Source organism: Carcharodon carcharias, chromosome 28 (assembly GCF_017639515.1).
Source record: "Carcharodon carcharias isolate sCarCar2 chromosome 28, sCarCar2.pri, whole genome shotgun sequence".
Classification (NCBI taxonomy): domain Eukaryota; kingdom Metazoa; phylum Chordata; class Chondrichthyes; order Lamniformes; family Lamnidae; genus Carcharodon; species Carcharodon carcharias.
The window spans coordinates 33434053-33568776 of record NC_054494.1 but is presented as its reverse complement, the minus strand read 5'-3'; the positions used below and the strand labels follow the sequence as shown (position 1 = coordinate 33568776).

Genomic DNA, 134724 nt, shown 5'->3' with positions numbered 1-134724 from the left:
TAACATTTTTGTGCATTTTTTTTTGACAAGTTGAGAAACGCAGCGTGTTAGTGGTTTGTTTGATTGCGTTTTGCTGCCTTGGTCACTGAATAAATGGTCACGTGCCATTATTCAGTAAATACACAAACATGAAGCGCTTTTCTACTAAAGTTAATACTGTGTAATTCTACAAGTTGTTGTTGGGATAAATTGAAATGAGGCATTCCTAACTTTCTTATTTGTTGCTAAACCAACCACAAGGGGGAACCAGGCAGTCCCCCTGAGTGGCTGTTATACATTGTCGTATTATTACATTCATTCACGGGATGTGGGTGTCACTGGCTAGGCCAGCATTTATTGCCCATCCCTAATTAACCACATTAGGATCTGGAGTCACATGTAGGCCAGACCAGGTAAGGACAGCAGATTTCCTTCCCTAAAGGACATTAGTGAACCAGATGGGTTTTCACAACAATTGACAATAGTTTCATGGTCATCATTAGACTTTTAATTCCATATTTTTATTGGATTTAAATCCCACCATCTGCCACAGTGGGATTCAAACCCAGGTCCCCAGAGCCTTATCCTGGATTACCAGCCCAGTGGCAATACCACTATGCCACTGCCTCCCAATAATTGTTATGTGTAAGTGTTCCAGGAGGCCACATTTCACAGCTGCGCTAGAGACTGATGGGATGTGTAACAGAACCAGTTCAAGCTGGTCTTTCTTGTGTACAAGGCAGCATGGCAAGTTAAAGTCTTTGAGTTCTGCTTTTTCCAAGCTTAAAGGCCGATTACTAACAACATCTAGGAACAATTGACAAGTACACCTAGCAGCTGCTAAATTTTGGGGGGAGGTGGTGAGCGGGAAAAAAACTGAACGATCCATTTATGAAACTACATAAGTAAACAAACAGGTTTCAGCAATGGGGGTGAAAGGTTATATCTACTGACATACACCTACATGTACTGACATACATATAGATTTCCATATATTTATATCCCAGTCTTCCCCAGGATTTCATATTATGTTTCTCATTCTGTTTATGTAACAGTTTTGCACGTGTAAATCTATGACTATTCCAAAACTGCGAACCAGTAAATAATACCAAAGAGCATAATTTAATCTGGCCCGCTCTGTCGTAATGATTATTGATTATGTAAATTACGCGTAAAACTATCTAGTAGCTGTTACAGGAACACACATTTCTTTTACGTGAGCCGTACGACCCATTATAATGTGCATTTCTTCTGAAACATATTCTGTGCAAAGTGCAGAACAATGAGAAGGTACAATCGGTATCAGAGCATTCTTTTTCATGTAAAATAAATCCGGAATGATAAAGGCGGAGTTTTTATTCAGGCTAACGCGCGCAATATTCATTTTCAATAGTTCATTGCGGGGTTCGCAAGGCTGAAGGTTCGCTTCGGCTGCCCAGTACCCCTGCATCATCCACGGTTTCCTTGCAATATAAACCCCCCCAATGCATCAAAATAACATAAGGGTCACCTTTCAACATGAAACGTAAAAAAAAGAATAACACACACACACACACACACACACACACATGCTCAACTGATGAACGAACGTCAGAGGGAGACAGAAAATCCATTCCAATGGGGAATGTCACGTTACAAGAGTCTTGTTGACATAAGGATTCAGTCATTGGATAGAGACCTGCCCCCTCTCCAGCATTGCAAGGACCCGACGTTAGGTGTCCTGAAATACTGCTAGAAAAGTTATGGTGCCAACAACTGGTGTAAATACAGCCGGCTTGTGCCGCCAATGCAAAAAAAAAATAACACAGTTTGTGGAACTCACCGGCTCCAAAGCTCACGTCTTTAAATCTATAAACGGGTCGTTTAAACAGGAGGTTGATCATTATTGTTATTTTTTTACTATTATTTTGCCTTACCTGTTGCTGCCTTGTCACTGGCCTTTCCAGCTGCCACCTTGGACAAGGTCCTGGGTTGAATGACTGTGTTTTGCTGGGGTGGGGGGGGGAAGAGAGAGAGACAGAGAGAGGGGAGGTGCTGCATGTTCTACAATCCCGGCGGCAGTTCCCAGTTCAGCCTCACTCGAGCCGCTGGTCTGCCAGGATCGTTTGTCAAATGGTAAGTGATTAAACTCTCTGCCTTATTTAAGGGGGGGGGGGGGCGGGGTTTCTCTCTCTAGCAGGTGGGGGTTGTTCACATTTTCGAACGTGAAGCCAGGATTAAAAGCAATGATTTCAAGAAATCCGCCTGTGAAGTGACATTAAAATTACTAAATTGTTTTTTTTCAAACCGGATTAATAAATGTTTTGCATTTTTCATGCCCCCCCCCCCTCCCCCCAGATATGCAGGATTAGAGATTTCAGAAGGCAATTCTCCATCTGACGTTAGTGGGGTTTTTTTTTTTGCAGACAGTTTCAAAATTTCAGTTCGGAATTAACACCAGTGAAATGTCTGCGTCTGGACGGTTTTGCGCCTCTGGTTGTGCGGCAGCTTCATTGGGCAGCGATGAATGGGAAGCTGCGTTTGTCTGACCGTTCCCAGTGTCCGGGAGGCTGCGGTGGTCAGGGATTGATTCTGGGCTCAGATTGTCACAGCGGTTGCTATGGCATTTGGGCCATTGTCAACAACATCGGGTTTCTTCGTGGGAAGAGAGGGCAATGATCAGGGACACAGGACCTGCCTTCTGTTTGCTTTCGAGTCAAACTTTAATAAGGTGCAAACGTTCACATTCTTTGGCGAACCCTCCTCTCGATTCTGGGACGGAAAGCACGGGTGGTACTTGCCAGCAACTGATTGAATTAAGTCGCTTTGCTCAGCGGCTGGAGTCGGATAATGTGATACCCTTGACTGGGTACAAGAGTCAGGCGTGTACTGACTGATGGTGGAAGCCCTTGGGGGGTCCATCCAGATAAAGACCACTGCCCAGCCATTCCGAAATGTAATCCCAGGATCCCAGCCCCTCTCATGTGTCCATCGCTCTTCCTGCGAGGAAAAGAGCGCTTTCAAAAACTCAGTACCTCCCACAGGAGGTCAGTGGGAACAAGGCAATCAATTTATGAACAGAAAGCTCTCACAAACAGCAATGTGATAATCAAACAACAAAGCGATTTATTTCAGTCCGTCCCTTGCAACAGCATTCAGTTTTCTGCCCTATATAATAAGGTTTGTGCAATTTTCTAGCTGATAATGTTTATTTGCACCTTTTATTTCTCATCAACGAGTTGCCCCTCAGCACTCAGCCCTACCTCACCTCCACCTCTCTCAACCCCTCCACACTCTAATTTCAGACTGCGTGTCCACCAACAGTACTGGGTGAGCAGAAATTTCCTCTGATTAAGTGTTGGAAAGACCAAAGCGGTCAGTAACAGTGCTCGCCACTGACCTCAAAGAAAGCTGCCCACTCAGACCTAGTGATCTCTGTGCTGTGGATCTCCCCTTTTCCCAAAAGCAGTTTGAATCTGATGCCAAGTCAAGGGGATCTCAAGACGTGCAACAGCAGTGATAGTAGCAAACCAGATATGCAGCCAATCATATTGAAGTATTCTCACAGACAGCAAAGCATAAAGTTAAAAGTACTGAAACCTTTCACTTTTAATTTAAGTTTTCAGATAGTAAAATAAATTATGATTGGATTAAGAAACAGGTCATTCAGCCCAGAATATCCAAACTCCACATCAATACAAACAAACTTTTTTAAAAAGTGTGAAGTATTTTAACCTTTGACATTCTGCAAATATAAAATTAGCTTTTCAGCATCAGTGAGGGTGTTGAACAGTAATTCAGAAGTTAGAACATTGTTAAAACCCAATTACATCTCATTCAACAAGATGTAACTTTTTTTTTAGTTTTTACAATGAAAGTTCTCATCGATTCAGTTGATTTCCCATTTATTGTTGACTGGGGGAGACCACAACTGTGCACCCTCCTGGAGAAGCATAGAGTCACTGACAGCAAATTGCAGATTTCCATGTTATTCTGCCCATGTGCAGGCATCTGAAGTTGCTGTCAGTTTCAGTAGAGGATTGTCACTTGTTTTTGATCCCAGCTACCAACTCCATGTCATCTGTCTGAGGCCAAACCAGATAGTTTGCGACCCGCATGGGCAGCCTGAGTTCAGCTAACCCAGCATTACAACTGCAGATCAATCGAGGGACTTCCCTTTTCATTCATTGAATCCCTCGTAGAATCTCTCAAAGAAATTATCCAAACTAATTGTGTTCCTTATTCACTACCCCTTTGAAGTTGAATTCGCCCACAGTAGGTTCACAGTAATTTCCATACTGTGAATACTAATGTAAGTGACACTTCAGAGGACCTGGGTTAAAGTTGCATTCAGTTTCTTTGTGGCTTTCACAATTTACAATATAGCAGAAAGTAGTCATTTTGTCAATGGAGATGTTGGCGAAGTGGTAATGTCCCTGACTAGTAATCCAGCGGCCCAGGCTAATTCTCTCGGGATAGGGGTTCAATTCCCACCTTGGCAGCTGGTGGAATTTAAATTCAATGAATAAATCTGGAATTGAAAGCTAGTCTCAGTAATGGTGACCCATCTGGTTCACCTACTGCAGACCCACAGCAATGTGGTTGACTCTTAACTGCTGTTAACTCTGAAATGGCTGAGCAAGGTTAGTTCAAGGGCAATAAGGGGTGGGCCTAGTTAATTCTAAATGCAAATTAGACTATATTTTAGAAAGAGATTAACCCTTAAAATTCCCTCTCTCTGGCCTTACCAGTGACACCCTCATCCCATGAAAGAATAAAGAAGGAAAAAGTTGTGTAGTGATCAGTGTGCTCTCATTGTACCTGCACCCAACTTTAAATGTTACTTCATGATCTGTAAAAGAATGCTTAACTTTTCATATCTGGAGAGATTGCTTGTTACTTAATAGCCAATGATTGAAGGTGTACTTTGATTAATGAAGTGCTCAGGACAGTAACCAATTCGTCCATCGATCTTGAAATTCTAAGTGAGAGTTAATCACAAACAGCACAGTGTGAATAAATCAAAGATAAATAATTCATAATGCCTTTCATGACCTCCCAAAGCATTTCACAGCCAGTGAAGTACTCTTGAAGTGTGACCATTGTTGCAATAAAGGAAATGCAGCAGTTAATTTGCAGACAGCAGGTTCCCACAAACAGCGATGTGATACTGACCTGTCGGTGGACGGGTAAAGCACAAAGTAAGCAAGCACGAAGATAGCAGCTGGTCACTAAGTGCAGCCAGTCATAGTGTGTGAGCTTGGGAATTTGGTGAGAGAGGTAATTTTAAGGGTTAATCTTTTTCTAAAACTAGTTTGCATTTAGAATTTAACTACAATCACCAGTTAAAGTTAAGTGTCTTTCAGCCAGTCAGGGATAAACAAGCTCCCTGCAGGAGAAGCAGCTGTAGATGGTTAATTTGGTAGCCTGTTTGAACTAGGTTCTCCAGGCAATAGTGTTGTCTCATCTCTAGAATTTCAGCTAGTATAAATAAAGATGACCTTGCTAAGTGCACAAAGTTAGTGGGCACAAACTCAGGTACTGGTCACTGAGTGCACCTAGGTGCAGAGTGTGAGTTTGGGAATTTGGTGAGTGAGGGGATTTGGTGCTGTTCATGTAAGTAGCTAGCTTAACTTTGAGTTTAAAAAAGCATGTAGAATGGATAAGCAGTTTAAAAGAGCCAGGGAACTCAGTCTGTGCACCAGCTGCATTCTGAGAAATATTCAAAATATGATATCACAGGGAACCAGGTAAGTGAGTGGTTTCCTCATTCACCTTTAAAAACTCAGGTAAATTTTTTTATTTGTTCATGGGATATGGGCAGCGCTGGCTAAACCAGCATCCCTAATGCCCTTGAAACGGTGGTGGTGAGCTGTCTTCTTGAACTGCTGCAGAACCTGTGGTGTAGGTACACCCACAGTGCTGTTAGGGAGGGAGTTCCGGGATTTTAACCCAGTGACGGTGAAGGAATGGCGATATATTTCCAAGTCCGTTTGGTGACTGGCTTGGAGGAGAACTTCCAGGCAGTGGTGTTCCCATCTACCTGCTGCCCTTGGCCTTCTAGATGGTAGCAGTCATGAGTTTGGAATGTGCTGTCTAAGGAGCCTTGCTGAGTACTGCATCTTCTAGATGATACACACTGCTATTACTGTGTGTCGGTGGTGGAATAAGTAAATGTTTGTGGGTGGGGTGCCAATCAAGAGGGCTGCTTTGTACTGAGTGTTGTCAAGCTTCATGAGTGTTATGGGAGCTGCAGGCAAGTGGAGAGTATTCCATCACATTCCTGACTTGTGCCTTGTAGATGGTGGACAGGCTTTGGGGAGTTACTCACTACAGGATGGTCATTACCTGGCACTTGCCTGACACTTGTGTGGCACAAATGTTACTTGCCACTTGTCAGCCCAAGCCTGGATATTGCTCTTGCTGCATTTGGACATGGACTATTTGGGTATCTGAACAATTGCAAATGGTGCTGAACATTGTGCAATCATCAGCGAACATCCCCAATTCTGACCTTATGATGCAAGGGAGGTCATTGGTGAAGCAGTTGAGGATGGTTGAGCCTAGGACACTACCCTGAGGAACTCGTGCAGTGATGTCCAGGAACTGAGATGACTGACCTCCAACAACCATGGCCATCTTCCTTTGTGCTGGGTATGACTCCAACCAGCAGAGAGTTTTCCCCCTAATTCCCATTGACTCCAGTTTTGCAAGGACTCCTTGATGCCACACTGGGTCAAATGCTGTCTCGATGTCAAGGGCAGTCACTGTCACCTCACCTCCGGAGTTCAGTTCTTTTGTCCATCTTTGAACCAAGGCTGTGATGAGGTCAGGAGCTGAGTGGCCTGAGGTTCAGTGGGTAGGTTACTGCTAAGCAAGTGCCACTTGATAGCACTGTAGATGACCCCTTCCAATACTTTACATAGTAATTGTAATTATTTAGCAGTAATTGTAAGGTTTTATTAGTAGTAAGGTTTACTAGCAATATCAAAGCTTATTAGGAGCAGCGGGGTCTCTGGATCTAGACTTCAGGTTTACAGTGAATAGTCTGTAAAGTAAGGCTGAGCAGCTGGCCTACCTGCAGTGCCCATCCTGTAACGTGTGGATACTCCTGGATGCTTCCTGTGGCCTAGATGACCACATGTGTACAGGAAGCATCACCAGCTGCAGAAACTTGAGCTCCAGAATTTCGAGCTCAGGCAACATCTGGACTCAGTGTGGCACATCTGCGGAGCTGAGAACTCTGTAGATAGCATGTCAGGAAGGTGGTCACACTGCTGGTTGAGAGAGTACAGACAGAGGGGGAACGGGTGATCATCAGGCGGTCCAGGCCGGGCTTGTTCAACCATTTTGCAAAGGAGGCAACGTTTCTATCTTTTTCCTCGCTCAAGGAGCTGATGAGAAGATTTCGGAAAGATACGTGAATTTTTTTTTTAAAAGCTGCGAAATGAATAAAAGAAACAACTTGCTGAGCAATGTCAAAGCAATATATTGATTTTTTTTTTAAAAGAATAATGAATAAAAATGAATCAGATTGTAAGACGGTGAGTGCGCATGTGTCTCTGGGTGAGGGTGAGGGTCACCTGAGGATCACGCGACTGGGAGTGAGCCAGGCGCATGCGCGGACATTCGGTCCCTCTCTCCGCCTCCCCCACCCCCCCCCCCGCACACGCACGCGCACACACTCTCGCTTCCGCCCCCCCCCCCCCCCACACACACACACACACAGACTTTCTCCCTCTCTCCTTCCCCACCGCCCCCTCCACACACAACCTGTCTCACTTCTCTCTCATTCTCTATCACACACACTTACTCTTCCCCCTCTCTCAACTCACTCTCTCTCTCTCTCTCTCACACACTCTTATAGAAACGTAGAAAATAGGAGCAGGAGTAGTTCATTCGGACATTCAAACCTGGTTCACCATTTAACATGATCAAAGCTGATCCTCTATCTCATCGCCATACTCCCACTCTCTCCCCATACCCCTTGACACCTTTAGGGTCCAGAAATTTATCTTTTTCCTTCTTAAATATATTGTGACTTGGCATCCACAGCCTTCTGTGATAGAGAATTCCACAGGTTCATCACCTTCTGAGGGAAGAAGTTTCTCCTCTTCAGGGTCCTCAATGGCCTACCCTATATCCTGAGATTGTGACCCCTTGTTCCAGACAACATTCTTCGAAACTCCAGTGAATACAGGCCTTGTCGGTCCAATCTCTCCTCATTCGACAATCCTGCCATCCCAGGAATCAATCTGGTAACTCCCCATGGCCAGTATATCCTTTCATACATTAGGAGACCAAAACTGGACACATCTTTGCTCCTGTACTCAAGTCCTCTCACAGTGAAGGCCAACACACCATTTACCTTCTTAACTGCTTGCTGCACCTGCATGCTTGCTTTCAGTGATTGGTGTACAAGTGCACCCAGGTCCCAACCTATCACCATTTAAATAATACTTTGCCATTCTGTTTTTCCTACCAAAGTGGATAACTTCACACTTAACCATGTTATAGTGCATCTGCCATGTACTTGCCCACTCACTCAACCTGTCTAAATCACTATGAAGCCTCTAAACACCACCACCCAACCCCCCCCCCCCCCGGCATCGCTCACATTCTGACCAAGTTTTGTCATCAGCAAACTTGGAAATATTACGTTTGGTTCCCTCATCCAAATCATTGCTTTATATTGTGAATAGTTGGGGCCCAAAGCACTGATCCCTGCAATACCTCACTAGTCACTGCTTGCCACTCAGAAGAAAGACCTGTTTTCTGTCTGCTAACCAATTCTCAATCCATGCTAATATATCATCTCCAATCCCATGTGTTTTAATTTTGCACACTAAGCTCTTATGTGGGACTTTATCAAACGCTTTCTGAAAATCCAAATATAGCACATCCACTAGTTCTCCTTTATCTATTCTGCTAGTTACATCCTCAAAAGACTCCAGTAGGTTTGTCAAACATGATTTCCCTTTCATAAATCCATGTTGACTTTGTCTAATCCCGTTGATATTTTCTAAATGTCCTGTTATCACAGCCTTTATAATAGACTCTAGCATTTTCCCTACCACTGATGTTAGGCTAACTGGTTTGTAATTCGCTGCTTTCTCCTTTTTTAAAGTAGCGGGTTACATTTGCTACTCTCCAATCTGTCAGGACTGTTCCAGAATCTACAGAATTTTGCAAGATTACAACTAATGCATTCACTATTTCGAAGCCCACCTCCTTTAGCATTCTGGGATGTAGATTATCAGGCCCCGGGGATTTAACTGCTTTCAATCCCATTAATTTCTCCGCGCTGTTGTTTTAGTAATACTAATTTCCTTCAGCTCCTCCTCCTTACTAGACTCTTGGTTCCCTAGGATTTCTGGGAAGTTATTTGTGTCTTTCTCTCTCTCTCTCTCACACGTACAAGCACACTCTCTCATGCACACTCACTCTCCCTCTCTTAAAAATCCTCACTGGGAGATGTGCTAGTGTTGTTGGGGAGGGTTTAAAACTAGCTTGGCAGAAGGATGGGCACCAGAGAGGGAATTCAATTGGGAGAGAAAGCTGGTAATGGTAGGAAGAAAAGTAGTGAGCAAAATTGGAAAGTAGCAGAAGCAAAGGCCAGGAACAGATCAAATTACTTTAAAATGTTAAAAAAAGCAAAATTAAAGCTACCCTGAATGCACGAGCATTGCAACTAGGTAGATGTAGATGAATTGACGGCACAAATAGAAGTAAATCCATATGATCTAATTGCCATTACGGAGACATGGCTGCAGGGTGACCAAGGTTGGGAACTGAATGTTTAAGAGTATTGGACCTTTAGGAAGGATAGACAAATAGGAAAATTAGGCGCTATTAATAAAGGATGAGATCAGTACATTAGTGAGAGAGGATCTTAGATCAGAAGATTAAGATATAGAATTAGTTTGGATGGAACTAAAATACAGCAAAGGGCAGCAAACATATGTGGGACTTGTATCTAGGCCACCAATAGTGGCAATAGGCACCAGTAGTGGTAACGTAGGGCACAGTATAAATCAGGAGATTAAACGTGCAGGTAACAAGGGTAATACAGTAATTATGGACAATTTCAATCTACATATAGATTTGGTAAACCAAATTAGCACTAATGCTGTGGAGGACGAATTCCTGGAATGCATACAAGATGGTTTTCTATAACAGTTTGTTGAGGAACCAACTGGGGAATGGGCTATTTTAGATCTATTATTGTGCAATGAGGAAGGACTATCTATATCTTATGAATTACATTAAGGTTTGTTAATATCAATTACATTGTTGCAGTTAAGAAAAACAGGAAACAGGTGTTGGGTATTAATTGCCTTTGAGCACGAAAATAGGAGATTGCTGGGACACTGGGTTGTACAGGAGGAGAACTGTATGACCAAACAAGTCAATAAACTCTCTCAATAAAGAAAAGTTCTGTGTCTTGTTCTTGGCTTCACTAACCGGCTTGGATCCTATTAACAAGGGTCCACTAATAATCTCGTCATAAAGGAGCCGTTAGGGAAGAGTGACCATAATAGGATAGAATTTTACATTAGGTTTGAAAGTTATGTAGTTCAATACAAAATTAGGGTCTTAAATCTATAAACAAAGGAAACTATGAAGGTATGAGATGCCAGTTGGCTGTGGTGGATTGGGAAACTACAATAATAGGTGTGATGGTAGATAGACAATGGCTAGCATTTAAAGAATTAATACATGGTTTGCAACAAGCATACATTCCTTTGAGGGACAAAAACCTAACAAGAAAAGCCATCCAACTGTGACTAACAAGAGAAGTTAAAGATTATATTAAATCAAAGGAAGAGGCATATAAAGTTGCCAAAAAAAACTGTAAGCCTGTAGATACGTAGCCAAGACAAATGTGGGCCCATTACAGGAGAATTTATAATGGGGAATAAGGAAATGACAGAGAAATTAAACAAATACTTTGTGTCTGTCTTCAAGGAGGAAGATACAAAAAAAACACCCAGAAATGAACCATGGGAGTAGCAGAAATGAGGAACTGAAATAAATTAGTAATAGTAAAAAAAGTAGTACTGGAGAAATTAATGGGACGGAAAGTTGATAAATCCCCTGGAGCTGATATTCTACATTCCAGAGTGTTAAAAGAGGTGACTGTAGAGACACTGGATGCATTGATGGTGATCTTTCAAAATTCTATAGATTTTGGAACAGTTCCTGCAGATTGGAATTAGCAAGTGTAGCCCCTCTGTATCAGAAAGGAGGGAGAGATGAAACAGGAAACTACAGATCTGTAGCCTGACAGTAGTGGGGACAATGCTAGAATCTATTATAAAGGATCTATTATAACTGAACACTGAGAAAATAATGCAAGGATTGGTCAGGGTCAATATGGATTTATGAAAGGGAAATTATGTTTGACACACCTGTTGGAAGTTTTTTGATTTGTAATCAGAATAGATAAGGGGGGACCAGTGGATGTGATGTATTTGGATTTTCAGAAGGCTTTCAATAAGGCCCCACACCTTGGTTAGTAAGCAAAATTAGAACACATGGGATTTGGGGTAATATTAGCATGGATTGAGAATTGGTTGACAGACAGAAAACAGTAGGGATAACGGGTCATTCTCACATTGGCATGCTGTGACAAGTGGGGTACTGCAGAGATCAGTGTTTGGAACATATGAGCAAGAGTAGGCCATTCAGACCCTGGAGCCTGCTCTGCCATTTAATTAGATCATGGCTGATTTTCTACCTCAATGCCATCTTCCCACACTATCCTCGTATCCCTTAAATATCATCGGTATCTAGAAATCTATTGACGTCTACTTTGAACATACTCACTGACTGAGCCTCCACAGCCGTCTGGGGGTAGAGAATTCCAAAGATTGACCACCCAAAGATTAGCATTTAGTTAGTATCCTGCCACATCTCTCATTTATGCAACATACAATGAATTGCTCAGAAGAGATGTGATGTTCCATCCCCTGCAGTCACACAATACAAGTCCCAATGTCCTCCAATTAAACATTGGGAAGATAGAAGCTTTTCATCTTCAATACCCCAGCTCTCCCTATCCCGGGGCCAGAGCCATCCCAAGGGCACAGCGTATCGAAGCAACCACCCTGGGCCCCGCGCTTGGACATCACGGTGTCCAGATGTAAAGCATGGGGCGGGCTCAGCACCTTCCTTCACCTTTGGAGATACAGCATTGACCTCAGCGAAGCTGATTTAATTCCAACTGTCATTCACCGCAGAGGGGCAAGATGAACTAGTCCGAATTAGTTAATGTCTTTAAAGCAGGCACATACCACATAGCGTCCGACCTGCAGGGTAAGTCACTCACTGGCTGTGTTTAGTTTTGGTCCAGGGCAATTTAAACCCTCTGCTTCTTGTTTTACTTTTCTTTCAGTACGCATTTGTAACTAACATTTGCAAAATGTTGGAAGATGGACAGTCATTTATTTTTAAAAGTCGATTAATTTTCTTGCATTATTTTTGTAATTTTTTTAAGAAGTTGAACACAGGTGAATGTCCTCACTCTGGCATTTCGGCCTAAATACTCCAGCACCCCCACCCCCCCACCCCCGAGGTGGGGCTGGCGAGCCATTGAAATCTCCGTTCACATCGGCGGGACCGGAAGATCCCACTGACGTTAGGGGTTGGAAAATTCCGGCTTTAAAGTTTTCTCCAGTTGGGGTGTGGGGTGCGCTAGTAAAAATGTTCTAACGGAATCCCATCGAGATCATGGATTTCACCTTAACAAAAGGAGAGTCAACAATTATGCTCAACCTTGGAAGCAAGGTGTAGTTTTACAGGTGACACGGTTGTCACAGTCAGTAGTGCAGTAAGTGCTTGTACCCGAGTGCTCGGTAGCTGGGACCCTGCTGCTCCTTTTCTCACACACACACGCTCAGGGGCTCAGCCATCAGAGGAAACTTGTCCAAAAATATTACAGGGGGGGCCCACACAGTGTGATTTTTCTCCAGGCCCTGTGCCCCTGCCCCTAGGGACGGTCCTGCATGGACCCCAGCTTTTCACAATCTATGTCAATGATTTGGATGTAGGGACTAAATGTAATATTTCCAAGTTTGCTGATGACATGTAACTGGATAAGAATGAATTTTGAAGAAAATGCAAAGAGGCTTCAGGGGGTTTTAAGAACAAGGCAGATGGAATATAATGTGGAAAAATGTGAAATCATCCATTTAGGTAGGGAAAACAGAAACGCAGAGTATTTTACAAATGGTGAGAGGTTGGGAAGGGTTGGTGTCCAAAGGGACCTGGGTGTCCTTGTTCACGAGTCACTGAAAGCTAATATGCAGGAGCAGCAAGCAATTAGAAAGGCAAATAGTATGTTGGCCATTATTGCAAGAGGATTTGAGCACAGGAGCAAAGATGTTTTGTTGCAACTGTATAGTGCCTTGGTGAGAACACACTTGGAGTGCAGTGTACAGTTTTGGTCTCCTTGCCTAAGGAAGGATATACTGGCCATAGAGGGAGTGCAACAAAGGTTCACCTGACTGATCTCTGGAATGGTGGGATTGTCTCATGAGGAGAGATTGAGGAGACTGGGCCTGTATTCTCTAGAGTTTAGAAGAATGAGAGGTGATCTCTTTGAAACATAATAATTCCTGCAGTGCTCGACAAAGCAGATGCAGGACGTTCGCCCTGGCTGGGGTGTCTAGAGCCGGGGGACTCCGTCTCCAACTAAGGGGCAAGCCATTTTTTCACTGCGGGTAGTGGAAATCTCTACCCCAGAGGGCTGTGGAGGCTGAGTCATTGAATATGTTCTAGGCGGAGATTGATAGATTTCTAGATATTAAAGACATTGAGGGATATGGGGATTGTGTGGGGAAATGGCAGAGGTAGAAGATCAGCCCTGAGCAGGCTTGAGGGGCCACCCAGGCTACTCCTGCTCCCATTCCCTATGTTCCTAAATATTGGCCCCAGGACACTGGGGCAAACTCTACTGTCGGTCGATTAGATTTTGCAGTCACTGTTTTGTTGGTGAGCATGGCAGGCAGGAGTTGGTTTAACGCTGATATTACCGGAGCCTAAAGACGTATTTTTGCTTTCTTAGGCAGGAAAGGCACACAGACTGAGTGCTGAACAACGTGAGCAACTGCTTCCCAACCTCCGAGCAGTCGGCTGGAGTGAAGTCGAAGGAAGAGATGCAATTTATAAAGAGTTTGTCTTTAAAAACTTTAACCAGGTCAGGATTTCTAAAACCTCCATTGCACAATAAAAAAAAAAATCAGAGACAAAATGCGAGGGAACTGTTTTTGCAGTAAATCTAGTTTCCTATTTTTTTTTTCCTCCAAAAGGCTTTTGGTTTCATGACGAGAGTGGCATTACAAGCAGAGAAAATGGATCATCACCCAGAGTGGTTTAACGTTTATAATAAGGTAAAGTAAGAATTTGCATTTATATAGCACCTTTCACAACCTTCAGATACCCCAAAGTGCTTCAGAGTCAAAATCTTTAACGAATGTACTCACTGTCATCTAGGAAATACAGAAAGCTCCTAAAGTAACGGACCTGAACCTGCCCATTCTTACTCAATGGGTTAGGTTGGAATCGGGACGCTACCTGCCCTGGTGTAAAAAAAAAATTATGTATTCACTCCCCCAATGAAGCAATTAAATACAGAGAATGTGCGGTGCCAGCCGTAGCTTGGTGGGTAGCGCTCTTGCCTCTGACTCCAAAAGTTGTAGATTCAAGCCCCATCCGAAAAACCTGAGTGCAAAATCTTGGCTCATATTCCCAGTGCAATACTGAGGGAGTGCTGCACAGTCAGAGTTGCTATCTTTCAAACCAGGTGTTAAACAGAAGACCTGTCTGCGCTCTAAGGTGGATGTAAAAGTTCCTGTGGCACTATTTCGAAGAAGAATGGGGGGAGTTCTGTCCAGGAATCTGGTCAATATTTACCCTTCCAAAATCACTAAAACAGATTATCCTGGTAATTATCACAATTCACACCATGACAACCTTTATCATCCTTGTCATTGACTTCAAAACTCCAAGGCAATTCACTGAGTCTTCATTTATTGCACGGACTAGGCAAGGAGCCTCCAAGCACGGAATCCCCCAACTGGAGAAGTTAGAGAGGGTAACCATCTCACCGGCATCATTTTATCTTCACAGGTCCATATTACGCTGAGTACACATGACTGTGGAGGGCTGTCTGAGCGTGATATTAAGCTGGCTACCTTTACTGAAGAAGCTGTGGTTTCTCATTGAAATCCAAAGACAGGCCCATGGTTACTGGTACCAAATTAACTGGTGTGTAATCAGAGATTTATTCCAAAACAGAGCTTGTGCGTTCTTAAAACATTTCAAAGGCTGGCAGTACGTTTGAAACTTACTGCATATTAAACTAGAATGATTATATTTAAATTGAGTTGAACAGAGCTGGTTTACATGTTTCCATATGAATGTACATACTGTGTGCAAAAATGTGCCTTGCAAATAAAATGCAAATCAATATAATCAAGATTAACTAATTCCCAAATTGTAAACAATCCTACAACTGGCCAGCAGATTTACTGCTGAGAATTCAGAAGCCTCACCAACACAAATGGAAGATCAGTCAAACTCTGGTTTATTACCTTGGGTGCCCCTTCTAAAATCTTCTGAGACACATCCCAGCACTGTGGCACTGATAATCCCAGCACTGTAGCCACCCCCCACCCCATTGTTGTATGAGTATGTTTAAATGACACTGCTCTGGCAGCTTTATCAATAACAACTTATATAGCACCTATAACATAGTCAAACATCCTAAGGAGCCACCATCAGATAGAATTTTACATCAAGTCACCTATGGAGTTGTTGGGATAGATGAGCAAAAGCTTGGTAAAGAGGTTTTAAGGAAAGTCATAAAAGGAGGAAAGACCGTGTTTAGGGACTGAGTTTCAGCGCTTAGGCCTTGGCAGCTGAAGACATGGACACCATTGGTGGAGTGAATTTTGATCAGATCTGTGTCACGGCTTGAAGTCACAAGGTAGGGTCCATCACACATAAGCATACCAAAGTGAAATACTACAGATGCTGGAAATCTGAAGCAGAATCACAACTGTTACAAACCTAGGAGGCACCATTTGACCTGTCATGTCTGCGCCAGCTCTCCATCAGAGCAATTCACCTAGTACCATTCCCCTGCCTTCTCCCTGTAGCCCTGTACCTTCTTCCTTTTCAGAAACCAATCCAATTCCCTCTTGAATGCCTTGATTGAATCTGTCTCTACCATTCTCAGGCAGTGCATTCCAGATCCTAACTAGGTACTGCCTGAACAAGTTTTTCCTGTCGCCATTGCCTCTTTTGCCAATTACCAGAAATCTGGGCCCTCTTGTTCTCGATCCTTCCATTAATGGGGACAGTTTTTCTCTATCAACGCTGTCCAAACCCCTCTCTCAACCTTCTCTTCAAGGAGAACAGTCACAACTTCTCCAACCTAGCTACGTATCTGAAGTTCCTTATCCCTGGCACCTTCTCCTGAATCTTTTCTGCACTCTCTAAACAATGACCCTGGGATTAAGAGCTCCATTACCTACCAACTGAGCTGACCAGGTTGTGAAACAAAAACAGATAAGTTCTGGCAGCATCTGTGAAGAGAGAAACAGAGTTCAGTGTTTCAGGTCTGTGACCTTTCATCACAACTGGATGATGTTAGGGATGAACAACTTTTAAACAAGAGCAGAGTTCAGGAAGAGGGGTGACAAATGAACAATCCAGAGTGAATGCACTTACAGGGAAGGGAAACGGACAACATGAAGGTATTTATAAAAGAGACAAACTACACTGACAGTTTTAACAAATTAAGTTTATTACCAAATCTCAATTACAAACATGTTAATACATAATACAGTGAATTAATTCAGATCATTTTGCACACTAGTAATGCAAAGGTGCAGGGTTTGTTCAGGTGCAAATAACCCAGCTTGGGAAATCCCCTCCCAGAGGGCTAACTATAAACTTCACAATACATACAAGCTTGGTCCGGAACAGTTCCAACTAGTAAACTGACAATTAAAATACTGCCCTCACATTGGCTAACTGTCTGGCCTGGTAGAGCTCTGTAACTTTCAAGGTACTTCTCAAAAAAATACCTGTACCACAGACACTAGGACTACCCAACACACAACTCTGCTACGGAAGGAATGTGGGAACGGAAGTGGGTTTGAAGCAATGCAAAGGGGACAAAAGGTCTTGCCTTATTGTAGCCTAGTTGCTTATTTAAAGCAAATCAAAGATCACTCCTGGAACTATATCTCTCCCACTTTTGAAATATGTGGTGCAGCGGGGGGAAAGATAGCCTTCAACAAAACCAGAAAGTGTATGAGGAAACTAACAGAAGTTTACACGCAGCTTGTAAACTCCAACAAATCTTTGTGCCATTTCCTCCTCATAATGAGAATGTACACCAGAAGCAGGGCCCAGTTATTTCTTCAGACTGTGTAAGAGGTTCCAGAACCAACTAAAGGGTGGTCACAGAACAATCTCCGTGTGCTTTATACAAACAGAAATGTAGCAAATGGAATGGGTTTATATTCTCTTAAGAGCTTTTGGACTAGAGTGTTGCGTACAGGGTAGGTTGGGGGGTGGGGGGGGGGGGGGACGACCTTGGCAAACATTGATTTTACAAAGTTTTTTTTTAGAAAGATAGGGGACTTCCTATCAAAAGTCAGAAAATTGTGCACAAATCTTTTTGCAAATGCTAAAGTTAAGACAGTATGAAATGCAGCCCTTCACGTTATTATGGAAAACTGGTCAGACTGGTTTAAAACCATGTTGAGCCAGTGCGAGAGCAGTGCTGAACACATTGTTTCAATGTACCAGCCTCAGTATGATGCCACTTTCCATCAACTGCTGGGGAACACATTCATTCTCACTGTTACTCCAGGTACTCTGAGCAAGAAGGAGCAGAGAACAGTCTCTCTCTCTCTCAATTTTTCTTCACTTTACTTCCCCTCTGTTACAAAGCTTCTTTAGGGTAATGTGCAATAATTGGAAATTGCCAGCAATGTTGCACAGCTCATCCGTTTTGCCAAGTGGGTGCCCATTTACAGTCTAGGACATTGCCAGCATGTCACAGCTCAAATCGAGAGGGCATTTCTGAGATTCAGGCTTGTACAAGTTTACATATTCAAGTTCCCCAAATAAAGAGACTAACCCTGTGAGCACCAATTTGGAGGACCCAAAAAATAAAGGCGAAATTGGTAGTAAGAGTGTTTCACTGGCAGTCAATTAATTTTGAGACTTGAAAGGTAACTGACACACAACAGCATTTACTGTTGTGTGTACAAAGAGCCCAGTTAACAAAGGACTGAATTCAAGGATCTCAGGATTAGTAAGAATCAGTAATGGGTTTAAAGATAGCATTGAAGTACCATTAAAATCACAACATAATTATTCACAAGCGCTCCCCTTGTAAAGTGTGCACTGGTGTGCAACTCCTGTATAGAGAGGTCGCTGTATGAACACTTGTTACAGTACATATAATTTCAGAGCATCACCAATCGCCACACAAGACCTTAGATTTTGTTAGTGGTGGAGCAACAAAGAATCCAAAACATTGACACTAATATAACTGAAACACAAAGACGGAAACACACAATTTGAAATAATTCAACCGTCAATTTCAACAATGGAATGAGCACTTCAGCACAAAAATGTGCAATTTGAGTTTAATCTGCAGTCTCAGAGGAGCAATCCAGGTGTTTTTTAAATCATCTGTGTCATAATATTTGATTATTTCAAACAAATCAAAACAAATTTGCACAGCAATTTTTTTTTTTTTAAATCCTGCAATTAATTCCTATGGCAGCACATAGGAAAGGTCTCCTGTCTGTAAATGATTATAACTGCAACTAGTTTGGGTTTAAAACCGTCTTATGTTAGCTGGGAGCAACTAAAGGTCTTTTGAAAAGCGCCCAAATGATTTGAGGCAGTGAAACCCTCAACTTTCATTCTGAAATAGCTCAAAATCTTGGGACCAGGCAAAGGCTTAAAGCCTGATGGTTATGCTTGATTGCATATGTGAATTCAGAAGTCAAAACCCCCTTCTCCAACCTTCCTCACTGATTCACAAGATAATGGTCCTTCTAACGGTCTCAATTTTCAGCTGCCTTACTACCCACAACTCGGGTGTGCATGGAATGGAGCCAGAAACTGACCAGCACCCAGGACGGCATTGAACGGGGCGGGCTGGGGGGGGGGGGGGGTGGCGGCGGGGGAGTCACCTGTGTGATCCAGGTGGTCTGCAAGTGTTCACCACTCCCTCCCATCCCCCTGGCGGCAGCGTCAAATAACTTGATATCCCAGCTGCTCCGAGCACTAACCTGCTCCAGGCGCAGTTATCACAATTCTCCATTCAGCGAGATCACAGCAGCAGCTTCTAATCCATGAACTGTTTCACTCCTTTGAGAAAGATTCTACCAAAATAAAACATTTCTTTGAAATAAAAGAATTAAAGCAGGAAGGCATCGAGGTGAATTACCACTTGCTGCTGAATTTCCAATCAATCAATTTCAAGGAAAAACTCACTTACTTTACTGGAAAACTGCTCAAAATTCTTTGAAATTTAAAAAAAAGTTTTGACTTCATAACATTTGCGAAGTATAAAGGACTCCAGGCCATAGATGTGATATTGGGGATAAAACTTTTTAAAAAGTACAAAGAAAAAACTTTGGGGATTTGAAAGTGTTATAAAGATCACTGACAACATTCCCCAGTACATCAGATTGCATTTTCCCACATTTCCATTGTCTGCAAAAATCACAAAAGAGAATTGGATTCTCAACACCTCAGACCTGCCAGATTGCATTCCAAAGTTTCTTCCTGCCACCCAACACATGATTTTAATTTCCTTTTTAAAAACTTTTGTTTTTAAGTTTCAGTGCTGCGCTGAGGCTCCATTCATGTGATTTTTCTCAACGCTGGGGAGCTCAGTACTGTAGAGACAATCTAGGAATCCGTGCGATATCTCCGTCACCATAGAACGATCAGGAATTGACTGCGCCATGCCATATATAGCACCCTGGAGAGGGAGGAGAGATAGAATCAGGACGTGTCTTACACGTGACCCTGTCAAGCCAACTAATCCACTCAAGTGGATTTGGTTGATAGACTCCAACCTTGTGTCCATGACAAACAACAACTTGCATTTATATAGCACTTTTTATGAAGTAAAATGTCCCAGGATGCTTCACAGGAGCGATTATCAAATAAAATGTGACACCGAGCCACATTAGGACAGATGACCAGAGCTTGGTCAAAAAGGTAGGTTTTAAGGAGCATCTTAAAGAAAGAAAGAGATGAAGAGAGGCAGAGAGGTTTAGGGTGGGAATTCCAGAGCTCATGCACCCGAAGCCATGGCCCACCACTGGAGAAGTGATGAAAACTGATAATGAGCAAGAGGTTAAAACTGGAGGGTCATGGGGCTGAAGAAAATGACAGAGATGGGGAGGGGCAAGGCCATGGAAGGATTTGAAAATGAGAATGGAAACTTTAAAACTGAGGTCATGCCAGATCAGGAGCTGATATGGGTCAGTGAGCACAGAAATGGGTGAACGAGACTGCTGCGCTTTAGGATAGAGGCTGTTTGACAACTGCAGAAAATGCAGTGTTGCTTCCTTACAATGTTCTGCACAGCTAATTTATTCTGATGTCAGTCCCCTTGCAGTTGCTACCAGACACACCTGTAAATCAGGTACCAAAATACTGCATATATTTAAAGAATCGTAGGAATTTGGGCACGAGTGAGGTTACGCACCTCATTACAATAACACCCAAGCCTCCTTGATCCCTTACATCCAATCATCACCCTCCACCCGAATGAATCTCTGTCCCAACTTGCAAATGCACCTATCCACCGATAACATTTGTTCTTAGCCCCCTCAGCATTGCAACTGGATTTTTCAAGCTCAGCAGAACGCAATTTCATTTTTCTGGTCTTTTAATTGCAATTTTGAGGTTTTTAATTTATTTACGCTGAGACTCTTTTGCATTATCTGTTTCTTTTAATGCACTTTTTGAAAAAAAAAGTGAATGTAACCTCAAAATTAAAACTTGCGGGTTATTTAAACCCAGGTGTGTCTAATAAGCATGAACGAGGGTGAAATAAGTTGAAACTTAAATTTTAAGATGGAGTGAAACGTCCCAAGATGCTTTACGGATGTTGAATAAAAACTATGGATGCTGAATCAAAAGCGGCAATACTGGAACAGGCAAACGGAAGTCTGGTCAAACCAGTGGGATATGAAGATTGGAAAGGATGAGGGTTTCAGGCTCCAGAGGGTGATAGCTAAGGGCAATGGATAGTGAAAGGTACTGATGTCCTAGATTCCTTCACAATGGAGAACTGAAATTCACTTAAGCTCCAGAATTCCTGCCCTAAACCTTTCCTCCTTCAAGACATTCCTTAAAACCTATCTGTTGGACTACGCTTTAAATCACCCAATCCCAGTATCTCCTTGTGTGTCACTGTTATGGTCTAACACTCCTGTGAATCACTTCGGAGAATTTTACTATGTTAAAAGCAAATAGAACAAAACTTGAGTATTGCTGAAAAGGGAGACATGCTGTCGAAGCTTTTCTTCTTATACTCAGGACAGATGCAAGAATACCAAATTTCAAAAGAAGCAGCAATTTATACTTGTTGCTCGCTTTGAAATTTGACATTCTTGCATCTGTCCTGATGAGAGCAAGATGAAAAGTTTCAAGGTTTTCCTCCACCTCCACCACCACCATCATGGAGGGTCCACGGACTCAGACCGTCAAACTGGCCCCGGGTTACTAAAGGTCTTGGAAGGACAGGATCCTAGGGACAGTGTACTCAGATCCATGTGGAATTTATGGATGACAGCAACCGATCCATCATTCAAAATGTGAAAGGACCAGTCCGTGAGGGAGATGTGCTCACACTTTTGGAATCTGAGCGTGAAGCAAGAAGGTTATGATAAGGGATAGTCAAAACTGATGCCAGCTGAAGCTGCTATTGAAGTGATTGGTTATGGACGATTTCTGTTTTTTTGACAAAATGGGACAATAAACATTATAAATAAGCAAAACAAGAAATGAAAAGTTTCAACAGCATGTCTATTTCTTCAGTAATACTTATGTTAAAAGCACTATATAAATGCAAGTCATTGTCCCAAGACTTTTCTGCAAAAGACTACACCCCCTCCCTCCTAACCGTAACTGTACACTTACCCTGCCAGTGGTTTTCTCATCAGGATTCTTCATTATTTCCGCCACACTTTGACGCAGATCCTCGACAAACCGGTCAGCCACTCCATTCCTGGTATGCAGAAGTGTCACACATATGTGAATGCTGAAAGGGAAGAGGTAATCTTGGTTAACGGCAGCATGGACACTCCTAATTGGTTTTTGTTCATCAATTTTCCATGTTGCAGTAACTCGGCTAGGAGTAGGGGGCATGAGACACTGATTACGTCTCCCCTCCTGTTTCTACTTCTACTATCTAGCAAACAAGTACTCACGTAAGTAAACATACTTTTATTTGTGTCAGTATTAGAGGCCTATTGACAGTAAGGCAGAGTGCTTTCAAGTAACAGCTAACTACAGGAAATGACTACAACTGAAACTTTTGGGAGGAATGAACACAGCTCTCTCATAAAAAAAGAATTTGTATTCATGGAGCACCTTCTGGACCTCAGGAGGCCCTGATGCACGTTACAGTCAATGAAATACTTTTTTGAAGTGTAGTCACTGTTGTAGCCAATTTGCACACAGCAAGTTCCCAACAACAGCAATGAGGCAGATGTTCAGTTAATCTGTTTAACAGAGATAGGTTGAGAAATAAGGATTTTCCAGGACACCAAGGGGAACACCTCTTCCTTGAACAGAGCCATGACATATTTTACATCCACTTGAGGGAGAACAGGTTTAATGTCTCATGCAAAAGACGGCATCTCCAAAAGTGCAGTGCTCCCTCAGTACTGCACTGAAGTGTCAGCCTGGATTTTCTTTGATTCTTTCATGGGATGTGGTTGCTGCTGGCAAAACCAGCATTTATTGCCCATCCCTAATTGCCCTTGAGAAGGCGGTAGTGGGCCACCTTCTTGAACCAGTCCATCTGATGAAGGTACACCCAAGTTGCTGTCAGGAAGGGAGTTTCAGGATTTTGATCCAATGACAGTGAAGGAGTGGAGATATAATTCCAAGTCAGGGTGGTGAGTGGCTTGGAGAGGAATTTGCAGCAGGTGGTGGTTTTCCCATGCATCTGCTGCCCTTGTCCTCCTAGGTGGTAGAATTTGGAAGTCACTGTCAAAGGAGCCTTGGTGAATTGCTACAGTGCATCTCGTACATAGTATACACTGCTGCCACTGGGCATCGGTGGTGGAGGGAGTGCTTCAGTTGGTGGATGCGTTGCCGATCAAGCAGGCTGCTTTGTCCTAGATGGTGTCGAGCCCCTTGAGTGTTGTAGGAGCTGCACTCATCCAGGCAAGTGCAGGGTATTCCATCACATTCCTGACTTCTGCCTTGCATATGATGGATGGCTTTGGGGAGTCAGAAGGTGAGTTACTCACCTCAGGATTCGCCTCTGACCTGCCGTTTAGCCACAGTATTTATATGGTTAGTCCAGTTCAGTTTCTGGTCAATGGTAACTCCCCCCAGGATGTTGATAGTGGAGGATTCAGTAATGGTAAAGCCATTGAATGTCAAGGAGAAATGGTTAGATTCTCTCATGTTGGAGATGGCCATTGCCTGGCACTTGTGCAACATGAATGTAACTTGCCACTTATCAGCCCAAGCCTGAATGTTGTCCAGGTCTTGCTGCATATGGACTTGCTGCATATCTGAGTCATCGCAAATGGTAATGAACACTGTCCAGTCATCAGTGAACATCCCCACTTCTGACCTTATGGTGGAGGAAAAGTCATTGATGAAGCAGCTGTAGATGGTTGGGCCGAGGACACTACCCTGAGGAACTCCTGCAGCACAGCGATGTCCTGGAACTGAGATGATTGACCTCCAAAAACCACAACAATCTTCCTTTATGCTAGACTCATAGACGTTTACAGCACAGAAGAAGGCCATTTGGCCATTATGTCTGCGCCAGTCAACAAAGATCTGGCTACACTGAGGTAGAAAGTCATGTGTATTTCAACCAGTGAAGAGCTTTCTCCCCTCACCCCAATTCCCATTGACTTCAAATTTGTTAGGGCTCCTTGATGCCACACTCAGTCAATGGCTGCAGTGATATCAAGGGCAGTCACTCACACCACCTTATGGGCTGCAGTCTCTGAAAAGCAGTGGTTTTCAAATTTCTTTCCTCAAATGATCCCTACAAATACTAACGCCTTGCTAGGACACCCTGATCCTGTGTTTAGAAGATCAGCAAGTATAATAAAGGCTTAGAGAGTGACAGCAGGATTTCATCCTCTTTTGTACCTCACCATTGGCAACAAAAACTAAGAGAAGTCACAGCACAAATGGAGTATACAGAGAGTGACAGTGAGGATGGTATTTACATGGGTTGAGCAACAGTGTGAATGGAGTTTACACAGGGAGAATTTATGGATTTTTGTGAATGGGTTTTTTTTTTAATTCATTCACGAGATGTGGGCTTCGCTGGCTAGGCCAGTGTTTATTGTCCATCCCTAGGTTTACACATGGGGCGTTTACAGTGTGAATGGAGTTTACACGGGGAGAGTTTACAGTGTGAATGGAGTTTACACGGGGAGAGTTTACAGTGTGAATGGAGTTTACACGGGGAGAGTTTACAGTGTGACTGGAGTTTACATGGGGAGAGTTTACAGTGTGACTGGAGTTTACACGGAGAGAGTTTACAGTGTGACTGGAGTTTACACGGAGAGAGTTTGCAGTGTGACTGGAGTTTACATGGGGAGAGTTTGCAGTGTGAATGAAGTTTACACGGGGAGAGTTTACAGCGTGGAGTTTACAGTGTGAATGGAGTTTACACGAGGAGAGTTTACAGTTTGAATGGAGTTTACACGGGAAGAATTTGCAGTGTGAATGGAGTTTACACGGGAAGAGTTTGCAGTGTGAATGGAGTTTACACGGGGAGAGTTTGCAGTGTGAATGGAGTTTACACAGGGAGAGTTTACAGTGTGAATGGAGTTTACACGGGGAGAGCTGACAGTGTGAATGGAGTTTACACGGGGAGAGTTTACAGTGTGAATGGAGTTTACACGGGGAGAGTTTACAGTGTGAATGGAGTTTACACGGGGAGAGTTTACAGTGTGACTGGAGTTTACACGGGGAGAGTGACCCACCTGGAAGGGAATTGCAAGGTGTTGAGGTTCCATCCTTTGGATGTCATTGCGTTTGATAGACGGAAAATATCGAAAGTTTCTGAGCCAACAGCCACCACAGACACCTCAGGTTTTCCAAAGATGAAAATTTCTTTTATTTTCCTCAACCTTTAAAATGCAAAACAATTACAAGAAATGGTTTAGCACATGGGAAAAAAAACCTGTGTCAACAACTTGCATTGATAGAAAACAACTTTAAATACCCTCAAATATCCTGAAGCATCTCTCAGCACAGGGTGCAGAACTAGATGGTGAAATGCTTGGCAGAGGGAGAATGCAGAAATATGTTGGTCAGAACAAAGATTTCGAATTGGATGTTTTGGGAAACTAGGAGAGAAGATTTCTCTTTGGTTTCTACCTCTCCTCTCTTGAAAGCAAGATTCCCTGCTCGGGTCAAACACCATCAGCAGCTTTCAATACCTCACTCTGTTCTTTCAACTTGCCCAAATTCTATTTTGGATCCACTGCATTTGCGAGGGTTTATTTTTAGGCCATGAGTCAATTTGTTTTGTAAAATCTCTCGTGTGTCAATGGCAGAACTCCGCCATGAGATGGAGCTGGAGGACAAAGATCATCACTGTTAGCAACTTTGTAAACTTCTATAAACATTAGTTTAGTAGCAAGGGCAAGTCACAATTTTATGCAGAATCTTTTGACTGCCAAGACCTGACGTTATCCACCATATCCTTGCTCAAACTGTTATGGAATACATTATTTTAATTTAGGTGCTAGGTCATCTCCTTGCCTGAGTCAGGTCATGGGGTCCAAGGTTGCCCCAGTAACATGATCCCATAATCCGAACTGAAACTCCCAATGCAATACTGAGGGAGTGCAGCACTGAGGGAGCTGCCATCTTTTGGATCAGATGTTAAACGGAGGCCCCATTTGCCCTCTCAGGTGGAAGTATTAGATCCCACAGCACCACTATTTTGAAGAAGAGTGGCAAGTTCGCCCTGGTAATATTTATCCTTCAATAAACATCATTCAAGGACAAAACAGCCCATTGATCAGACCCCGCCCCCACCCATCCCTTCCACAATCTTAAACATTCACTCCCTCCACCACCAGTGCACTGTAACAACTCGATAGTGCTTTCCAAACCCGTGACCACTATCACCTAGAAGGACAAGGGCAGCAGACAGATGGGAACATCCCACCTGCAAATTCCCCTGCAAGTCACTCACCATCCTGACTTGGAGCTATAATCATCATTCCTATACTGTCACTGGGTCAAAATCCTGGGACCAGGATGGGCATTAGTTGCACATCCCTAATTGCCTTCGAAGTGGTGGTGATGAGCTACTACCTTGAATCGCTGCAGTCTGTGCATTGTAGGTACACCCACAGTGCTGTTAGGAAGGGAGCTCCAGGATTTTGACCCAGCGACCGTGAAGGAACAGTGATTTATTTCCAACTGAGAATGTTGTGCGGTTTGGAGGGAACTTCCAGGTAATGATGTTCCCATGCACCTGCTGCTCTTGTAAACGACTAAAGCCCCACATTTTGTATCACCAGGAAAAATTATTCCCTTCCTTTCCCCGGGTTCAAAATAAAATGCCAGATGATTTGAACTCTATTCCGCTCTGTTGAACTTTTCAAAGCCAAAGCATCCAGGCACCAAAGGCCAACTCCAGCAAAATGCAAAAACATTAGAACACAAGAATTAGAAGCAGGAACAGGCCATTCAGCCCTTCAAGCCGGCTCCACCTTTTCATAAGATCTTGGCTGATCGGATTGTGGCCCCAACTCTAGTTTCCTGCCTGTCTCCCTCCCATAACCCTTGACTTCCTTATTGATCAAAAATCTATCTAATTCAGCCTTGAATAGATTAAATAACCCAGCCTCCACTGCTCTTGGGTGAAAAGAAATCCACAGACTAATGACCCTCAGAAAAAAAAATTCTCCTTACCTCAGTCTTAAATGAGAGACCCTTTATGTTTAAACTGTGTTCCCCTAGTTCTAACTCCCCCACATGAGGAAACATCCTCCTGGCATTCACCCTGTCAAGTCCCCTTATGTGTTTCAATAAGATCTCCTCTCATTTTTTTAAAATTCTTCCAATGGATATAAGCCCAACCTTTCCTCACAAGATGATCCCTTCACCCCAGGTATTAGTTGAATGAACCTTCACTGAACTACTTCTAATACAATTATATCATTTCTTAAGGAGACCAAAACTGTACACAGTACTCCAGATGCAATCAGAACAAGGCTCTGTACAGCTGCAGCAACACTTTCCTACTTTAATATTCCATTACGCTTGCAATAAGCGCCTTTAACCAACACAGTATTTTACCTAAACGACACTGTTCACAATGTGAAATCTTGGAAATATCCAAGTAACTGGCTGAATTAGCAAGTGCCGGAACACTTTGTTGCACCGAGCATTAGAAGTGAGACTTCATGAGTAAAATGAATACAGCAAAATTAAAAGGTCTCTGTACATCGTCAACTCTCAGTGGGAATGCCTCTAGTTTCATTCTTTGCTGCACTAGGTCACCGAAAGCTGTTACTAAATCTCAAAATATGGGTTGATGCTTGCACTCTGGAATTACTGATCTCGGAACAGTCAGACTGATCCATCTCACTTGAGATTTGTATTTAAACTGTGTGTGTTTTGTACAGTTCCTTTCAAGCTACTTAGCCTAAAGATTTCTATTTACAGGGACTGGAGAATGTGTGGAACAGGGAGACAGTGGAGAATAATCATGTCAACAAGCTCAAGAGGTTGCTGGCCATCTTTCTGTTTGAGAAGGGACTGAGGGATACAAAGGATTAACTATAGTGCAGTATTTATCTTTCAAATTTCAGACCGGCGAACGATGTCACTTCCTCCAATGAACATTATGTACATTGCTATGTTCATAAATGTGCATCACTTTTGGTTCAGTGGGTAGAATTCTCACCTCTGAGTCAGAAGGTTGAGAGTTCAAGTCCCACCCCAGAGAACAAACCCAGGATGACACACTAATGGAGTACTGAGGGTGTGCTGCACTGCTGAGGGTGCCATCTTGGTTCAAACATGGATAAAAGAGCTGAACTCCCGAGGTGAGGTGAGAGTGACTGCCCTTGACCTCAAGGCCGCATTTGACCGAGTGTGGCATCAAGGAGCCCTAGCAAACTGGCGTCAATGGGAATCAGGGGGAAAACTCTCCACTGGTCGGAGTTATACCTAGCACAAAGGATGATGGTTGTGGTTGTTGGAGGTCAGTCATCTCAGCTCCAGGATATCACCGCAGGAGTTCCTCAGGGTAGTGTCCTAGACCCAAACATCTTCAGCTACTTTATCAATGTCCTTCCTTCTACCATAAGGCCAAAAGTGGGGATGTTCGCTGATGATTGCACAATGTTCAGCACCATTTGTCATTCATTAGATACTGAAGCAGTCCATGTCCAAATGCAGCAAGACCTGGACAATATCCAGGCTTAGGCTGACAAGTGGCAAGTAACATTTGCACCACACAAGTACCAGGCAATGATCATCTCCAACAAGAGAGAATTCTAACCATTGCCTCTTGATGTTCAATGGCATTATCATCAATGAATCCCCTGTTATCAACATCCTGGGGATTACCATTGACCAGAAACTGAACTGACTAGCCATATAAATACTGTGGCTACAAAAGCAGGTCAGAGGCTAGGTATCCTGCGACGAGTAACTCATCTCCTGACTTGCCAACGTCTGTTCACCATCAAAGCACAAGTCAGGAATGTGATGGAATTCTCTCCACTTGCCCGGATGAGTGCAGCTTCAAAATCACTCAACAAGCTTGACACCATCTAGAACAAAGCTGCCCGCTTGATTGGCACCACATCCACAAATATTCACTCCCTCCACCACCGACGCACAGTAGCAGCAGTGTGTACCATCTACAAAATGCACTGCAGGAATTAGACAAAACCTTCTAAACTCATAACCACTACATCTAGAAGGACAAAGGCAGCAGATGCATGGGAACACCACCACCTGGAAGTTCCCCTCCAAGTCACTCACCATCCTGACTTGGAAATATATCACCATTCCTTCACTGTAGCTGGGTCAAAATCCTGGAACTCCCTTCCTAACAACACTGTGGGTGTACCTACACCACATGGACTGCAGCGGTTCAAGAAGGCAGCCCACCACCACCTTCTCAAGGGCAACTAGGGATGGGCAATAAATGCTGGCCCAGCCAGCGAAGCCCACAACCTGTTAATGAATTTTTAAAAAATCCCTCAGATGAGATGTGAAACCGCTCTTTCAGGTGGACATAAAAGATCACAAGGAACTATGCTGATGCAGAGCTGGGGAGATCTCCCTGGTTTCCTGGCCTATATTAATCCATCAACAACAATCTATGCGAAACCAATTATCTGGTCACATTGTTGCTGTTGGAGCTTGCCTTGCAAAATTATTTGCTGCATTTTCCTATATTACACACTTCAATCGGCAGTAAAGCAATTTGGGATGTTCTGAGGTTGTGAAAGTTGGTAAAATGAATGCAAGCCTTGCTTTCTTTGGTCCAGAAAAGCCTTTCGTTTTAAGCGGAACTGTGATTTAAACTATTCAAACTATCACAAGTAAATACAATGGATGTATGTGGTTCCCTAGAGGATCCTGGCTAAAAAGCAGCCATCTGAAGGAAGAACAATCAACATCTGTTGTTGGGAAACAAAGCAACTGTAGAAAACTAGTTGAAGCAAAGCAACATCCTGCCTAATCCAATCAACACTACAACAGATCATGTTCACACCCATAATGGGGCTAGCTAGCACACCACCTATTTTTGTGGTGCTAAACCAAAATTTTTCCGCCCTCTCATTTATAGACATGAGTTTGCATCAAATCATTGCTGAATTTTTGGGAGTTAACACATTTGGACAACTGGGCGCACATCCTTTGTTTTGACAGTCAAGGGTGAAATTATGGAAGCATTTTCTTCCAAAGTCCCATTAACCTAAGCCCTGTTTGCACTTTATTCCATTTGCAAACAATTCTCTAAATGCCTTTCTTTCAATCATCCTCCTACAGTGTTTTTCTTACTTAAGAAGATCATAGCTGTACATCATTCTTTGCCTTGCCTGTCAAAGTGCACAGGCTGATGCACTGCTTGTTATACAGAGTAACAACACAGGCCTAGTGCACTAGTGTTGAGAATATACCATCTCAAGTCCGGTAAAGCACAGCTTTTTTTTAAATGACAGAATGGTGTTTACTTTGCATTGTTCAGGTTGTTTTGCAGCTCTGGACAGTAACCATGATACATAATGAGTGTGTTGCAGTCTATGGAGAAAATCCCTGGTGAGAAATGCAGACCGTGAGGGGTGCACAGTGAACTTTGAAGGCAACAAGCAGCTCAGTTTTTTTGTTAAGCCGCTCTTTAACCACCTTGAGTTCCTGGATTTGGTAGAGTGAGAGGCTCACACAGTGGATACCATGATTATTCTGTAACCGGAGTCAAGGAGTCATGGATTCAAGTCCTGTGCCAAAGACTTGAGCGCATAATCTAAGGTAGACCCACACTCCCATAGCAGGACTGAGTACTGGGTCTTAAATAAGCAGAGAGAGGCATAGGGGTTTAAGGGACTCTACTCCAGAGCTCAGGGCCACTGCCAATGGTGGAAAGATATAAGTGGGGGATACACAAGAGATCAGAATTGGCAAAACGCAGAGATTCTGGAGGGTTGTAGGGCCAGAGAAGATTACAGTCATAGGGAGGGACAAAATGTAACCAGCTAGGATTCCCTCTCCAGATTATTTCTCAGCTGGCAGCAAAGCATTTGCCAAGCACAGCATCAGCCACCGTTATGTAAGAACAGGACGGTGCCATTCAGCCAACTCGGTCTGTTCCACCCTTCATTTAGATGATGGCTGATCTGTACCTCAACATTTCACCACATTAGCTCCACAATCCTTTGAAAATCGATGGATTGAACTTTGAAAGCTCCAGTTATCCTCCAACGCCCACAGTTTCTGGGGGACAGAGTATCCGATTTGTGTGTGGAAAAGTGTTTCCTGACATCGTCCATAAACGGTCAAGCGCTAATTTTAAGATTAAGTCCCCTTGTTCTTAGTTCCCAACCAGAAGAAATAATTACTGAGTTTACCCTCAACAAATCTAACAAATCTGCTAAACTTAAGAAGTAAAAGCCTAAGTTTAAGCAGACTGTGTCAGTAATTTAATCCTCTAAACCCTGGTATCATTTTGGTGAATTGGTACTGTGCCCTCTCCATGGCCAATACATCCCTCCTGAGGTGCAGTGCCCAGAACTGATAGACCAAAAAAAACCAGGGAGACAAAAGTTCAGAAGAATGCATACTATGACACAGACAGAGAAACCTCAACGTAAGGGGCCAATGAGTAAGTGTGGTCTGCCCAACAGGAGATGATGAAAATCAAACTTGCTTAATTAGCATTTTGCTCATGAGTTTGCCATTTAGTAACAAGCCTGAGTGATGAAATGTGGTTGCATACTTTTATGCCTACTTTCCTCATTTGTCCATGCAAGTCTCACTGAAACCACAGTCCCAACCATGGCACAGGCAGGTCTGGACAAACATTCTTCCAATCTCAGAGTGTACCCACCCATTAATCCGTAAATAATCCATTTTAAACCTGAAGAGTTCACCAGCCTAAAATTACCCAAAGGAGTTCACCAGCCTAGAATTAGCCAATTTGTCCAGTAATCTCTACTGGTGATTGATAATCAGAGAGCTGTGAGGGAGCAGGGTGGGGAAGTATTTTCTCCACGAGTGCACTGTTAGTGCAAGGAAAAATAAGATCATAAGAAATAGGAGCATGAGTAGGTCATTCAGCTCCTTGAGCCTGCTCCACCATTCAATAAGGTCACGGCTGACCTGATTGTGGCCTTAACGCCACTTTCATGCCTGTCGCCCATTATCCTCGACTCCGTTATCAATCAAAATTCTGTCTCACTCAGTCTTAAATATATTCAGTGACCCAGCCTCCACGGGATGGAATATTCCAAAGTCTAATGAGCCTCTGAGGGAAGAAATTCCTCAGCCCCCTTACATTTAATTTAAATTTCATTCAAAAGTAAATCATTTCAGGCGTATATACCATGATCCTGTATGCCCTCCCAAGATCCCACAACAGTATTTTATCAAGATTAAAGGAGTTAGCCCCTGTGTCTTAGTCAATATTTATCTCTCAACCAACATCACTAAAACAGATTATCTGATCATTATCACATTGCCCTATGTAGGATCTTGCTGCGTGCAAATTGGCTACGATGTTTCCTACATTTCAACAGTGGCTACATATTGCAAGTACTTCATTCAGCTGGAAAGCATTCGAAAGCCTCGGGGCCAATTGCAAATTGCGTTTCAGATAATTTCGGTTTTCGGATACCACATACAAACTTGTATTACAATAGCCTAAGCCTAGGCTAGCTATAGTCTAAAGTAAATAGAATGACTAGAAAAGTAAGATGTATCACTGAATAATAAATACAGGGCACCTGTAATAAGTTTTTTTTTTGACATGTTCATTACAAAAATCGCAAGGTAAACCATGCAGACAAACAACTGGACTTCCCAAGCTAAAGGTCAATGAAGTTCAAAAAAAAAAGTGTGGTTTTTTTGGATGTGTTCCATTTTCAGATTACGGATAAAGGATACCTGAACTGCATATATGCAATTCTTTCTTTCTGTTAATCTCTTGTTATAATTTAAATCTTGAGAGACTCTATGCAGAGTATACCTACTGTGCTTCAATGTGTCGCGCAGTTTCAATGATCTTCTTGGTGGCCTTAATGTAACCATCCTCACCCATGTACACCATGGTTGCCCAGCAAGCGGCAATGATCCCTCCTGGTCTTGATCCAGCAATTGTGGGCGATGCATAGATCCCTCCCTGCCAGTCTGGGGCCACAAAGAACTGGTAGTGACGGTATTTCTTGTTGCTGTACAGGACAACCGATGAACCCTTGGGAGCATAGCCATACTGGGAGGAGGAAAACAAGTGGTGGGGTGCGGGTGGGGATTAGTCGTTAAAAACATTACAGTAAGGAAGCAACTGGTAGAATGAGATTTATCACTCGCTCAATTTCTTTAACGTTTCAGCAAGTTCTGCTTAATCTAAAACTGGCCAGTTAATACGGAGCTTTTGTGTGTAGATAAGCAAAGGAACATCAGAACATTGGAGCAGGAGTAATCCATTCATCCCCTTGAGCCTGCTCCGCCATTTAACTAGATCACGGCTGATTTTTTTGCCTCAATGCCATCTTCCTGCGCTATCCCCGTATCGCTTGATGTCACGGTATATAGAAATCTATCAACCTCTGCTTTGAACTTACTCACTCAGTAAGCCTCAACCGCCCTCTGGGGTAGAGAATTGCAAAGATTCACCACCCAAAGATTGGCATTTATTTAGTATCCTGCCACATCTCTCATATATGCGACATACAGTGAATTACTCTGAAGAGCTATAATGTTTCATCCCCTGCAGTCACACAAGTCTCAGTGTCCTCCAATTAAACACTGGGAAGATCAAAGCTTTCATCTTCAAAACCCCACCTCTCCCTATCCTGTCACAAACTCCCTTCCCTCATAACCAATTTCACTGGCTTACCTTGCTTTTGTTTTAGGCCAAAGCAGACTGTTCATAATCTATTCAACCCCAAGCTGCTGCATCCAAGTCGATATCCATTTCATCACAAAGGCTGTCTCCTGTGACCACTGGCCAATTTCCTAGTTAACCCCTTCGTAAACCTCAGCTCACCCAAAATCTCCACTGCCTATATGCCATCCTGCAGCAGCCTCACTCACACACCTTGGGCCAGCTGCAATTTGGCCTTTCACCTTCATTGCCTACCTTACCTTGTGAGTGTCGGCAGAGATGCTTGTTACTCCCTTAACACGGAAGTCAAAGGGTAGCAGCGAGTAACCAGCTTTCTCCATGAAGACAATGAGAAATCCCCCCAGACAAGCATCGACGTGCAAGGGGATATCATACTCCAGGGCCAGCTGAGGAGAAGAGGAGGAGAAATGATTTGTTAACTCTTAAGTGATTAGGTGAATTCCAAAACACATTTCAAAACAAGATAATCACCACATTACATGAATGCAAAGGCAGGATTACACAGCAAAGGAGGAAGTGGCCATTTGGCCCATTGTGCCTGTGTTGGTTCTTTGAAAAAGCTTTCCAGTTCTAGTTCCATTCCCAATAGACCCGCAATTTCACCTGTTGAGGTACATCTCCAGTTACCTTTTGAAAGTAACTATTGAATCTGCTTCTACCCCTATTTCAGGCAGCACATTCCTGATCAGAACAATTCACCGAGCAAAATAAGTTCTCAACCCTATTAGTTTGTTGGCTAATTATCTTAAATCTGTGTCCTCTGCTTACCAACGCTTACTTGTAGAAAGTTTCTTTTTATTAATTATATCAAAACCATTCATGATTTTGAACACCTCTATCAAATCTACCCTTAACTTTCTCTGCTCTAAGGAGAACAGTCCCAGCTTTTCCAATGTCTCCACATAATTGAAGTCCCCAATCCCTGGTACGATTCTAGTAAATCTCTATCCCCTCTGGTTTCTGTGTGTGACAGCTAGAAAAATGGTTCCCACCGGAAATGAGCAATTCTGGGCTATGGATGTGACTCAGGACTAACGACCTTCCCCCACACAACTCCTTCCCACTCCCTATCTCCCCTTCTGCCCCAAGCTCCCACACAACCCCTTCACCCTAATGCACATAGAGGCTCCCACACCATGAATGGTCATTTCACCCAGTTACCAATGTCCAGCGTGCAGATCCTGTGCAATAACATGGTGAAAGTGCCAAGAAGGTGCCCAGGAGGATTTTATATATATATATATATATTTCCCCACACACTGGAAATTAATAGCTCCTCAAATCCAATTCCTCCTCATAATCACTCTTTGGGGAAGAAGATTACATACAAACAAAAGCTTCAACAATCTATAATAAATCATTGAAAGGCTTCTGGACGGACATGTCTTTTAAGCAGTTACAAAATTGGAGCACCCTACCTCAAGTATTTTTCCTTCAACTACTATTTTTATTTAAACTGTACAAAAGACATGGAAAAACAAAGCATCGCGAGAGTTTCCCATCTTCCACCTCCACCAAAAGTTTCTTAACCTTGTCAAATAAATCCTGTAGTTCCCACTGTAGTCACTCCACAGCAACAAAGTTAATAAATCAGCCAGGAAAGTACCTTGGCAACCTTCTCGACTGGGTCCATAATACCATGGGGAAACTGTGGCACAGAACAAACCAGCATGACTGTGTTCCTGGAGATGGCTTTTTTCATGGCCTGGAGACAGAGGCAAAGTCAAGTTAGCTTCAGGAAGCTCAAAGATTCATTTGTCCAACCACTTCCGAAAGCAAACTGGAACGCCTGCATTAGCAATCACAGGCTCCACTCGTTGAACCAACAACAACTTTCATTTATATAGCAGCTTTGACGTGATGAAAAACATCCCAAGACTCTTGACAGGCTCGATTATCAAATAAAATATAACACCAAGCCACATTAAGGAGATATTAGGGCAGATGACCAAAAATGCTTGGGCAAAGAGGAAGGTTTTAGGAAGTTTCTTAAAAAGGAAGACAGCAAGCTGGAGAGGTTTTGGGAAGGAATTCCAGGAATCTTAATATCAAATTCAAACCCCAGTTCAGATGGGCATGGATTTAGGAGGTGAAAACACGTTCAAGAACCTTGCAGAGGGAAAGGGTGTTTGACGATGGATTTGAAGTTTGCAAGAATGGAAGGGTGATTTATTTTGAGGAAGGGGTCAATAATGATGGTTTTGAAAGGGGCAGGGTCATTTCATGAGGAAAGGAACCCATTTACAACATTAACTAGCATGGGAATCAGGAAGGGAATCTGGGGGTCAGCAGTTTAGGAGGAATGGGGGATGCTCAAGGAAGCAGGAAGTGTTGTGTGCTTCACAAAAAATTGAAACTCAGAGAGGGCATAAAGAGAGAAACTAGAGAAAGGTGTGAGTAAGGCAGGGGATTTCTGGGGTGGGGGGGGGGGGGGGGGTGCGCACAGTCTAGCTTAGTACACAAGGGAGAATTGGGCTAACAGATGGTCTCAATTGAAATGAATAACAACTCCCTGAGCTCCTTGCACTTGTTAATGGAGATGCTGGGAACGAGAAGCTTTTAAGGAAATGTTTAGCATTGGGAGTTATCGTTGCTCTTTTGGATGAAGACATGGGTTATTCTGGCAGAGAGCAATGAAGACCGAGGGCACTTGTTATGGTTCAGCCAGACATGATGAGCAATAGCAGAATCAGACTGACAAAAAACTGACCACACAGAACTCCTGCTCACCGCAGCCTTGGTTTATAAACATGGTGTGTCCCATTTGTGAATGGCACATTAATAGATTAAATTACAATTCAGCATGCAGACACAGACAAATGTTTAATCAGCCGGGCTATTTGCATTCAAGTGAAGCTCTTAGCCAGACTGCATTATAGGGTGTGGTATGCTTGTCCTTGTTTATATTCAAGAAAATACTTTGTTTTTAATTCTTTAATGGGATGTGAGCATCATTGGCAAAATCAGCATTTATTGCACATCCCTAATCCCTTGAAAAGGTGATGGTGAGCTACCATTTATTTTTCTGAACAATATTAATGATTGCATGACTAGTATGCACCCAAATTGGCAGGTTAACCACAGTATTAGAATGCATTGGATTAAAAGGTGGACATCTGGGATCTAACATTGCGTAGGCAAATATTTAAGAAAATGTCATTTCAAGTTCTATCCCATTAATGTTAACTACAGGCTGAATAATACCACTGTTTGGGGGGTGGGGTGGAGGGAAGACAGCTTGCCACCACTCCCTTTCCAGCCCCCCACCCCGAAAGCAAAGTTACTGTGGAGCCGACCCACTCCATGCCAATGTGCCCCAGCCATAAAGCGCTGCAAGGCGGCTAAAGGAGGGCCCAGTGGGACTTCAGCCTCTCACTGCGGAGGAAGTCCCACACTCTGGAGCTGCTGGCCTATCCAACTAGCTGTGGGCGGGTAGGAAGGGGGGGTTGTTTAATTTCAGAGGGGCCACCACACGATCGGCAAAGGGCAGCCCCAAAAGAGTAAATCCACCTCCCCCGCCCCCACCCATTTCTTTCCTGCTCTTTGAAGAACTTGTTTATTTAAAAATCAGGTTGCCCGCTATTTGAATAGACCATAACACAAAGGAGAAGAAATTAGGCCATTCGGCCCATCGGGTCTGCTCCGTCATTCAATCATGGCTGATAAGTTTCTCAACCCTATTCTCCCGCCTTCTCCGGATTGCCAATATCAGTGCCCACCCCCCAACCCCATATTATGAGGGTGGGCATGAAGGTAGCAGGCTGTGTGTCCACCCTATTTTACATTTTCTCCCGCCGCAAGTAAAACACACTTGGGAGGGGCACGTAAAATACAGCCCCATGTGGCTGTGATGTTCGATGTGTGTATTTTTAAAGTATATTTTTAGGCTTCAATCAGACAGTTAGAAGAGGACAGATGTAAACAACGCATATTGAAAAATCGAGATAATTTATCCTTCACTGGGTGACCTGCCGGGGGACAGGGCATGCAAATATTTAAATGAAGCGTTTATAATCGTGCAGCAGTTTGGGGAGATATTTTCAAAAGAGAAAATGAGGAGTTTTATTTTCCAAATAATAGAAGCTGTTACCTAGCCACATATGACAGGCAGGTTGGGCCGAATGGCCTCTGTTTGTGCTGTATCATTCAATGGTTCTATGATATAGCAGCTAATAGATATTTCCAGGTTTTTTCTGTGATAAACGCACGTAAAAAGCAACTGATGCCTCCACTGCGCTTCCTGTCCTCATTTCTGAGAGGTCAGGCTGCTTACAGTTAGCAAACACCTGATATTACACCCATCACTACAGATTACACCTTTTCTCCTTCACTATAAGGAATGGCCAAGGTATACTCCCACCCCTCTCCGCCCCCCCCCAACTCAGAGTCTGACAATCCACTCCACTTTGCCCAGGCAACTCAGCTTTATTCACACTTGTATTTCTGACTCTCTGGTTTTTCCAGTTTGAGTTTTAGCAGCGGCTGTTCTCTCCCCTCTATTCCCCTGAGGTGTCGACTCCTCACTGGGATACATCCCCACGTGTCCTGGCCACCCTGAGACACCAGGCTCAAATGGCAATCATTGGTACTCGAGTCCCCACAAAGTATTTGGCTATTTGACTGCAAAATGCAGCCCTCAATCCTTTACCTTACTCAATGCATACCCACTTCTGTCAGGGTTTACTGGTTGCCGATGGGAAGTGCAAATCCTGAACAGCATCACATTCCCCAACACAGCACCCCCTGAACCCACATGTAGCAGCCACAAGGTTTAAACTGTCTCACCAATACCACTGAGCTGCAATGATGAAAAATTGGCATTCATGAAAGACATAGAGCCTCAAGGCACAGAGAGCAGCAGAGCAGCTTCAGTGTTGGCAAGATCCTCAAGGAGCCATAAGTGAAGCCAGGAAGTATCTATCTTGGTTGTCCTAGAGTTTTAAAAAAGCATGCCCATGAAAGGAGGGAGAGAGTGAATATTTACACTTGACCTTACTGTACAGGCTGGGTGACAGGCAGGGAAGGGGAAGCCAAGAACTCCTGCTGATGGACATTACATTCAATACAGATTTTCCACGTTATCTACCCAGACCCATTATTTGCATAAGCAATATAGTCATGAGTCCAAAGTTAATGGCTGCTGAAAGGATCAAGTTCAGTGCTGAACTCCAACAATATCTCAGTAAAAAGCAGCATTTCTAAGTGCAATTTCATGAGCAGGAATCTTATCAGGCACCTACCTTCACGTCCACTTGCATTGTTCTTTTGTCCAATGGTACGTGTACTACTTTCATCCCAAAGTATTGAGCAGCCTTGTCGAAAGCAGCGTGGGCACTTATGGGAGCAACGCTGGAAGAGAGACACACGGGATTAAACGCTGGTATTGACTGTTTCGGACAACAAGCTGAGCAGTGCAGTCCATACAATAGGATTAATAGCCAGTGCAGTCGTTTTGACTCTGCAATTCCAACAGGCCAGGAGGTACATTGCTCATCAGCAACTGTACCAACCCAACTAATGCACCTTCACTACAAATATGTCAGTCGAGCACAGGACTCAACGACCTCAATCACACTGGATCTGACCACCTGACATTTTATATAAATACCCTCTGCACATCACCTCCAACAAGGTAACCAAAGGACATAAAAACCAATATTTTACTGTCCAAACAGAAACATTTTTATTGAAACATATAAGATTCTGAGCAGGTTTGACAGAGTAGATGCTGAGAGGATGTTTCCTCTTGTGGAGGAATCTAAAACTAGGGGTCACAATTTAAAAATAAGGGTTCTCCTATTTAAGATGGAGGTGAGGAGGAATTCCTTCTCTCAGTCGTTAGGGTGGGGGATATCTGAAACTCACTGCCTGAAAGGGTGGTAGAGGTGGGAACCACCTTACAGCATTTAAGTAGTATTTAAATGAACCCTTGAAACCCCATAGCATAGAATGCTACAGGCCAAGTGCTGGAAAATGGGATTAAAGTAGATGGGGGCTTGATGACAGGCGCTGACATGATGGGCCAAAGGGCCTCTTTCTGTGCTGTAAAACTCTATGATTCTATGTCAGTGGAGGCTGAGTCATTGACTATATTCAAAGCTAAGTTGGACAGATTTTTGATCTACAAGGAAGTTAAGGGTTGTGGTGGGCAGTCAGACAAGAAAGTGGAGTTTAGGCTACGATGAGATCAGCCATGATCTTATTACATGGTGGAGCAGGCTCAAGGGGCTGAATGGCCTAATCCTGCTCCTATATTTTTTTAATGATCTTATTTAATAGTTACAAGTACCTTCCCTGTGGCCGAGTTCAAGATCAATTGCATAATACAGTTTTTTCTTAAACGGAAGAGAGTGATGGCGTGGGAAAAACTTCAGAAACCTGGCACCACTTAGTGAGCACAGGTTGTAACTACATTGTTACAGTTGACATAAAAATAATGAGTGGCAAATGTTGCCATCACAATTTACAATGGGAAATGTGGTCAAGAATCAAGAAATGCTTCTTTTGTAGGCAAACATGGCAGCTGATTATTTGCGCACAGCAAGATCCCACAAAATAAATGCTGGCCGAGACACTGCTGTTCTCTGACATGGAGTCTTCTGCATCCACCTCAAGAGACGGATGGGACCTTAGTCTCATCTGGAAGACAGCAAAGCAAACAGCTCAGCGCTCCCTCGCCACTGCACTGAAGTTTAGGCTCAAAGTTACGATGATCTTATTAAATAGTGGAGCAGGCTCAAGGGGCCGAATGGTCTACTCCTGCTCCTATATTTTTTAATGATCTTATTTAATAGTTACAAGTACCTTCCCTATGGCCTAGTTCTCTGCCATGCTTAACTGGCTACCAGGTTTCCCTTGTTAGAACAGCATTTCAAAGTAATTCACCCCTTTTTTTCAAAATTCATTTTTAATTTTTATCCACTTATTTTTCATTTATTCATTGTTTTATCCCCCCCCTTTTTTTAAATCCCATTTTCGATCCTTTTTCCCCACCACCGCCCCCTCCCCCTCCCCCCACCCCAGCCCCACAAGGCCCATCTGTTACTTGTTCATGTTGTTCTTTTCAGAGTGCTTACCTGTGTTCTGAGATGATCACATTCTGCTTTCTTACCTTTGCTATCAACACCTTTTTTACCCTTACCACTACCATTAACGCTCCCTTTGTCCCTCTGTCCATGACATCTCTGGCAATCTCTCCTTTGCCTCCACCTATCACTGGCCTTCTATCCAGCTTCACCCGCTCCACCCCACTTAAAAAGTATAAATTTCATCACATTTCCACTTCTCTGTAGCTCTGAATCAGGATCATACAGACTCGAAACATCAGCTCTGTTTCTCTCTCCATAGATGCTGTCAGACCTGCTGAGTTTTTCCAGCATTTTCTGTTTTTGTTTCAAAGTAATTAGTTGGGTGAGAAGCACTTTAATGAATTTCTGAGACGTGATCAAGGGGCTGTATCCACGCAAGTTTGTTTAAAACTCTCCCCTCCCACATTACCAAACTTTCGCAGATCATGAAAAGAAGTTTTCTTTCAAGCTCTGATGTAAACAAGGCCTTAAAACCCACTTACCCTCCCTTGGTTACCAACATTGTAACGATGTGTGTCAGGAAAAGTGCTGCAGGAAGTCACAGTATTACAGTCATGTCCAGCAAGTCCTTATGAGGGAGAAGGAACTTTAATCTTCTCACCAAAAGCCAAATCTCAATTTTAAAAAAGGCAGTGACTTTTAAAACATAAACACACTTCAAAAAGTTTTGTTCACTTTACATTTTTACAGGGATACTGGTCGATGAAAGAACCTCTTAACAATAGAGAGACCAGCAGCCTAACGGAAAGGTTTGATAAACACTTCTGCATTAAGATAGTGCTTCCTTTAATAGTCGCAACTTGTCTCCTCAGACTAGATCAGTAGGCAACATGAAACACGGAGTATCTCCCTCAGTCAGCTGCAGACTAGGCTGTTAACACCCCAAGAACAGCGCCCCACACAAACAGAGGCCTGCAAATGTCCCTCGAATGATGGAGACAGTTTCATGAGAGTTGTGTGTTCAAACCCAGCCCTATTTGATTATAAACCCAAAGTGTCCCCACCCCGCAAGGCCATTGTCCCTGCCTTCATTCAGGGTTGGTGAATGTGATGCAGATGACACACACTTAAATCTTTTGGAAATCTTTAAGCAAAGTAAGTCTAATGAGAAATTATTAGCCTAAATGCGATACATGGCAGGGCTGTGCATGTTGCACACATTTTCACAGTCCACCATTCTATAACTGATACATCCAACATATTGTGACAACACATTCTGGATTATTATACAGACACCAGCTTTCAACAACACATTACACACATCAGTGAGTAACTGAAATTACCCTTCCTCTGCTCAATAAACCGACTCCATACGGTTAGCATAACTAGCTTTTCCAGGCCATACAGATCATGTTAATAAGCCTGACACAGAAACCTTTTGTATTGTCACTCAATCTACAGTAAACACTAAAGTGATTATTTATTTAGATCCCACAGGTGTCGACTAAATTGGAGCCATTTACAGAGACTCAAAAGGTGATGGATGCATATTGAAAGGAGATTTTCTGAACCTGAGTTATACCGAGGCTCTCCAGGGACTATCAACTTGTAATTTTTTTAAAAACAGGTAACTTATCCACCTCTAAGGTACTTCATAGAATCAAATAAAGCAGAAGGAGACCATTCAGCCCACCATGCCTGTGCCAACTCTTCGAAAGAGCTATCCAATTAGTCCAACCCCCTGTTCTTTCCCCATAGCCCTGAAAATATTTCCTTTTGAAGTATTTATCCAATTTCCTTTTGAAAGTTAATACTGCATGTGTCCACCAGCCTTTCATTCCAGTGCATTCCAGCTCGCAACTTTCTTTCTTATGCAATAAGAGACTATTTATTTAGTGTCTCATCCCCAAGCGATTTGCCTTTTATTTATTTCATTTTGTTATTCCAACTTACTCCTTATTTTGCCAAGTGCCAAGCTCATCAGATTGCTGATACTTCAGTCTTTAATGACAGGGATATACCAGTTTTTGCTTGTGCAAAGTAAGAAGTAACTCTGATGTCTGTTTTCCAACTTACAACAACAACTTGCATTTATAAAGCACCTTCAGCAGAGTCAACGCCCAAAGGCGCTTCTCAGGGCCGTTACCAAACACAATCTGACGCAGAGCCACAAAAGGAGAAGTTAGGTCAGGTGGACCAAAAAACTTAGTCAAAGAGGTGAGTTCTAAGGAGCATCTTAAAGGAGGAGAGAGAGGTAGAGGGCCAGGAGGGAATTCCAGAATTCAGAGCCCAGGCAGCTGAAGGCACAGCCACCAATGATGCAGCAAAGGAAATCACGATGAATTCAGTGGCATCACAGCTTGGAGGGCGCAACTGGATTGAAAAATTAGTCTTAAACGTCCGATGAATCAAACGTACTTATCAATCCGAAGAGGCATTGAAATAGTTCACAATCGAAGTAACAGTTCATGGTATCGAATATTCAAAAATCCATTAGTAATAAAAGGGAAATAACCCCACATCCTCTTCATGGAAGACACCTGTAACTTACATTTCGGGATATTTCACTCCTCGTTCAGCCCCAAGGTCTCTGTAAGCTTTGCAAGCCATGAGGATACTTTCAGTCCCACCAGACGTCACCTGCAAAAGCAAGGCCAGTTCAGGATTTACAACCTTTACATTCTCCTATCCTAGGGCATCTCTCATCACCAAGGAACCTTTCACTCCGCTACATAAGTCAGCACTTGCAACGTAAGCGCTTTGGCAGACTGAGCAACGTTTATACTTGATGAATAACAAGATTTTGGAATTACACAGCACAAAAGGAGGCCATTCAGCCCAGCATTCTTGTTCTGGCTCTTCCAAAGAGCTATTCAATTAATCCCACTCTGCTGATCTTAAAAATGCATTCACAATTACTGATTTTCAAGTGCCAGCCATGGCTCAGTAGGTAGCACAGCACTCAGCCTAGATGTTGCGGGTTCAAGTCCCACTCCAGAATCTTGGACCCATAATCTAGGCTGACACTTTTAAGTGCAATACAGAGTAGAGTGAATGCTGCACTGTCCAATGATGTTTGGGATGATACATTAAATTGAGGTTCCACCTGTCCTCTTAGATGGACTTAAAAAACCCCAGGCTATATATTTTTTAAAAAGAGATGCAGTAGTTTACTGGTGTGAAACTTTAAACATTTTAACATTCGATGAAACAATTTATTGCCCTTCCCTGTCCAGTTTATGGAGTCACTCTTGTTCAAACTTCCTCCAGTTCCTTCCACTTCTCTTTTCCTCTCAGTTTCTTCAGGGATTTTTCTGCTCTGTCCTCCCCTCCACTCCTCTTCCCAAATTAGTCTTTCCTGATTTATCCTTCACCACCTCCCCACGGCTCTGATCCGCTTCTATGTAGGAATCTAAATGTTGCAATGAGCTCTGGACAGGAGTTCCGATTCATAAAGTCACTATCCCTAGTCCATTACAGCTGAGTCTGAAGAGCAGCAGGGGCGAGACTCCAGTGACGGATGAGTCAAGGCGGAGAGGACGACATTTTTCAGAGGAGATTGTGAAGGACAGAAAGCAATTTTTTTTTTTTGCAAATGACAGTCACCACCATTGGAATGAGCGTGATTGGACTGCTATATAAAGTGGACAGTGAAACCAAATAGTGAAGTAAAACTTTTTTAAGATACAGGAACTCTCACTAAGCATCAGTCTCTCCTATTTGTCAGCAGCTGAATCCAGAATCTCCTTGTGCTTAAACAAGGTGCAGAGAGCTGATTGAAAATGTTTGAAGACCCAACTTTGAGGCTTGTCGGGGAATTGTGTACTCGAAAAGGAAAAAGGACCTGCAGGGCTATGGGGGAAGAGCAATGTGGTGTGGGAATAATTGGATCTCTCTTTCAAATAACAGAACAGGCACGATGGGTCGAATGGCAGCCTTCTATGCTGTAGGATTTGATATGGAAAATTCCCTCAAAAATTCACTGATCTGCTGTACACATGCAACACTTTTTTTTTTAATTCATTTGTGGAATGTGGGCATTGCTAGCAAGGGAACTTGATATCTCAAAGCCAGGATTTGCAGTTCCCGTTTTTCTGCATTATTTGTTGATTTGTTATTGAATAAAATGCTACAGCACAGAAGCAGTCCCCATAACAGATAATAACCTTTCAGCTTCGTCAGTCACCTGCCTTCACACTTAGCCGGACAGAGGCATAAAATGAACAGTTCAAAGCATCAATTTCAAAACAAGATGGGAGTTAAATTGCCATCAAGGCAACCGCAGGGCACCACTAATTTGAAATTGTAACAGATGCACAATGGCCAAATCTAGATTCACTGCATCACAGTCCAGCACTTAGTCACTATGGTGACTTAAACACAAGCTCCTCCCATTTGAGCAGCGATGATGGTCAACTCCAAGGTAAAGAGCAAGGCAATGTCTGCAATAATTATGTGCCCACTCTAGGGGAAAGTGTAGATGAGCCTGAACTCAGGCTGCAGCCCAAAGTATATGTGTGACAGTTCACCTATTGAAAGACTGGTTTGTACAGTCATCCTGGTATAAGGAGGAATGTCACAAGCAGCTTCACAATCGGCCTTTGAACTATGACGCTACTGACAGTCAACAGAGCAAATAAGAGAACGTGACTGTTTAAACCATTCGAATTATGTCCATAACATACCCACAAGACATAGGAGCAGAAGTGGGCCATTCAGCCCACCAAGTCTGCTCCGCCATTAAATGAGATCTGATAATCCTCAATCCCACTTCCCTGCCTTTTCCCCATAACCTTTGATCCCTTAAGAATCTGTCTACCTCAGCCTTGAATATATTTAACAACTCAGCCTCTACAGCCCTCGCAGTAAAGCATTCACAAATTCACTGCCCTCAGAGAAGAAATTCCTCCTCATCTCTGTCTTAAACGGGCAACCCCTTAGTCTGAGATTATGCCCTCCGGTCCTAGACTCTCCCACAAGGGGAAACAATCTCTCAGCATCTACTCTGACAAGCTCCCTAAGAATCTTATATGTTTCAATAAGGACACCTCTCATTCTTCTAAACTCCAATGAGTACAGGCCCAACCTCTCCTCATAAGAAAATCCCTCCATCTCAGGATCAACCTAGTGAACCTTCTCCGGACTGCCTCCAATGCCAGTATATCTTTCCTTTGATAAGGGAACCAAAACTGTTCACAGTATTCTAGGTGTGGTCTAACTAGTGCCTTGTATCGTTTTAGCAAGACTTCCCTATTTTTATACTTCATTCACTTTGAAATAAAGGCTAACATTCCATTTGCTTTCCCTATTACCTGCTGAACTTGCATGTTAGCTTTTTTAATGATTTTCCCAATCTACATGAAGATTAAAGTCAATTATTAATGCACTGCCTTTTTTACATGTCCCGATTTATTCTCTGTCCTACAGTAAAGCTACTGTTAGGGGGCCTATAAACTGACTCCCACTAGTGTCTTCTTCCTTGTTATTTCTTACCTCCATCCATATGGATTCTACATCTTCCCGATCAAAGATAATTTCTTGCTATTGTACTTATTGCATCTCGTACTAACAAAGCTACCCCACCACCCTTTCCTTCCTGCCTGTCCTTCTGAAAAATCACATATCAATGAATATTTCATTCCCAGCTTTGATCTCCCTGTAACCATGTCTCTGTAATGACTATAAGATCATACCCATTAACCTCTATTTGTACCATTAATTCATTTATTTTGTTCCCGAATACTACATGCATTTAAGTAAAAAGCCATTAATTTTGCCTTATCATCATTTTTTCCCCTTTGATCCTATTTATTGTTGGTTTTTTTAATGGTTGTACACTCTGTCCCTTCCTGTCACACTCTGGGTATCATCATAGCTGCCCTGAAATGCTGCCATATCATTTTGCTTTGTAAGCCCACGTATCCCCTCTCCAGAACCCTCCCCCCTTTATTTAATTTAAAGCCCTCTCTATAGCCCTAGTTATTCGATTTGCCAGGACACTGGTCCCAGCATGGTTCAAGTGAAGCCTGTCACATAGGAACAGCTCCCTTCTACCCCAGTACTGGTGCCCCATGAGCTGAAACCCATTCCTCCCACACCAATCTTTGAGCCATGATTTAACTCCTTGACTTTATTTACCCTATGCCAGTTTGCCCATGGCTCAGATAGTAATCCCAGAACCTTGGAGGTTCTGCTTTCTAATTTAGCTCCTAACTGTTCAAATTCTTTCAGCAGAACCTCTTTTCTAGTCCTATCAATGTTATTGGTACCAATGTGGATGACGACAACTGGATCACTCCTCTCCCACTCCAAGTTCCTCTCCAGCCCTGAGGAGATATCCTTAACCCTGGCCCCAGGCAGGCGACACAGCCTTCGAGACTCAAGCTCAGCTGCAGAGAACAGTATCTATGCCCTTAATTATACTTTCCCCTCCCACTACTATGTTCCTATTTCCTTCCCCCACTTGAATGGCTCCCCGCACCATGCCATGGTCAGTTCGCTCATTCTCCCCACAGCCAGCGTTCTTGTCCACGCAACTTGCAAGAACCCTGTAACTGCTGGACAATTGCAGGGGCCGAGGCTCCTCGAACACTACCCCCTGGGTCTCCGTACCTGCCTCACCTGCAGTCACACCTTCCTATCCCTGACTACAGACCAAATTTGAATTACCTAATCTGAGGAATGTGACCGCCTCCTGGAACAAGTGTCCAGGTAACTTCCCCCTCCCTAATGTAGCACAGTGTCTGCAGCTCGGACCCCAGCTCCCCAACTTGGATCCGAAGTTCCTCAAGCTGCAAACATTTACTACAGATGTGTTCGATCTAGATCATCTTGGTGTCCAGCAGATCCTACATGCTGCAGCAGCAACACGTGCTGCCCAAGCTAAATTGGCTGTTCCCTGAAGACGATTTTGTACAATCCCCAGCACTTACACAGCCTCCTATATTGGGAAAATGGCACTAACCATTTGTGATCGCTCCAGGAGTCAATCCCAAGCGTAGAACTCAGAAAGTGCAGCAACTGTTTCTGATAGTTTTATAAGTACTTAAAACAACAACTTGCGTTTATGTAGCACCTTGTAAAGGGTCCTAACCAGCTTCACAAGAATGTTAAACAAAACCTGACCCTGAACCACAATGGATGATATTATGACAGGAGGGAAAAGTTTGGTTAAAGAGGTAGGTTTCGAGGAAGCTTTAAAGCAGGAAAGAGAGGGGTTCAGGGAGCGAATTACACATCTTAGGTCCAATGCAGCTGACGCTGAAGACATCGCCACCAATGGTGCAGCGATTAAACTTAAGGCTGCTCAGTAAACCAGGATTGGAGAAGCGCAAAAATCTCTGAGGATTGTAGGACTAGAGCAGAGATAAGAATGGGTGAGACCATGGAGGAATTTGAAAACAAGGATGAGATTTTCAAAACTGAGGCGTTGCTGAACTGGGAGCCAATGCAGGCAAACAGGACTCAGCACGAGTTAGAATATGAACAGCAGAATTCTGAATGAGTTCAGTTTTACCCCGTACTTATCTATTTCAAAGGTTTTGCTGATTTCAGACAAATTTGAGTCTTTGAGCAGTTTCAACCAGCTGTTCACACCTGGTTACAGTGTGAGTAATTTAGTGATGAGTTTCTGAATGTAACTGTTAACTATTAGGAGGGGGAGCTGCTCAGTGAGATGTCCTGGTTTGTTTAAAATATACGTTACTTTGCTATTTGGTTTCACTCTGTGCCTCGTAAAGCAACAGAATCACACTCACACTAACATGCTCACTGTACAGGGTGGGAGACTGTTAGTTCCCAAATCAGACAGTTTTTTTTCAATGGTCCAAAAGAACATAACCTTTTGAAAACAGCACTAGAGAAGAAATTTTCTGTTGGGGAAAATATGGTGAGCCCGATAATTTAAAGTACAGAAGTAATATGTTCATCAATTTCAATGGGATGATGCATCATAGCGGTAGAATTTTTACAGCACAGCAGGTGCCCATTTGACCCATCATGCTTGTGTCATTTTTTGCTCTTAAAAAGAGCTACCATTGTTCCATTGATCCATGGTCGAATTAACCATCTTCATAAAGAAATTTCTCCTAACGTGCTCCTTCATTTTTGCACCATGCTCAACGTCTAACAGAAAAGATTAATGAATAGCCAGTGTACTCCGCACTTGCTGTCGGCTTCTCAAAATGATTTAACCCAGTGACAATGAGAAGCGGAACTGGATGCATGTTCACAAAATCGCAAAGCACAGAAGGAAGTCATTCGGCCCATCGTACCATACCGCCTCTTTGAAAAAGACATAGCCAAATCAGTCCCACTCCCCATCTTGGTGTGCCTCCCCAGCCCTGTAAATGTTTTCCTTTCCAAGTATGCATCCAGTCCCCTTTCATGTCAGACTTCCTGGAACTACACTTCTTTTCCATTACGGGCTTTGAGTCCGAATTTGGAAAACCTTGTGTAATCCCACAAGACACAAAGTCTAGACTGTGGCATAAACAAAGTTGGATGCCATGAAACCCATTAGAAATTATTCTTGGGAGAAAAAAAAGAACTTACTGAGTGGATGTTGCCTGGCAGCACTATATTAGAGGATTAGGTTATTTACTTGATGTGTTTATGCATCAGTCATGAAGTGTCATTTCAAGCCAAGCAAGTCTGACATTTTGCCAGGAACTGCTTAAAGATGTCTGTCTTTTGTGAAAGATCAATTAGCTGATAATGAAGGGGAATGGAACTGTACAAATTGGAGGGGTTTTTTTTATAACCACACCAGGGATTGATTGCTAAAACAACCAACATCATAGTGAACACCCCCACTCCAACCAAACATCAGCACATCTCTTCTCCCCTTACTGGTTCAAGATCTTGTGCTCTTTTTAAAAGTCTTGCATGGGATGTGGGCATTTGTTGCCCATCCCTAACTGTCCTTGAACTGAGTGGCTTGCTAGGCCATTTCAGAGGAACAGTGAAGAGTCAACCACATAGCTGTGGGTCCGGAGACCAGGTCTGTAAGTCAGACTAGGTAAGGACAGCAGATTTCCCTTCCTAAAGGACATCTGTGAACCAGATGTGTTTTTATGACAATTGATGGTAGTTTCATGGTCACCACTGCTGAGATTAGCTTTCAGTTCCAAATTTTTTTTCTAATCGATTACTTGAAGTTAAATCCCACCAGCTGCCATGTGGGATTTAAACCTGGGTCCTCCGAGCTTTAGCCTGGACCTCTGGATTATTATTCCAATGACATGACCACTACACCACCGTCTTAGAGGTCTGAATTGACATTAAATTACTGTGCAATAATAGAAAGGAATTAGAAAACCTCTATTTGTGCCATTAATTCATTTATTTTGTTCCAAATACTATGTACATTTAAGTAAAGAGCCATTAATTTTGCCTTTTTAATCAATTCCCCCCCCCCCCTTAACCATATTTGCTGATTTTTTTAATGTTTCGACACTCTGTCCCTTCCTGTCACGTTCTGGGTATCATTGCCTAAATAGCTGCCCTGCAATGCTGCCATATCCTTTTGCTTTGTAAGCCTACAAATGGACAGTAAGAGCTTCTTTAAATGTACAAAAAGAAGAGAGAGGCCAAAGTGAACATAGGCCCCTTAGAGAATAAGGCTGGGGAAATAATGGGGAACTAGGAAATGGCAGAGGAGTTGAATAAATACTTCGCATCAGTCTTCACAGTAGAAGACACTAACAGCATTCCAAAAATACTAAATAATCAAGGGGCAAAAGGGTGGAAGGGGGGAGGAAATAAATACAATAACTATCACTAGAGAAAAAATATTATGGAAACTAATGGGGCTAAAGGCCGATAAGTCCCCTGGACCTGATGGGTTGCATCCTAAGATATTAAAGGAAGTAGCTACAGAGATAGTGGAGGCACTGGTAATAATCTTCCAAGAATCTTTAGATTCTGGAAAAGTCCCAGAGGATTGGAAAACTGCCAATGTAACACCCTTATTCAAAAAGGGAGGGAGACAAAAAACGGTTAACTATAGGCCAATTAGCTTAGCATCCTTCATTGGGAAAATGGTAGAGTCTATTATAAAGGATGTAATAGCAGAGCATTTAGAAATGAATAATATAATCAAGCAGAGTCAGCATGGCTTCATAAAAAGAAATCATGCCTGGCAAATTTATTAGAATTCTTTGAGGAGATCACAAGCAGGATAGATAAAGGGGAACCAGAAGATGTAATATATTTGGATTTCCAAAAGGCGTTCAATAAGGTACCGCACATAAGGCTACTTAAGATAAGAGCCCATGGTGTTGGGGGTGATATATTAGCACGGTTAGAGAATTGGCTAACTAATAGAAGACAGAGTTGGGATAAGGGGGCATTTTCAGGATGGAAACCTGTAACTAGTGGAATACCACAGGGATCAGTGCTGGGGCCACAAATATTTACAATTTATATTAATGACTTGGATGAGGGAAATAAATGTACTGGCACCAAGTTTGCAGATGACACAAAAATAGATGGGAAGGCAAGTGATGAGGATGACACAAAGAGTCTACAGAGGGATATTGGTCGGTTAAGTGAGTGGGCAAAAAACTTGGCAGGTGGAATATAATGTGGGAAAGTGTGAGGTTATGCACTTTGGCATGAAGAATAGAGGAGCTGAATATTATTTAAATGTAAAAAGGCTGCAGAAAGCTGCAGTAGAGAGGAATTTGGGGATCCTCGTGCATGAATCCCAAAAAAGCTAGCATACAAGTTCAACAGGTAATAAGGAAGGCAAATGGAATGTTGGCCTTTATTTCATAGAGAATGGAGTATAAAAATAGGGAAGTCTTGCTAAAACTATACAAGGCACTAGTTAGACCACACCTAGAATACTGCGAACAGTTTTGGTCCCCTTACCTAAGGAAAGATGTATTGGCATTGGAGGCAGTCCGGAGAAGGTTCACTAGGTTGATCCCAGGTACGGAGGGATTTTCATACGAGGAGAGGTTTAGTAGGTGGGCCTGTACTCATTGGAGTATAAAAGAATGAGGTGATTGCACTGGAGGGTGTGCAGAGGAGATTCACCAGGATGTTGTCTGGAATGAAACATCTAAGTTATGAAGAGAGGCTGGATAGACTTGAGTTGTTTTCGTTGGAGCAGAGAAGACTGAGGGACGACCTGATCGTGGTGTACAAGATTATGAGGGGCATGGACAGGGTGGATAGGGAGCAGCTGTTCCCCTTAGTTGAAGGGACAGTCACGAGGGGACACAAGTTCAAGGTGAAGGGCAGGAGATTTAGGGGGGATGTGAGGAAAACCTTTTTTACCCAGAGGGTGTTGACGGTCTGGAATGTGCTGCCCGGGAGGGTTGTGGAGCAGGTTGCCTCACATCCTTGAAAAAGTACCAGGATGAGCACTTGGCACATCATAGCATTCAAGGTTATGGGCGAAGTGCTGATAAATGGGATTAGGTAGGAAGGTCAGGTGTTTCTCACGTGTCGGTGCAGACTCGATGGGCTGAAGGACCTCTTCTGCACTCTGTGATTCTGTGTGACCTTATTGAAACATAAAGGATTCTTAGGAAGCTTGATAGTGTAGATGCTGAGAGGTTGTTTCCTCTTGTGGGGGAGTCTAGGGCCAGAGGGCCTATTCTCATAGTAAGGGGTCGCCCATTTCAGACAGAGATGAGGAGGAATTTCTTCTCTCAGAGAATAGTTAATCTGTGCAATTCTTTACCACAGAGGGCTGTAGAGGCTGGGTCGTTAAGTATATTCAAGGCTGAGATAGACAGATTTTTAATCAGTAAAGGAGAAAAGGCAAGAAAGTGGAATTGAGGCTTATCAGGCCAGCCATGATCTCATTTAATGGCGGAACAGACTCGATGAGCCAAATGGCCTACTTCTGCTTCTACATCTAATGATCTCTGCTGCCGGTGGGGCAGGACACACCCAAGGATGGTGATGGTGGTATCTGTGACATTATCTATAAGATATGATTCCATGAGGATGACATAGAAACTAGGAGCAGGAGTAGGCCATTCAGCCCTTTGAGCCTGCTCCACCATTCATTATGATCATGGCTGATCATCCAACTCAATAGGCTGCTCCCGCTGTCTCCTCATACCCTTTGATCCCTTTCGCCCCAAGAACTATATCTAACTCCTTCTTGAAAACATACAATGTTTTGGTCTCAACTACTTTCTGTGGTAACGAATTTCACAGGCTCACTACTCTCTGGGTGAAGAAATTTCTCCTCGTCTCAGTCCTAAATGGTCTACCCCGTATCCTCAGACTGTGACCCCTGGTTCTGGACTCCCCCCACCATCAGGAACATCCTTCCTGCATCTTCCCTGTCTAGTCCTGTTAGAATTTTATAGGTTTCTATGAGATCCTCCCTCATTCTTCTGAGCTCCAGCGAATATAATCCTAATCGACTCAATCTCTCCTCATATGTTAGTCCCGCCATCCCAGGAATCAATCGGGTAAACCTTCACTGCACTCCCTCTATAGCAAGTACATCCTTCCTCAGATAAGGAAACCAAAACTGCACACAATATTCCAGGTGTGGTCTCACCAAAGCCCTGTACAATTGCAGCAAGACATCCCTGTTCCTGTACTCGAATCCTCTGGCTATGAAGGCCAACATACCATTTGCCTTCTTTATCGCCTGTTGAACCTGCATGCTTACCTTCAGCGACTGGTGTACAAGGATACTCAGGTCTTGTTGCATTCCCCTCTCTCAATTTATAGCCATTCAGATAATAATCTGCCTTCCTGTTTTTGCTACCAAAATGGATAACCTCACATTTATCCACATTATACTGCATCTGCCCCACTCACTCAGCTTGTCCAAATCACACTGAAGCATTTCTGCATCCTCCTCACAGCTCACCCTCCCAACCAGCTTTGTGTCATCGCAAATTTGGAGATATTACATTTAATTCCCTTATCTAAATCATAATGTATATTGTGAATAACTGGGGACCTAGCACTGATCCCTGTGGTACCCCATTAGTCACTGCCTGCCATTCGGAAAAAAACCCGTTTATTCCTACTCTTTGTTTCCTGTCCGCCAACCAGTTTTCTATCCATCTCAATATAGTACCCCCAGTCCCACGCGCTTTAATTTTATTATGTCAGGCTTTTGCTTGACTCGTCTGTGAGACCACTCTCCAAATTTTGACATTAGCCCCCAGATGTTAGTAAGGAGGACTTTGAAGGGTCGATAGAGCTGAGTTTACCGTTGTAATTTCCGGTGCCTCAGTCGATGCTGGGTGGTCCATCCAGTTTCATTCTTTTTTTGAGACTTTGTAGCGGTTTGATACAACTGATTAAACCACATCTCTATGGGTCTAGAGTCACATGTAGGCCAGACCAGGTAAGGACGGCAGATTTCCTTCTCCAAAGGACTTTAATGAACCAGATGGGATTTTATGACAATCAAAAATAGTCATTATTAGACTTTTAATTCCAGATTTTTACTGAATTAAAATTCCACCATCAAACTCGGGTCCCCAGAGCACTACCCAGGGTCTCTGGATTACTAGTCCAGCAACAATATAACTACATCATCGCCTCTCCCTATGTTGAGAGGCTGAGTAAATTGGGCTTATATTGTCTGGAGTTTAAAAGAACGTGAAGCAATCTCATTGAAACCTACAAAATTCTGAAGGGGCTTGATAAGGTAAACGTTGAGAGATTGTTTCTACTAGTTGAGCAGTCTAAAACACGGGGAAACAGCCTCAGGATAAGGGGCCAATCATTTAGGGCTGAGATGAGGAGAAATCATAAAAACATAAGAACTACGAACAGGAGTAGACCATTTGACCCCTCAAGCCTGCTCCGCCATTCAACATGGTCATGGCTGATCTGCTTGGTTTGTGACTCTTCGGAATTCTCTACCCTGGAGGGTTGTGGATGCTCCGTTGTTGAATACATTTAAGGCTGGGATAGACAAATTTTTGGTGCCTCGGGAAATAAAGGGATATGGGGAGCAGGCAGAAAAATGGAGTTGAAGGCCAACATCAGCCATCAGGCTACAGGTCTACTCCTGCTCCTATTTCTTGTGTTGTGTTATGATTCTGAATTCTTTGCCTCCAGTATCCTAACCAGACTCTAAATGTTAATCACTTTAGGTGAAAAACTGATTCCAGGCATCAGCCATGAAAACATTTTCAACCACTTTTAATCACATTTACAGCACAGAAGCATGCCATTCAGCTTAACAGATCCATATCAGTGTTAATGCTCCACTCAAGCCTCCTCCCATCTTATTTCATTTCAGCCTATCAGCATATCCTTCTATTCTATTCTCCCTCATGCTTTTACCTAGCTTCTCTTTAACTTTATCTATACCTAACTTTTATCTTTACACTATTCACCTCAAAAACTCCCTGTCATAGTGAGTTCCACATTCTCACCACCCTCTGGCTAAAGAAGTTTCTTCTGAATTTTTGATTGGATTTTTTAGTGACTATCTTATATCTATAGCCCCTAATTTTGATCTCCCCCACAAAATAGGAACAACCTTTTGATGGCATCCCTGTCAAATCAAACCCTTTGAAGACCTCCAACAGGTCACACCTTAAGCCTTCTTTTTTCCAAGGAAGAGACACCCAGGCTTTATAGTCTTTCCTGATCATCATTGCCTCTCTCAGTTCCGGTATCAACCTTTGTACCCATGTCCTGTATCTTTTATGAACTTTAAATAACGGTCCTGTAATAGTGAGCACCTTCTGCTCTCAAAGGTCCTTGAAAAGGTTGAAGTGTCTCTGTGCAGTCAGCAGAATCTGCAAACATCTGGAACATTCCCAGTGACAAGAACTGTACGACCTGACTAGAAGCAAAACCTATTCTCAGCAATGATGGCCTTAGACTTGTATTCTACTGATTTAATTACACTTATTATTGGCTGCTGTTCTGCAATGATTGGACTTATATAACATTGCACCGACCATCACTCCCAGGTAGACGTCTTTCATTATAACTAGCTGAACAGCAGCAATTGACCACAGCAGCTGTGTTTAAGATCCCTAGTTTGAAATGCGAAGGACAGCATGCATGAAAAATCAATACTTTCAATGTAAACAAAGTTTGATAATGCTTTTACAGCCAGGCATCACACTGTGATTCCACAGTGGCCAAATGTACCAAGGCAGCTTGAACAGCCTTTAGACAGTAGCTGTTTACAGTAAAACTTCCATGCTTAATACACAATGTGGTTTTGGAATCTCAAGTCAGCACCAAGGTAGTTCAGAAACTTCAATAATCACAGCATGGATTCTCTATGTGTACACCAAAACAACAGGCAATATTATAGTAAAAGGAAAAATGTGTAGAGCTAATCGGAAACAGCTGGGGGAGGGGAACTAATTGAACAGTTCTTTCAAAGAGCCGACCACAGGCACAATGGGCTGAGTGGCCTCCCTTTGGTGTTCTACAATTCTATTCTGCATCCCTGGCACCTCAACTATACTTTGGCTTTAGACATGGGGACACCCTTGAATAGCTCTTGTATATCAAGACAATTGTGCTGCTCTTATTTTAATGCTGTATGGATTATGTCAGCCTTTCCACGTCAGATGGGTTTAACTGAGACCCCCAAGGTTCTGCCATGGAATCTTGGAATTATAATGACTGATGGCAGCCCCTCGTCTCTGCCTGTCTGCCACCTCCTCTCGTCCTCCAAGATCTCTGCGCTCCTTAAGTTCTGGCCTCATGATTCCCAACTTCCTTCGCTCCACCTTTGGCAGTCATGCCTAGCAGCTGAAAAGGTCCTAAGCTCTGGAATTCCCTCACTAAACCGTTCTCCCTGTCTTTCAGACACTCCTTAAAGCTTTACCTCTTTCAGCAACCCTTAGGTCATCTGACCCAGTATCTCAGGCTTCTCAACTTCTACCTGGTTATGCTCCTGTGAAGCACCTCGGGCGGTTTCACTACGTTAAAGGCACTACACAAATGCAAGTTGCTTTGTAGAAAATGCCTTTAATTTATCACATCGTTCTGCAGAATGAATATGACAAGGGTAATTGTGGCTTTTTCTTTATTCGTTCAGGGGATGTGAGCGTCACTGGCAAGGCCAGCATTTATTGCTCATCCCTAATTGCCCTTGAAAAGTTGGCGGTGAGTCACCTTCTCAAACCACTGCAGCCTATGTGGTGTACCTACATCTACAGTGCTGTAAGGGAAGGAGTTCCAGGATTTGGAATCAGTGACAATGAAGGAACAGCGATATTGTTCCAAATCAGGATGGTGTGCGACTTGGAAAGGAACTTGCAGGTGGTGATGTTCCCATGCATCTGCTGCCATTGTCCTTCTAGGTGGTGGAGATCAGGTGTTTGGAAGGTGCTGTCAAAGGAGCCTTGGCAAGTTGCTGCAATGAATCTTGCATACGGTACACACTGCTGCCAATGTGCTCTGGGTGAAGGGAGTGAATGTTTAAAATGGTGGATGGGGTGCTGATCAAGCAAGCTGCTTTGCCCTGGAGGGTGTCGAGCTTCTCAAGTGTTGTTGGAGATGCACTCATCCAGGCAAATGGAGTGTTCCATCACACTCCTGGATTGTGCCTTCTAGATGGTGGACAGGCTTTGGGGAGTCAGGTGGTGTGTTATTCCCTGTAGATACCCGTCTCTGACCCACACTTGTAGCCAGAGCATTTGCATGGTGTTCCAGTTAAATTTCTGGTCAATGGTAGTACCCAGGATGTTGATTGTGGGAATGGTAATGCTGTTGAATGTCAAGGGGAAATGGTTAGATTCTCTCTTACGGGAGATGGTCACTGCCTGGCACTTGTTGGCACAAATATTACTTGCCACTTATCAGCCCAAGCCTAAATGTTGTCCAGGTCTTGCTGCATAAGAACATGGACTGCTTCAATGGCTGATGAGTCGCAAATGGTACTGAACACTGTGCAATCATCAGCGAACGTCTCCACTTCTGACCTAATGATGGCGAGGAGGTCACTGATGAAGCAGCTGACCATGGTTGGGCCTAGGGCACTACCCTGAGAAACTCCTGCAGCGATGGCCTGGGGCTTAGGTGATTGGCTTCTGACAACCACAACCATCTTCCTTTGTGCTAGGTAGGACCCCACCCAGTGGTCAGTTTTCTCCAATTTGCACTGACTTCAATTTTGCTAGGGCTCCTTGATGCCCTACTTGGTGAAATGCTGCTTTGATTTTAAGCAACTTAAGTAACCTCACCTTTGGAATTCATGCCTGAACCAAGACTGAAAGGAGGTCGGGAGCCAAATGGCACTTGTGGAACCCAAACTGAGCATCGGTGTGCAGGTTATTGCTTAGTAACACTATCGCAATGTCAATGACCCCTTGCAATACCTTGCTGATAATTGAGAGTTAACTGGGCAGTAATTGGCCAGGTTGGATTTGTCCTGCTTTTTGTGGACAGGACATATCTGGGCAATTTTCCACATTATCAGGTAGATGCCAACTCTGTAGCTGTATTGGAACAGCTTTACTAAGCGCGTGGCTAATTTTGGAGCATTAGCTTTCAGTGCTATAACCAAGATGTTGTCGGCTTGACAAAGAGGATATGAAGAGATGTGCAGCCTTTGGACTATCCTATCAATTATATAGGATATCAATTATCTGGAAAGATAAAAGTTATGAAGCAAATAATGCTGATAAAATATAAAATTGTGACATGGCACAATACCTTTGACCAGTGATCAATGTCGTGATTAACTAAGAAGATAACTGAGCCTGAATGCATCGAGTGGCAGGTTGAATGGAGGGAAAGGACGGAAATTGGTAAATCTTAGCGAAAAAAAGACAAATTAAGAGAGTGTTATTCTGCCTCCAAACTGCTGACACCCATCCTAAACTTACCAGTGTCCAAATTGAAATTAACGTTAAATATGTTTTTTTTATTAGAAATTCTCATCTCCAACTTCTGAAATTTAGCAGAATTTCAGTTTGAGAAGCTTTAAGGGCAGGATTTTTACCCCGTGTGGTGGGGGGGGGGGGGGATGTGTGCAAGCCAGGAGCTGCCCACGATCGGGCCCTGACCGTGATTTCATAATGGCTGCAATGCTCAGTGCTCCAGGGTGGGAGGCGGAAGGAGGGTGAGCACAGAGGTTTACGCATGCATGTGGCTGCGCGCACTGCAAGCTCCCTGAAGGCACAGAGCTGCCTCAGGGAGCTGAAGATTTATAACATTACAAATAAAGATTTAAAAAGTTAAGGTAGACGTGTTCCCTCATGTTACTGTGTCACATGGGCAGGGACAGGTTATAAATGAGATTTAAACATTTTTATTTTTAATTAACATTGGAACCTCATCCCGCCCATGGATGAGGTTTTCTCAAAAATTCAAAAGGTCGCTTGGCCTTTTCGCCCGCCAATCGAACAGTTGGATGGGCAGCAAAAGATCTGATTTAATTAATTGACTAAGGGCCTTATTAAGTCTCTTAATTGCCAGTGGGCGTGCAGCCGCCTCTTGTGCACATCTGCCGAGCGATATATCGCGAGAGTGATGATGTCAGGGCACTTGCCCAACGTCATCACACACTGTTTTACTCTCATTCAGGTTGCATTGAAGAAAGTGCAGAAGAGGTTTACGAGAATGGTTCCAGGGATGAGACACTTTAGTTATGAGCAAAGTTTGGAGAAGTTGGGACTCTTTTCCTTGGAGAGGGGAAGGCTAAGAGGAGACTTGATAGAAGTTTTTAAAATCATGAGGGGTCTGGAAAGAGTAGATAGGGAAAAACCATTCCCGCTCGTAAATGGATCGAGAATCAGAGGGCACAGTTTTAAAGTGTTTTGCAAAAGAAGCAAATGAGAGGTGAAAAAAAAACTTTTTCACACAGCAAGTAGTTAGAGTTTAGAATGCACTGTCTGGAAGTGTGGTGGAAGCAGGTTCGATTGAGGCATTCAAGAGGACATTGTTTCTATTTAAATAATCATCCAATGTGCAGGGTTACAGGGAAAAGCCAGGAGATTGGCATTAAGTTAAAATGCTCAGAGAGCTGGTGCAGATACAACGGGCTGAATGGCCTCCTGCACCGCAACAATTCTGTGGTCAGGTGCGGGACCGCCCGATGAGGGAAAAATTCTGCCCTAAGCGGCAGAACAACCAGATTTGCCTCAATAAGAGTCCCTTATCACTGTTTCATACACAGTCAATCACAGTGAGGCCCAGCAACTGTTTACACTCATTCAATTCTTGACTTCCAGTAGCTTCCACAGTTCAAATCCAATTCTCTTGTTTTAGAAGCACAGAGTTTTATTATCTCTTCTTGTCCAACTTGTGGCTCAATTTCTCTGACACACGGTGAGATCCAAGCTCTTCCTGGAATTCTAGACAAGACATTGGTATGGCCTCCCTTTCCATTTTTGCACAAATGGTATAGAGGTCAGAATTAATTTTGCTTTTATTCGTTCATGGGGTATGGGCATCGCTGGCTAGGCCAGCATTTATTGCCCATCCCCAACTGCTCCTTGAGAATGCAAATAGGGATGGGCAATAAATGCGAGCCTAGCCAACAATGCTCACATTCCATGAATGAATTTTAAAATAATTAATTCTGGCCTCTATACCATTGTGCAAAAATGGAAAGGGAGGCACTGGAGCCAAGAAATCACGATGATAGTTGGGATTGTCTTGTTTTTTATTTCAGTGATGCACACAGGCCATCAACATTGTAGCTGAGTTAACTTTATTGATAACAAATTTTCCTAACTTGAACTATTTACAATCTATATTAATGACTTGGATTCAGGGTTAGAAGGTACTATAGCTAAATTTGCAGATGACACCAAAATAGATGAGAAAGTAAGTTGCAATGAAGAAATAAGAAATTTACAAATGGATATGGACAGGTTAGGTGAATGGGCCAAAGTTTGGCAGATGGAGTTTAACGTGGATAAGCGTGAGGTTATCCATTTTGGCCGGAAGAATAAAAAGACGACTTATTATTTAGATGGAGAGAAACTTCAGAAAGCTTCAGTGCAGAGGGATCTGGGGGTTCTCATGCATAAATCGCTGAAAGCTAGTATACAGGTACAGCAGGTAATAAGGAAGGCAAATGGAATTTTGGCATTTACTGCTAAAGGAATAGAGTATAAAAATAGGGAAGTTTTGTTGCAACTGTACAAGGCATTGGTGAGACCGCACCTGGAGTACTGTGTACAGTTTTAGTCCCCTTACTTGAGGAAGGATTTAGTTGCATTGGAGGCAGTTCAAAGGAGGTTGGCTAGATTTATTCCAGAGATGCAGGGCTTGTCATATGAGGAGAGATTGAGCAGTTTAGGCCTATACCTGCTGTAGTTTAGAAGGATGAAAGGAGATCTAATTAATGTATATACGATGCTAAAGGGGATAGACAAAGTAGATGTGGAGTGGATGTTTCCCCTTGTGGGGCATTCTTGGACAAGAGGCCGTAGTTTTAGGCTAAGGGGTAGTAGATTTAAATCAGAGATAAGGAGGAATTACTTTTCTCAAAGGGTCGTGAATCTGTGGAATTCATTACCTCAGAGTGCAGTGGATGCCAGAACGCTGAATAAATTTGAGGAGATAAACAGATTTTTAATCAGTAACAGGTTGAAAAGTTATAGGGAGAGGACAGGAAATTGGAGTGATGCCAAAATGAGATCAGCCATGATCGTATTGAATGGCGGGTCAGGCTCGAGGGGCTGAATTGCCTACTCCTGCTCCTAGTTCTTATGTTCTTATGAACACATATTGGCAGTAACTGAATTCTATCAAAACAGATTCCAACATATGCTATCTGACCCTCAATCTCCAGGTCAGGTGAGCCCCTATCTAGTACAGCGTACCGTATAGTATCTAATACTGGAGTTCACTACCACAAGCAGCTATTATCATGACAGGGATGGAGGTCCAGTGCACATGGGGTGTGTATTCCCTAGAGTCGGGAGATGGAGGAGTGACCTGATCAAAGTGCTTAAAATGATCTGATCAGGTTGATAGAATAAACTATTTTCTCTGTTCGGGGAATTAAGAACAAGGGAGAGTCAGGGAATTCAGGAACAAGAAGGATGTGGGTACTGGAAATCTAGAACACGATGCCCCAAAGTGCTGGGGCACAACTGGAACTTGCCAGGCTGAGATCGGCAGATTTTTGTTGGGTGAAGGTATCAAGGGAAATGCAGTAGCAGCAGGTAAATGGGCATGATCGACCCTGATTCAACTGAATCGCAGAGCAGTCTCGAAGGGCCAAATCCTATCCCTAAACTCCAGAGATTTCTTCCTGAACGGTTAGCATTTTCTAAAAAGTCACTTTTTCTAACTCCAAGAATAAATGTGGTCTATTTAACTCTGCCATTTATAATTTCCATTTGAAAATACAAATTTATCTGGTGGAATATTGATGGCGTCTTAATGCATGGGATATCTCAGTTCGTCACAGTTTCACCAGTTTCCTTGCCTGTATAATGTCAATGTTACCTGCCTTCCCTTATTCTGAACTACATTCGATTTGCTTTGTTCTCTGCTCTGTTGGCACTGATTGCCTGCACTGTGAAAACTGGCTTCTTGAATGGCAGAGCATTTCTGAGGGGCTGAATGGCCACCTACATTCCCAAGTCAGGGAGGCGACATCTTCGGTACACGCACGGGATCTACCTACCGTCCCGCAGGAGTCTGGCCCCCCGTGAAAGAGAGTACAAGACATCCGAACAACCTCTGCTTCCATCTTCCTCACACCAGGGAAGATGTCTGGGTGGAGGGGGTTACTCCAAGCAAAGTCTCCATAAACCTTAAAATAAAATGCAAGCAGGTTAGCAGACCTCATAATTTATTACCAGTGGTCGTTTGGTAGTACAGAACTTGGGTATTGCTGAAAGAGAGAGATGTGCCTAAGTTTTTCGTCTTGCACTCATCAGGACACTCGCAAGAATACCAATATATGGGGGAAAACAACAATTCCAATCAGGGTCAAGCTGCCTGGTTTAAATTTCAGACAATGCTTGGCAGTTAACTGACAGTCACCATCAGTGGTGCATTCTCCATAGTAATCAGCACTCTCTTCACCAACAGTATAAATTGTTGTTTTCCTCCCTTATATTGGTATTCTTGCAAGTGTCCTTGCAAGACAAAAAGCTTAGGCATGACTCTTTTCAGCAATAATTTATTACTGAGTTGCCAAAATATTTACAGCACAGAAACAGGCCATCAGGCCCAGCACATCCATATTTTATGCTCATGCGAGCCATCTCCAACCTGACTTCATCTCACCCCATCAACACATCCTTCTAATCCTTTCTCTCTCATGTGCTTATCTACTTTCCCTTTGAATCCATAAAATATTAGCTACGACACCCTAGGAGAACTCCCTACTTTCCTTCAAACAGAGCCATGGGAGCTTTTACGTCCACCTGGGAGGAGAAACGGGGCTTCAGGTTAATGTCTCATCTGAAAGATGACAACTCTGACAGTGCATCACTCCCTCTGTACTGCACTGGAGTGTCAGCCTGGATTATATCCTCAAGTCGGCAGCACGACTTGAACCCACAGCCTTCTGACACACAACTAGAGGTTATCTTGTCATTTAACACATTACTGTTTGTGGGAACTTGCTGCACATAAAGTGGTTTCCACATTTCCCCACATTACTGCAGTGAAGGCCCATCAAAAGTATTTAATTGGCTGTAAAGCACTTTGGGACATCCTTCCCAACTCTTGACGCTCTGTTGTTTCACCGGCGCAATACTTATACGGTGGCTCTCCTTCCTAATTTCATTAGGACTCCTGCAGCTAGTTTTCCATCTCCTCTCCCTATCTCCATCCTTTACATTATTCAGAGTTTAAAATTTATAGCAAGGGTCATGACTGAAGTCAGGAATCCATTAACACTCTGCAGCATTCCATTTGCTACGTCTGATATTACCGTGCGTCTTACTAGGCTAATTTGACTGGAGTACCACATTTGGGCCCAGAAGAGGTCAGGACAATGGGTTGCCTTCCCTAAAGGGCTTTAGTGAACCGTTGGGTTTTTTAAAATAATCCAACAATTTCATGGTTTAACTGATACCAGCTTCTTAACTTCAAAATTTATTTTCCTTAAAAAATTGAATTTAAATTACATAGTGGGATTTGGACTATGTCCTCCAGATTACAAGCCCACTAATATAACCACTACACCTCAGTGCTCATTTATAGTGAGTAAAAAGCCTACTCTTAATTAGAACTCTCTGGACCCGAATTGAAACTTTGTAATCAAAAAATTCTCCTGGGCTATTTCGTTAAAATTGTTTTTTGCTCCCTCTAGTACATTCACTGATAAATACTCCTTCAAAACTTCAGCCAGAGAGTGATGAATCTATGGAATTCATTGCCACAGAAGGCTGTGGAAGCCAGGTCATTGAGTGTATTTAAGACTGAGATAGATAGGTTCTTGATTGTAAAGGAGATCAAAGGTTATGGGGAGAAGGCGGCAGAATGGGGTTCAGAAACTTATCAGCCATGATTGAATGGCAGAGCAGACTCGATGGGCCGAATGGCCTAATTTCTGCTCCAATGTCTTATGGTCTTAAAAGAGAGACTGTATTTGTGTTTTTCTCTGACGTGCCCTCTAATTAGTGATGTACATTATTTTCCTCTTCTTTTGGTGGTGGAACAGCTTCTCCATTTAATTTGTATCCAATGGGTAATTTAAGACAAAAGTTTCCCCCACGGAACAGGAATAGACCGTAAACATGGCACCAAAGTGAGTCACAAGACAAACTCAGCACAATGGAGTGAAAGAATTGGGCCCTTTGCATCCTTGAACCTAGCAAATAAAAATTAACATAGTAAAACTGTGGGATTTGGTGTTCCACCACTGCCGAATCCCCAATGCAATGACAGAATGCTCTACCTTTCTCATAGGCTTGTGTCACACTTCAGGACACTGAGTTTTAACCTGGGATAACACTAGGTGTTTCAGAGACAGTTTCAGGTCCTTGATCTCATTGCTGCTTGCAAGAGCTTGCTGTGTACAAATCAGCAGTGGCTATACTGCAAAAGTGATTCAAAGGTGCTTTGGAATGTTGAGAATGTGGAAAGTGGTGTAGAATCTACAAGGTTACTCTCAACTCAATCCAGGATATGCGTTATGGAAACTAAAAATACTGAAGTTAAAATGATTCCAAGTTCCTCCTTATGTGCTACTAGTCCGGAACAGATACCAGGATTTAGAGGCAAAATGGTCATAAGATCAGATAAGGCAGATAAGAAACAGGAGAAAGCCATTGAGCCCCTCGAGCATGCTCCACCAGTCAATAAAATCATGGCTGATCTGACTGTGGCCTTAACTCCATTTTCCTGCCTGTCCTCCTTAACCCTTGACTCCTTTAATTGTCCATCAAAAATCTGTCTCACTGAACGTGAATATATTCAATGACCCAGTCTCCACTGGGGAAGAGAATTCCAAGAGAGCATCTGAGAGAAGTTCCGCCTCATCTCAGTCTTAAATTTTTAAACTGTGGCCCCTAGTTCTAGATGTCCCCACGAGGGAAACATCCTCTCAACATTTACCCTGTCGAGCCCCCCCTTTATGTTTCAATCAGATCACATATCATTCTTCTAAACTCCAATGCGTATGGGCCCAACCTGCTCAATCTTTCCTCGTAAAGACAACCCCTTCACCCCAGGAATCAGCTTCCTTTGAACTGCTCTGTCATTCTAGCATCTTGCCAATGCTCCGTTGCCAATTGCAAGATTTCATAATGGTTGAAGGATCCTCCACAATACAGGGACTCCCATCCATCCTAGACAGCTGATGTACGCTAGCCAATGAAAAGGAAAAGGCAGGGAATGGGCTTAAAAAAAATTAAAGGTTGAGACAAGGATTTTTGTAAATCAAAATTGATCATTTTGTTGTAATAAGTTCACATAAGGCCACTTCTTACCTTCACCATCAGTTTTGTGAGTTGTTCATCACCACTGTACACTGTCCCAGAGACTTGCCCTTTCTCCCAATGTACTTCTCCTACAAAATACAAGATGCAGATTCAGCAAATCAGACACATGCCTCTCACCACGAAGGTTTCATTGTTCACTGCAGCTTTTTAGTCCATGATTGGATAATGCTGAGCAAGGACATATCTAGGATTCCATTGTGGAACAAGCTACTCACTGCATGAATCAGCTGAGCTGAGGCAGCAAAGAGCCTGTGGTAATTCTGAGCGATCACAGATCTTTCCACTGGCACAGAGTACTTTTCACAATGGAAAGTGGTGGAATAGCACCTGTGTACTGGAGAACAGCACGTTTAATCAAAGAACATACTAAATGTTCAACTTGAAGAACAGGGAATTTGCACCAAGGCCAAGTCTGAATACAAAATAGGCTTTCTTTTAAAATTCATTTCCAGGATGTGGCCATTGAGGGTAAAGCCAGTATTTACTGCCCATTCCTAATTACCGAGAAAGTGGTGGTGAATGGCCTTCTTGAATACAACTGAGGGGCTTGCTCGGCCATTTCAGAGGGCAGTTAAGAGTCAACCACATTGCTGTGGGTCTGGAATCACAAGTTGGTCAAGCCAGGTAAGGATGACAGATTTCCTTCCCTAAAGGGCATTAGTGAACTAGATGGGTTTTTACAACAATCCACATGTTTTATGGTCACCATTACAGAGACGAGCTTCTTATCCCAGATTTATTTAATTAACTGAACTTTAAATTCCTCAGCAGCCAAGCTGATACTTGAACTCATGTCTCCAGGTCATTAGTCCAAGTCTACTGATTACTTGACCAGTGAAATAACCACTATTCTACCATTCCCAAGTGCTGCGGCTTGGAAACACTCAACTCTGCCATCACTAACTAAATGTTAGAATCTGCTTGGGCTGTGATTAGGAGTTTCAGTGCAATAAACAGGTTGTTCCAAAGCAATGCAGAAACGAGAACCAGCACTGTACAATAACTTGCATTTATATAGTGCCTTTAACACAGTAAGAACATTCAAAAGTGCTTCACAGGAGCTTTTATTAGACAAAATTGGACAGCAAGCCAAGTAAAGAGATATCAGGGCAGCTAGTCCAAAGCTTGGAATGTCTTAGAGGAAGAGAGAGTGAGGTGGAGAGGTTAAGGGAGGGGATTCCAGTGCCAAGCTAAGTGAAGGCATGGCTACCAATGGTGCAGCAATGAATATCAAAGAGACCAGGATTTAATTAATCCATTGTAGACATGTCAGCAGAAATCTCCAAGTGCAATTTTCATGTATACCAGATACAATGGAAGGGAATAGCTGTAAATTGGAAGTTGGAGGGGAGAGAGGAACTTGGTGAAATTACAATTGTGAAGGAAGCGGTACTGAGCAAGTTGATGGAGCTGCGGGGCAGACAAGTCTCCAGGTCCAGATGGACTTCATCCTAGGATCTTAAAAGAGCGGGCTAGTAAGGTAGTAGATGCATTGATGTTAATTTTCCAAAATTCCCTAGATTCTGGAAAGGTTCCATCAGACTGTAAAGTATCAAATATAACCCCTCCATTCATGGAAGAGAGCAAAAAACAGGAAACTATAAGACAGTTGGCTTGATGTGTGTTGTTGGGAAGTCGTTAGAGTCGATCATTAAAGAGGTTATAGTTGGGCACTACAAAAAACTCAAGGTAATCGGGAAGAGTCAGCATGGTTTTGTGAAAGGGAATTCATGTTTAACCAATTTATTAGAGTTCTTTGAAGGAGTAACGTGCACTGTGGATAAAGGGGAGACTTTTGGACTTACTGTACTTGGATTTCCAGAAAGCATTATGTAAGGTGCTGCATCAAAGGTTATTGCAGACAATAAAAGCTCATGGTGTATGGAGTAACATACTAACATGGATAGAAGATTGGCTAGCTACCTGAAACAGAGTATGCATAAATGAGTCTTTCTTGGATTGGCAGGATTCTGGCAGGGGTCTGTGCTGGTGCCTCAACTTTTTACAATTTATATCAATGACTTAGATGAGGGAAGCGAAGGTATGGTAGCTAAATTTGCAGACGACACAAAGATAGGTAGGAGAGTATGTTGTGGAGAAGACATAAGGAGTTTGCAGACAGATGTAGATGTGTTGAGTGATTGGGTAAAAATCTGGCAGATGGAATATTATGTGGAGAATAATGTTCACTTTGGCAGGAAGAATAAAAAAAGCAGGGCATTACTTAAACGGAGAATGACTGCAGAATTCCAAGGTGCAGAGGGATCTAGGTGTTCTTGTGCATAAGTCACAAAAAGTTAGTATGCAGGTACAGCATGTAGTCAAGAAGCTCATGGAATGCTAGATTTATTACGAGAGGAATTGAACATAAAAGGATGGAAAAACTCAGTAGGTCTAACAGCATCTTTGGAGAGAAAAACAGAGATAACGTCTCGAGTCTGAATAACTCTTCTTCAGAGCTAAATGCTTAGCTCAGAAGGAGTTATAGACTCAAAACGTTAACTCTGTTTTTCTCTCCACAGATGCTGTTAGACCTGAGTTTCCAGCATCCGCAGTATTTTGCTTTCATAAAAGGATGTTATGCTTCAGTTATATAGGGCATTGGTGAGACCGCATCTTGAATACTGTGTGCAGCTTTGGTCTCCTTATTTAAGGAAGAATTGTAAACGCATTGTAAGCAGTTCAGAGGAAGTTTATTAGCTTGATATGTGGAATGGGCATGTTGTCTTATGAGGAAATGTAGGACAGGCTGGGCTTGTTTCCACTGGAGTTTAGAAGAGTGAGGGGTGACTTGATTGAAGTATATAAGATCCTGAATGGTTTTGACAAGGTGGACATGGAAAGGATGTTTCCTTTTGTGGGTGAGTCCAGAACTAGGGGGCACTGTTTTAAAATTAGGGGTCGCCCTTTTAGGGCAGAGATGAGAATTTTTTCTCTGAGGGTTGTGCAACTTTGGAACTTTCTGCCTCAGAAGGCAGTGGAAGCCGGTTCACCAAATATTTTTAAGGCTGAGGTAGATTGGATCCCTTGCCGAATGAGAATCTAAGGTTACGGGGGTGGATGGGAATGTGGAACTTGAAACACAAACAGATTGGCCATGATCTTATTGAATGGCAAAGCAGGCTCGAGGGGCTGAATGGCCTACATCTGCTGCTATTTCATATGTAAGGAAGAATAATGAGTAAAGATTTTAAAAATACAATAATGTTAATTTACCCATTGTGCTGTAGTCTTTAAGCTTTAATAGTAGCTCAGACTCTGCCAACCCATGTGCAGGCAGAGACGTGATGTACGTCATTCCATCCTTAAGGGTTAAGACGCTTGTGGAGAGGTCATCCAGGGCCTTGTTAAGTTGTTTCTGAATCTGTTGAAGGGAATGCATCAAAAGCATTAAACGTGCTACAAAATTCAGGCACATGCACCACAAAAACAACACACTTCAGCAGAGTTGCCGCTAACCTTGATCCCTGTGCTCAGCTGATATTTAACCAGCAGGAGTTGACCAGCTTACGAGAATGAAGTTCTTTGTGTACAAGTGTTAGCTTCGTTTTTGATCTGAGTTTTTTAAAATAGACATGAGTGGAAACTGTTCCCTTTCACCACTGACTTTGCCAGCACAAAGGGTTAAGGATATTTGTAGATTTAAAATCAAAATAAGCAGAAGCAAAATGATTCTCAGTATTGTGTTCCCATAGCAACGTTTTGGGAGCTCATTGTTGAAGTGTGCTCTTTTTTTTTTAAAAATCACTCTGCAGCGATGAAGCATTTGTGAATTTTAAAAAAACACTAATCAGTATTAAGTATTTCCTGGCCTAATTCAGGATTCGGCTCCAAACTCTGCCCCTGATACAGACTTGGACACGCTCCAAGAGTAAAGCCAGAGCGTTGCAGCTCAGAGTGAAATCCACAGACACAGAAATGCAGATCTGTAAGCCAGCCAAAGCCACAATGTCCTCTACCCCACTTCAGCAAACGTTCCAGGAGCAACCACACCAGCAGTTGAGATAATGATCTTTTGTTTCCCTTTTTAAAAATACAGTCATGACACTGTCACCATGTTGATCAGAGACGGTTAAAAGAAAACTCCTTTGTATGATCCAACAGCTAAAATTCCAAAAAGAAAAGGTTTATTCCCCCCTCAAAACAGAGCTTGAAAAAAAATAGGGCAAACACACAACCGTGATGTTCCTGGCCAGTAACCTTACATAGAGAACTAGAAATTTTCACCACAGGAAGTGTTTGGAGTAGAGACATTGCAAGTTTTAGGGAAAGGAAGTGGATCGGCATTTGAAGGGTTTGAAGATACAGGGCTGAGGCAGAGATTACAACAGTGGAGCTAGTTCAAGACTGCTCTCATAAAGAGTCCGTACAGGCTCAGATGTACCAACAGGCCTCTTAGTGTGCTGGAAGCTGTGGTGATTCAAGCCATTGCTAATGTGCAAAGCAGAAAAGTCACAATGGCAACAGGTTAGAACATCAGGGGTCAGGAAAATGGAAACTTCACTCTGCGTTGAACCCACATTGCCCGTGCAATAAACACTGACTTCCCTCTAAGTGAAAGCTAGGCTTGTTTATAGCTGGGCAGAGATCAGCCTGGTACAAGGTGCTGTGTAACATTAATCAGCATCAAGGTGATTTTCTGAACTATTTTCAATTGCTTTAAGGGGCTGAGAGAGGACTTTACCAAATTGTCTTGCACCCCAAATTGACTTTTTAAAATCTGTTTTCTCACCTCTCCCAAGAGGTCACTTGGCTCCAGGTGGTTGAGGAGTCTCTGTATAATGATGTACAAGATATCACTATTGTACAGTATGCAATAGGCCCGGTGGCCTGTGCATCTTTTTCAGTTCATCATTGTTTATGTGTCCATGCTGTGATTCCATCCCCAGCACCTCACACTGATGATAAACACCTAATCAAAAATACTTAAATTATCAGTCTGGAGAGCAGTTTTTCATTCACTCTCTCAGATCAGTGTTTATCTAAATATCCTGGACCTGGATGTAGGTAGCATAATTTCAAAGTTTGCCAACTACATAATCCTTAGCAGTATAGTAAATAGTGAGCTGTATGTTAGCAGACTTCAGAAGGACATAGACGCTGAAATAAGCAGGCACATGGTGAATGTAGTTTAATGTGGGTAAGTATAAAGTGACAGACATTAGGAGGACGAACATGGAGAGGGTGCATAATATAAGTGAAACTATTTTCAAAGGGGTGCAAGAACAGAGGTCCCTTGGGTACATATTCACAAATCTTTGAAGAGGTTGATAAGGCAGTAAAAGAAAGCGTTTAAGATACCTGACTTTGTAAATGAAAGCATGAAATGCAAAAACATTTACAAATCACTGGTTAGCCCTCAGAGGGAGTATTGTGTCCATTTCTGGATACCACACTTTAGGAGGGATGTCAAGGCCTTAGAGGGGGTGCACAGAAGGTTTCAAAAGGTACCAAGGATGTACCACAAAAACAGAAAATGCTGTAAGAACTCAGCAAGTCTAGCAGCATTTGTGGAGAGAGAAACAGAGTTAACGTTTCGAGTCCGTATGACCCTTCTTCAGAGCTCTGAAGAAGGGTCATACGGACTCGAAACGTTAACTCTATTTCTCTCCATAGATGCTGCTAGGCCTGCTGAGTTTTTACAGCATTTCCTGTTTTTGTTTCAGATTTCCAACATCCGCAGTATTTTGCTTTTATCCAAGGATGTGCCACTTCACTTATGTGGAGATTGGGGAAGCTGGGATTGTTCTCCTTAGAGCAGAGAAAGATAAGGGAGACCTAATACAGGGATTCAAACTGTTTCCCTTGGCAAGTGGGTCAGTATCCAGAGGCCACTGAATTAAAATAATTAAAGAACTGGAGTGGAAATGATGAGGCATTTCTTCACACAGAAGGCTGTAAAGATCTGAAACACGCTCTACTGAAGATACCATTGGAAATTTTAAAAAGCAATTAAATGCGTAGCTGAAGAGAACTAATTTGCAGGATTATGGGGAAAGAGCTGGGGCTGGGGGATGGGGGATGGGGGGGAAAAATAAACTGGACCACTCTTTAAAAAGAGCCATCACATCAGGACTGAATGGTATCCTCTGTGCTATATGATCAATGATCAAATGTACAATCTGCAGCGACAAACTTTACAATTCAAGTTATCACGCTGCAAGCCAGGATGTCCAGAAAGCTTGAGAATGGGCAATCTTCCTGCCTTCTGTAGTTGCCAATAATCACAACAAAGACCCCACTGCAGACGTACAACTATTATTCAGAAATGTACTTTAACATTACAGTTTAATGTTATATTCTCTTAATGTTCAAGCAATCCACAAGAGAAAGATACACTGTATAGGAGATTGATGTATTCAAAGATAAATAAAATATTTTTGAAACCCTCTTCTTCGCTGACAAACAAAACATCTGTAGCTCAATTGAGGCTTTGTTAGAGTTTGGATCCCTCAAAGGCATCGAGCACAAAGGCTCTGAGGAGAGTTTATCTTTCCACAAAGACTGTCAGCTCCCTCTAGGCTTTTACCATCCCAAATAAAAGTCCAACAATGCATTACAACGTGACTCAGGAGCATATCAGATACGAGGCAAGTGGCACATATCGAGCTCAACCAGGATTAGTAAGACATTCCGGCCATTGGAAGGAGGGTTGAGTTTTAAAAAATGTGTCAACCGTGGCTTAGCTGGTAGTACTCTTGCTTCCGAGTCAGAAAGCCACAGATTCAAGCCCCATTCCGTTGACTGGGGCACAAAATCAAGACTGACGCCCCCAGTTCAGTATTCAGGCGAGCTGCATTGTCAGAGGGGCCTGTCTTTTGTACAAGACATTAACCCCCAAAGCCTCGTCTGCCTTCCCAGTGGGTGTACAAGATGCCATGACACTATTTCAAAGAAGGGTTCTCCCCAGTGTCTTGGCCAATATTTATCCCTCAATGAACATCACTAAAACAGCTTTAATGAGCATTGCCTTCAAACAAGGTTTGTGTGACCTTGCTGTGCGCAAAACAGCAACTGTGTTTCACAACATTAAAAGTACTACATTGGCTGTAAAGCACTTTGGGATGTCCTGAGGTTGCAAAAGGCACTATATAAAGGCAAGTCTGTCTTTCTTTCATAATAATCCCTGATCAAGTCAACTTGTAAAAGGTTTCAAAAAATCCAACTGGAATTGAAGGAGATGGTCCCCTCAGCAAGGAAGGAGGGTACAAGATGTACAGAGGAAATTCATCTTCCTATGTTCAAATGTGAAAATCTACTCCCTATCCCTGGCTTATTGAAAATAAATATAGCTTGTTAAACAGAAAAGCATACTCACTGTGACAGCTAGAAATGGCAATTTCCTTACAATTCTGAAAAAGAACTTTTGAAGTCTTGAGGAAATACCTGTGGAGAGATTTGTAAAATGTTTAAATGTCAGAAGTTAGAAAATAAACACGAATCACAAAATGACTTACTCAGGGATGGCTGAAATACTTTAAGGTGAACCTGTGGATCTTCTGTAATGCATTCTGGAGTCCGACACACCACTGTGATGTTTCACTCTAACCTCAAATACAAACAGATCAACCCGTAATCCCACACTGCTTCCAAGCCAAAAAAAAAGCTTCATTTACTGGTGTATTCCTCTTGTAAACCTCACATAACCCAAATACAGAAAAATTTTGTAATGAGCTTTCAGCTGTGGCTCCGTGGAACATCCTCCTCAGAGTGTGAATGTTGGGGGTTCAAGTCCCACTCCAGAGGATTGAGCACAAAATCTAGGCTGACACTCCAGTGCCAGCACTGAGGAAGTGCTACACTGTTGGAGGTGCCGTCTTTTGGATGAGACATTAAACAAAGCCCCTGTCTGCCCTTGCAGGTGGAAGCAATAGATCCCATGGCACTGCTTTGAAGAGCAGGGGAGTTCTCCCTATTGTCCAGGCCAACATTGATCCCTCAATCAACATCACCAAAAAAATAGGTTATCAGATCATTATCACATTGCTTTTTATGCGAGCTTGCTGTGTGAAAACTGGCTGCAGAGTTTCCTACATTACAACAGTGACAACACTTCAAAAGTACTTCATTGGTTGTAAAATATATTGGGACATCCTAAAGTTTGAAAGATGCCAAATAAATGCAAATTTAAAAGAAAACATGTCCTTATAAACTTACTTTGCTGTTGGAATATGAACCCATGCAGCCACACGACCAGCAGTGTGGTCAGAGCAGTAATGGCGATAATTTGCCAGGGCTCCAGGCCTTGGCACCGTGCATTCACGTAACTCTTCCCCTTTCCAAGATACAGCCATACTGTCTCTCTATACAGATCCAGCGTCTCCTGCAAAAGAAAACAACAAACAGCAATGTTAATGACTGTACATTCTCAATTAAGTTATCCTGAATTCCACACACTGATCGAGCTTTGACAGACAGGCATCATTCAAGAACAAGGCAGATCTGTATCTCAACTCCACTTACCCATATTTGCTCCATATACCTGGCTGCTCTCAGCTAACAAAATCCCCCTTTCTGTCTTGAGAGTGACAACTCCCCCCACCCGCAACCCTCCCCGATCCAAAGCCTTTAGGAGCGAGAATTCCAGATTCCCACTCCCCTTCCTGTGGAGAAAGTGCTTCCTGATTGTGTTCCTGAAGGCACAATGCTCATTTTATGATCGTTTCATGCCTTGATTACTTCAGATTCTCTGCCTCTACCCTGCTGAATCTTTTTAACATGTTAAACAGCTTGGTCAGATCACCCCACCATCTTCTATGCTCTAGAAACAAGCCATATTTACACAAAAGTAGTCATACTTCACGTATTTTCTCCAACCGTCCCTTTGTTACTTCTGCACTCCACTATTCCAATGCTCTTCTGGTTGAACCTCTGCTGCTCGCATCCCAACTGGAACCAAGTCTCATTCATCCAACATCATAATGCTCGCTGACCTACACTGGCTCTCGGTCCGACAACGCCTTTACATAAATTGTCATCCTAGTTTTCAAATCCATCCGTGGCCTCACCCCTCCCCATCTCTGTAGTCTCCTCCAGCCCTGCAACCCTCAGGGGTATCTGCAGTCCTCTAAATCTGGCCTCTATGTACCCCGAGTTTAATCGCTCAACCGTTAGCAACTGTCTACACTCTAAGCTCTAAGCAGAATTCCCTCCACAAACCTCTTTAGGTCTCTCTCCTCCTTCAAGATGCTCCTTAAAACCTCCCTCTTTGACCAAGCTTTTGGTCACTTGCTCTAATATCTCCAGATGTGAGTCGGTGTCAAACTGCATTTGATAATTGTTCCTGTGAAGCACGCCACGGTGTTTTGCTCTGTTAAAACTGCTCTATAAGTTGTTGTAGTAAGACCAGTCAACAAGCAGGCTTTATGGGGAAAATTCCAGTTATGGTCTGCTCTGCTCTGCTCTCTCCCAATGCTCAGTATTCAACAGTAGCTACTATCTATCCAAGCTGAGTGAGAAATTCAAGCTGCATGTGTAGCTACGAGACATTGGATCCCACTGGAGCACCCCAAACGTTGGCACATAACTCCGCACAGGCTTGGAGTTAAGCCTGGTAACCTGCGGTTCTGGGTCACTCAAAAGAAAATTTATGCAAAAAAAAACAAGAATGCTTTAGTTGGCCACTGGACATTCTGACTGTATCTGAATGAGGCCAAGGAATAGAAACCCACATGCAGGAACTATAGGGCAGCACAGCCAAAAAAAATGTCAAAATGAGGTTAAGAATGTGCAAACAACACTATGGGTGTACCTACACCACATGCACTGCAACAGTTCAAAACAGCGGCTCACCACCAGCTTCTCAGGGGCAATTAAGGAAAGGGAATAAATGCTTGCTTAGCCAGCAATGCCCACATCCCATGAACAAATAAATAAAAAGCTCCTTTAAAATCTTTATTAAATACCAACCCAAGATCCAATAAAAACCCATCTCAGCACATTCCTGTCACGAGACAACAAACAGGGAGAGCTTGTGAGAGCTGGAAGTTGGTCAGGACAGAAGAAAGATTGAAAGCAACGTTTACAAACAATAATTGCAGTCACTGCAAAACATGAACATTTCTCCATTATAGCAGAGGCCTCTGTTTAACCACCATTTTGATGACCAATATACCCACATAACGTTCTTAGTCACAGCTCCACTCGCAATAACCCACCAACATTCTGTGTATCTCTTTGCACCAGCTGCTGCCCTTAATTATGTAAGAGTCCATTGCACAATGATCCTGATGATTACATCAGTGTGGCTCTGCAATATATTTTTATGGCTAAGCAAGCATTATTGCTGCAAAGACTATAAGGAATGGAATATCTGATTATCTGATATAAAAAGTACATCTTCACTCTGCACACCCTGTTCACAGTTGCTTCTCGCTTTTCACATGCCAAATCTCAATCTGCTTTAGTTAAGGAAGCCACTGTAAAACACAGTAAAGGGGAACATAGCTTCTCTCATATGTGAGTAACTAAGTTCCCCCTTGGAAGATCACTGGTAACATCAGATCCACAGAGTTACCAGATATGGCTCAGCAAGTAGCTCTCATGCCTCTGAATCAGAAAGTTGTGAGTTCAAGTCCTCACTCCAGAGACTCGCGCGCATAATCAAGGCTGACACTTCCAGTGCCAGTACTGAGGAAGTGCTGCACTATCAGAGGTGCTGTCTTTCAGATGAGATAAGACCCTGTCTGCTCTCTTAGATGGACATTAAAGATCCCACAACACTATTTTAAGAAGAGGAGAGAAGTTATCTCCAGTATTCTGGCCAATATTTATTCCTCAACCAACATCACTAAAAGAGATTATCTGATTATTATCACATGGCTGTTTGTGGGAGCTTGCAGTATCCAAATTGGCTGCCAAGTTTCCTACAATCCAAAACTGACTACACTTCAAAAGTATTTCATCGGTTGTATACTGCTTTCAGAAGATCTGAAATTCTGAAAGGCAGCTCCTGCCACCTCTTACAAATTTGGAAAGTGAACATGCTTCCATTCCACCCTTTGGTATTCATTCGTCAGCCTTCACATGTTAGCGTCTGAAATCTACCATGGAAAGGACCTTCACTATGGTACAAAACTTCTGGAGGAACCACCAAACACCATTTATCCTCCATGGACCCTGGACCCATCTGTTCAGAACTGATTCAACTGCAGATTTGCAATAACAGTCTATGTTTCGACAGCACCCTACCAATCGAGAGCGTCTTCACTTTTCTACAGGACAAACAAGAGTAAACGTTGAGAGAGAACAGGGGGAGGGGTGGAGGCAGGAAATGATCACAATATTGGTATTATCTATTTGGTAAGTTCACACTAAAGTTAACATTCTGCCTCAGATGACTGCATTTGCTTTTTTTGAAGAAAAAACATTTCCCCGTCTGGAAGTGTGACATATACATTTAAAATGAGATGGAAAATAACAGTAAGTAGGAACAGAGAAGTGTCAGGATGGCAAATACAAGCTCAATGTAGCATCAATTGATTTTACTAACAAATGCCAGTTAATATGCAAAGTATGGCAGACAGGTTACGCTTTAGAGGTTCAGAACTCTACCAGGTGAAACACAAAGGTCTGATCATGACCGGAGCGGGTCTCGCAGGGAAGAGGGGTTCAGACACTCAATCCGTGTCCTCTTTTTCCAAGTAGGTTAAATTCGGAGGCATGCAGCCTCATCCTAAAGCTTAATGGGCCAACCTAGCTCCTGGCAATGGGTTGCTTGCTCTGGTCGCCTTTGTTAAAACGCGGAATGGGCAATTTGGAGGCAAGTTTGAGATTTTAAAAATTAACATCCCACCTGGCCCCAACCCACCATCATTTTTGAGGAGTTAAAATGGCCCTCAACGTATTAACCTTCTGCCAAAACATAGATGTCTTTCTAAGCACTTAACCAGGAATCAAAGTAAACATCTGATGAGCTCAGTGACCATTATAATTTAGACATTATCTCTTGACATTCCTGATTTGACTAGAACATTACTAAATTGTCACAACAGGAGTCCAGCATGACTATCAGGAACTCTTTACACATTTTATTTGTGTGGGAGCAGGGTTACCAACACAAGCCAGCCCCTATAGAGAAATTAAACCACCTACTATGCTGGTCACTTCTGCCTTGAAACTTGCAAATATTTTCCAATCTACTACAGGTTCCTCAGCAAAGAATGTTCAGACTCTGGCTGACCCGAGGCCATGGTTGGTTCACAATTTGTAGGTTGTGTCACCATCAAGGCCACATTACCAGCTTACATTTATATAGCGCCTTTAACATAGCAAAACATATCAAGGTGTTTCACCACAGGGTTATCAAACATCTTTCGACACCAAGCCGAAAAAAGAGATATTAGGGCAGGTGATTGAATGTTTGGTTGAAGAGGTGGGTTTTAAACAGCCTCTTGAGAAAGAGGTGGAGAGGTTTGGGGAAGGAATTTCAGAACTTAATGCAGGCAGCAAAGGCAAGGCCACCAATGGTAGAGCGATTAAAATCAGGGATGCGCAAGAGGCCAGAACTGGTGGTGGACAGAGATCTTGGAGGAGGTTACAGAGATGGGGAGGAGCAAGGCCATGGGGGGAATGGGAGTCACTTTCGTGAGTGAATTGCCCAGTCTTGGGTGATGCTGAGCTTCTCCAGCATTGTTACAGCAACACCCATTCAAGTGAGGAAGCAGCATTATTCAACTGCACTCCAAACTTGATCATGGCAACCTTCCAGCAGAATGGAGGAAGCCACCCACCACTTTGCTCTTGTAGTCTGCGTGTTGATATGAATGATTAAGCCCCAAGCAGTGACAATCCCCAAAATGTTGATGATGGGCAATTTGATGTTGATGTTAGGGGGATGTGGTTGGGCTTTATTTTTTTGGACACAAGCACTGCCTAGTACATGTGTGGAACAAATGATACCCATAACCTGAGTTATCTTGGACAACGCCAGGGAGATGTGCTGTTTTACAATTTTAGCTGGGGAAGCAAACTACATTTTCAAAGAAAAATGAACATTTTTTGAACATTTCGAAACGGGTGAAGAAGCTTATGATTTTCTCAGTACCCTTTTCTTTCCACTGCTCCAGTGACACACACACACGTTTCCAGCAGTTAAAAAAGCCAAAGCCAGCATAACAGTGTGTTACACAAGTTGGGCCCGAGTCCAACACATCACAAGTGGTAGGAAGACAGTAACAGATTACATCATGCGCAAGAACGGGAAGGGGCTTTTTTTTGTCAGAACTATCCACTGAAGACAGTAACCTGATAACACAAAACAAAAAGCTTCAGAATTTCCCTACGCCAGGGTTAACCTTCACAATTCTCTCTGAGAAACAATTACTGGCGTCTTTCCATGAGGATGCTGGCTTGTAAGATCAGCAAGAAAGATCCCTGCAAGGCTATGTAAAGATATTTTGTTAGAAATTAACATTGAGAAATGGAAGGGAAATCCATTTTACGCAAAATAATTACATATCATGGAATCATACAGCACAGGCCATTCAGCCCATCATGCTTATGGCAGCTTTGAAAGAGCTATACGTTTAGCTCCACTACCCCACTCTTTCCTCACAGCTCTGCAATTTTTTTCCTTTTCAAGTATATCACCAGTTCTCTTCCAGAAGTTACTGTTGAATCTGCTTCCACCGCCCTTTCGGGCAGCACATTCCAGATCATAATTGGCGCTCAAGGTAACACCTATTACCTCAAATCTGTTTCCCCTGGTTAACGATCCTTCTGCCACTGGAAACAGTTTCTCTTTATTTACTCTATCAAAATTTTTGAACACCACAGATTCTATCTTTTAGGCTATTTCTGCAGTTTAAAAAACAGCTAACATCATAAGACAGTGAAAGGGATGGAGTTAAGAGGTCATGTGCAGTCTGCTTCTTGGCCTGGTCATGCAATGCTTACATTCAGATTCGTTTGGACTGGAGGCTTAGTTCCTCTTTTCTGCCTTGCTAACTGGAACACATTTCACAGAACTAGAGGCATCCTGAAAGGGACTGGTATGGGAAGTGGCTAAATGGTAATGGTATGCAGCTGCCCATGGAGTACTGCAGCGAGAAACAGCTGCAAATGAGGTAAAACATAGTCATAGGTTGTGAGATGGAGAAGGGAGGCATCTGGAAGTAATTGAGTTTAGCTGGCTGTGACAGACCTTCAATGCCAGCATTGTAGGCAATCTCGGGTGTTGCCATAAGTACATATCACATCTACACTTTAATAAATCTGCAGGCTTTTTGTGATGATGTGTTTTGAAATTATACAGGCATTGGTCTTGATTAGATCACCCTTCAATTTTCTAAACGAAAGTGAATACAACACAGGTCACGGGCTGGAAATTCCGCAGCAAGTAAACCACCTTCTGACTCCCATAGCCTGTCCATCATCTATAAGGCTCAAGTCAGGAGTGTGATGGAATACTCTCCACTTGCCTGGATGAATGTTGGTCTAACAAAATTCAAAAAACTCAACACCATTGAAGACAAAGCAGTCCACTTAATCTGCACCCCAACCACCACCTCAAAATATTTAATCCCTACAAGATGCACTGCAACATGGGGAGGTGATGACATAGTGGTACTGACGATGGACTAGGAATCCAGAGACCCAGGGTAATGCTCTGGGGACCCATGGCAGATGGTGGAATTTGAATTTAATAATAAAAAGATCTGGAAGATGACCGTGAAACCATTGTTAATTGTTGTTAAAAACCCATCTGATTCGCTAATGTCCCTTAGAGAAAGGACATTATGTCCCTACATATGACTCACACAGAAATGTGGTTGGCCCTCAGTTGCAATAAACCTCTACAAAAGTCACAAAAAAAGAATAAAACCAGACGGACCACCTGGCATCAACTTAGGCAGCGGAAACAACAACAGCAAACTCAGCCCTGTCGACCCTGCAAAGCCCTCGAGAGCTGTCTCACAGACCAGTCAACAGTCCGACACAGTCATCCTCACAGATAATGTCCCATCACCATCCCCAAAGTGGTATACAGTCGGGAGGCAGTTGCCCTGGGAGTCCTCAACATCAACTGCTGATTACCACACACCACCCTCCCTCAGCTTTCCATGGAGGAAGCACTGAAGGTGGCAGGGGCACAGAATGTACTCTGGGTGGGGGGTTTCAATGTCCATCACCAAGAGTGGCTCAGTAGCACCACGGCTGACCGAGCTGGCCAAGTACTAAAGGACATAGCTGCTAGACTGGGTCTGTGGCAGATGGTGAAGGAACCAACAAGAGGGGGAAATATACTTGGCCTCATCCTCAACAACCTGCCTGCTACAGATGCATCTGTCCATGACAGTATCTCTAGGAGTAACTGCACAGTCATTGTGGAGACGAAGTCCCACCTTCACATTGAGGATTCCATCGTGATGTGTGGCACTACCACTGTGCTAAATGGGATAGATTTTGAGCAGATCTAGCAACTCAAGACTGGGCATCTATGATGCATTGTGGGCCATCTACAGCAGCAGAATTGTACTCGAACACAATCTGTAACCTCATGGCCCAGCATATCCCCCACTCTACCATTACCATCAAGCCAGGGAATCAACGCTGGTTCAATGAAGAGTACAGGAGGGCATGCCAGGAGCAGCACCAGGCATACCTAAAAATAAGGTGTCAACCTGGTGAAGCTGTAACACAGGACTTCTTGCGTGCCAAACAGCATAAGCAGCAAGTGATAGAGCTAAGCGATCCCACAACCAACGGATCAGATCTAAGCTCTGCAGTCCTGCCACATCCAGTTGTGAATGGTGTTGGACAATTAAACAACTCACTGGAGGAGGAGGCTCCACAAATATCCCCATCCTCAATGATGGAGGAGCCCAGCATATCTGTGCAAAAGATAAGACTGAAGCATTCGCAACAATCTTCAGCCAGGAGTGCCGAATGGATGATCCAACTCCGCCTCCTCTGGAGGTCCCCAGCATCACAGGTACCAGTCTTCAGCCAATTGGATTCACTCCATGTGATGTCAAGAAACTGCTTAAGGTCCTGGATACTGCAAAGGCTATGGGCCCTGACAATATTCCATTAATAGTACTGCAGACTTGTGCTCCAGAACTTGCAGCGACCGTAGCCAAGCTGTTCCAGTACAGCTACAACACTGGCATCTACCTGGCTATGTGGAAAATTGCCCAGGTATGTTCTGTACACAAAATGCAAGACAAATCCAACCCGGCCAAATACCAGCCCATCAGTATACTCTCGATCATCAGTAAAGTAACGGAAGGCATCATCAACAGTGCTATCAAGCAGCACTTGCTTAGCAAAAACCTGCTCACTGATGCCCAGTTTGGATTCCACAAGGGCCACTCAGCTCCTGATCTCATTACAGCCTTGGTTCAAACATGGATACAAGAGCTGAACTCCCGAGGTGAGGTGAGAGTGATCAACTTTGACATCAAGGCAGCATTTGACTTAGTGTGGCATCAAGGAGCCCTAGCAAAACTGGAATTAATAGGAATCAGGGGGAAAACTCTCTGCTGGTTGGAGTTATACCTAGCACAAAGGAAGGTGATTGTGGTTGTTGGAGGTCAGTCATCTCAGCTCCACGGAGTTCTTCAGGGTAGTGTCCTAGGCCTAACCATCTTCAGCTGTTTCATCAGTGACCTTCCTTCCATCATAAGGTCAGAAGTGGGGATGTTCACTGATGATTGCATGATGTTCAGCACCATTCGCGACTCCTCAGATACTGAAGCAGTCCATGTCCAAATGCAGCAAGACCTGGACAATATCCAGGCTTGGGCTGACAAGTGGCAAGTGTAACATGCACACCACACAAGTACCAGGCAATGACCATCTCCAACAAGAGAGAATCTAATAATTGCCCCTTGACATTCAATGGCATTACCATCACTGAATCCCCCACTATCAACTTCCTGGGGGTTACCATTGACCAGAAACTGAACTGGACTAGCCATATAAATACTGTGGCTACAAGAGTAGGTCAGACGCTAGGAATTGTGCAACAAGTAACTCGTCTCCTGACTCCCCAAAGCTTGTCCATCATCTACAAGGCACAAGTCAGGAGCGTGATGGAATACTTCCCACTTACCTGGACGAGTGCAGCTCCCACAACACTCAAGAAGCTTGACACTATCCAGGACAAAGCAGCCCGCTTGATTGGCACCACATCCACAAACATTCACTCCCTCCACCACTGACGCACAGTAGCAGCAGTGTGTACCATCTACAAGATGCACTGCAGGAATTCACCAAAGCTCCTTAGACAGCAGCTTCCAAACCCACGACCACTAACACCTGGAAGGACGAGGGCCACAGAAGGACCACCACCTGGAAGTTCCCCTGCAAGTCACTCACCATCCTGACTTGGAAATATACCGTCGTTCCTTCACTGTCCCTGGGTCAAAATCCTGGAGTTCCCTTCCTAACAGCACTGTGGATGTACCTACACCACATGGACTACAGCGGTTCAAGAAGGCAGCTCACCACCATTTTCTCAAGGGCAATTAGGGATGGGCAATAAATGCTGGCCCAGCCAGCGAAGCCCACATCCCATGAATATCAAAAAAAAAACACCACCAAACCTCTTTTGACAGAATCTCCCAAACCCGCAAACTCTACCACCTAGAAGGACGAGAGCAACATGCACGAGATCACCACCACCTGCACATTCCCAAGTTACATACCATCCTGACTTGGAACCATATCGCTGTCCCTTCAGTGCCACTGGGTCAAAATCCTGGAACTTACTCCCTAACAGTACTGTGGGTTTACCGACACCATATGCACTGCAGCGGTTCAAGAAAACACCACCCTACCAGTTTCCCAAGAGCAATTAGGGATATGCAAGAGATTGCAGCCTTGTCAGCAACACCCACATCCCTTGATTGAATAAAAAAAGATTTATGGAATCTGTCCTCATAACTTATCTCTAAGTTACCCAAAACAAGGTCAAAAGTCCAGTTAAGTGTAAAAGTATATGTGAAGTGAAAATTCAGAACATCAAGGTCAAGTAATTCATGTCAGCAAAGTCAAAATGGAAAATTACAAGTTTAGTGAACCAAAATTCATGTATAAAACATGTCCAGCAATGTTTCAGCCTCTCACATGCCATATAGCGCGCACCTTACAGGTCCCAAACATCAAAGCAAGCCAGTCACTTAATGAACTAAAAACAGAAAATGCTGGAAAAACTCAGCAGGTCTGACAGCATCTGTGGAGAGAGAAACAGAGTTAATGTTTCGAGTCTGTATGACTCTTCTACAGAGCATAGAGACTTGAAACGTTAACTCCATTTCTCTCTCCAAAGATGCTATCAGACCTGCTGAGTTTTTCCAGCATTTTCTGTTTTTATTTCAGATTTCCAGCATCCACAGTATTTTGCTTTTATCCCAGTCATGATGCTTGCTCCTATCTTGAAGACTGAAGCTTACAAGCACTGTCAAATTTTCACAGCTCCCCCATCAAACAATTACACCCTGACTGACCAGACACTATTTCTAACCCAACACTTGGGCCTGCTGGCCATCTGGTCATCTCAGCAGCAGAATACTCAATCACATGTCATCTTCCATTTATCTTTTTTTTAATGCTCTTATTTACAATTCAAAGTTTCTTTCTATCACACTTGTGCGTTCGCAGATTAACTCCTGCAAATGAACAGTTCACAGAATCAGAGAATAGCACTGCACTCTGGGTTACTCTTTTCAGAATTTTCATCAGCTTTCCACAGAAGGAGAGCCTCAAACATGGTTTTAGAAAATAAGTTTCTACTTGCTTCGCCCACTCAACTTCTTGACAGAAACTCTGGAACTTTTCCTTTGCCTCCGCAACTGGGCAGTGTTTATGCTGCCAGCCATGAATTAGTACAAAATGCCCCCAAGTGAACACTGGTACAATACTAGTGCCAATTCCCCACTCGATATGCAAGGGCGGAAGGGGAAGGGGAGAACATGGGAGGAAGATGACTAACTAAGAACCCTATCCCCCACCACCCCCCCCCCCCCCAACCCCAAGGGAATCACTCATGGTAAGATGCACTACAGCCCAGACTCACAACAGCTGCAGTATAACAGCAGCCCCAATGCAAAGGGCATGTTTTCAAACAGCCCAGACTTGGAATCAAATGCTCTTAAATCGATGAGGAGATGCTGCGGTCAGTCTTCACAAGCCCAGACCTGTTTTCACTGCATTAAAAATTAAATCGTGCACAAACAGCAAACTCTGCCGCTGCTGGAATCAACTACAGATCACGTCAATATTCCGCATACTTTGCACTCCAGGTGGGAGATAGCTATCTCTCACTGGTGGCAGCAACTTGAACAGAGAAACCAGATAATCATTTGCCAGCAATAATGACAGTAACAATACTGTACGTCCCTGACCTAAAGGGATATTTCCCATGTATCTCAGGCCAGCGTTGTTCCCACAAGAGGCTGATAAAGCATTACTGCTCAAAAGGGAAAAAAAATGTACAGCGCTATTCACAAGTTCAGGACCGCCCAAAGCACTCTACAGTTATTGAAATGAAGTGTCTTCTTATTGTAATGTAGAAAACGGGCAGCCAATTAGTGCACAGCAAGCTCCCACAAACAGCAATGTGATGACGATCAGATAATCTGTTTTTCTGTAATGTTGACTGGGGAACAAATATTCGTCAGGACACCAGCGAGAATTCCCCTGTTCCTCTCTAAAATAGGGCCTGTGTTCTTTTAACAGCATTTTGAGAAGGCAGACAGGGCCTCAACTTAACATCTCATCCAAAAAATGCACCTTTGACAGTGCAGCACTCCGCCAGTACTACACTATTGTGTCAGCCTGCATTTTGCCCTCTAGTTTCTAGAGTGGGATTTGAACCCACAACCTTCTGAATCAGAAATGCGAGTATTACCAACTAAGGCACAGCTGACACCTGAACTAAAGGAAAGAATAAGAACATCACTAGGGGTTTTGATAGTTTCTTCTTATTCATTCTGTTTCCAATGGCAGGAGGGTCAATAACCAGAGGACACAGATTTAACTTAGTTGGCAAAAGAACCAGGAGGGAGATGAAGAGAATTTTTTTTATGCAGTCAATTGTTCTGATCTGGAATGCACTGTCTGAAAAGGCAGTGGAAACAGATTTAAAAGATAACTTTCAAGAGAGAATTGGATAAATAGACATACAGGTATATAGACAGAGAGATATATAAGCAGATCTGTATCTACACACATGCACAGAGAGGCAAGGAGGTCACACAGCCAAGTTTCCATGTTACACTGAGACCTAAGTCTAGGAATTATACTGTCACTTTGGCAACATGCTTATCAGAGACATAGTGACTGCATTCTATCAGCCAAGCACAAAGCACTGTTCCTATTTAACTCTTGAACAGCATTTAATGCCCATTCCTGCCATCTAGAAGGACAAGGGCAGCAGACAGGTGGGAACACCACCACCTGGAAGTTCCACTCCAAGTTACTCACCACCTTGACTTGAAAACATATCGCCATTCTTTCACTGTCACTGGGTCAACATCCTGGAACTCCATTCCTTACAGCACTGTGGGTGTACTTACAACACATGGACTGCAGCAGTTCAAGAAGGCAGCTCACCACCAGCTTCTCAAGAGCAACTAGGGATGGGCAATAAATGCTGGCCCAGCCAGTGAAGCCAACATCCTGTTAATAAATTTTTTTAAAAATTTAAATTGTCATTGAGAAGGTGGTGGTGAGCTGCTTTCTTGAACCGCTGCAGTCCATGTGGTGTAGGTACACCCACAGTGCTGTTAGGAAGGAAGTTCCAGGATTCTGACCCAGCGGCAATGTGTTTCCAAGTCAGGATGGTGAGTGACTTGAAAGGGAACTTCCAGATGGTGGTACTCCCATATAGCTACTGCCCTTGTCCTTCTAGATGGTAGAGGTTGCAGGTTTGAAAGGTGCTGCCTAAGGAGCCTTGGTGAGTTGCTGCAGTGCATCTTGTAGATGGTACACACTGCTGCCACAGTGCATCTGTGATGGAGGGAGTGAATGTTTCATTACTGGCCATTATATCTTTATATTATTCAAAATTGAAATTAAATCTGATTCAATTCCTTACTTTTGACAATATATCCCAGTAGCCTCCCAAATTCAACACTCAGTAAAAAATTGCCATTTCTGGAAAATAGAGTGGAACTAATCCAATGAATCCTACAACACAGGAGGTCATTCAGCCCATCATGTCTGCGTCAGCTACTTGAAAGGACTATCCAATTGGACCAATTCCCGGTTCCTCAGGTCCTGCAAATGTTTCATAAGAACGTAAGAAATAAGAGCAGGAGTAGGTTTTTCAGCCCCTTCAGCCTGCTCCATTATTCAAGAGAGTCATGGCTGACCCGATTGTAGCCTCAACTCCACTTGCCTGCCTGTCCCCCATAACCCTTGACTCCCTTGTCAATCAAAAATCTGTCTAACTCAGCCTTGAATATATTCAATGTCCCAATCTTTACTGCTCACTGGAATAAGAGAGTTCTGAGAGGAAGAATTCTTCCTCATCTCCATCTTAAGTGGGAAACCCCTTAATCCAAAACTGTGCCCCCTAGTTTTAGAGAAACATTCTCTCAGCATTTACCCTATCAAGCCCCCTCAGAACCTTTCCTTTTCAACTATATCTCATCATTACCTTCTCAAGGGCAATTAGGAATGGGCAATAAATGCTGGCCTAGCCAGTGGCACCCACATCCCATGAAAGAATTAAAAAAGTCTCCAATTCCTTATTTGCTAGCAATGGTCAAGAGATAAGAGGAGAAAACTGAGGAAATAAGAAAATAAACATTTTTGTGCAATTGACTTAACAAGTTACTGAAGCCAGTTCTAGCTACTTAGTACATAACCAGATCTGACTTTTATTTCGAGCAGGTGATGAAAAATGAACCCTACTCTCGCAAACTGGCAAATCAACTTTCAACAACACCATGTCCATTTCAGATACTTAAAATGAAGCAAGTGCAACAACTTGGATTTATACAGCATTTTCAACGCAGGAAATAGTGAAAAGGTGAAAATCAAGGATGCTCAAGAGGCCAGAAAAGGTGCTTAAAGATCTCCACGGGACGTGGCACTGCAGGAGAATACAGAGACAGGGAGGGGTGAGGGCTATGGGCGGATTTGAAAGCAACAATGAGAGCTTTAAACTGGAGGCGCTGCCTGACTGGTGGGGGCCACTGTAAGTCAATGAGAGCAGGGGTGATGAGTGAATGGGAATTTGGTGCAAGGTAGGATAGCGGCAACAGAGTTTTACACGAGCTGAAGTTTATGGAGAGTTGGGGGGGCCAGCAGGGATGCACTGAAAGTAAGAAAGGCATTACTACTTTGAACTGTGCATTTCTCCATTCAGTCAGGACTACTTCAGGGAGGGTAAGAAGCAGAAACAAAGATCAGTGTGCAGTGGTGTCCTGAACTCCTTCGCTCATACCTGGATTTTCAGCATTGCAGGCGAACACAAGGACGATATTTAACTTGCAGGCTTCTCGAGGTTGAGAAGCAGAGACTTAGGTCAGCACCTCTGGAAACAGTTGATGTGCAAGATAGGTTTACTGAGAGCAGAGCAGAGAATCCCAGGGGGGGTGAATCATACCTCTTACTCATAGGCCAAAAGCAGAGACACAGGGAGAAATGAGCGACCAGAGAAGCTCAGAATGGCTGAGACACAGTAACCATGACCAAGGGGTGGGGAGAAGGAGGAATACGATTGACATGTGCTAAACCCTTGAGATTTTTTTTGGCAAGAAGCAAAACATATGAAATAGCTACAATTATTTATTTTCAAAAGCACTTCTTGTTAAGAGTCTAGTTTGAAAGTAACAAAGTGGAAATCCTAGAAACACTTTGAAAAGGTTTGTTACCACACTCACAAAATGCAATTTCAAGAGATGAAAACTGCTTTTCAGTCCCACAGTATCAATCAGGGTTTGCCCAGAGTACCTAATGACATGCAAAGCAGGAAATGTCGATTAGGGGTTAAAACCAAGAGCTTCTGGACTGGGGTATACCAATAATAATTAGTGGATCACAGAAGACTGGCATCTTCCTGGGAAGTAATTGAAAACAGACACAATCTGGTCATGGTTTCCACAATTGCTTCCTGGTTACGCTCCAACAGTATTTCCCATCCACACCTTCAGTATGGTGCCACCTAATTAAATTCAAAACACAGCCCAGAACAAAAGCATCTTCACCAAACAATCCAGGGCTCGCCTTGGTTTTCCCTTGGGATATTCACCCAAGGCAATATGACAACGCGCTGTAAGAGAGAGAGAGAGAGAGAGAGAGAGGATCTCAGATCCCCAGTATAATGTTCCCTATTCTGTCCACGCTGCACAAACTGGGCTTGTATTCCCTTGACTAAGAAGATTAAAGATTAAGATAATGAAAGGAGTTTGACAGTTTCTCTCTGTCGATCCTATTTCCTTGAGGGGGAGATGGGTAAGGCGGGGGGGAATCACAGAGTCCAAAACAAAGGGGCGTAAGCATAAATTAATAGTTCAGCTGTCCAGCGGTGATGTCAGGAAACATTTCTTCACACGAAGGGTTGGAGTTAGAAATCTGGAACTCTCTTCCCCTAAAAAGCAGCAGAGCTGGGTGTTGTTAATTAAAAATGCCAAAACTGAGATTGATAGATTTAGGGTCCGTAAGGGGATTGAGGGTTACGGAAAGCAAGGCAGGTTCCTAACACTCTCCCCTCCTTTAATAAGTTCCTTAAAACTCAGCTTTACGACAATACATTTGGTCATCTGTCCTGGTATCGCTTGTGGCTCAGTGTCAAATTTTTTTTGATAGCATTCCTGTAAAGCATCCTAGAATATTTGACAACATTATACAAATACACATTATTATGAAGTCAAGATACAAAACAGCCACAGTCTAACTGAATGATGGAACAGGCTCCAGGGACTGAAACATCTCCTCCTGTCCTGATGTTCCAAAGTCCAGAACCTCCAGAAGATAACTAATGAAACAATGAGAGTCATATGTTGACTGTTGTTATTCATTTGATAAGACCTGGTGCAGCATCAAATGAGCAGCTCAGCTGTTCAACAGTTTTAAATATTCCAGGAAGGCATGCACAGCAGAGAGAGGGCAGGAAAGTAATTTAATACCTGAGTCATTGTTTTCAGCAGCCAGCTTCTGTTCAAAACACTGCTTTCTGTTGCCCCATTTCACTGTGTATTGTGCTGTGATCATATGACATATCCCACCAGAGGACCGATTCAATCACATGATGCACCAAGGCAAAGTGCATTTCACAAGGGCAAAAAAACTTCCCAAAGTATTTCACAACTAATAAACCGCTTTTGGAATCCATTAACGAACCAATATACATGGAGGCAGGCACTATAAACCGGATACAAGATGAACAATCCATGATTTCATTATTAGACAATGTTGGCTGGTCTCCTCCTCATCAAATAACACCAAGAGTCTCACATCTCATCTGAAAGAACATTCCTCCAAATGTGCAGCACTCCTTCTGTACTGCATTGAAATGTCATACTAGATTACATACTGGAATGGGGCTTCCAAACCCGTGACCACTACCATCTAGAAGGACAAGGGCAGCAGGCATATGGGAACCCCACCCCACCACCTGGAAGTTCCCCTCCAAGCCACTCACTATCCTGACTTGGAAATATATCGCCATTCCTTTACCGTCGCTGGGTCAAACTCCATCCCTAACAGCGCCGTGGGTGTTCCTACATCACAGGGACTGCAGCGGTTCAAGTAGGCAGCTCACCACCACCTTCTCAAGGGCAACCAGGGATGGACAACAAAGGCTGGACCAGCCAGCGATGCCCATATCCCGTGAGAAAACAAAAACAGAAACCAAAATAAAAAAGGCGAGAGGGGTAAAAACCAAGGGAAGCTCTCCCTGCTGGCTGCACTCCTTGGGTCAGCAAATTTACTCCAGCAAGCGCTCATAAATGGAGGCAGCCACAGTGCTGGGTTTGGGGTGGTGGGGGAGTGGGAACCAAAAATGGCCATATATGAAATAGGAAGTACAAGTTGGTGATGGGGAGGTGGGGGGGTAGGTTGGGGAGAAGGGAAGGGAAGGGTGGGGTGGGATAGGGTGGGGGGAAGACAAGAGGAAATGAGTCAATCTAGGGGGCTGCTCGTTGGGATCAGACTGTGCACAGCAAGGTGGCAAAACACAAAGGGGGGGAGGGGGATCTCAGCTGAGGTCCCAGAGGCTGAGTAATTACCAGTTGATCCACAGACCGGGGGGATGGGATGGGGGGGGGGGGTGGGGGGGGGGTGGGGGGGGGGGGGGGGGGGGTGGGGGGGGGATGGGATGGGGGGGGGGATGGGATGGGAGGAGACGTCACCCATTGTTACGTCACCCGATGGGAATGGAACGTTGGCCATTGTTACGTCACAAGCGGGAACGGAACATGGTCCATTGTTACGTCATCGAACAGAACGTTGGCCGTTGCCGGGACAACCCGGCCCACCTCCAGCTATTGTTGTCCGTCCAGCGGCCGCAGCGCCCAAACTTCGCCCGGTCTCCGCTACTCTCCCTCATTACCCGCATCTCCATGTCTCGCCGCCGATGGAATCCGCTTTCCCCGTCTCCTGTCCGACTCTCTCCCCGCGCCGCTCCGATTCGCTCACACTGACTGACTGATTCTGATTCACAACCAAGGCACCAGTCGATCCCTGATCCTAATCTTTTTCCCCGGCCAAGAGCGGCCCTCTTCTCCCCCTCCCCGCCGACTGCACTTCCAGCATAGCGACACCTGCCGCAGCGGCGGAGCAACGACGCCCTCTCCTCGCCTGCAGGGGAGCTTCAGCGCCACCTGGAGGCCGGGGAGCTTCACTACTGCCCACTGTCAGCTTGGCTCAGTTGGGAGGTACCCCTCTCCATTGAACCAATGCAGCGTTTGGCATCATAAAACAGTTCAGCACATTCAGTCCTTCCAGTCTGTTGCAGCTTTTTCAAAGAGCAATCTTGTTAGTCCTACTCCCCCTTTACCCTCTTTCTCCATATGTCTAGCTTTTCTCTATTCCAAGTATTTATCCAATTGTATTTGAAAAACTACCATTAAATTTGCTTCCACCAGCTTTCAGACGGATTCTAACCACTCATGAGAATGGTTCCAGAGATTAAGATGGATTGGAGAAGTTGGGACTGTTTTCCTTGGAGAAAAGGCTGTTTGGGTTTTGAAATGCAAACAATATGTCCTATCTGGCTTACCATGGTCATGTGACCTTTGCCATGACCTCTCTACAAGCAGCCATCATTCATTCAGTTCAATAAAGACATTACACTAGAAAGACTGTAGTGTTTGAGCTTGTAACATTATGTCAGAAGTGGAGCTGAGATTGAGTTTTGAAAAGCTAAAAAAGAAACCACAGCTACTGAAAGAGGAACACTGAACTGTTCCAAGCGCTCATAAATGGAGGCTGCCACAATGCCAGGTTTGGGGCGGTAGGGGATTGGGAACCAAAAATGGCCATATGAAATAGAAAGTACGTTGGGGATGGGGGGTAGTCGGGGAGAAGGGTAGGGTGGAGTGAGGGGAAGACAAAAGGAAATTAGTCAATCCAAGGGGCTAACACAAACTAAAGGCTGCAAGTAAAATACTAGGTGAAACAAAAATGGCTGTAAATTTTCCATTCCCAACTTGGGTCAAAATGAAAGGGGATCTGTGGCAGACCTGGCAATGTTTCCACTTGCAATGGCAAAACTACAAGATTGCAACAGTTTAATTAACAAGCCAGAGCTGATACGATTAGCAACACTTTTAATGCTGCTGGGTAGGGACTACTACAAACTGTATTCCGTCCTAAATCTATCCGAAGAACAGAAGGAACAGAGTGCAGAAATTTTGAAAGCCTTGAAGGCAAGCTTCGAAGCTCAAGTGAACGTAATTTATGAACGGTATGTGTTCAACATTAGGGCTCAAGGTGAAAAAGAGTCCATTGATCAGGATGTGACTGCTGTAACACAACTTGCAGAATCATGTGAATTCAGGCAACTAAAAGAGGATCTTATTAAAGGTAGAATTGCCTTAGAAGAGATCAAGTTTACTGAGAGAGGAGAAACTCACCCTCAAGAAAGCGACAGACATGTGCAGAAACATGGAGGTTGTAAATCGTCAGCTAGTGCACATGTGTGGCAGAGCAGACCAGGAGATACATTATGCTGAGAGACATTCCAGGCCAAAACAGCAGAATAATCGTCAACCAAGGACAGGATCCAAATAATGGAGAACATCATACAAAGGAAAAGAAAGATTGTCCAGCGTGTGGAAAGCAGTGGTTTATCTACAAGAAGCCAAATCATTTTGCACACAAGTGTTTGGCTAGAAAGAAGCAAACAAGTCTATACAGATGGCCACTGGAGAGATATCAGCAAAAGAGTCTGATGAAGCACTATACACGATACAACAGGTTGGCTCTGGCAAGTCTATAGGTGATAAATGGTTTGTGACTGTTAGAATGATGACCGCAGAAGGAGAGCATCAAGTGAACATAAAGTGTCAGATGGACACTGGTGGGTCATGCAACATCATGACCTTCACAGACCTGTGTGAAGTGGCTCAACATAGTGATCCAAAAATACAGCCCTCAAAATTAAGATTGAGGCTATATGATGGCACAATACTCATACCAAGAGGACAAATAAATCTGACAGCTCAATGCAATGGCAAGAATGAAGATCTGGAGTTCTAGATCATAGACAGTACTCAACAGCCATTCCTCTCAGCTGGAGCAAGTCTAAAGCTTGGACTGGTAGCCCTGAGAGATTTACAGCACATAAAACCATTGACTGCCAAACAGATCCTAGAGGAGTACAAAGATGTGTTTACAGGATTGGGATGTCTTCCTGGAAAATATCATCTCGAAGTAGATGAGAGTGTAAGACCTATTCAGCATCTGCCGAGAAGAGTTCCAGCTGCCCTCTGGTCAAACCTAAAAACAAGATAGAAGAGCTAGAAAAGAAGGGATTAATCAAGAAAGTGACAACTCCCACAGACTGGATTAGCAGCACGGTAGCAGTGAAACAACCTGGAAAGCTGTAAGTATGCTTAGATCCAAAGGATCTAAATAAAGCGCTGAAAAGATCACACTACCCCATGCCAACCATTGAAGAAATTTTGCCACAACTTGCCACGGCAAAGATCTTTACTACCGTAGATGCGTAGAATGGTTACTGGCAAGTGAAGCTGGATGAAAGCAGCAGCTTTCTAACTACATTCTAGATGCCGTTCGGGAGATACAGGTGGTTGCAGCTACCGTTTGGCACTTCCACAGCTCCAGAAGAGTATCAACACTGATAGCTTGAGATAGTGATGCTCCCGGAGTAAAAGCCATTGAGGATGATCTACTAGTCTATAGACGTGGAGACACAATGGAAGAAGCCAGAGCAAACCACAATCAGAATTTAGTACGACTGCTAGAGAGATGAACCTGAAGCTGTACAAGAAAAAATTGCAATTGATGTCAAGTATATAGGTCATGTACTGACAGCAAAATATCTTTGCCCAGATCCTGACAAGGTGAGAGCTGTAGCAGCGAAGCAGTGACCAACAGATGTGAAACCAGTGCAATGATTTGTTGGATTTGTGATTATTTAGCAAAATCTTTGCCCAATTTGCCAATGGAGTGTGAATCATTACAGTAGCTCACTGCCAAGGATGCGCAATGATATTGGGGCACAGAGCAATAAGCAGCATTCATTAAAATCAAACAGCAAATTATGACAATGGCAGTGCTGAAGTACTGTGGTGTCAATGATGAAGTCACCTTGCAGTGCGACACCAGTGAGACAGGTCTTGGAGCAACCCTAATGCAGCAAGGACAACCAGTCACAGTTGTATCCAGGGCATTAACACAAACTGAACAATGCAACACCCGGATCAGGAAAGAATGCCTGGCTATTGCCTTTGCTTGTGCACATTTTCATCAATAGCTGCTTGGGAGAGACAAAGTAACAGTGGTGTCCAACCACAAGACACTTCCAAGCATCTTCTCAGACAGCTACTATCTGCTCCAAAGTGTCTGCAAATAATGTTACCTTGTTTACAGAGATATCATTTGGATGTGGCATACAAGTAGATGTACATGATTGACAGGCTGTTGACAGCAGCACTTCCCATGAAGAAAGTTGAAGATAATACAGCAGAATATGAAACCTTCCAGATTTAACATGAAACAGCAGCTCGTCATGCTCTGGAAGTCATCAACCCAGCAGAGACATTGAATCTGACAGACAAGTGCCTTACTTAAATCAAGTGAACTACACAACATGATGCAACTGTCCAAGTGCTGTAAGAAGAAGTGATGAAAGGACGGCCTGAGAACATCAAGGATACACATGTGGTCACAAAAGCTTATGGGGCATACCGAGATGAATTGACAGCCCAAGATGGAATCTTGTACAAAGGAAATAGAATCATCACCCCTCAGGAGATGAGAGGAGAGATGCTGAAGCACATCCATGCAAGACATCAAGGAATTGAATCAAGTCTGAGGAAGACAAGAGAAGTGCTCTACTGGTCCAACATGAGCAATAAAATTAAAGGCCACATTGGTCAGTGCGGTACTTGTAATGAGTACCAGGCTAAACAAGCTAGAGAGCTGTTAATGACGCATGACATCCCAAACAGACTATGGATGAAGCTGGGAGTAAACCTCTTCACTATTGCAGGAACTGATCATCTTGTCACTGTAGACTACTATTCTGACTACTGGGAGGTAGACCAGCTGACTTCAATGACAACAAGAGAGATGGTACACTTCAGTCATTACAGCATTCCAGACATTGTGATGAGTAATAATGACCCCCAGCTCATGAGTGAAGAATTCAGCCACTTCACAAAGGATTGGAAAATTGAACAGTACACATCATTGTTGCACTATCCCCAGTTGAATGGAAAGGTTGAGGCAGCAGTGAAAATCACTAAAGAAATCATCAAGAAATTGAGCAAATCTAGCACAGATGTTTACAGAACAATCCTTGAGTGGAGAAACACACCGACTGAAGACATGGAAAGTAGTCCAGTATGAAGACTAATGTCCTGCTGCACCCAAACTACTCTTCCAATAGCAAAAAAGCTACTGAAACCAGAAGTATTAACAGGCATGAGTGAAAAAAATCAAGGTGAAATGGCAGAAAGCCAAACTCCATTTTGACAAGACTGCCAAACCATTACCAGAGTCAAGCATTGGATGGTCCAGTCATGGTAGAAACCTTCAAGGCTCTCAACAGAAGTGAGTCCATATGGCAATTTCCGACATGTGTGTAACAGTTGTCACCTTGGTCATATACGATGGGAGTGAATGACCAAAGATACCAGTGCAGCCGCAGGCATATACAAACAACCAGAGAAGCTGTTCCTTTGCTGCAGGAAGCGAATCAAGAAGATGGGATCTCACCAGCTGCACAGAGTACAGAACAACCATCACTTCCAGAGGCCAACTGGTCCCCAACAATGGAAATAGAACAACAACAGTTACCATGGTAAAAACAAATGCCATGGGAACGACACTCCCCGGGAAGAAAATATCACCCAGATGAACACCAATAACAATGTGCACTCATACCATTAAGAAATCTGTGCGATTTAACAACTATGTATGCAATGCATTTGCAGAGACTGACTAGAATAATGAACAGTTTGTTAATGCATGAGAATAGTTGTGGTATAGTGGGTAACTTGGGTAACTCACAGTTACATATGAGAATGCGTGCAAGCGTGTCTTTTGTTTGTTATAAAAAGGTTTGGGTTATGTAATGCAATCCTTATTACATGTCCTATCTGGCATGCTGTAGTCATGTGATCTCTACTACGAGGGACTCCCTGCAGACAGCCATTTATATTCGGTTCAGTAAAGACATTACACAGAAATACTGTAGTCTTTGAGCTTGTAACAAAGGCTGGGAGGAAATTTGATAGAAGTGTTCAAAATCATGGTGGGTCTGGACAGAGTAAATAGGGAGAAACTGTTCCCATTCGTGGAAGGATCAAGAATGAGAAGGTACAGATTTAAAGTAATTGGCAAAATAAGCAAAAGCGACACGAGGAAAAGCTTTTTCACTCAGCGAGTGGCTAGGGTCTGGAATAATCTGCCTTAGAGTGTGATGGAGGCAGGTTCAACTGAAGCATTCAAAAGGGAATTAGACTGTTATCTGAAAAGGAAGAATGTGCAGGGTTACAGGTGGGGGAATAGCACTAGGCTCATTTGGAGAGCCGGTACAGACACAATGGGCTGAATGGTCTCCTTCTGCACTGTAACAATTCTGTGAATCTGTGATATGTAAAAAAAAGAGTTTTGGCTCCAGTCACCCATGGTCCTTTTGCCTTAAATCTGTGTCCTCGGGTTATCAACTCTTCAACCACTGGGAAAAAGTTTCTCTTTATTTACTCTATATAAACGCTTCATGATTTTGAATGCCTTTTATCAAATCTCCTTTTAACCTCTGTTCTGATGATAGGCAATTGACCGGAAATGTTAATTCTGTTTCTCTCCATGAATGCTGCCTGCCCTGCTGAGCATTACCAGCACTTTTGTTTCTATTTCAGATTTCCAGCATCCACAGTATTTTGGTTTCGTATTCCTCTTAACCTCTTCTGCCCTGAAGCTTCTCCAGCTTATCCACACAACTGAAATCCATCATCCCTCAGTCTTTTCTGCACTCTCTCTACAGTCTTCACATCTTTCCTAATGTGTGGTGCACAGATTTTGACACAATAATGTCTTTATTGAGCTGAATGGAAGATAGGGTTGAACTAGTGCTTTATATCAGTTAAACATAACTTCCTGTTTTTTATATTCCATGCCATTATTTATAAAGCCCAGGGCCCCAAATAGATATTTAACTCCTTTGTTAACATGTGCTGCACCCTTCAAAGATTTGAGCTTACACCCACAGGTCTGTCTGTTCATGCACCCCCTTTCAAATTGGACCATTTAACTTGTCATCTCTCTCCTCATTCACCCTATCACCTCACAATGTTCTGTGTTGAACTTCATCTGCCATGGCTTGAGCACATCATCCAACACTGGGGCAGTGAGATCATTCAAGATGGGCATTCTTTAAGTGAGATATTAAATGGGGGGGGTTGGGGGGGGGCTCTGCCTGGGCTGAATGGCCTGTTCCTGTGATGTAAATTTTACATCAAAAAAAGTGACATTCAATCAGATTCAGTTTAAATGTTTAACTCTGTTTCTCATTAGAAATGGTCACAAAATCTTCAAATATGACGCTTATTGTCTCTGCCAGTCTTGCTATGCACTGCATCATAATTTACCTTCCTAACAGCTCTTGACTGTTCCAATTCAACATCATGTGACACATTAAAGGCTCTCTAGTTCTGTCCAACAGATGGCCTTCAATTTGCAATCATGTTAACAGCACACTGCTTGGGGAATAGCAATGACAGGAGCATTCGGCAAATGGAGCGTCAAAATGCTTGACTTTCTGGATAAATATTTCAGCAGCTGTGTGGCAAGGTTGACGCAGAATTGGCAATGTTCCAGAAGAAGGAACTGATGTTCCTTTGCATGTCAAACAGAATTGCCCAAACTGTGGTTTGGCCAAAATGGATGTCCAGTGAGGTCTATGGATTCAGAAGCAGAAGCCAACTGATAGCCTCAGCCTTATAAGAACTGGGATGCAGGCATTGGCCATTCAGCCCCTCAACCGTCTCTGCCGGTCAATAAGATCATGGCTGATCTGATTGTGGTCTTAACTCCACCTTCCTGCCTGTCCCCCCTAACCCTCAACTCCCTTGTCAATCAAAAATCTGTCTAACTCAGCCTCAAATATATTCAATGATCTGCTGCCTCCACTGCTCTCTGGTGGAGAGAATTCCAAAGATTCATGACGCTCAGAGAAGAAATTCCTCCTCATCTTAAATGAGAGATTCCTCATTCTGAAACTGTGCCCCCTAGTTCTAGAGGGGAAACATTCTCAGTGCCCACCCTGTCAAGCCCCCTCAGAACCTTAGAATCACCTCTCATTCTTCTAAAGGTCAATGAGTACAGGCCCAACTTGCTCAACCTTTCCACATAACACAACCCTTTCATTCAAGGAATCTACCCGGTGAACCTTCTCTGAACTATTCCCAATGCAAGTACATCCCTCCCTAAGTCTGAAGACCAAAACTTTGCACAGTGCTCCAGATGTGGTCTCACCAATTTTCTGCACAGTTGCAGCAAGACTTCCCTACTTTTGTACTCCATACTCCTTGTATTAAAGGAAATCATTCCTTTCGTCTTCCTGCTGTATACCTGCATGCTGACTTTTTGTGATTCATGTCCAAGGGACACCCAGAACCCTCTGAAGTGCAGCATTTTGCAGTCTCTCTGGTTATGGCTTGAATTGGTTTTCTATCTTCAGTCTTCCCCCATCCCATCCAATGCCTGTTCACATCCAGTGCCCATCCGCACCTAGTGCCCAACCCCATCCAATGCCCATGATACACATCCAATGCCTGCCCCCATCCAGTGCCCATGGCCCTCACCCAGTGCCCTGTCATGTTATTATAGTGATATAATACCTTGGGCTTCTTTACTGTAAAAGACACAAGGCACCAATCGCTCATAAGGGATTTAATAAACACATTGTTAATTCATTTATTAAGACTGGGCACACGAGAACAGCAATGCATAGGTAAGCTTGAAGATATCGAAACCGTATGTATGCTCTGCTCAAAGCAAAAGTGAAACTAAGACTGGATCACATGACATACCTCTTGTATTGAAGTCATGCTGCTATCTCTTAAAGGCATATGACATCCCCATCCAGTGCCCATCCCCCACCCAGTGCCCAGCCCATCCAGTTCCTGTCCAACAACTTATTAACAGGGAACTGTAACAAAAACATTTGACTGGACCAAATCCTGATGTGGAAAAGGCCCAGGCAAAAAAGTCAGCAAATCCAGTGTTAGCCACTGACATATGACTCAAAGTACAATGACACAAAGAAACAGAAAGACTGGCTTTTACATAACACGTTTCATGATCTCAGGATATTCCAAAGTGCTTTGCAGCCAATGAAGTATTTTTTAAGTGTGGTCACTGTTGTAATATAGGAAATGCAGCAACCAATTTGCACATAGCAAGCTCCTACATACAGAGATAATGACCAGGCAATTTCTTTTAGTAATATTGATTCAGGGACAAATGTAGGACACATATCGAACTCCTGTTCTTCCTCGATCTTTTATGTCCATCTCAGAGGGACCTTGGTTTAATATTTCATCCAAAAGGTGGCACCTCTGTCAATGTGGCACTTCCTCAGTACTGTACTGGACTGTCAGCCTAGATTTTTTTTGTGTTCAAGGTTCTGGAGTGGGGTTTTATCCTACAATCTCTTATTTCTAAGGTGCAAGTGCATGGCCCCATTCAGAGAAGAACAAGGAGTTCTCCCTGGTGACCCGGGCAATATTTATCCCTCAAGTAACATCATAAGAACAGATTATCCGGTCATTCACCAGATTGCTGTTTGTGGGATCTTGCTGTGCACCAGTTGCTTGCTACATTTCCTACATTGTCACATTTCAAAAACTTTTCATTAGCTGTGAAATGCTTTGGGGTGTCCTGAGTTCAGGAATGGCGCATTAGAGAGTGCAAATCGCTTTTAGAGTACAGTGTCAATAATTTAGCATCCTCTATACCTGGACATGACAGTAATTACCCGTGCTTGTGCTCACTTTCAGAATGATAAATAGCAGAGGTTCCTGGACACCAAACTATTGCAGCTGAGTGTTAACTGCTAATTAGATTTTCTAACTGCAATATATTATTCTCTCAATGGTGAGCGCTTTTGCACCTTGCAGAATGTGAAAGAGAAAGACTTGACAGTTGAAATATTTATTATTTTTGGTGTAGAATATCTTCCTTTAATTATCGTAATAAAAGTTAACAGACCTAATAAATGTCTACGAGATTATGAAGGTGATTGATCGGATAGATGAAGAGAAGGTGTTTCCACTTGTTGGGGTGGGGATTAAACTCAAGACCTTAAATATAAAATAGATGCTAATAAATCCAATAAGAACTGAGGAAATGCTTCTTAGTATGTGGTTAGAATGTGTTACGCGTTAGCACAGGTAGTAGTTGAGGTCAATAGTATGGATGCATTTAAGGGGAAGCTTGATAAGTACTGAGTGAGGAAGGGGTTGACGTTTCGAGTCCTCATGACCCTTCAACAGAACAAGTTCTGTCGAAGGGTCATGAGGACTCGAAACGTCAACTCTTTTCTTCTCCGCCGATGCTGCCAGACCTGCTGAGTTTTTCCAGGTAATTCTGTTTTTGTTTTGGATTTCCAGCATCCGCAGTTTTTTTGTTCTTATACTGAGTGAGGAAGACTGTGAGCTTGGCCTAAATAGCTAAGTGGTTATGGTACTGGGTTTATAACCCCAAGATCAGGAGTTCAAATCTCACAACAGTGAGGAAGAATGTGGTGATAGTGATTTGAAGTAGGCTGGGAGTGTTGATAGGATCCAAGCCAATTGGTGAGGTAGAAACCAAGACACAGAGCTTTTCTTTATCAAGAGAGTTTATTGGTGTTGTTCAGTTATACAGCCCTCTTCTCCTCTCCCATCTGTCACCTATTTATACGCGCTTAAAGTACTTAATTAACCAATGTCCTTCACATGTGTATAGTAATGATATAATTAACATACTATTAACAGGCTTGTGTGGAGCATAAACACTGGCATGATTGGTTTAACTCAAAAGATTCATAAACACTGGCACAGACTAGTTGGACTGACTGACCTGTACCATGTAATGTAACTATTGTCTCATAACTTCCAATCAGGGAGAAAACTCCTATTTCCAACCCTGATCAGACAAAAAAGTATCCAATCACCTTCGTCCGAATTTTCTGGCCAATCGTGCAATGGAGGATTCTGCACAACTGAGTCAGTGCAGGAAACCTCAGGGACATCAGCAAAGGGAATCCACCCGGAAGCGATGCTTCCTTTTGACAGCACCAGTTGCTGTATTCTGGTAGGTGTTCACTAACAAACTGAAAGCTTTGTGACATTTAAGCAGCTTTTCAATATGTTAGTGAATGGGTGTTGAAGGGTGGGTGAGGTAAGGGGGTAGCGTGGTAGCCAGGTAGGCTGGTGAGATCAGTCCATTCCGGGTTGGACAGGGATTCAGGTGGTGGGAGCTACTCAGGTTAGGTCCAAGGGGGAGGCGGGCGGGTGTGGGTTTGAGGGATCAGGATGGAGTTGGACGGTTGAGAGGAGAGTCAGACATAGTCAGGGGTTCATTGGGGAGTCAAGGGTTGAAAGGGGACAGGAAGTCAGGTTTGAGGGAGAGGCTGGGGTAGTTGGTGGGTGGGGGGCCAGTTGAGGGGTCGGGGGAGTTGAAGGTTTGTTGGGGGGGGTGGGGGGGTATTCAATGTAAGCTAGGCCAGGTTCTTTTCTGTCTAACATTTCCTCAGTAACTATCCAGGTTAGTAAGTTGGAACCATCCAAAGTCTCCGACTCTAACTTAATTTGGAGTCTACCAAATTTGAATTTTTCAAGGAAGTGACTAGGTGTTTAGTTGAGGGGGGAGCAGTTGATGTAGTCTACATGGGCTTCAGTAAGGCTTTTGACAGGGTCCCACATGGGAAACCGGTCAAGAAGGTAAGAGCCCATGGGATCCAGGGCAATTTGACAAATTGGACCCAAAATTGGCCTAGTGGCAGGAGGCAGAGGGTGATGGTCGAAGGTTGTTTTTGTGAATGGAAGCCTCTGTTTAGTGGCGTACCACAGGGTTCAGTGCTGGGTCCCTTGTTGTTTGTAATGTACATTAATGATCTAGACATGAATGTAGGAGGTATGATCGGTAAGTTCGCAGATGACACAAGAATTGGTGGTGTGGTAACTAGCAAGGAGGAAAGCCTTAGACTGCAGGACGATATAGATGGGCTGGTCAGATGGGCAGAGCAGTGGCAAATAGAACTTAATCCTGAAAAGTGTGAGGTGATGCATCTTGTGATGACTAATAAGGCAAGGGAGTACACGATGAATGGTAGGACCCTAGGAAGTACAGAGGATCAGAGGGACCTTGGTGTGCATGTCCATAGATCCTTGAAGGTAGCAGCACAGGTAGATAAGGTGGTTAAGAAGGCATATGGGATGCTTGCCTTTATTAGTTGAGGCGTTGAATACAAGAGCAGGGAGGTTATGATGGAGCTGTGTAAAGCATTAGTTAGGCCACATCTGGAGTACTATGTGCAGTTCTGGTCGCCACACTATAGGAAGGGTGTGAATACACTGGAGAGGGTGCAGAGGAGATTCACCAGGATGTTGCCTGGGCTGGAGTGTTTCAGCTATGAAGAGAGACTGAATAGGCTATGGTTGTTTTCCTTGGAGCAGAGAAGGCTGAGGGGAGAGCTAATTGAGGTGTACAAAATTATGAGGGGCATAGATAGAGTGGATAGGAAGAAACTTTTCCCCTTAGTGGAGGGGCCAATAACCAGGGGGCATATATTTAAGGTAAGGGACAGGAAATTTAGAGGGGATTTGAGGAAAAGTTTTTTCACCCAGAGGGCAGGGGTGGGGGTGGTATCTGGAACAAATGCCTGAAAGGGTGGTAAAGGCAGGAACCCTCACAACATTTAATAAGTATTTAAATGAACACTTGAAACGCCATAGCATACAAGACTACAGGCCAAGTACCGGAAAATGGAATTAGAGTAGACAGGGGTTGATGACCGGTGTGGACATGATGGGCCGAAGGGCCCTTTTCCTTGCTGTAAAACTATTACTCTACTTTGGAAGGTCTGGGGGGAGCAGGGGAATTGCCCTTTGAATATTCAAACTTCCCAAGAAATTCCCACAAAGCCAGTGACTTGGGACATTCAGGGGTGCCAAGATGCATCTTGGGAGATACATCCAGTCTCCAACTGGCAGATCAGGGCCTCTGTGTCATTCTGATGGAAAACAGACTGTGAGATTAGTCCAGCAGGTGGCAGACTGACATTACTTTGAAGACCAGAAGTTTGTTCTCAGGAAAAAGTGTTACGTAAATTCCTGGGCAAGGTGTTTTCGAATTTCAGATACGCCCAGATTCACCTTCCTGTGTGATCACGGTCCACCATTTCCATTCTGGGGTGTTCTCCATCCACATGTCTGTGGAGCCAGTGAACCACTGGCAACTTATAAACCCCATCAGAAAGGCTCTCCCCTCCTTCCGAAAGAAAATAGCTCAGGCACTTGGTTTATTTGGAATGGCAACAAGATCACGAGGACTGGATGTTTGTTTCAAATTGTTTCAAATAATGAACAAAGGGATTTCACATGAACGTTGAGTATTGGTAACAAAAACAAAAATAAAAATACTTGGAAAAACTCAGCAAGTCTGACAGCATCTGCGGAGAGGAGCACAGTTAACGTTTCGAGTCTGTATGACTCCTCAACAGAACTAAGGAAGAATAGGAGAGGTGAAATTTAAGTTGGTTTAAGGGGGGGTGGAACAGGTAGAGCTGGATAGAGGGCCAGTGATTGTTGGAGATAGCCAAAAAATGTCATAGACAAAAGGACAAAGAGGTGTTGAAGGTGGTGATATTAGCTAAGAAAAGTGCTAATGGGTGACATTAAGGGTAGAAAGCAGGACAAGCAAGGTACAGATAGCCCTAGTGGGGGGTAGGGTGGGGGAAAGGGATCAAAATAGGCTAAAAGGTAGAGATACAACAATGGATGGAAATACATTTAAAAATAATGGAAATAGGTGGGATAAGAAAAATCTATCAAAATTATTGGAAAAAGGGGGATTGGAAAGGGGGTGGGGATGGAGGAGAGAGTTCAAGATCTAAAGTTGTTGAACACAATATTCAGTCCGGAAGGCTGTAAAGTGCCTGGTCGGAAGATGAGGTGTTGTTCCTCCAGCAGATGCTGTCAGACCTGCTGAGTTTTTCCAGGTATTTTTATTTTTTTTTTTTGTTTTGGATTTCCAGCATCCACAGTTTTTTGCTTTCATCTTATTGTGTGCACTTCTAAGTGCCCAGCTTACTTCAAATTCATCCCATGGACATTAAAAAAGGGGTACTTGTCTTAAAAAGTTCGCATTATAAATTACAGGAGAGAATAAATTCTGAGTGTCACCTTTATTATTACAAGTACAGGCACAGTGGGCTGAATGGCTACCTTCTGTTCTTTCATATATACCAGAATACCAATAACGTTCATGTGAAATCCCTTTGTTCATCAGATTGGAAATTAGCAAATATAACCCCTCTATCCAAGAAGGGAGGGAGGCAGAAAACAGGAAACTATAGGCCAGTTAGCTTGACGTCTGTCGTGGGGAAATTATTAGATTTGATCATTAAGGAGGTTATAGCTGGGCACTTAGAAGAGCTCAAGGCAATTGGGAAGAGTCAGCATGGTTTTGTGAAAGCAAAATCATGTTTAACCAATTTATTGGAGTGTTTTGAAGGAGTAACATGCGCAGTGGATAAAGGGGAGCCTGTAGACGTACTGTACTTGGGTTTCCAGAAGGCATTTGATAAGGTGCCACATCAAAGGTTATTATGGAAAATAAAAGCTCATGGTGTAGGGGGTAATATATTAGCCTGGATAGAAGATTGACTGGCTGGCAGAAAGCAGAGAGTATGCAAAAATGGGTCTTTTTCTGATTGGCAGGATGTGACGGGTGGAGTCCCGCAGGGGTCTGTACTGGGGCCTCAACTTTTTACAATTTACATCAATGACTTAGATGAGGGGAGTGAAGACATGATAGCTAAATTTGCAGATGACACAAAGATAGGTTGGAAAGTATGTTGAGAAGAGGACATGAGGAGGTTGCAGATGGATATAGATAGATTCAGTGAGTTGGCAGAGATCTGGCAAATGGAATTTAAACTTGGGCAGGAAGAACAAAAAAGCTGAGTATTACTTAAATGGCGAACGGCTGCATAATTCTGAGGTGCAGAGAGATCTGGGTATTCTGGTACATGAATCACAAAACGTTAGTATGCAGGTACAGCAAGTAATTAAAAAATCTAATGGAATGCTATCCTTCATTACAAGAGGGTTTGAATATAAAAGTAAGAATGTTTTGCTTCAGTTATACAGGACATTGGTGAGACCGCACCTTGAATACTGTGTGCAGTTTTGGTCTCCTTATTTAAGGAAGAATGTAAATGCATTGGAGGCAGTTCAAAGGAGATTTACTAGATTGATACCTGGAATGAGTGGATTGTCTTATGAGGAAAGATTGGACAGACTGGGCTTGTTTTCACTGGAGTTTAGAAGAGTGAGGGGTGATTTGATTGAAGTTTACAAGTTCCTGAACATCCTTGACGAGGTGGACGTCAAAAGGATGTTTCCTCTTGTCAATGAGTCCAGAACCAGGGGGCACTATTTTAAAATTAGGGGTTGCCATTTTAGGACAGAGATGAAGAGAATTTTTTTCTCTCAGAGGGTTGTGTGACTTTGGAATTCTCTGCCTCAGAAGGTGGTGGAGGTAAGGTTATTGAATACCTTTAAGGCAGAGGTAATTAGATTCTTGTTGATTAAAGATTATTTATATATATAATAATTAAAAATTTTGGGGGTTAGATGGGAATGTGGAAATCGAAACACAAGAAGATCAGCCATGATCTTATTGAATGGCAGAGCAGGCTCGAGGGGCTGAATGGTCTACTCCTGTTCCTATTTCTTATGTTCTTATGTTCTTAAGCCAGATAGGCGCCCCAGCCACTGGACTCATTATGCGCCATCTCCACAGATGCACTCTGACCTGGAGTGGATACAAGGGAGATCAGAAGATTTCCTGAAGGCCCTGTGAATGAGATAAATTATTTTCTTCATTATCCTCCACTCAGTACATTTCGGGTAATGTTAAGAAGTGGTTTTACATGGTTTTAGAAAATTTTGATTGGGAGAAACAAGTCGTTGGTGAATATCTGAAGAAATTAAAACTATTCCATGTTATGGTATATTTTACAGAATAAAGGAAAATGTTGAAAGTGATTCGGAACTAGTTTCTTGGAGTTGGATAGCCCTGTGTCCTTGTTGGCTTTTATCCATTGTACATTTATCTAGGACAGCTATTCTCTTCAATGCAGTAAGTGCTCACCAGGTTATCAACTGCCCTGATATAGGTTCCTTAGGCTTCAGTTCTGCTCCTAAATGTTAATGCTTGAATGGAAATCCCTATTTTCCAGTGTACTGGGCAGGTTGGGAATTCAAATGACTTTAAAAAGTGTTTTGACTTGTGGTTCAGTCCAGGTGCTTGCCATGAAGCCTCACCAAGTTATGTACCAAGTTTAAATTGACACTTTCAAGGTACCGGCCATAACTCAGTAGGCAGCACTCTTGCCCCTGAGTCACAGAGTTTATGGCTGAGCTCCTGCTCCACAAACCCAAGTGCCCAACCCAGACTAACATTCCCAATACAGTGTTGAGGGAGTACTAACTGTGGGGATTTTGTCTTGCAGATGAAATATTAAACAAACACCCTTTCTACCCTCTGACATAGATGTAGTAGAAGGTGATATTTCAAAGAAGAGAGGACTTCTCCTAGCCAACATTGATCACTCAGCCAACAGCATTTAACAACAGATTATCTTATTGCTGTTCGTGGAGACTTGCTGTGTGTTCATCGCCTGCTGTACATCCTTACATTGTAACAGTGTCTACATTTCTAAAGTACTTCTTTGGCTGTGATATGCCTTGGGATGTCCTGAGGCTGTGAAAAGTGCTGTATAAATCTTTCTTGCCAGATGTAACAAGCTGCGTATGTAAACAGACCTTGCTGTTCCACTGTTGAATTTATCCATCAATGAGGCAACAGAACTGGAACCAGCCTTTCTCCAAGTCCTGGAATTTGAACAGGACAAGCCAACAAATAAGGAGTTTACGCACATGTAGAACTTGGTTGTCAGCTGTCCGTGACTGGGGTGCCAGGACCTGTGGGTCCCACGTGACGCAAGTACCACGGTTAAGGAGAATCAAAGAATTAGGAGCAGGCCTACACCATTCAGTCCATCAAATCCATTCTACCATTCAATAAAATCATGCTGATCTTCTACCACAGCTCCACTTTCTGCCCCTATCCCTTAATTCCCTTAGTGTCTATTGATCTCTGTCCTGAGCATACTCAATGACTGAGCCTTCACCAGCCCTCTGGGGGAGAGAATTACGAAGATTCACAACCAGTTGAATGAACAATTATCTCCTAATCTCAGTCCTAAATGGCTGAGACTATGACCTCCTAGTTCTAAACTCTCAACCCAGAGGAAACAGCATCTCAGCCTCTGCTCTGTGAAGCCCCTTTAATGGTCTGAATACCTCAGAGTTTATTTAGGGTGCGGGCTGGAATCTACGATGCTTGTGTGCATGGGGCAAGAGCGTGTGCAATTCCTGCTTGACAAAGCTCAGCATTTCACCTCTGAAGAAATCACAGACAAGCAACTTACAACTTGTTCAGTCCAGGTGAGTCTGTGAGGACAGAAAAAGGCTGACTTTGTATCTTCAGCAACTGTGAACTTTTAGATTCAAGGCTGAGGGAAGTGGAGCAGCTTTTTGAGTTAGTTTTTGAGGCACCACCACCTGCAAGTTCGCCTCCAAGCCAGTCACCATCCTGACTTGGAAATATATCGCCGTTCCTTCACTGTCGCTGGGTCAAAGTCCTGGAATTCCCTCCCTAACAGCACTGTGGGTGTGCCTACACCACATGGACTGCAGCGGTTCAAGAAGGGAGCTCACCACCACCTTCTCAAGGGCAATTAGGGATGGGCAATACATGCTGGCCTAGCCTGTGACACTCCCACGTTCTGTGAACAAATAAATAAATAATAATTTCTTTTAAATCAGCGTTGTTCAATAAAAGTTGCTGACTAATCCTAGGTGTAGCTATGACACCATTTCCAACATTTCCATTAGTTGGAAATGCCTTACCCACAATACAGGTAAATATACTTCACATGTATATATTTACTAAGCAAATATCTGTCGTCATTCAGTAACCAAGGAAGTAAAGAATTCAGTCATAAACTCTTGTACTCTCTGGTTTTCGTCTTTCCATTTTATCAGCAAATGCTAAAAAAGGTTAAAGTTCACATACATACCCAGTACGAATATGATTATTGAGATGACAGGCCCAATAACGGACTCGATTACTCATTTTTTTATATACCCATCAGAAATTCAAATAGCCACATCTGGATTCCCAAATTGCCATGTTTCTTAAATTAAGGCAGGTTTACAGTATATTTCAATGTTGGAATAAAGTGAACAAGGGTGGCACTGGGAGTACTAATGGCCAACATTTGAAAGAGGGACTGAATGCCTGGCACTGTGCCCTCTTTGACCACGCCCATCAGTCTCCTCAAAAGGACACTTTCTTCTCATTTTCTTTCATTAGCAATGATGAGTAATTTGTTTTTGTTCAATCTGTCAGTGAGGAAGTAATCCCTACCTATTTTAATCCACCATTGAACCACTTAAAGCCAATGTAGACTAGATATTAGTGGGAATTCGCTGCTACAATAATACACTTCTGTTTTATTTCAGTTTATTTTATGGCCATTATTAGAGTCAAAGCTACCTCTGGGTGCCCACAATGTTCCTGACTGTGACAACTGGATTAATTTATACAAAAGTGCATAAAGGGAAATGTTATATTCTTTCCTTTGAAGTTTCTTCCTCAGGTATTTTGCTAAGACCTTTGAGTACATTTTATTTTGAGTTCAGTAATTCCGAAATCCTACCTTTCTACAAAGCTGACAAAAAAAAAGAATGAAGTATCCTCAGATAAACTGCATTGTCTGTTCAGGAGTGCCTGCAGTGACTGGTCTGTAACACTGGATCATAGCTACAAGTTTAAATAAACAAAAGCTGTCTCGCTTTACACACCCACAACAGCCAATACCGAATCACTATTCTGGAGTCAGTTGTGACTCAATGGGGAGCACTCTCACCTCTGAGTCAGAAGGTCATGGATTCACAGAATCAGAATCACAGAACTTTAAAGGCACCGAAGGAGGCCATTCTACCCATTGTGTCTGCACCGGCTATCCAAGTGAGCATTACGAATCAGTGCCATTGCCCTGCCTTTTCCCTGTACCCCTGCACGTTGTTTCTATTCAAATAATCATCTAATGCTCTCTTGAATGACTTGATTGAACCTGCCTCCACCACACTTCCAGGCAGTGCACTCCACCACTCTTTTGTAAATCGCTTTAAATGTGTGCCCTCTCATTCTTGATGCTTTTATGAGCAGGAACAATTTCTCCCTAACTATTCTGTCCAGCCCCCTCATGACTTTGAACACCTCTATCAAATCTCCTCTTAGCCTTCTTCTCTCCTAGCAGAACAGTCCCAATCTCTCCAATCTATCCTCAAAGCTGAAGTTTCCCATCCCTGGAACCAAGCCCCAATTCAAGCCCCGATGCAGGGATTTGGCACAAAATCTAGGCTGATACACCCACTACAGCACTGAGAGGGTGCTGCACAGTCAGAGGCGCTGCACTCTGCATGAGACATCAAACCCTATCTGCCCTCTCAGGTGACACTATTTTATCACAGAGTAGGGGAGTTCTCCCCAGTTTCTCATAGAATCATGCAATACAGAAGGAGGCCATTTGGTCCATCATGTCTATGTCAGTTCTTTGAACGAGCTATCCAATTGGTCCCAACCCCCACACCTTTTTCCATAAACAAAGAAAGAAGGAAAGATTTGCTTTTATATATTGCCTTTCATGACCACCAGGCATCTCGAAGTGCTTTACAGCCAATACTCTTGCAAATTTCTCCTTTTCAAGCGTGTATCCTATTCTTTTTGAAAGTTACGGTTGAATCTGCTTCAATCACTTTTTCGGATCAATAGGAATTCCAGATCACAACAAATCAATGTGTTAAAAAAAACCTCCTCATTTTATACCCCCAGAGTCTTGGGCCCTTATCTTAAATCACAGGATGTGAGCATCATTGGCTGGGCCAGTATTTGTTGCCCATCCCTAATTGCCCTTGAGTATCTTCTAGAATGCAATGGATTGACTCGCTAGGCCATTTCAGAGGACAGTTAAAAGCCAAGCACGATGCTATGGATCTGGTGTCATATGTAGTCCAGACCACATAAGAATGGCAGGTTTCCTTCCCTAAAGGACATTAGTGAACCAAATCCAGTTGTTCTATGGGCACCATTGCTGATTCTAGCTTTTCAATTCCAGATCATTAATCCAGACCTGACCTGGCAACATGACCATTATCCCACAGTACCTCCTTTGCTGTTGCCATATAATGATCCTGGCTAGTTGTTCATGTTGAACTGTTATTATCACTTGTATTCAAACAGGACCAGTTACTTCTTTAAAACACTTGTGAAAGTTACTATGAGAACAGGCCTGAAACTGTTGTGTTGGATCTGGTTTGGAAGGCCATAATTCCTAAATTCCACTTAAAATATTAACAGAAAGGGACAGGACCTCCTTATGTTCCATTTCTGCCAAACAAAACAACTAAAAAAGTGAGTGCCAGTATTTTTAATTGGTGACGTCACTTTTAGCCAATCACAACCTTGCTTGAAGGCATTTTGTCTTATGTGTCAAAAGTTCACCAAGTTGTCTGCTCAGCATTACAGTTACTGAAGAGTGCAAGAAAAGCATTTATTTATGTAATTTCCAAGCGATATTACTCTAAAATGAGCTGAAGTAAAGTGCCAGGAAGCTCGTGTGGAGCACAGAACAGTTGAGTCAAATGATTTCTGTGTTGTAAAATTGATCAGGAAAACATCAACGGCTGGGTTAAGACAGCAATGTGAACAGTGTTTAAAATGAAACCACCGATGGAGTTTCAAATCTCATTGTACACGTGTGATGTTTCCCTGTTAGAATTTTGATGCTGCTTTCAGCTGCCATTTTCATTGTAAGATCAGTTGCAATCATTAGTGATGCAGGAGGGTATTTTACCAAAATGGTCTGTGCTGATGTAACCAACTTGTCTTCAAACAAAGAGGCACTGGTAAAAAAAAAAGGGCAATTTGATCTGTTCATATACGATTCATGGTTGTTTCTGCCACTCTCTGGCTGCTTGTGTTTTAATGCAGACAAATGTTTGAATTACACTGATCTCTCTTTCTAAGTATCATTTTTAGGTCAAGTACAATAAGGTGAAAGGCATTGTTGGGGAGACCTGCGTCATACTGGCATTTCTGTGAAGCCCTGAATTTGGGACAGTTTCAGCTTCTGGATTCAATTTGTTTGTAATCAGTTGCAGCTGTCTGTGGCTGCAGATTATAATTTCCTCTTCCCGAATGACACTGGGGGCCACGACTTATATTTGCAATGAATGAGTAGCCGCCACCCTTCTGATTTGAAAGAAAGGGGCAGATTGTAACTTATAGAACATCAAATGGTAGGACATACCAGCCAACAATACAGGGAGGTTTGTGTCTCTTTTAAATAGGAGGGGCACATTGGAACAGAAATGCATCATTCAGTCTCTCAAACCTGTTCTGCCATTCAATGAGATCATAATCTAGGTCTGTAAAGTCTCTTTCTACCTCTGTCTCTTCCTCCCGCCCTATATCCAATGGAATGTCCCTAAGTCTCCACAGCTCCCCCCACCCCTACTCTTCAGGGTCCCTCAGGGATCTCTCCTCCTCCTCACTCAACAAAGTCTCCATCCTTTTTTTCTCTCTTTCTATCCCTCACTCTATTAATGTGCTTGTTTTCTCTTCTGTCCCCATTTTCCAGGTTGCAGCACAGCTAAAATGAATAAGTAAAGTCAGGAATCTGTTCGATCAAGAATGACTTCTGTGCAATAGTCATGAATTGTAGGTCTGCTGGACAGTAAGAACGTTGGGTTCAACACTGGACACAAACATCATATTTTGTGTGTTCACTTGACATTACGCATCTGTCTCCAAACTTGGCAGGATAAACTATTCTTTGAATTAATGGAAATCAGGAACGCTCTCCCCGAGAGGCTAAATTGAAATTTTCAAGGCTGGCATCAATAGATTTTTGTTGGGCTAAAGGTATCAAGGAATGTAGATCAAAGACCATCAATTGGAGTTAAGATGCAGATCAACCATAATGTAATTGAATACAGAAACAGGCTTGAGGAGCCTCCTGCTGGTCCTATGTTTCCTCCCCACATTAGGAGAAAAAGTTCAGTTATTTAGAAAGTGATAGGACATTGGTCTAGAAAGTTCTGGCCTTGAATCCTGTACAATGGTAGCCCATTGGGACTGAGGTATGGAAAAAAGGAAATCAGATGATCCAACTCATGTATTAACATCCTAGATTTGAGTACCTACATCAAAAGCTCGCCATGGATGCCTTTATATAATGACCCAGATTTTGCAGCAGTAATTACAGTGAAACTGTCAGCATCTGCCATCAGTGCTCAATTGAAACTGACAACAATTTTGGGAGTCCACACATACACAGAATAACACAGAAACCCCAAAGTTTATATGAGATTCTAGACTTCTCCAGAGGCTTCACTATACAAGGCATTAGTGAGAACACATCTCAAACACTGTGTGTAGTTTTGGTCCCCTTGTTTAAGGAAGGGTGTAAATGCATTGGAGGCAGTTCAGGGGAGATTTACTAGATTGATACCTCGAATGAGCGGGTTGTCTTATGAGGATGGGTTGGACAGGTTGGGCTTGTTTCCACTGGAGTTTAGAATAATGAGGAGTGACTTGATTAAAGTATATAAGATCCTGAATGGTCTTGGCAAGGTGGATGTGGGAAGGATCAGAACTGTTTTAAAATTAGGGGTTGCCCTTATAGGACAGAGACGAGGAGAAATTTTTTCTCTCAGAGGGTTTTGCGACTCTGGAACTCTCTGCCTCAGAATGCAATGGAAGTGGGGTCACTGAATATTTTTAAGGCAGAGGTAGATAGATTCTTAACAGGCTAAGGGTAGATGAGAATGTAAAACTGGTAACACAAACAGAGCAGCCATATTCTTATTGAATGGCGGAGCAGAGGCGAGGGGCCAAATGGCCTATTTCTGCTCCTATTTCATATGTTCGTATGTTGGTATGTTCGTGTATTGTTGAGATCCCCCAGATTGCTAACCAAGGGAAATCTTTGAACTGACAAGAATCTCAATTCTCACACTGATAATCCCATTGTAAAAACCCTTGAAAAATGTACACCCTTTGAATGAAGTGTAACTGGGTTTTTAACTGTGTTCTAACTTCTTAATTACCACTGAATCCTTTCCTTGACCCTGAGAAGCTAACATTATATTTGTGGTATGTCAAATTTTTCCATTATGATTTTAAAAATGCCAAATGTTTTTTAAATCAACAGTAGTCTTGTCAATCTCTCCCTCATTTTCCCAGTGCCATTTTCACTGCAGAGTTATTGCTTTCAGCTGGTGTGGGCACAATGAGCAGAATCTTCTGCTCTCGCTGGTGGTGAGCTTGGAGGTGAGTAAAGCATGTAATTAGGTGGGATGGTGACGTACCAGACCCCCCGCTGCCTTCCCACCTCTGTCAGAATTAAGTTCTGGGGGTGGGGGGGAGGCCAATGGTCAACCTTCCCACCCCACAGCCAATAGAGGCCTTTAATTGGCCAATCACTGACCAGTTAGGGGTCTCTTCCTGCTGCCATTGGCATTAACTGAGCTTCAGTTGGCAGACCTGTTGCCATGAGGCATACATGGTAGCTAAAACCGTGTAGCCAGCTTGTCAACTCCGGGAGTGCGGGGAGAGATATCCTTCGATCAAAGGCACTCAGTGCCTAGTTGAGGGACTGGACATCAGAAAGGAGGGGACCCGCTGAGAGCCACCATCCTGACCTTGCTGCCGACCCCCTTACACTCCTCTGCCCTCAACACCCATCCTGCAAAACCTCCCCCCGACATTACTTACTTGTGACCTGGGTCGCTCCACAATCCTGGGAATCCAGTAGGTGTTTTTCCTGCAGGAGCCACCACATTTCTGTGGCGCTGCTGAGCACAAGTGCTGCTGGCCTCTGATTGGCTCGCAGCAGGCAGTAGGCAAGGCTTCTGCCCCCGGGGTTTTAATCCCTGGGGAAGGACCGCTAGTGGCCTCCCAACTGCCCGATTGGCTTGTGGATCAGCGGGCCTTCCCAAAAAGAGGCAGCGCAGGTCTCCAAAGCCGGCAGGCAAGACCCCCGATGCCTCACCAAGATTCCACCCAATGGAACAACCCAAAGCTTCTCTCATTGCAATTACTGTCATTGTAATATCCTCCAAAGGGTTCAAATCCCTTTTTTCTCTCTTACAAGACAACCCCATCACTGATCACCCCTGGCCAATTCAATCTACCTTCCACCTGTGCAAAATTTAGAAACTGATTTGAGGCCAACAAATTAGGCTGATAGACAATAATGCAGCAAAAAGCATCCAGATACAACATTATGAGATATAATGTTTTCATTGAATCTCGGTACCTTGATGGCCCATTCTGGGTGCTGAGTGCACTAATACTGATGTAACTGTAACTACTGTCTTAACACCAGGATGACAACAGTTTGAGCATAAAACTGACCTTGGTGTCACTCCAGGAATATGGAAACGTCTGGCCATTTTTGAGCCAGTTTAGGGAGAAGCACACATCCTTCCAATGGATTCATGGATATTCTAAAAAGCCTAAATTGTGCATCTGAATTGCAACACACAGGAAGTCAGTTGGTGCATTGGTACAGGCAAAAATGCTGTCTAAAGCTTTTCCACTAACTTCCATAAAGATATTTTGAATTCATTCCAAATGTCAGAGGTGCAACTGTATAGATCTCCTTGTCTTTGTATGGATCTGTTGTCCTGGTTCAAATGCTGCATGCACTTGTCGTGCCATTCCAATGATGACCTTATATACATATGGCCACTGGCTCATCCACATTTCTGCAGTTATTATAGAGGAAAAATTCTAGGGGGAGACTATCTTTATCCATTGAACTAGTCTTGGAGCTTTTGAACTTTATGGAATCTATAAGCAAGAACACAAATGCTGCTGACAGGAACAATTACGATTTATTTCACAATTGTCCATCATTTAATAGATGAATCGAGTGCTTTTACAATGGACAGTTAAATAATTGTTAGGGTACAGTGGCGGAGGGGTTAGTTTGCTGGACCAGTCATTCAGAAAGCCCCAAATTCGTGCATTGGTCAAAAGCTAAATTGCTAACTCGATTATTTTCATTCAAGGGCTGTTTTCATTAAAAAAGAGCATTTATTAGGATGATTTGATTGCAGAGTTTAAAATTGTGAATAGATGCAGATGGAGACTTCTCTTTCAGTGATTGATGGGTCTAGAATGAAGACACATACATATAAGATTAAATGTAAGAGATTACAGACACAGCATGATGCCACAATGTGACAATGACCAGATAATCTATCTTTTATACGGTGATCAGTGTTCGAGGATTAATGACAGCTAGGGAGAACACCCTGCCCTTCATCTAAATACACCCTGGGATTTTTTACGTCCAACTGGGAGGGCAAATGGTGTCTCAATTAAACATCTCATCTGACAGTGCAGCACTCCCTCAGTGTTTCATTGAAGTGTCAAATAAATGACGTGTTCAGTTTCTGCAATGGGAACTGAACACAGAACATTCTGAATCAGCGGTAAAAGCTCTACCCACTGAGCCATGACTGACATCTAGCAAAGCATCAGATTGTACTGTGAGAAAATTAGTGTAAGTTCACTGCTCTGGATCATCTTTTCCAATGATCTCCCTGTCGGCCTCAAAACTCCACAATCTGAAGCTCATCCAGAACTCCGTGGCCTATTCCTTCCCCCACACCAAATCCCATTCATCCATCAACCCCTGCTCACTGACTACATTGGCTGCTGGTCCCCCAATGCCACCAGGTTAAAATGTTTGTACTTGTTCAAATCTCTCAATGGCATCACCCCTCTCTTTCTCAGTGAACCCCTCTAACATCACAACCCTCCCAGAAATCTGCATTCTTCCAACTTTGGGCACTTTGCATCACCCACTTCCTTCAGCCCACCAGTAGGGGGCCATACTTTCAGCTAGCTAGGCCCTCTCTAAACCTCACTCCTCTCTTACCAACTTTAAAGCCCACCTAAAAACCAACTTCATTGGCCAATCTTTCAGTCAACCCTCCTAAAATCTCCTTCTTTGAGTTGGCAACCATTTTTTGCAGAAAACACACCCCCCCCCCCCACCCCACAACCCCCTCCCAACACACCCCCCACCAACCACTGCAGAACATTGGGACATTTTTCTACATTAACGGTATTGTATAACTGTGATTTGTTGTGATTGTGAGGGTAACTGCTTTAACAGAAGTCAGGAGGAATCTTTCCTGTTAACATTTTTTTATTTGTTTGTGGGGTGTGAAAGTTGCTGGAATTTGTTGCCCGTCCCTAATTGCCCTTGAGAAGGTGGTGGTGAGCTGCCTTCTTCAACCGCTGCAGTTCATGTGGTGTAGGTACACCCACTGTGCTGTTAGGAAGGGAGTTCCAGGATTTCGACTCAGCAACACTGAAGAATTGGCGATATATTTCCAAATTAGAATGGTGTGTGCCTTGCAGAGGAAGTTGCGGATGATGGTGTGCCAATGTGATGCCCTTGTCCCTCTAGGTGGTAGAGCTCACAGGTTTGGAAGGTGATGTCAAAGGAGTCTTGATGATTTGCTGTAGTGCGTTTTGTATTTCATACATACTGCTGCAGTTGGTGAAGGAACTGAACACTCATCCAGGGAAGCGATCCCGCTCACTGGCAGTTGCCGCACATAAGTACCTGGGAGAGATCACAGTGTGGCCAAGATCATTGCCCTCTGGGTTTTACATAAACCAGCATAAGAGGGGAAAACTAGCCTAATGAGGCAAGACACTTTGAGGATAACAGTATGTCACTGGCACTTTTGCTATTTCCGATGCAACATGACCAAATGCCTCAAACTTCAGTGGATGCAGATAAAATAGTAACAACAGGAAGTGTAATGGAAACAAGACAGGACACATATCACTTTATTTTGATGAGATGTCACTGCCTTGATATGAAAACCCTTCAATGTCATCTGAATGTAAGATTGTGTTACAGAACAAAGCTGAGTGAAGGCCAGACACTTCTTCACAGGGAAAATATCAGAGGGAAAGTCAGCGTGACATTGGCACAGGTCTGTAATCAGGTAAAGTGCTGTGCATTTGGCTGGAAATTTACAGAATGTCTTTTTCTCCTCCTGTGAACTCCACAATGGTCTCAAAACTCCATGGGCAGCAACCTAAGTGATGGTGTTGGGATCGCAACCTGGTTGTGGCCTCCATCAATGACTCCAGAGTTAGCAAGGCCGCTAGATGAGCAAACCATTTGCAGGCAACTGATGGACACAAGCACCACTTGGACCCACATCTTTGGCTGTGGAATTGCAGCCAAAAGCTCAAACCAGACAGCGCTCTAATCTCAACTTAAGTCAATAACAAAAACAACAACCTTATATAGCTCCTTTAACATTGTAAAATTACTCAAGGCACTTCGCAGAAGTATAACTAAAAAAAATTGACTTGAAGCCACAGAAGGAGATATTAGTTCAAATAACCAAAAGCTAGCTCAAACAAGTAAGTTTTAAAGACCATCTTAAGGAGGGAAGAGTGGTAGAGGGGGTCAAGGAGGGAATTCCAGAGCTTAGGGACCAGGCAGCTGAAGCTGTGGCCACCAACAGTGGAACAATTAAAGTCGGAGATGCTAAGGAGCATACAAACATATAAATTAGGAGCAGGAGTAGGCCACTCAGCCCTTAAAGCCTGCTCCATCATTCAGTAAGATCATGGCTGATCTGATTGTAACCTCCCACCTACCCCCAATAACCCTTCACCTTGTTAATCAAGAATCTATCCAGCACTCCCTTAAAAACATTCAAAGACCTTGCTTCTACTGCCTTTTGAGGAAGAGAGTTCCAAAGACTCACAGCACTCTAAGAGATAATATTTCTCCTCATCTCTGTCTTAAATGAGCCACCCCTTATTTTTAAACCATGTCTAGTTCTAGATTCTCCCACAAGATGAAACATTCTCTCCACATCCACCATGTCAGGACCCCTCAGGATCTTAAAGGTTCCGATCAAGTCACCTCTTACTCTTCTAAACTCCAGCGGATACAAGCCTGACATGTCCAACTTTTCCTCATAAGACAACCCACCCATTCCTGGTATTAGCCTAGTAAACCTTGTCTGAACTGCTTCTTAATGCATTTACATCCTTCCTTAAATAAGGGGATCAATACTGTACACATTACTCCAGATGTGGTCTCACCAGTGCCCTGTACAACTGAAGCATAACCTTCCTACTTTTGTATTCAATTCCCCTCGCAGTAAACAATAACATTCTATTGGCTTTCCTAATTACCTGCTGTTCCTGCATACTAACATTTTGTGATTCATGCACTAGGACGCCAAGATCCCTCTGAATCTCAGAGCTCTGCAATCTCTCACCATTTAGATAATATGCTTTTTTTCTATTCTTCCTGCAAAAATGGACAATTTCACATTTGCCCACATTTTACTCCATTTGTCAGGTTTTTGCCCACTCACTTAACCTATCCATGTCACTTTGTAGCCTCCTTACATCCTCTTCACAACTTACTTTCCTACCTATTTTTGTGTCGTCAGCAAATTTAGCAACCATACTACCTGTCCCTTCACCCAAGACATTTATATAAATTGTAAAAAGTAAAGGCCCCTGCACTGATCCCTGTGGCACATCACTCGTTATATCTGGCCAACCAGAAAAAGACCCATTTATGGCAACCCTCCATTTCCTGTTAGATAGGCAATCTTCTATCCATGCCAATATGTTACTCCCAGCACCATGAGCTTTATTTTATGTGATAAACTTTGATGTGGCACCTTATCAAATGCCTTCTGGAAGTCTAAGTACAGTACATCCACCAGTTCTCCTTTAACCACAGCATATATGACTCCTTCGGAGAAGTCCAATAAATTAGGTAAACATGATTTCCCTTTCACAAAACCATGTTGACTTTGTCTGATTGCCTTAAGGTTTTGTAACTGCCCTGCTATAAAATCTTTAATAACAGCTTCTAACATTTTCCCTATGACATGTTAAGCTAACTAGCCTGTAGGTTCATGCTTTCTGTCTCCCTCCCTTTTTGAATAAAGGTGTTACATTTTCTTTTTTCTAATCTAATGGGGATTGAAGGGATTTTGGAAAATTAAAACCAACAGATCAACTATTTCGCTAGCCACTTCTTTCAAGCCCTTAGGATGAAGTCCATTAGGACCAGGGGATTTGTCAGCCTACAGGTCTAACAATTTGCTCAGTACCACTTCTCTGGTGATTGTAATTTTAATGTTTTCCTCCCTCCCATCCGTTTCCTGATTTGCAGCTACTTCTGGGCTGTTACTTGTATTCTCTCTAGTGCAAAACAATGTAAATACCTAGATAAAAGCAAAATATTGCAGATGCTGGAAAACTAGAACAAAAACAAAAATTGCTGGAAAAACTCAGCAGGTCTGACAGCATCTGCGGAGAGGGATACAGTTGATGTTTCGAGCCCGTATGACTCTTCATCAGAACTAAAAAATATAGAAATGAGATGAAATATAAGCTGGTAGAGGGAGGTGGGAGGGACAGGTATAGCTTGATAGGGGGCCAAGAAGAGACTGCCAAAGATGTCATAGACAAAAGGACAAAGGGGTGTTGACGGTGGTGATATTATCTAAAGGATGTGCTAATGGGGACACTAAGGGTAACAAGCAGGACAAGCTAGTGGCAAATGGACCTAGTGGGGGTGGGGTGGGGGGAAGGGATCGAAATGGGCTAAAAGATAGAGATGAAATAATAGATCGAAATAAATTTAAAAATAGGTGGGAAAAGAAAAATATATTTGTAAAAGAATTATAAATTATTGGAAAAGGGGGGATCGGAAAGGGGGTGGGGATGGAGAGAGAGTTCATGATCTGAAATAGTTGAACTCAATATTAAGTCTGGAAGACTGTAAAGTGCCTAGTTGGAAGATGAGGTGCTGTTCCTCCAGTTTGCATTGAGCTTCACTGGAACATTGCAGCAGGCCAAGGATGGACATGTGGGCATGAGAGCAGGATGGTGTGTTGAAATGACAGACGACAGGGAGGTCTGGGTCATGCTTGCGGACAGACCGAAGGTGTTCCACAAAGTGGTCACTCAGTCTGCGTTTGGTCTCTCCAATGTAGAGGAGACCACATTGGGAACAGTGAATGCAGTAGACTAAATTGAGGGAAGTGCAAGTGAAGTGCTGCTTCACTTGAAAGGATTGTTTGGGCCCTTGGATGGTGAGGTGGGGTGAAGTAAAGGGGCAGGTATTGTATCTTCTGCTGTTGCATGGGAAGGTGCCGTGGGAGGGGGTTGAGGTGTAGGAGATGATGGAGGAGTGGACCAGGGTGTCCCGGAAGGAATGATCCCTGAGGAAAGCCGCCATGGGAGAGTGAAGGGAAGATGTATTTGGTGGTGGCATCATGCTGGAGTTGGCGGAAATGGCGGAGGATGATCCTTTGAATGCGAAGGCTGGTGGGGTGATAAGTGAGGACAAGGGGGACCCTATCATGGTTCTGGGAGGGAGAGGAAGGTGTGAGGGCAGATGTACGGGTGATGGGCCGGACACGGTTGAGGGCCCTGGCAACCACCATGGGTGGAAAACCTCGGTTAAGGAAGAAGGGAGACATGTCAGATGAACTGTTTTGGAAAGTGGCATCATCAGAACAGATGCGACGGAGGCGAAGGAACTGAGAGAATGGGATGGAGTCTTTACAGGAAGGGGTGTGAGGCACTGTAGTCGAGGTAGCTGTGGGAGTCGGTAGGCTTGTAATGAATATTGGTGGACAGTCTATCACCAGAAATTGAGACAGAGAGGTCAAGGAAGGGAAGGGAAGTGTCAGTGATGGACCACATGAAAATGATGGAGGGGTGGAAACTGGAAGCAAAATTAATAAATTTTTCCAGATCCAGACGAGAGCATGAAGTGGCACCGAAGCAGTCATCATTGTACCAGAGAAAGAGTTGTGGAAGGGGGCCTGAGTAGGACTGGAACAAGGAATATTCCACATACCCCATAAAGAGACAGGCATAATTGGGGCCCATGCAGGTACCCATTGCCACATCTTTTATTTGGAGGAAGTGAGACGAGTTTAAGGAAAATTTGTTCAGTGAAAGAACAAGTTCAGCCAGACGGAGGAGAATAGTGGTGGATGGGGATTGTTTGGGCCTCTGTTCGAGGAAGAAGTTGAGAGCCCTCAGACCATCCTGGTGGGGGATGGAGGTGTAGAGGGATTGGACATCCATGGTGAAGAGGAGGCGGTTGGGGCCAGGGAACTGGAAATTGTTGATATGATGTAGGGAGTGAGAGGAATCGTGGATGTCGGTGGGAAGAGACTGGACAAGGGGAGAGAGAATGGAGTAAAGATAACAAGAAATGAGTTCCGTGGGGCAGGAATAGGCTGACACGATCGGTCTGCCGGGACAGCCTTGTTTGTGGATTTTGGGTAGGAGGTAGAAGCGGACCGTCCGAGGTTGGGAGACTAAGAGGTTGGAAGCTGTGGAGGGAAGATCTCCAGAGGAGATGAGGTCAGCGACAGTCCTGGAAACAATGATTTGATGTTCAGTGGTGGGATCATGGTCCAAGGGGAGGTAGGAGGAAGTGTCTGTGAGTTGACGCTCAGCCTCTGCGAGGTAGGAGTCAGTGCGCCAGACAACAACAGCACCACCCTTGTCAGCGGGTTTGATGACAATGTCCAGGTTGGACCTGAGAGAATGGAGTGCAGCAAGTTCAGAAAGAGATAGGTTAGAGTGGGTGAGAAGAGCAGAGAAATTGAGATGACTAATGTCATGCCAACAGTTCTCAGTGAAAAGATCAAGAGCAGGTAAGAATCCAGAGGGAGGGGTCCAGGTGGAGGGAGAATACTGGAGGTGGGTGAAAGGATCCGTTGAAGAGGGAGAGGACTCCTGCCCAAAGAAGTGAGCCCGGAGATGAAGACGGCAGAAGAAGAGTTCAGCATCATGCCGAGCCTGAAATTCATTGAGGTGAGGGCGTAAGGGTATGAAACTAAGTCCTTTTCTGAGCCGAGGCTGGAATTGGAAGAAGGGATAGGAGCAGAGGGCCAGGCAGGGGTGGAGGGTCCTGGATGGGCGTTGGTGTCGATGAGTTGTTGGAGCTTGCATTCCTTTGCACCTGAAAGAAAGAGACAAAATTTCTTGTTGAGGCGTCGGATGAGACGAAGAATAAAATGAAACTGGGGGCACGCGCAGCTTAGAAATAGGGTGCTTCAGTGCTGCTGGAGGGAGAGGTTGAGTGTGCTCACATGGCGGCGCATAGCACTGAGTGTGGCTCTCAGGATGCGATGAGAACAGCAGTCCAAGGGGCGTTGTATGTCCCGGAGATACCTGTAATCCTGGGTGGGTTCGAAACATGAGGGTTGGAACTTCAGTTGGAATCCACGTGGGCTAAGTCGGAGACGGAGACAGTCACTGAGGAATGAAAAATGGCTGTGAAAGTGAGCTTTAGTAAACACCTTGTCAAACACCAGGAAAGAAATGGAAAGTAATCAAGCTGAACAGGGCGAAAGAGTAAGGTAGAAATCCTGTCAGTCTGTCCACAAGCATGACCCAGACCTCCCTGTCACTTGCCATTTCAACACACCATCCTGCTCTCATGCCCACATGTCCATCCTTGGCCTGCTGCAATGTTCCAGTGAAGCTCAACGCAAACTGGAGGAACAGCACCTCATCTTCCAACCAGGCACTTTACAGCCTTCCGGACTTAATATTGAGTTCAACTATTTCAGATCTTGAACTCTCTCCTCCATCCCCATCCCCTTTCTGATCCCCTCTTTTCCAATAATTTATAATTTTTTCCAAATATATTTTTCTTTTCCCACCCATTTTTAAATTTATTTCGATCTATTGTTTCATCTCTACCTTTTAGCCCATTTTGATCCCTTCCCCCCACCCAACCGCCACTAGGGCCATCTGCCACTAGCTTGTCCTGCTTGCTACCCTTACTGTCCCCATTAGCACATCCTTTAGATAATATCACCACCGTCAACACCCCTTTGTCCTTTTGTCTATGACATCTTTGGCAGTCTCTTCTTGGCCTCCACCTATCACTGGCCCACTATCAAGCTATACCTGTCCCTCCCACGCCCCTCTACCAGCTTATATTTCATCTCATTTCTATATTTTTTAGTTCTGATGAGGGTCATATGGACTCGAAACGTCTACTGTATCCCTCTCCACAGATGCTGTCAGACCTGCTGAGCTTTTCCAGGTATATTTGTTTTTGTTCAATGCAAAATACCTGTTCAATTCATCTGCAATCTCCTCATTTTCTATTATTAATTCCCCAAACTCACTTTCTATAGTACCAATGTTCACTTTGTTAACTCTTTGTTCAATATCTATATAAACTCTTACTATTTGTTTTTATTTCTAACTAGCTTTCTCTTGTACTCTAATTTTTCCCTCCTTGTTAATCTTTGCTATTCTTCATATTCTGTCCAATCTTCTCACCTGCCACTCACCTTCATGCAATCATAAGCTTTCTCTTTAAGTTTGATACTGTCTTCAACTTTTTTAGTTAAACATGGGAGGTGGGTTCTCCCCTTGGGAGTTTTCTTTCCCATTGGAATGTATCTATTCTGTGTATTCTGAAATATCCCTTTAAGAGCCTGTCACCGAACCTTCTTGGACCTAGCCCTTAACCTCATTTGTCAGTTCACCTGAGCGAGCACTGCTTTCATGCCATCATAATTGCCCTTATTTCAGTTTAAAAAGCTAGCCTTGGACTCACTCTTCTATCCCTCAAACTGAATGGAAAGTTCAATCATATTATAATAGCTATTACCGAGGGGTACCTTCACAATGAGGGTATCATTTCATCCCATCTTGTTGCGCAGTACCAGGTCTAATATAGCCTGCTCTCTGGATGACTCCAGAATGTGTTGTTCCAAGAAACTATCCCAAAAACATTCTATGAACACCTCATCTAGGCTATCTTTCCCCATCTAATTTTTCAAGTCTTTCTGTAGATTAAAATCCCCCTTGATTATTGCTGTACCTTCCTGACAAGCTCCCATTATCTTTTCCTTTATACTCTCTCCTACTGGGGCCTGTACACCACTCCCACAAGTGACTTTTTGCCTTTAGCATTCCCCCATCTCAACCCAAACTGCTTCTGGTTTCCTGAACTTAGGTCATCCCTCACTAATGCACAAATACCAACATTAATTAACAGAGCCACACCTCCACCTTTTCCTAGCTTCCTGTCCTTCCTAAATGTCACATACCCTTTAACATTTAGGGCCCAATCTATGTCATCCTGCAACCATGTCTCTGTATTGGCTATCAGATCATATTTATTTATTTCAGTTTACCTGTTTTGTTTCGAATGCTACATGCATTTAGATACAAAGCCTTTAATTTTGTCCTTTTGTTATTTTTGTAATGTATAGCCTTATCTGCTAGTTTACTCTTAGTTTTGTATTCTCTGTCCCTTCCTGTCACATTTTGTTTATCATTTCCCATATTAACACCTTTCTCTCTGACCTTGTCTCTACTTTTTGGTTTACCACATCTTCCCAAATTTGGTCCATCGCCCTACTGTCCCAACTGTACAGCCCCCACTTTCCCCAGTACTGGTGCCAGTGCTCCACAAACTAGAACCCATTTGCACACCAGTCTTTGAGCCACACATTCATTTCTCTAATCTTATTTTTCCTTTGCCAATTTGCACGTGGCTCAGGTAATAATCCAGAGATTATTGCCTTTGAGGTTCTGCTTCTTAATTTGGTGCCTAGCTCCTCATACTGCCTATGGTACCTACATGGACCATGGCAACTGGATCCTCCCCTCAGACTTTAATTCCTCCCCAACCTTGAGCAGATGTCCTAAACCCTGGCACCAGGCAGACAAACACAGCCATCTGGACTGTCACTCTTTGCTACAGAGAACAGTCCCCCTCACTATACTGTCCCCTACTACCAATCCATTCCTTTTTGCTCCTCCCACTTAAATGGCTTCCTGTAGCACAGTGCCATGGTCAGTCAGCTTATCCACCCTGCAGCCCTACACTCATCCAAACAAGCTGTGAGAACCTCAAACCTGTTGGACAATTGCAGAGATTGACACTCCTGCACTCCTGGCCTCTGGATCCCCTTTCCTGCCTCACTCGCAGACACAGCCTCCTTTCCCTGGCCACTTTCCAAACCAGAAGACCCTATCCTCAGGGGTGTGACTGCCTCCTGGTGCAAAATATCCAGGTAACTCCCCACTCCTTGATGTGACACACTGTCTGCAGCTCAGCCTCCAGCTCAATGACTCTGAACCGAAGCTCCTCAAGGTGCAGACACTTACTGCAGATGTGCTTGTCCTGGGTCACACTTGGCATCCAGGAATCCCACATGCTGCAACTTGACATATCACCTGCCCTGCCATTTTTATGTACTATAATTAACTACTTTATTATTTTATTCAATTATTTATTTTCCTTTATGTATTTTATAAATCTTACCACAAATTCCTGTACTATTTTGAATCTTAGGATTCAAATAGACTTATCCACTTACCAGATACTTAACAAACAGCTAGCTTCTTTCACTGTAGTGTCGCATGAACCAATCCCTACAGGGTAAAAAAATGAGGAAAAAAAACAAAGTGGGTACCTCTTTGTTTACGAAACAAAGGGACTGAGCCCAGGGACAGAACAAACCAGTTTGAGCTCATTTCCCTAATTAACTATTTCAGCTATTGCCAATGGAAGGGTCATGAGGACTCGAAACGTCAACTCTTTTCTTCTCCGCCGATGCTGCCAGACCTGCTGAGTTTTTCCAGGTAATTCTGTTTTTGTTTTGGATTTCCAGCATCCCCAGTTTTTTTGTTTTTATATCTATATGATAGCTTCTATCTCCCTGTCTAGGGCCTTGGATTAGGTTTAGGATTTAAACAGCACTTGCAATTAAGTGTTAAATCTATACAATATTAGATTTTTGGAAAGAGATTTAAGATTCCTTCAACTCACCAACCCTCTCACACTCTGCTGATGTAGTCAGAACTCTGTCTACCTTAGTAGAGGAGGTAGAAGATGCCAGAATTGGAGGAGTGCAGATATTTTATAAGATTGTATGGCTGGGGGAAGTTACAGAGATGGGGTGGGGGGGGGGGTGCAAGGCCACAGATGGATTTGAAAACAAGGATGAGAATTTTAAAATTGAGGTGTAGCTTGACTTGGAGGCAATGTAGGTTAGTGAGTACAGTGGGTCATTGGTGAACGGGACTTGGTGCAAATTAAGACACAGGCAGCAGTGTTTTGGATGACCACAAGTTTATGCAGGGTAGGATGTGAGAGGGAGGTCAGGAGAGCTTTTGAATAGAGGCAATAAATGCATGAATGAGAGTTTCAGCAGCAGATTAGCTGAGACAGAACTGAGTTGACTGATGCTACGGAGGGGTAAATTGGTGGTTTGTGATGGCATGAATATGAGGACAGAAGCTCAGCTTAGTCTGGACATTAATTTCCAAAACTTTTTGTTTTTCATAGTTATCAGAGGTCCTAGCCATCTGCCAATCCTTGAGTGGGACCTGCAGGCAGCTTTGTTGGTACACCTCATCTTTCTTTATATACCCAGGAATGGGGTTTAAACCCACAAACTTTCTGATCCAAAGGTGATATTGCTACCACTGAAGCCCACAGGTTACGCACTGTGCAATATATTATAGATGAAGGCTCAACTTCCAATTGGTGAAATTCACACCCAAACATTTAATATGATTATAATACATTCCCGTGTACAGTACTTGTCCTTACACTTTGCCGAGAAAATTTCTAGCCTATTGTATTTCACTGTTTACAGTTCATGCTACTGTGATAGAACTACCCATGTAGTTTTATCACTCTACCTTGAATAAGTTCAGCATCACAGTGTGCAAACAAAACTGGTCAGCCATGGGAGACAAGAATTTCTCTCAACCTGTGACAGCCCACAGATTAAAATTTACTGATTAGGAAGCTGGTGGTTCTGTAAAATCAAGGACCCATAGGAGAATGTTCTCAGCCTCCACACTGAATAAATTATTTAAACAACAATGCTTTAAGTTTTGTCCATACTTATATTCACAGTTACGATGTAAACCCATTGAAAATGTGCATTACTCCTGTGTTCACCTGTATTCTGACAATTAGAATAGTTGTCCCTAGGTATTGGACACTCATACCTTGTATGAACCGATCAACTGCATCATTCCCAAGAGTGTTTCAAGAATAACGCCCAACACCGCCTTCTCAAGGGCAACAACTAAATGTCAGCTTTGCCAGCAACACCCACAACCTGAGAATGGATTTTTAAAAAAAAAACACTTTCTAATGGCTGTGGAATGATACCAGAAAAAAAAGCATTCAACGTTGCTACACAACACAAGTGAGCTTTGATAATAAATATAAACACTTGGTGGTATAGTGTAAAGAATAAAGCTATGACTGACAGCAATAGAAGGCATTCATTCAATCTAAGAGTTCTGGTGACATTGAATACCACACATGCTTTTCTCATGGTTCATGACACCAGTGGAATCCCTTTGATATGTTCTTCTCTTGTATCTCACTATAGATCATCTATTATCTTATATATAGGATGTGATCCCTCATTTCATACCAGGGACATCTTAAAAGGGCAGCATCCTGACAATAATTAGAAAGTTGTTTTTATTTCCTGTTAACCTCTGACAATCTAATTTCTTTTAATAGTTGCAATTTTTTATTTTAGATGTTCTGTAATATGTTATGAATTTGCTTCCTGGTGGCATAAACCCACAACACTTTGGACAATTTCATTGTCACTGTAATATTTCCACACTCACTTGTTCCTAATAGAACCATAGAACCATAGAACACTACAGCACAGAGAAACAAGACATTCTGCCCTTCTAGTCTGTGCCGAAATATTGTTCTGCTAGTCCCATTGACCTGCACCCAGTCCATAACCCTTCAGACCCCTCTCATCCATGTATCTATCCAATTTATTCTTAAATCTTAAGAGTGAGCCCGCATTTACCACGTCAGATGGTAGCTCGTTCCATACTCTCACCAATCTTTGAGTGAAGAAGTTCCCCCTAATGTTCCCCCAAACCTTTCCCCTTTCACCCTAAAGCCATGTCCTCTCGTGTTTATCTCTCCTAATCTAAATGAAAAGAGCCTACTCGCATTTACTCTGTCTATACCCCTCATAATGTTATAAACTTGTATCAAATCTCCCCTCATTCTTCTACGCTCCAAGGAATAAGTTCCTAACCTGATTAATCTTTCCCGGTAACTCAACTCCTGAAGACCCGGCAACATCCTAGTAAATCTTCTCTGCATTCTTTCAATCTTACTGATATCCTTCCTGTAGTTAGGTGACCAGAACTGCACACAATACTCTAAAGTTGGCCTCACCAATGTCTTATACAACCTCACCATAACATCCCAACTCCTAAACTCAATACTTTGATTTATGAAGGCCAGTATGCCAAAAGCTTTCTTTACCACCCTGTCTACCTATGATGCCACTTTCATGGAATTATGTTTCTGAACTCCCAAATCCCTTTGTTCCTCCATACTCGTCAGTGCCCTACCATTTACTGTGTATGTCCTACCTTGGTTTGTTCTTCCAAAATGCAACACCTCACACTTTTCTGCATTAAATTCCATCTGCCATTTTCTGGCCCATTTTTCCAGTTGGTTCAGATCCCCCTGCAAGCTTTGAAAGCCTTCCTCGCTGTCCACAACGCCTCCAATCTTAGTGTCATCAGCAAACTTGCTGATCCAATTTACCACATTATCATCCAGATCATTGATATAGACAACAAACAACAATGATCCCAGCACAGATCCCTGAGGCACACCACTAGTCACAGGCCTCCAGTCTGAGAAGCAATCATCCACTACCACTCTCTGTCTTCTCCCACACAGCCAATTTCGAATCCAGTTTACAACCTCTCCATGGATACCAAGTGTCTGAACCTTCTGAACTAACCTCCCATGTGAGACTTTGTCAAAGACCTGACTAAAGTCTATGTAGACAACATCCACAGCCTTTCCTTCATCTGCTTTCTTGGTAACCTCCTTGAAAAACTCTACAAGGTTAGTTAAACATGACCTACCATGCACAAAGCCATGCTGACTATCCTTAATCAGCCCTTGGCTGTCCAAATAATTGTACAATAAAGTTTCATTTACACTTCACTCTGCAAGAGTTTGGAAACAAGTTCCCCACTGTGAAGTCTCTTTTTGCCTCATTATTGTGATGGTTTTCTGTAGATAAGGGATCCTGGAATGAGCGGGTTGTCTTAAGAGGATGGGTAGGACAGGCTGGGCTTGTTTTCACTGGAGTTTAGAAGAGTGAGGGGTGATTTGATTGAAGTATATAAGATCCTGAACGGCCTTGACAAGGTGGATGTGAAAAGGGTGTTTCCTCTCATGGGTGAGCCCAGAACTAGGGGGCACTGTTTTAATATTAAGGGTTGCCCTTTTAGGATAGAGATGAGGAGAATTTTTTTCTCTCAGAGGATTGTGCAACTTTGGAACTCTCTGCCTCAGGAGGTGGTGGAGGCAGGGTCACTGAATAAGGTGATGGTAGATAGTCCTTGTTAGGCAGGGGAATCAAAGGCTATCGGTGGGTGGATGGGAATGTGGAATTTGAAACACAACCAGATCAGCCATGATCTTATTGAATGTTGGAGCAGGCTCGAGAGGCCACATGGCCTACTACCGCTTCTATTTCGTATGTTGATATGACATAGTAGGCAACAGTCAGAGAAACTTGCTTTTGTATACAGAAAATACTGGGGAAGAACCAATCAGCAGGTCAGGCAGCATATGCGGAGAGAGAGAGACAGAGTTAATGGGCTGAACCTTCAGTTCAGTGAGCGGAGGCATAAAATGACACATCTTTTAGATTTTCAGATCGGCAGGCGCGCAGCCGACTCGGCTACATACCCGCTGAGCTGTCAAAGGCCTGTTAAGGCCATTAATTAACTAATTAAGCCTATGGAGAAAGATGTCCGTCCAACCTTAAGGAGGCCTTCGCGTTTTTCATGGAACCTCATCTACGGGCAGGATGAGGTTTCATGAAGGGTTTATAAATTAAATATATTTTTTCATTAAAGTTCATTGACATATCCCAGCTCATGTAGCACTGTCACGTGAGAGGACATGTCTTACATTTTTTTTTTCTTTACTAAATTTTTAAAACTTAAAACTAATCTCCCTGAGGCACCTCAGAGAAACTCCCCCCACTTCCCCGCCCGCACAGGGAGCGCACAGCGCTTCTGGGCGCGCATCAAACTGGGTGGGCCTTAATTGGCCCACCCACATAAAATGGCGGTGCGCAGACCCATTTGGGTCCATGCCTGACCCCTGCACAACCCCACCGACGGGGGAAAATTCTACCCAATGTTTCAGGTCAGTGAGCGTCCATCAGAGCGACCTGAAATGAGTATTTCCAACATTTTCTGTTTCTTAGTTCAAAGTTCCAGCATCTGCAGTATTTTACTTTTGCAGTTGTACCCAGCTCATTTAAGATATAAAAGCATCCCAAGGCATTGTGCTGAGGTATCAGGAAAAGCACAGACTGAGACAAGTAAAGAGAAATTAGGAGAGGTGAATGGTTAAAGAGATGAGTTTGAAGAGAGGTGGTGATTTTAGGGATGGAATTCCAAAGAGTGGACTGGAGGTAGCTGGAGGCATAGCTACCATTGCCGAATTTACATGAAGTAATCAATTCCAAAGCATAGTATTAATGGGCCTGACATCTTTACAACTCCACAGTGCTTTCTAAGATGTTTAATCTTTTCCCATTAAAAAGTTTGAGCCTTGTCTGATGCTTAACTAATTAAATATATCATGACTTATGGAATTATTGGAGCTAGCTTTCAAGTTTTTCCCTCTGGTGCAGTTATCCTGTCCCGTTGTATGCTTTGCAGCAAGGCACAACTGACAGTATAACTCCAGGGTAAGATCCAACCTGATTCCTGACTCCCGAGGTGTGGGACTCCCCACCTCCTCCCATTTCATCTCCCTCTGGGGAGGTGGTCTCATACCATTTGGCACCTTGTGGGGTAAGCCAGATTTAAAAAGACTTCAGGGAGACTTTATAAGCTTAAGCAGAGCTTATGATCACAGCTGCACTTTAAATGCTTACTGCCTGGAAGCATAGCTCCACACAGCAGTATTAGCGCATAGGTACAGCCCTCCCTATTGGCTGCTAGAGTCAAATTCACAGCCAGATAGTATAAACAAGGTGAAAATCAGACTCTAGCCAATGGTCTCAGAGTCGTAGCTACAGTGTAACTGCACTGTAAGACACACATTGGCAAGGTGGACACAGCTAACCGTTTCACAGATTCCCTGGGGAGGAGATGGGGGTGGGGGAGGGGGTGGTTGGGCAATTTAAACTGTATAGATCCAGGTAGATGCAGGCAGCTTAAAACGTCTTCATTTGCTCCATTACTTAAAGCCTAAGTACGATTTTTGGAGTTCCAGGATACAAAAGTTCACTTTCTTTGCTCCTGTGTTTTCATGGATTTGTGCCATTGCAGCAAGATAGCAAACACCTTTTTGTGAGAGCCCACCTTCCTGTTATTCTCTTGTTGAAACATGTCCGTCATTGTGTAGGATCATCTGCTTTCCTCTAATCCAACTTGTCCTAACAAGCAGCTCCACATCTCCTACATTATGCAGGACCACCCCAGAAAGACAAATAGTTTCAACAGGGCAGAGAATTTTACTTAATCTCCCAAAAGAAACATAAACGGACAAATCCCCTACCTATCTCTCTGTCTACTCATCTACAAATCTATCTGTGGGGTGTCTTTTGCTACATTTAACTGTTTTTCACATGAAATTTTGATTAAACTGTAAAAATCCGTCTTAAACCTTCGCTGCTCAGCATCTTCTATGTAAGAATTATAAAATGGGTATGAGCAAATGTAGTTCATATATAAAAAGATAATTTGAACCAATAGTAATGTTACATGAGGGTTGTGGTACAATTATTGCTATCGCGTGTAAACTGAACCTTCTCAGTCTATCTGCATTCCTTCAGATATCTAGGTCCTATGCTTTGGAATTCCCTTCAAAATGTCTTCACCTCTACACCACACTCTCCTCTCCTAAGCACTGGTTAAAACCTACCTCACTGACCAAGCATTTTGTAACCTGTCCTGATGCATACGAACATACATCCATACAAATTAGGAGCAGAAGTAGGCCCCTCGAGCCTGCTCACTATTCAATAAGATCATGGCTGATCTGACTGTAACCTCAACTCCACATTCCCACCTACCCCTGATAACCTTTCACCCCCTTGATTATCAAGTATTTATTTAGCTCTGCCTCAATAATATTCAAAGACTCTACTTCCACCGCATTTTGAGGAAGAGAGTTCAAAGACTTATGACCCTCTGAGAGAAAAAAATTCTCCTCATCCCTGCCTTAAATGGGTGGCCCTTCTTTTTAAACAATGAACCCTAGTTCTAGATTCTCCCACAAGAGAAAACATCCTTTCCATGTCCACCCTGTCAAGACCCCTCAGGGTCTTATGTGTTTCAATCAAGTTGCCTCTTACTCCTCTAAACTCCAGTGAATACAAACCTAGCCTGCCCAACCTTTCCTCATAAGACCATTCCAAGTATTAGTCTAGTAAAAACAAAAACAGAATTACCTGGAAAAACTCAGCAGGTCTGGCAGCATCGGCGGAGAAGAAAAGAGTTGACGTTTCGAGTCCTCATGACCCTTCAACAGAACTAGTGAACTTTCTCTGAACAGCTTTCTTTGGCTCAATGTTAATTTTTAGTTGATCACCTTCCTGTGAAGCACCTTGGGATGGTTTACTACTTTAAAGGTGTTATATAAGTGTGAGTTGTTGTTGTTTAGTTTTATCATTGTATCAACTGCTGATCACAAGGTTAAGCACCTATCTAGCTGAATGACTGCAATTGGAGACCATTAGTGAACATGGGAATAATGATAGGAGGGATCTAGCACACACAACTGCAAACAAAACCTCATCGGTTTCCAACACTGATCTCATATGAAGTGCAGAGACTAACATCGCCTTGCCTATAGTCTCATTTGCGACAAAGGTTTGTTTGTTAATGTTTAGAGAGAATGTTGAATCTCACCTTTCAATTAACTGGAGAACTACCATTGAGGAAAGAAAGACTTGCATTTATATAGCGCCTTTCAGTGCTTTACAGATAATTGCTTTAGATAGGTAATTTAGTTTATTGAAAAATGATCATAGTGACAGGTGCTGAATTGTAATGATGACACACATAAAACAAGTAATTATCATTCATAACATAGTTATAGATAATCATTAAAATAAAAATAAAGGACAAAATAAAACAATGGCACGATTATTGGAATATTTAACCATACAATTAATTACAATATGGTGTAAAATGCAGGTTCCCTTAATTTACAGGAAGAAATGAAAAGGTTTACAGTACTGCACTCTGCATTTTATATTAATGTCCTTCTCCTTTTGAATTACAGTCATTATTGTATTGTAGGAAACACAGCTGCCAATTTGTGCACAGCAAGCTCCTACAAACAGCTATGACATAAATAACTAGATTATGATTTTTTTTAGGTCTAGCAGTATAAAGTTCTGATGAAAAGTCACAGGCCTGAAACATTAACTCTGTTTCTCCCTGACGGATGACCTTCTGGGTTAGTTCAAAAAAGGTTGTAAAGATCGGCCCTGCAATTACAGACCAGTCAGTTTAAGTTCGGTGGTGGGGAATCTTCTAGAAACAATTATTCGGGATAGAATTAATAGTCACATGGAAAAATGTGGGTTGATTCAGAAGAGTCAACATAGATTGTTAAAGGAAAATTGTGTCTAAATTGCTGGAGTTTTTTGAAGAGGTAACAGAGATGGTTGATGAGGGCAAGGCCATTGATGTGGTGTATATGGGCTTCCAAAAGGCGTTCGGTACAGCAGTGCCACACAACAGGCTTGTGAGGAAAGTTATAGGTCATAGAATAAAAGGGACAGTAACAACGTGGATACAAAATTGGCTGAGGGATAGGAAACATAGAGTAATAGTTGTTGGGTATTTTTCAGGCTGGGACAAGGTTTGTAGTGGAGTTCCCCGG

At 43.2% G+C, this 134724-nt stretch overlaps 2 protein-coding genes and 1 pseudogene across 3 annotated transcripts; 2 read left to right on the top strand and 1 right to left on the bottom strand.

Moving 5' to 3' along the window:
- Positions 1-1958: 1958 nt before the first annotated feature.
- On the top strand, positions 1959-15435 carry pcbd1 (pterin-4 alpha-carbinolamine dehydratase/dimerization cofactor of hepatocyte nuclear factor 1 alpha). Its single transcript, XM_041176392.1, has 4 exons — positions 1959-2094; positions 14027-14158; positions 14271-14351; positions 15091-15435. Exons 1-4 carry the CDS (start codon positions 2092-2094, stop codon positions 15184-15186), a joined length of 312 nt encoding a protein of 103 aa, XP_041032326.1. The 5' UTR covers positions 1959-2091; the 3' UTR covers positions 15187-15435.
- Positions 15436-19163: 3728 nt separating this feature from the next.
- Positions 19164-91351, bottom strand: sgpl1 (sphingosine-1-phosphate lyase 1). 2 transcript variants are annotated; one of them, XM_041176548.1, is made up of 14 exons: positions 91204-91351; positions 73854-74019; positions 73015-73082; positions 68913-69060; positions 65685-65764; positions 62423-62551; positions 43409-43497; positions 39070-39178; positions 35436-35534; positions 34069-34215; positions 32955-33193; positions 25209-25355; positions 22159-22279; positions 19164-19984 (listed from the first exon to the last, which is right to left on the bottom strand). In XM_041176548.1, the coding sequence occupies exons 1-14, from the start codon at positions 91213-91215 to the stop codon at positions 19841-19843; spliced, it is 1698 nt and encodes a 565-aa protein (XP_041032482.1). In that variant the 5' UTR covers positions 91216-91351; the 3' UTR covers positions 19164-19840. The 2 variants fall into 2 exon arrangements, with proteins under 2 accessions (XP_041032482.1, XP_041032483.1); XM_041176549.1 differs by lacking the exon at positions 91204-91351 and adding an exon at positions 89780-89898.
- LOC121270925 lies at positions 21698-21905 on the top strand (annotated as a pseudogene).
- Positions 91352-134724: the final 43373 nt, after the last annotated feature.

What these genes read in the sequence shown, in the direction of transcription:
- pcbd1 (XM_041176392.1), top strand. An exon ending in TCTTTAAAAACTTTAACCAG is followed by an intron (nt 14,159 to 14,270) that starts GTCAGGATTTCT and finishes TTCCTCCAAAAG; the next exon opens with GCTTTTGGTTTCATGACGAG. An exon ending in GGTTTAACGTTTATAATAAG is followed by an intron (nt 14,352 to 15,090) that starts GTAAAGTAAGAA and finishes TTATCTTCACAG; the next exon opens with GTCCATATTACGCTGAGTAC.
- sgpl1 (XM_041176548.1), bottom strand. An exon ending in TCACAAAACTGATGGTGAAG is followed by an intron (nt 62,552 to 65,684) that starts GTAAGAAGTGGC and finishes TTTTATTTTAAG; the next exon opens with GTTTATGGAGACTTTGCTTG. An exon ending in ATGAGAAAACCACTGGCAGG is followed by an intron (nt 19,985 to 22,158) that starts GTAAGTGTACAG and finishes CTCCCTCTCCAG; the next exon opens with GGTGCTATATATGGCATGGC.